The sequence below is a fragment of the Acipenser ruthenus genome, chromosome 8 (assembly GCF_902713425.1).
Source record: "Acipenser ruthenus chromosome 8, fAciRut3.2 maternal haplotype, whole genome shotgun sequence".
NCBI classification, from domain to species: Eukaryota; Metazoa; Chordata; class Actinopteri; order Acipenseriformes; family Acipenseridae; genus Acipenser; species Acipenser ruthenus.
In genome coordinates, this window is record NC_081196.1 from 4,499,184 (window position 1) to 4,643,362 (window position 144,179).

The 144,179-nt window shown below is 38.7% G+C and overlaps 6 protein-coding genes and 1 long non-coding RNA gene across 13 annotated transcripts in view; 3 read left to right on the forward strand and 4 right to left on the reverse strand.

Moving 5' to 3' along the window:
• The first annotated feature begins 670 nt into the window (after positions 1 to 670).
• Positions 671 to 17,821, forward strand: LOC117405151 (vacuolar protein sorting-associated protein 26C). Its single transcript, XM_034922347.2, has 8 exons — positions 671 to 990; positions 9,639 to 9,782; positions 10,455 to 10,604; positions 13,381 to 13,461; positions 14,503 to 14,577; positions 15,929 to 16,079; positions 16,468 to 16,620; positions 17,265 to 17,821. Exons 1-8 carry the CDS (start codon positions 934 to 936, stop codon positions 17,345 to 17,347), a joined length of 894 nt encoding a protein of 297 aa, XP_034778238.2. The 5' UTR covers positions 671 to 933; the 3' UTR covers positions 17,348 to 17,821.
• A 1,252-nt stretch (positions 17,822 to 19,073) lies between these two features.
• Positions 19,074 to 57,214, reverse strand: LOC117406497 (E3 ubiquitin-protein ligase TTC3-like). The gene is made up of 48 exons (XM_059028171.1): positions 57,060 to 57,214; positions 54,715 to 54,835; positions 54,224 to 54,290; positions 52,214 to 52,256; positions 51,728 to 51,884; positions 51,041 to 51,122; positions 50,796 to 50,849; positions 50,156 to 50,285; positions 49,466 to 49,548; positions 48,420 to 48,514; positions 48,003 to 48,065; positions 47,551 to 47,605; positions 47,190 to 47,352; positions 46,970 to 47,018; positions 46,660 to 46,756; positions 45,913 to 45,949; positions 44,748 to 44,805; positions 42,386 to 42,476; positions 40,620 to 40,757; positions 38,683 to 38,742; positions 37,721 to 37,836; positions 37,038 to 37,161; positions 36,446 to 36,568; positions 34,064 to 34,165; positions 33,759 to 33,851; positions 33,530 to 33,594; positions 33,022 to 33,164; positions 32,325 to 32,639; positions 31,846 to 32,121; positions 31,579 to 31,625; positions 30,125 to 30,181; positions 29,944 to 30,026; positions 28,764 to 28,919; positions 27,510 to 28,350; positions 27,338 to 27,403; positions 26,989 to 27,129; positions 26,674 to 26,813; positions 25,936 to 26,004; positions 25,692 to 25,788; positions 25,385 to 25,488; positions 25,146 to 25,233; positions 24,486 to 24,587; positions 23,334 to 23,558; positions 22,612 to 22,925; positions 21,703 to 21,829; positions 21,292 to 21,453; positions 20,614 to 20,706; positions 19,074 to 20,498 (listed from the first exon to the last, which is right to left on the reverse strand). The coding sequence occupies exons 3-48, from the start codon at positions 54,278 to 54,280 to the stop codon at positions 20,367 to 20,369; spliced, it is 5,913 nt and encodes a 1,970-aa protein (XP_058884154.1). The 5' UTR covers positions 54,281 to 54,290; positions 54,715 to 54,835; positions 57,060 to 57,214; the 3' UTR covers positions 19,074 to 20,366.
• A 1,916-nt stretch (positions 57,215 to 59,130) lies between these two features.
• Positions 59,131 to 64,065, reverse strand: LOC117406779 (uncharacterized). Of its 2 annotated transcripts, none has more exons than XR_004663654.2 (3): positions 63,932 to 64,065; positions 60,826 to 60,993; positions 59,131 to 59,329 (listed from the first exon to the last, which is right to left on the reverse strand). It is a non-coding gene; the product is annotated as an uncharacterized LOC117406779 (long non-coding RNA). The 2 variants fall into 2 exon arrangements; XR_004544988.3 differs by lacking the exon at positions 63,932 to 64,065 and adding an exon at positions 61,308 to 61,506.
• LOC117405414 (phosphatidylinositol N-acetylglucosaminyltransferase subunit P-like) lies at positions 61,606 to 70,422 on the forward strand. 6 transcript variants are annotated; one of them, XM_034922486.2, is made up of 5 exons: positions 61,606 to 61,812; positions 64,971 to 65,056; positions 65,241 to 65,313; positions 65,665 to 65,783; positions 69,891 to 70,422. In XM_034922486.2, exons 1-5 carry the CDS (start codon positions 61,787 to 61,789, stop codon positions 70,052 to 70,054), a joined length of 468 nt encoding a protein of 155 aa, XP_034778377.1. In that variant the 5' UTR covers positions 61,606 to 61,786; the 3' UTR covers positions 70,055 to 70,422. The 6 variants fall into 6 exon arrangements, with proteins under 6 accessions (XP_034778377.1, XP_033864351.3, XP_058884159.1 ...); XM_034008460.3 differs by lacking the exon at positions 69,891 to 70,422 and adding an exon at positions 66,880 to 68,214 and having other exon boundaries at positions 61,615 to 61,812; XM_059028176.1 differs by lacking the exon at positions 61,606 to 61,812 and adding an exon at positions 62,165 to 62,424 and having other exon boundaries at positions 69,891 to 70,421.
• Positions 70,423 to 73,131: 2,709 nt separating this feature from the next.
• LOC117406579 (protein ripply3-like) lies at positions 73,132 to 77,008 on the reverse strand. The gene is made up of 4 exons (XM_059028177.1): positions 76,428 to 77,008; positions 75,715 to 75,778; positions 75,199 to 75,257; positions 73,132 to 74,139 (listed from the first exon to the last, which is right to left on the reverse strand). Exons 1-4 carry the CDS (start codon positions 76,532 to 76,534, stop codon positions 73,962 to 73,964), a joined length of 408 nt encoding a protein of 135 aa, XP_058884160.1. The 5' UTR covers positions 76,535 to 77,008; the 3' UTR covers positions 73,132 to 73,961.
• A 772-nt stretch (positions 77,009 to 77,780) lies between these two features.
• Positions 77,781 to 118,466, forward strand: LOC131737684 (biotin--protein ligase-like). The gene is made up of 11 exons (XM_059028178.1): positions 77,781 to 78,156; positions 79,695 to 79,853; positions 82,146 to 82,308; positions 82,708 to 83,711; positions 84,443 to 84,625; positions 93,628 to 93,899; positions 113,392 to 113,459; positions 114,038 to 114,198; positions 115,662 to 115,776; positions 116,195 to 116,408; positions 116,752 to 118,466. Exons 1-11 carry the CDS (start codon positions 77,899 to 77,901, stop codon positions 116,921 to 116,923), a joined length of 2,769 nt encoding a protein of 922 aa, XP_058884161.1. The 5' UTR covers positions 77,781 to 77,898; the 3' UTR covers positions 116,924 to 118,466.
• A 2,395-nt stretch (positions 118,467 to 120,861) lies between these two features.
• The window catches only part of LOC117406413 (single-minded homolog 2-like), a 25,720-nt gene continuing 2,402 nt past the window's right edge, over positions 120,862 to 144,179 (reverse strand). The window contains exons 2-11 of the mRNA XM_059028179.1: positions 134,816 to 134,898; positions 134,469 to 134,558; positions 132,743 to 132,851; positions 131,120 to 131,205; positions 129,544 to 129,743; positions 128,935 to 129,041; positions 127,533 to 127,680; positions 126,630 to 126,795; positions 126,082 to 126,466; positions 120,862 to 125,076 (exon numbers count right to left, since the gene is read on the reverse strand). Of these exons, the coding sequence (XP_058884162.1) occupies positions 124,346 to 125,076; positions 126,082 to 126,466; positions 126,630 to 126,795; positions 127,533 to 127,680; positions 128,935 to 129,041; positions 129,544 to 129,743; positions 131,120 to 131,205; positions 132,743 to 132,851; positions 134,469 to 134,558; positions 134,816 to 134,898 (2,105 nt within the window). The 3' untranslated portion in view covers positions 120,862 to 124,345. The remainder of the gene's footprint in view (positions 125,077 to 126,081; positions 126,467 to 126,629; positions 126,796 to 127,532; positions 127,681 to 128,934; positions 129,042 to 129,543; positions 129,744 to 131,119; positions 131,206 to 132,742; positions 132,852 to 134,468; positions 134,559 to 134,815; positions 134,899 to 144,179) is intronic.

Here is a 144,179-nt window from a genome sequence, read left to right on the forward strand (position 1 = left end):
AAGGCTCGTCACACCTGTCGACAGAACTCCACAGCAACTTTTCAAAGTGCAATATTTCTATAAATTCAAATTGCTGAGGGTGTGGAACGTCTTTTAAACATCGAGTCTAGCACCAGGAACAGAAATATAGGGTTAGTTAAAGACTTACTAACAGCGTGGCATGTCTTTGGCAATTCCTGTTGCTGGCGGAGTTTTGTGTTCTTTTAATACACACTTTAGTTTACAGCATCCAAATGTTAAATAAAGGCTTGGCTGGCAGACAGAAAGTTGATGATACATCCCTGCCATAGCGATACTATTCTAGGGATCTTGTTTTTAAATCAATATTGGACCTCAAACTAAACCGAAGAATTGTGACAAGTTTGCAAGCAAACACCCCCCTGCAATGTAGCACCGCAATGCGGTCTGGTCTTACTGTTTTTAATAGCGTGTCTGTTTAAAATCCGTTTGTGCTACATATCTCCATTTATTTTTGTACAGCAACTGTACTACTAGTAGAAAAAAAACCTTTCGTTATAAAACGGCATTTCGCAACAAACTTCCGAAATGATGCAATTCTTCTGTCTGGGGCACCAAGCAACCCCGTCGCAATTACGCAACACTGTCAAGCTCGTGCTTGCCAGCATAAGCAACCAACGCCACTACTAAGAAGATCACGAGACAGGCAAACATTTGCGAAAAATAATATATCGTACCTTCATTAACATGCTTATGTTTTTACATACAGTGTTCCAATGTATATATGTATAAAAGGTTTTAAAACGATTAAAAAAAATGTCAACAGAATGCCGCTGTCATAAAGCCATGTGATCAAACATTCACATGATCGTTTCGGCCGTCATGTGACTCGATAGCTGCCTCACCAGTCAGGAACCGTACTGTTTTCTTGCGGCTTCAAGGATCTCGGAAGTAAATAGCTGAAAGAAAACCAAAATGAGTGTAAGCTTGGACATCCGGCTTAAGAGGGCAAACAAAGTCTATCACGAAGGGGTAAGACTTTCTTCAAATCTGCGTTCTGGGCGGACACGGGGCTCCCAATCCGCTGCCCCGTTATGCTTGTTATTCATTTATTGTAATGTAAAAAAACAAAACAAAAAAAAAACAGTAATTCATGAATGATTGGTAAATTATTTTTCTGACAACACCCCATAGTATAATCCAATCATCTATCTTACATTCAGCTAGCCAGGTGTTCTGCAAACGTGTCTCCCGTATGATATTGTATGACGCATTGATCATAGTTACTTTGTATTCTGTTGAAGCATGACTCCAATGAGTTGAAATCCACAGTGTCGTGTGTTATACAAGTGTAGCGAATTGCACTCCTCAGACTATTAAGTCTAAACAACATATAATAAATACTAGTGACTTCGTTGTATCGAACTCATACCCTTTTTTGTGAAAATCAGTTGTAATTGCATCAGTTCATGTGATTCTGTACCGTCTCCCAATGGACAGTGGACCTGTCTCTGTAAACTAAACGTATTCATTTGTGAAAATCATAAGAAAGTTTACAAACGAGAGGAGGCCATTCGGCCCATCTTGCTCGTTTAGTTGTTAGTAGCTTATTGATCCCAGAATCTCATCAAGCAGCTTCTTGACGGATCCCGGGGTGTCGGATTCAACAACATTACTGGGGAGTTGGTTCCAGACCCTCACAATTCTCTGTGTAAATAAATGCCTCCTATTTTCTGTTCTGAATGGCTCTTAATCTAATCTCCATTTGTGACCCCTGGTCCTTGTTTCTTTTTTCAGGTCGAAAAAGTCCCTTGGGTAGACATTGTCAATACCTTTTAGAATTGTGAATGCATAGCTTAGCTCAAGCATAAGCCAGAATATTGAAGTTACTAAAACGGCATGATATTAACGTAGCGCGTTGTTGCCGGTATCGAGTCAAAAAAAGCAAACACAGCAGGCTTTGTTTCCAGTTTGTAACAGATGCATCAAATTAGTACTCGGCATAGTTCTGTCTAAATTGAGAGTACGGTACAACCATGTGGCTACAATTTGACTGCACTTTCATGGCAGACCTGAAAATAAAATGATATATTCAATTCCTGGGATGGAAATAAGACTCCCATTGCAAAGCCGTGATCCATTCCTGGTTTTGCTGTGTTTTTAATAAGACACACCTGAGTTGAGAATCATTGGACCTAACTCATGTGCGCATTCTGTTGTCATGGAAGGTAAATATTTGAAATACATCCTTTGAACCTTTAACTTTTTGCACCACAGCAGCAATGCTCATGACTTGAGGTGACCTGTCTCATTATATATTGTGTTTCTCTCCCCAACAGCCATGACAATGGGATGGAAATTCTGCCTACAAGCGACGGTCAAAAAATGAAATATTTACTAAGGATATTCTTTCACCTTATAAAGGAACTTGCGTGGGGTATATTTGCAGAAATGATCTTGTCTATTGCCATATTTGCGTTTTTACATGTGTATCGACTCCTGTGTGCTGTAAGCCCACATGTGCAATTTTGCTTAGTATTTTATACACATTGAATATGAATGTGGCAACGAGTTCATTCATGCAACAATACCTTATGGTAGTTCTTCCACAGTAAATGTTTCATTTTTGGATGTCACCTGTTGGCAAAATCCCCATCTTGTAGACTCTTGACTATTGAAGTCTTCACACTGCTGCCTTGAGGTATGGAATGAGCCTGTGTAGCGATGGAGGGGGAGGGCTCTCCATTGTGCCTGGGCGCTCAGGTGGTGTTTCTCAAAGGCAGCCACCAGGGTGATTTTGTGCGGTCACAGCAGACTCACACGCTCAACCAACCATTCAGGTTGTGTTGGTAATGGTAAAGTCCATGCGTCTTTCATACAGACCGTTTCATTGCTGTGGTCTGAGGAGGGGGCTTTGCATAGCAATTCCTCTGCTTTCCTACATTGCATTCTATCACTGGCTGGTCCTGTGCCACAGTATAGAGAAGGGTCTAAGTGTTGGTGGCTGCTTTATCCTTGAGACATAGTGCGACTACTGGGGCAAGGGAAATGCATGTGTGTGAAGTCCTTACTTCCATGGTTACACTGCTGCTGTTGCTGGTGTCTTGGTTAAAGCAGTAGGTATGCTGTACGTGATTAGGGTAATGAGAATGTACGGCATGGGGGGGTTGTTTAATAAAGGTAGTTGTAAATGGGCATGTCTGGATTCCTAGATCTTCAGTTTCAAACTCTCAGGGCTGTCCCCAGCAGAGGAGCCCAGGGAGCGTTATCTGTCATTAAATCACAAAGTAGAGAAGTACAGTAAGTCTAGAAATGCTCCCGTACATACCCTAGGTATTGGTGTGGTTCTGATGGTCTTGTCAGCCAGCTCCCGTTTAAAGAGTGGCACTGTTAGTAACCCTGGAATGAACTTGAAGTTAGGTTACTGTGTGCGAATGGAACTGGAAATATGTTTGAGCTGAGCTTGTATGACGACTGGCTTAGGTCTTTGTGTGAGCCAATCACTTCAGTGTAAAGCTGAATGTAAAAGGTCATTGACCACTGCCTGAATCTGATTGGCTGAACACAGGCTTCAGGGGATGATTGGTCAGGCTGTATATTTTTTTTTTTTTCATGGCAAAAAAATTGCTTATTCCACAGTCTAGAAATATGTATTTCACGATTAAACATAATGCTTACAAAAATAGAAAACAATACAACAAATGTTCCTAAATTTTTGAAGGCTTACCTGAAAAACTATAAATGCTAAATTGTAGAATGTTTTGTTTTTATGTCCACCTTTTTAAAGACATTCTGTTTTCACCATCAGTGAATTATCAAAATAAGAAAATAACGTAATTAAATGTAAATATAACAACAGACATGTGAAATGTCCCCTTCCTGTACCAGACAGCAACCTGTAGCAGAAATATTTCCGATCTTTGATGCAGCTGGACCTGGTGTCTTTTTTTGTTGAAGACATTTTGCAGCTCTATGCAGTGTGTTCAATCATTTACCGGAAGCAAACTAAACCGGCTGCCAGGTTCCTAAATGCAGTGTAACAGGTACTGTGTCAATAAGACAAACATTTGCTATATTTATTTTTAAGTGACAAAAAAAAAATAAAAAAAAAATATATATATATATATATATATATATATATATATATATATATATATATATATTTACACTATTCTTTCCGAAATGGAAATTTCCCTGGGGAACTACATATTATGCGGCAATGGGTGAATTTCACAGAAATCAGTGATAACCCTGAAAAAAAAATACAGCCTTAATGATTGGACACTGTGTTGGCAAGGCAGATCATTCTAATAAATCTGTTTCAAAGGTAGTATGAAATATGACAGATGCAATATGACTGATTTAACAGGATATGTTACCAGTCTCAGGACAGCTAATACATTATTTCTAGGAAAAACAACCCCTGACAGTACTACCTGCTTCACAATACAGTATGACTTGTTATCCAACTCAGACATCTGTGTTATCTGGTCTTGAAAAACAACACAGAACAGAATGCCTGACAGGAAACAAACAGAGCAAGCCATTGGCCTCTATCTGTGAACAGCCTAGCACTATCCAGTCATTCTCCATGTACTGCACCATGATATTTACTAAACAAGGGGTAACGCATCCCTGAATGTGTTTGACTACTGAAAATCCATGGTGGTCTTTACTGTAAATGATACATACCCTGCTGGGATCTGTCTTCAGTATACAGTCAGGTACAGTAGGTGACCGCACACCTATTCACGTTTAAATTGCTGATCAGGGCGGCATGGGGATGATCTGACGGGTAATTGATCTGGCAGGTAATAGATATTTGAATGCTCAGAGGCTGTGAGTCAGTGTTTTAGATTGGCACAGGGCTGAAATCCTCCAGAAGTGCACATCAAAGGCACACAGCTGTGGATTATTTCTGAGCCATAATGATACAGTAGCCTAATCTTTATGTTAATTGCATGCTCAAAGTTTATAAAAATAAAAAGGAAAGTTCGCATTCCTGGTTACGGGTGACAGTGTTAGGGATGCTGTATTGCTGTGTATTATGTCTTTATGGAATCCTGTGTTCTGTAGCTGCTCTTGTTCCATAAACAGCGCTGTATTACTGTTCAGGCACAGACTTCTTTGTTTGTTTATTATTCACTTGACAGTATTCAAACTAAAGATGAATGTTAATAACAGTGTTGCTCCATCAGTACGGTATCCAAAACCAGATTCCTCCTTCATTAGCTGTGGCCTGTACCCTCAGTAACTGGCAACGCAGCACTGCAGCACTGTCTCTTATTAAATGTGGGGACATGTTTCTTTGATTTTTAAACCTAAACAAAATGACAAAGAAAACTGAGCCTTGGTGGAACACAAAAATCGTACAATAAATCACATTAAACAGCAGGAAAATGACAAGGAGCATTTCTCTGGAAAGCATTTGTATTCCAGCAACACAACCTGAAGAGTAGATTCCAATAACCCTGGGGTACTGTGGGCTTTTCAGGACTAACCGCAATTATCATGCCTGCTAATCAAAAGGCAACTCCTCGCTTCCAGTAACAGCGCTAATTACCTCACGCTACTGGTAATGGCCGGGGAAGCTCTGGCTAATTGCTAGCTTTTAAACTCCTAGAAATGCTTTTAACAGTAAATTAGTTCTTTCTTTCTCTCTGCGTCGTGGATTAAACAAATACAGAACTGTGTGTCTGGCAAGAAAAAGAGAAGTGGAGAGCAGCACGGGAGAGGTGTGTGTGTCTGTGTCTGTGTCTGTGTGTGTCTGTGTGTGTCTGTGTCTATGTGTGTGTCTGTGTCTCTGTGTGTGTATCTCTGTCTGTGTGTGTCTGTGTCTGTGTCTGTGTCTGTGTCTGCGTGTTTTGGCTCCTTTTAATAAATTTAAATCCATTTGTTCCTGAAGATCAGCTCTCAGGGGTGGTCTTTGTGCCTTTCCTGTTCGAAATTGTTTAAGTGAACCATTTAAACCTCCGTCCAGACTCAGTTAGTTATCTCATTTTACCTGTTAAACCTGGAGTGGAATGGTCCTCCAGGACCATGATTGGACATGCCTGAGCTAACTCTACATTCCTGCCCACTTTGTCTCCCTGCTCCTGGGCTGCTCCTGGGTTTGGCAGTGCTTCAAGAAACGAGGAGCCGAGGACGATCGTCAAGTGTGTGAAAAGTGAAAACCCTTTAGCAGCCGTTCCCAAACGTGCACAGTAATATTAACCTTTTGAATGATTTTTTTTTTTTCTCAGAAAGCAGCATTGCAAGTTTTGATAATGGAAGGCTTGTGTTTTTAAAAGCGATGGTCAGCTCTGTCATTATAGAATTGAACTAGTTTGATTTGACCGAGCGTAAAGAACCCAGTAAGAGACAGTGGGGTATCATAACGGCAGCAAATCGAAATCCCCAATATTAACATAATTTAGATATTTTATTTAACATCATGTAATCAAAGAAACTACAAAATTATATTGTCTACCGGAAGCCCTAATAAGTAGTACAGTATTTCATGTTAGATTTCAAAATGTCACATTTTTCTATTTATCTGTTTTTTTGACTTTATGAAGCACAATGCGTTAATTCTATAGGGTGACGCAAAACATTTGCCCAGAGCTGTAAAATGTGTACATTCTCCTGTTCCAACATTAAACAGACAGAATTCCTGGAATATTTTGACCCTAGTATGGCATGCATTTAGATAACGGTGTGTAATATGTTATAGCATTTTAACATACACTACATTTGATCATTCATCCTTTTGTGAGCCGAGGTTTTTGCTTGCAAACAATTCAGAAGCAGCAAATTGTCCAGGCTTAAGCTTCAAAGAAATGCCCTCTGTTCTGAATTGTCATGCATAACTTTTAAACCCTCCATCATGCTGCATCTTATAACTTGAGTTCAATGACGAATGTATCAACTGGAAGTCATCTTCTCAGGGACGTTTTCGTATAAACTTCTTTTGAAGAGTTTTTGTTGGTTGGTTTGTTTAACATCAGTGGTTCAAAGCCATTTCAATACAGCCTCCTTGAATACTGGAGGTATATCCCTGTCTTTGTGTGTGCAGTTTGCTTTGATCTGGTAGTCAACAAGATTAGCGCATGACGACCCTCGGAGCACCTATCGATCACCAGGATCAATGGGTTGTCCTTTATTGTTTCCAGCACTGCTGGGTGCTGTGGCTGGGGTTTGTGTATGATATTTGTATGGGCCTATTCACTCTGGATACAAGGTGTCACAAGACGTCAAAGAACAACTGATTTAAGGTGGTATAGTAGCCAGATTATGATTGAGGGTAGTGCGTCTATTGCAATTCAGTGTTAAAGTTCCTCTCCTAGCAGAGTCGAGAGAAGAAAGACTTGGCAGACAATTTACCTAATCAAATCCACCACAGTAGTGTCCCACTACAGCGTCGTGATTGGATACACACACACGATGGGCTTCTAATCAGAGAGCTGAACAAAGCTGTCAATTCCAAGCCCAGTGTTTCAGAAGAGGTTCTATAGTGAACCTGGGATCTGTAGAGTAGGGCTACATCACCCCTTATAAAGCAAACCAAATTCACTTGATAATAAAAGGAATAACTTCTATAAACTACCAATACTGCTAATTTAAACCACATTGGTTCAACCATCATGTCACATTTTCTGGTTCAGTTATATCCGATTGTCTGATTCAAAGAGCTATTAACACAACAAAAAACTTTGTAAAATACCCTTTTATCTGCACTGAAAAGTTGTGCAATTCTCACAAAATAGGCTGTATTGTTGCTGCCCTCCTGTGGAAAGTTTGGATACTCCTTTAGAGCTGAAAATATAAGCTCTGCTTTTATGTATCTATTAGCCATAAGAGCCGTTAGTAGTTCTAGTCTGTACCGTATCAGTTCATGATTTTGGACGAATGTTAACCCTTTGAACCTCGATTACTACCCAAGTGAAAAGACATTGTTGCTTGAAAGATGGTCTTGTTTGTAAAAATGACCTAAAACATAAGTAACGATGAATACAGTTTGAGCCTGAGCTCTAGCAAGATAACTAAGACGAGCTGCCCGCTGAGTTACATCAATTAGTCTGCATACTCCTTCAGATATTAATGGAATACAATTTTCTGTTTTAGTTAACGGCTGTGGTCTTGTTTTAAATCGGTGATAGATTTAGGGCTTGTATAAAAAGGAAGTGATTGAGTGGAGGATGAATGAGTCCTTTATGGGTCTTCCCTCGGGGTCAGATCGACACAGACGCAGTGTTTTAGTCTCCTCCCAATCCTCTCTGCTCTGCTCTGCCGAGACTGTGTCCTGGGATTTGATTAAGATGTTATTCCTGAGCCTGCTCTATACAAGTGAAAAGTAAATCCTTTAAGTTGTTCTGAGGCACCATACAGTAATGAACCCGATAACTCACACCAACAGCTGCTGTAGGATTGAATCAGAAATAGAATTCTTGTGTTCCAGTTTGAAAGTCCTCGCTGACCTGTGTTTGAGTGCAAATTATTTAGTTTTGTTTTGTGAATTGCCTTTGCTGATTCCTCTAGAAGACCAGGCCCCCTTATGCCTGGCTGTCAGTGCTCAAAGATCACTGTTACAGTACGTGAGGACTTGAGGGTGGTCAGCTCTAATCAATTCTATCTAATCAATTAGAACAGGATGGACGGCACAGTATTTCTGGTGGCTGAGGCACGGCTAGCTTTTGTCTGGCCAATAAATTCTTTAAACTTTTAAAACGACTGTTTCAGTATTCGTATTTCCGTCCCGGCGTATGTACATATGTCATACTTTGAGTTTTACATACTAAGAGAACAGCATTTCTGTGATGATGAAACGTCGTATTGGTGTATAAGGTGATGTGTACGTCTGTCTGTCACTTATCTATATCAAAGTAATTAACTCTGTGGAGAAATGAAGACACCTGTCCGTCTGTCACACATTTTTACATGCAACGGATGTAGGTCGTGGTGATCTTTTATTTTTGAGTGCATGTAGAATAAACTTAAACTTCCATGCTTTGTACCATTCCGTTGTTTAGCGTTGCTGTTGTGCTTGATTTCCCGGGAGATCCCTACTGCCTGCAGATCCGTAACGAAGACTCTGAACTCTCAGCGATGCAGCATACACTCAGCTGAGGGCTCCTCTTTTCTCACTGCTGCCTTTCACAAGAGGCTATCGAGTGACAGAGAGACTAACTCTGATTGGTAGAATGTGGTAGCAGAGCTTAATGTATAATACAACCCCTGAGGCATTTTTTTATTTCATATTATTTTTCCTATTTCAATGTTACTAAAGGCTGGAGCTCCTCTTGAAATATTCATGAAGCTTTCACAGCCTTGGCAGACAAGAAGGGGGGGGGGGGTCTGGATGACGTGGGCAGATGCGGAGAAGTGCGTTAAGACCTCTATGTAATAAATATCTGGTTGATGTTTCTTGACTCATTCTGCAGAGCGCTGGATCAGTCTAGAGGAGACATGAAACATTCATGGGCCATGTTGTTGTCAGGGTTTTGTGTGCGTCATTCCCGAGGAGTGAGAGTGCATTACTCTGGGGTCATCAACCAGATATTTATTACATAGAGGTGATACTTTCTTTACACAGTATATGGTATTATAACAGAGGTACTGTGTGTATCGTATGTATTGAGATACAAGGTCAAAAGCACGACACAGCTCATCACAGCTTTCTTTCTCTCTCTCTCTGGTGTCAGGAGGCTCTTTCAGGGGTGGTGGTGGTGATGAGTAAAGACTCTGTTCAGCACCAGGGCCTCTCCCTCACCATGGAGGGAACTGTGAACCTGCAGCTCAGCTCCAAGAGCGTCGGCGTGTTTGAGGCCTTCTACAACTCCGTCAAGGTGAGCAACCCCTTTACAAACGCACCGGCTGCCTTGAGGAAGGGAGCAGAAGAACATTACAATACGTTACATACAAGCAAGAATACATCTCTGCTTGTTCTAAAAAAGTGAGCTCATTAATAGTGCCATTCGGGCCACCAGTGCTTGACTGGTTCCTAGTAGCTCAGTGATCTCAGATCTGTGTCTAGTTGGTTCTCAGATGGTCCCAGTGACTTGGCCACAAGCTTGGTAACCTATTCCACGTACTCTCCTCTCTCTGTGCAGTTCAGGTTTATACAGCTTTCTGTGTTAAGGCTCTGGCTTTACTCAATTTGCAGCTTTGTCCTCTGGGCCTGGTCTCTGCTGTGTTGACAGCTTTTAACACAGGGATGGAATTAAGACTCCTGTTTTGTAAAGTTTCATGCATTCCAGGTTTTACTATGAGCTTGATTAGCCACCGTGTCAAGATAACAAGCTCAGGTGTGTCTTATTAAACTCATAGTAAAACCAGGAATGGATCAAACTGCTATGCCATGGGAGTCTTATTACCATCCCTGAAACGTTTTTAAAACTTATATCAAGTCTTTCCTAACTCCATCCTTTTGTGACAGTGAATTGGATCCATTCTGGACATTATATGATGGCTCCAGTGGTTGGGTTCTGTGTGCTATGGCCCTGTTCTTTCTGTTCCAGCCCATTACGCTCATCAGCAGTAACATAGAGGTGGTCAAACCAGGGAAATTCCCCGGCGGCAAGACGGAAATACCCTTCGAGTTCCCGCTGCACGTGAAGGGGAACAAAGTGCTCTATGAGACGTACCACGGCGTCTTCGTGAATATTCAGGTAAGGCCCTGCCCTTCCTCGCTGTCAGGAATATTCACATGCTTGTTGTCTTGCGCTTGTCACTGCTTGTACACAGTTTAACAACTAAATGACAAGGGCATTCAGCCACTCACCCAGACGAGTACAGCTGACTGTCACTTGACTGAGTCAGGGCTCAAACTTCTCATCATCCTCAGTATCTTGTGATCCCTGCACCTCCTGTCCCAGCACAGAGCTACACTGACTCCTAGTGGTGAGACGATGCATAAGAGGAAGCTGTGAAGCGCCACACATACAGAAGACCAATGTTTCTATCAAGCAGCAGTGACTGAGAGACAGTTGGCACTATCCGTTTGTGTTTTCCTACTAATGGTAAGGTATTCTGTAGAAATACATTTTAAAAAGGCACTGAGCTTCTCCGGTGTTATCTGAATTAAATATAAATGGACTTCCTAGTCCAGAAGCCAATAACAGCCATTAGTGCCCATGAGAGACTATTAGAACCAGACCACGAGCTGAGGGGTTACAGTAACAGCTACCTCTTCTCATAAATTACACTCATGCCTACAACTCTTAGACTGGTTTAGGCAGAAACGTGGTCCTCTAGATAGACTGAGGATTTTAAAGCACTCCAGTGTGTTATGTTCTTGTTTAACCAGTCCTGAGTTATTTTTGTCCAGCTGAAGAATGGACATCACATTGGAACCTTTGAGGTTCCAATGTGATTTCCTAAGGCATATATTAACATACAGCACTAAGATAAGGGTGAAGAAAATGTGCAGCTTTGTCATATTATTCCAGACTCCTTGATACCAGTGTTTGATTATTGGTAAAAGCACCGAAGTGAGTTAAGAGTGACATGAGCGTTTTTTTTTTTTTTTTTTTTTTTTTTTTAGCCCATAAAGGGTTAAACGTGTCAGTTTATTTAATCGGTCATTTTGCATGTAGCTGCCTTTGCAATGGAAGCATTATCCCCCAAGCGGAACCAATTTAGTGAAATAAGAACGGTGCTTTGTTTTGCAATGGCCTGGCAGCGAGACTGGTGTTCTTCCCCAGGCAGGAGCCGTGCTGTATGAGTGGCAGTGGCGGTGACGGCGATGGCGATGGCAGCATCACCTGATAAACCTTGTGTGCTGACCTTTTTTTTCCATCTTTATTTTTTGGATTCAACATCATTAATATCTCCCACCGGCAAACTGGGCACCCTGCCTGCACCAACAAAAGTGCCTGTCACAAAGTGTCTGTTTAACTGCTGTTTCCATGGAGCCGACAAACAGAAGCATGAGCTCATATTTTTTTCCTTGTTGTTCTTGTTATTTAATAAAATATATGTGGGTGGCAATAGTCCCTGTACCTTTACAGTCCTAACCTCTTTTAAAAAGCGTTGAAATGCTCTTTTGTGAAACGTTCAGCCTTCTGTGTTTTGACCGTGTCTGAATTCAGTTGATGAGGAATGATTATTTGTGGGGAAACTAAATGTTTGCAGATCCGCAGTGCAGGGTATCTTGAGGAAACACTGAAAGGCATTTGAAGGCATTTGTCAATGTTCTTTGAGCTCTGTGGAAGTCTGTAAGAGAGAGAAACTTCCTGGCGCAGGGTCTCGTTCCTCGAGCATTCCTCCCATTCCTGAGGTTCAAGGAAATGAGCAGAAACCTCTCGTGTGGTTAGAGAGTCAAACTCGGCACACGCTCCACACTCGCTGTACAGCAACACACAAAGCATTTCCACGGCTAGCAGCTCACATGCTGATAAAAACAGCTTCTTCAGTGGAGCAGATTGCTGTGTTTGGATGTGCAATCAAGCCATGAGGAATATACTTTATTGGTCTGATGTCGGCAGATCTAAATGTGACCACTATTTAAATAATTAAAGGGTCCTTGATATTGCAAATCACACATCCAGCAGTATATGTTTGTACAGTATGTATGCTTTGTTCTGACTGCTAACCCTCTGCTATACAATTGCACAGATTGTTTTGGTTTCACAGCTGTTATGCATTGAAGCTTGTGACTGTAATGCAGTTTTGGGCACCCACTCACTCCCTCTCTTTCTCTGCTGGCTCTCGGAGCCCCCATGGAAACAGCAGCTCTCTGGCTCAGCCTGGCTTGTGTGTGGGTGGTCTGGTGGGTGTTGGAAAATTGTGTTAGAACACAGCAAAGTCATTGAAAGCTCTGGTAGTAATTCTAGACTAAGTAACAGCGTGTATCTCTCTCTCCCTCCGCACACCACCCCCTCAGAACACGACATACACCAGCGCTTTTAGACTGGCAGCTCCAACGCAGGCCTGCCAAGTGCAAACCTAGCGCCCTGTTGCTGAGACCCCTGAGGTCAGGACATGGGGAGAGGGAGAGGAGGGAGGAGGAGGGAGGCTGTGTGGGCCATTGTATTTATCGTACTAGCTGGCGTTCTCTCTAGGCTAAAACAGAAAGGCGATCAGACCCTGTGGTGGTGCTCTCTCCTACACTACTGTTGTTGTTTTGAGGGGAGTCATTTACCTTGTTTAGTGTTCTTTCAGGCCCTAATATAGCGGAAAATATGATGCCTCCCACCCTGAAGTGCTGTCCCTTCCAGCACACAGGATCACCCTCCCACCTACCCTGTCCTTCTTCAATACAGAAAACAAATGAACTTGAGGAACAGCAGCAACACTGAGGTGGAACCAGGCAACAGTGTTTACATGGTTCAAATGAAGCTTTTTCCTTTCTGAGGGTAGTGAGTCAGTGGCAGAGCTGGGATTCGAACCCTGCTCCTCCCGGCTCTTGTGTAACCAGGGTCTGCTGTGTTTGTTGTCCTGCAGTACACCCTGCGATGTGATATGAAGAGATCCCTGCTGGCCAAGGACCTGAGCAAGACCTGCGAGTTCATGGTGCACTCCCTGGTAAGAGAGCCCTGATCCACACTGACAGCCTTGCAAAGGTCAGTGCGCTGGGCGTGGGGTGAACTGACATTGCCTTGAAATCCCCTGCAAAGGGGATGCAGTGGAGGCGGCTGCACGTACGTATAACACACACTACGCATTCGTGCATGGATCTGGGGAACTGCTAATCCCATTGTCCTGAAACTTGGTATTAATATTATTTAGCTTCAATTACTGACAGATTGTGGCTGTCTGTACAGCTTTGGCCAAAAGTTTTGCATCTCCTAGAATTTTAGGATTGAGACCTAATTACAAAAAAATGATATGTGAACATAATTTAGATCTTTTATTTAACATCATGTAGTCAGAGAAACTACAAAATGATATTGCAAAAGTCTACCGGAAGCCATAATAGTAGTACAGCGTTTCATGTTAGATTTCAAAATGTCAAATTTTTCAATTCAATTTGAACTGGAGAACTGATCATCAGATTGTCAGGAAACTTGTTATTAACATTATTTAGCAGCCATTATTGAGAGTATTAGATTTTGGGGACTTGCGTATTGTCTCTGTCTGTTCTCTGGAGAACTGCTTATTACATTTAAATTGCCCATTTCACTGCTTATTCATATTCTATACTTTATAGGTCTAGAGCTTTATTACAATCAAACCTGTGTTGAATTCCCATGTATATGCCTGTAAAATCGGCAAGCCAAGTAACCAAAGTAATCGCTGGTAACCTACCTAAGACTCCCCTAGCCTGTATAGTCTTAGACTTGCACACTTCATATAACACCTGTTATAAAATAGAGTAACCCGCTACCAGAGCCCACAGTGTGTAGCTCATTGGCTCAGTTTAGGGGAAACAGGTGTCTTGTGCAGTGCTGAAGGTTTGTGATTTGCACCACTGTAGAAAATCTTTTGCGTCTCGCACTTCATGCACACATCTGCAGGCACGATGCCTGGAGTGCGGAGTTGTGTTTTTTCAGTGGTGGTTTTCTGGAAGTGTATCCTTTGCAAGGGTCACCAGTCTTCTAATCTGTTGTGTTCTATACTCTCCAGCCACAAAAGGGGAAGCTGACGCCCAGTCCAGTGGAGTTCTCTATCACTCCAGACACCCTGCAGAACGTGCGAGAGGTGAGTCTGACAACAGAATCACTCGGAACAGAGCATCCTTCTAAAACAGAGCAATACCAGAGTCACAATCCTGGAACCTGTGAAGCATGTACGACACAGTGCAGTGCTTGCTAGTAGTTATCCTGGTGGAACTTGCAGTTTCTACATGTATTGCACGAATAATCAAACATACTATTTTTTTTTTTTTTTTTAAATTTTTTTTTTTTTAAATTCAGTCGTCGCCAATTATTTTACCCCGGTTTTCACCCCAGTTTTCACCCCAGTTTAGCATGCCCAATTAGTATCTGTATCCCCGGCTCACCGCTCGCAACCCCCCCGCCGACTCGGGAAACGGAGGCTGGAACACGCGTCCTCCGAAACGTGCTCCTTCCAAGCCGTCATTTTTCGCACTGCAGATCCACAGCAATGCCACCAGACCTATAGTGCCGGAGGACAACACAGATCTGGCGGCTCCGCTGCAGAGCCACAGGCGCCCTATCGGCCACAGGGGTCGCTGATGCGCGGTGAGCCGTGGATTCCCCTGCCGACCTAAGCCCTCCCTACCCGGGCAGCGCTCAGCCAATTGTGCGCCGCCCCCTAGGAACTCTCGGTCACGGTCAGCTGTGACATAGCCTGGACTCGAACCTGCGATCTCCAGGCTATAGGGCACATCCTGCGAGGAGCGCCTTTACTGGATGCGCCACTCGGGAGCCCCAAACATACAATTTAAACGTGTGCAGAGTGCGCTTCCTTTATAGCAGTCTGCTTACTGGAGCTAATTCAGGACAGGCTGTTTGAAAAATAATTAGTGCGGGGAGGGTGTTATATGCAAGCCCAAACTGGCTGTTGTCTAACAGTTTGGAAGAACGCCTTGACAAGTGTCTAAGTGGTGCAGTTTATATTTAGCGCTACAGTGTTATCCGGATGGATCATTATTAGTTGAAAAGTGCACTTGTGAATTGGTTTGCTGTTTGCAGCCTCTGCTGGGCACCTGTAGCGCTGGCTATGCAGGAGAGCTGCAGACTCTGATATGCTTTATAGCGTGGGCTGTGTGGGTACACAGGGGCCCCTGCGGCTAGCCGAGAGTGAGTGACAGCCTTGTTGAGAAGACGAGCAGGTCCTGTCTGAAGTGTGAATTAAACCCTCATAGGGAGAAGCACCAGCCTGCTGCTTCTTCAGTCTTGTTTACTAAGCGTTTTGCGTGTGGGGGCTGGAGGAAGTGAAAACATGCCTCACCATGTAACTGTTGATTTGTGGCCATCCTCTGACATCCCAAAAACCCCACAATGATGAGCATATATTAAATAAGCCATCGTATTTTTTTGTTTAGTTTTTTTTTTTACATTTGATCTTTCCTTTCCTTCTCTTTTAGAGAAGCTCCCTACCGAAGTTTCTCATTCGGGGTCATCTTCACACGACTACCTGTATCCTCAGCCAGCCCCTGAGTGGAGAGCTGGTGGTGGAGAGCTCAGAAGTGCCGATCAAGAGCATTGAGCTGCAGCTGGTTCGAGTGGAGACCTGCGGTGAGTGGGATTTGCTCTCAAGAAGATTTCTGCTTCAGATTTTGCAAGGACAATCAAGTCTGAATTGTTTAATTCTGGTTTGGTATTGAATTAATAGACATTAAAAACAAAACAAAAAAAAAACTATTTTGTAATAAAATTTCTTTAATAGAAAATACCTATACCACATATTTCTTTAACAGATAATACATTTGTGCTCTAATACAGTAAAGACCCCCTGGATGATATCATTGATGCCCTGTGCACTAAATGGCTTGGTAACAATGATCCATAGCAGTTGTTACCTAGCACTGTCAGGTGTTTAATGGTTAATACAGCTGGCTGTCAAGTAAAGCCTACGCTGTGCACATTCACTGGTAATATTAATGCACCGTGACATTTCATTCAGGGTGCGCGGAGGGCTATGCCAGAGACGCCACCGAGATTCAGAATATCCAGATAGCGGAGGGCGATGTTTGTCATGGCTTTCCTATCCCTATATACATGGTCTTTCCAAGACTGTTCACCTGCCCGACCCTGGAAACCACCAACTTCAAAGTCGGTAAGGGAATGGAGACATACATTTCTTTTCGCTGCTTCTAAGTTGACGCCACAGCAACATGTGTATTTTGGCTTGCGTATTAACAGATCATACAATAATTGTTTACAGTTTTATTGTTATGCTATAATTCATGTTTGAAAGCAGTTGTCACTGGTTTCTAGTAATTGTAGCTTTCAAGGTTTGTTACAAAATAAATATGCTTCTGTATGAAAAAAAACAATTAGCTTTGCTTGATTTTTCATTTCATTGGGGATGTGAAGATTCCTGTTTTTTGTAAAAATAAATAAATAAATACAACCTGTTACTGTATTACTTCCTGGGTCAGACTCCCAGAAAGAGGAAGTATGAAAATTGTGAAAGCAACATTGTGGTGCTTGATTTTATTATTACTTCCTGGGTCAGACAAACCCACATGGTCTACCAGAATGAGGCCCTTTTTCACAGGAAGTGATATGGTTCCAGGAAGAGGAAGTAAAAACATTCTGAAGCTACATTGTGGCACTTCTGAAATCTGCATGTCCCCAATTTAAAGAAAACATTCATGCAATTTGTGACCAATGAATGTTGTTTGTATAAGAAGTTGGTATTACTGATTTGATTATCAATACTTTTTCTAATTCTTGTTTTCTTTCTCCCTCTCCCAGAGTTTGAAGTGAATGTTGTAATTGTTCTCCACGATGACCATCTTATTACAGAGAACTTCCCTCTGAAATTGTGCAGAGTCTGAGGTTTGGTGAAAAAAAAAAGTCGTCTTCAGACAATATTATGCAGCCATGCAGGAAAAATAACTTTTGAGAAGCAGAGAAAACATATTTTATGAAGTTCAAGAAGACCCGGTTGAGCGAAGGACGACGAGTCCTGCTATGGACAATGCACAGAAAATAAAACGCCCCAGAGCACTGCAGAATCACCTGGACCGAAGTAGCAGCCGGACCATTGCTTTGTCTGTTTGGAGCCTTGCAGATTGAACATATTTACTTAGCATTGCAAGGTGTGAAAGGTTAATGCTGTACCCTTTAAATGTATCTACATTGTGAGGCTAACAGTATTAGCAGTGAATAAACCTGACACTTCAGCACTCATACTTGTTCTAGTTATAAACACCCCTGCCCATATTTACTAATTGTGGAAAGACCAAAAACTAGATTTTGATTGTATAAACAGCCAAAATAAAAATAAAACTGCAAGGCATGTTTTCATATTGTAGTTTCAAAAAGTCAATTTTCCATGAACAAGCTGCTGCATTGCTCTTGAGCCATGTACCATGAGAACTCGGGCTGGCTTTGCCACCCCCCCGAACCCCCACTGCTTTTGGGATATCGCTGTCCTTGTTCAAACTGGCTTTGAGAAGGGATTTGCAGAGGGAAAGTGTAAATTAAGACTGCTGGCAGTTTGGAAGAGTTACAACACCTTTTATGAATTAATGAGCAACATAACAAATTCCGCTAAAAACGGATGTATTCATTTGAATTAAATGCAATTTACACCTTGATACTGAACACCAAAATAACCTGGTAGTGAAATCCCAATCACATTACCCAGTCAAGAGTGTTTTAAAGAAGCTGTGTGCAAAGGATTTTTTTAAAACAAATTTTGTAAATAAAATAATAAAAAGTAAAGATGGCATGTTACAATTAAAATATGCAGTCTAATCCAACACAAGCTTAAGGGTCTGTATTGAACCGTAGCATTTTAAAATAACAAATTATTACTGAGGCTCTCACACTTAATGCTGAAAACATTTCATTTAATTGTATAATTTATTGTTTTAAAACCAAGTTAAAACCCTATCCAAGCAAGGCTGGTAAAATGGGGGCTGTGATACTCTGTAACTGATTTATCTAAACCCACTGGTCACTTCAGTAGGCTCTCCCTTGTCTGCATGGGACCCTCTGCCTATTTAAATTAGGTTATCCTGCTGAATACCATCCCGCTTGCACCTAAACGTGGTTTCTGATCAAGTCCACCCCACATGGTGATTGACTGGACAGGGACCTTTATTAAAACAGTTCCTGCAAATGAGACAGACTTTAGTCATCTTCCTTGTCCAAATCACTGGATCTCAATCCAACTGCGTATCCATAGGATTAACTTGAATATGGCATTGCTGTGCCACAGACTTCAGGCTGTCACTTTGGCAAAATGCTGGCCAACCCAATATTAAATCCCAATAAAAATGAACAGGGACTGTACAACACTGCAATAGAAAGTTGACACTGCAGCTCTTTTATAAGATTTTTTTTTTTTTTACAAAGCATTTTAAAAAAAAATAAAGGTTAATTTATAAAAATGATAAGAAAGGTTGGCATGTGTGTGTGGCTTTTCAAAGATCTTCACTTTGTAGAGTTGGGGTGAGGATACAGTCATGCATTGCTCTCCTCAATACCACTCTGCTGGAAGCAGCTTGAAGAATATTACAAACTGAGTGAACAAAACAGCTATACAAAGTGCAGTGTCCATGCAAAATGAGCTTTATTGTGATTAATGAATAGAAATAAGGTGATAGGTAGAAAAAAAAATAGAAAAAAGAAAACCTAACTAACAATAAATGATCCAAAAATTAAATGTTGCCCAAAGAAAATGTCCAGAAAAAATATGAGGCTTCATTCTTAATCCCCCTTTACTGAAGGGTACCATCATCACAATCTTCCCTTCACTTAATTCAACCATTTTACATTAGGAGAACTCAATTGCACGTCAATAAAATCTAAGTATTTTGCTAAATGTATAACAGTTGCAGTTAATATCCACTGCCTGCAAAACCGCTTGAATTTTAAGGCAAAGCTTTCTGCGTTTGATACAGAAATCAAATTCACGCCACCAAGGTAAAATGTTTCTCAAACGTGATAAAGGATTTCTAGCTAGCAATGATTAGAACTTTGCATTTTAAATTTGTGGGGGGATAAAAACACTTGATCACTGGAGGTGAATATAAACAGTTACAATACCAGTAATCATCCTCCACCAAAAGCATAAAAAATATAAACAGACTAAAGCTAAGGAAACAAAAGCAGAGTTTCCAGTCAGAGTCACCCATCTGATCGCACCAGACTCTCCCAATTGTGCGATTATTCACTTGTAAGCCAACAGGTATCCAGTGTTGATCAGTGGATCACAAAACCTGTCTGGTCCTGCTTGCATCATTACACAAAGCAGCAGGCCTGAAAACCTTTTTTTACTGAACCCTGGGCCCTAGTCACACAAGCCTTTTAGTAATAATAATAATAATAATAATAATAATAATAATAATAAAGGTATGTTCTGATTGACGTTTTATATAGGCTGCTGTTTGGCATTTTTGAACTTTATTTAAAAACAGACTTTAGAAAATAGCATTGGAATAACTATAGAGGCAACTAAAAACAGGTGAATAGTTACCAAAATTTACCACAGGCTTCCCCGATTACTTAACTACAGAATTAAAAGTGTATGGTCTGATAACGTTAATTGGTTGATAAATTCTAGTTCACATATAAAACTATCCAACTCTAAATGAAGTTCAATACTGCCATAAGGTTTCAAGGGATTGCTGCAGTACAGCAGCTCATGCCCAAAATACATTTTTTTCCTTCCCATCCCTGTCATGCTAATAAACTGCAAAACCCTTGCTTCATACTGACCACCACCATCAGTGATAACAGGCTTTAGGGTATAAAAGCAAAAATTTTAAAAATCACCCAGATGAATATATTTCGTTCCCCGATTTAAGAATGCTTCTTCTGAGCGGAGAAACTCGTTCCACAGCTTCACGAGGAGGAGGACGCAGAGGCGTTGACCAGTCGGCGTCTCCCAGGGAGGACGGGGAAGTCTTCTGGGAGGAGGGCATGAACTCGGCATGTAGGACAGGTGCTCTGCTCCTTCAGCCAGGCCTTGATACACTGCAGAGAAAGACAACGGCAGCACTTGTGGGCCAGGGTTTGGACTCAAGAGGATCATTTAGGATTGAACAGCAGGCCTGAACTTCAATACAGTAGTACTGCAGTTAATCCTTACCTCTCCATGAAAGCTGTGTCTGCACTCGAGAACGCAAAGGTCTTCCGGAGACATTTCTTCATGACAAATAATACATGGATCCTCAGCATACAACTGTGAAGAACAGTGGGGAGGGGGGGGGGGTTAAGTACAGGTCACCAAGAGGACATCTTTAGAATTGAGGTGCTGCAACAGCTGGATCATATTCTTGTTACAAATGCCCATGCAAAAGTATTGTCAAATTCAGGCAAGCTGTTGTAAAGATATGGCCTTCATTGCTCCAACCATCAGTGGCATTCATATCCCCTACCAAGGACCCACCACTACAATATAACTTCGTGAAGTTTGTCATGAAAAAGTACTATTACCAACTGCCGCAGCATGTACAATATGCACATGAACAGTGAATCGTTAATCTAAAAAAAGTGGTACTCAAGACATGCTTGAAAAGCTCAGCCATGCATTTCACTGTTGCCTTCAAAATCATTCTATATGGATTAGCTCATTACAACCGTCCATGCAAAGTGAAATCAAATGCTTGTGCAACCACATCTCACACAGTATGTCAACACAACCTAAACCTGGCCCTAAAGAACATGCGCCCAGAATTGTATACCAGGTTTAGTCAAAATTGGGTGCCTTACTGGCCACATTTCAGAAACATTGCCAAGTTCAAAGCGTTTTAAAAATAGTGCTTACTGCTTTGTTTTTCTGCCACTGCGATTTGCTCTGCGATGCTACAAGTCTCCACGCATGTGCTGGGGGCGGTGTGTTCGAGCCCCTCTTTGGAGCTGGAGAAGTAGATTTGGAAGGAGGCTTTGTTGGTGTAGTGCGAGACACATTGTCATGTTGGATCTGTTCCTAAATACAAAATAGAAAATGAAGCTCAGTTATATGCATCATGCATATTCCCTGCACATTCATACCCCTGCACGGTTCTTAAATTCAGAATTAAAGCCATCGGTAACAAGAAAAAGTAGATTACGACCTAAATCCGTCGAGTTTCATTAAAACTGAATGTGACATATGCCTGTCTCCGCTATAATAATTGATCCATAAGCATTTCCAGGTTTTAGCAGGCATGGTGACATTTCTCAAGAGAATTCTTACTCGAGTGTTGTCTTGATGGTCCAAGATGCGTTGAGCCACCCTGTTGATGATTTCTTCGTAGGACAACGTATTAAGACTTCCTCCATTTCCAGTACGAATGTCCTTAATGAAAACTGTCAGGGTAGACCTACATTTAAAAGAAAGAGTATTTATTTGTACAAAGAACCACCTTTAACCCTTTGCAGTCCATTTATTAAGTGCACGTCAGGCGCGTCAAGTCCAATTTATTTTCACATGCGCAGTTAATTTTAGACGCAGTGTTTAAAAGTATTTTTTTTTCACAGTCAAACGGGTTTAAAAGGCTCTACATATCAACAAAGCACTCACTAGGCATCTCCAGCCCCACCCTTTTGTTCGCTATCGCTTTCACATATGCTAATAAATAAATAAATAAATAAATAAATAAATAAATAAATAAATAATAATAGTCGTACATACCGATCGATCATCTCCTGATCACTCGTTTTAATCACCAAACTCCTCAATAATGCAATCCAAGTCATTATTTTATTACTATAACATCTCAAAAAAGCTCTGCAAATGTCCACGATAGTTTCTGAGCGCTGATACAGTACCATTCAGCTTGTTTCCTTATGACCACCCCTATGTAATGCCAGGGGCATTATGAGATACGCCTTTTTATTTTTTTATTTATTTATTTTTTTTAACGGCTTGTCTCGGCTCCTGTCGCTCCCACTCCGCCATTGAATGGCTTTCTCGGCTTTTTCCGGAGAAAAAAAGATTAGAAACCTGTTTTTTGCGTTTTCTTTGATGATGTCGGACAGGGTCCGACAATGGACCGGATAGGAATAATTGCAATGTCGGACCAGGTCTGACAATGGACCACAAAGGGTTAAAAGTTCTGGGACACCGAATGTGCCCAACAGCCTTTTAATTTACTTTCTTTACCTGGTATAATGCGGAAACATGGCAATCAGTCGATCAATAATCTTCTCAAAACTGTTCTGCTGCTGTTGTGGAGCGGGTCTTGAACTCTTAACATCAGGCACTGCAGACGTCTGGTTTACTGGGGTACGCTCTTGCCGAGGCTTCCCTTCCATCACCTCGGATGGGACAGGACTGGGGCTGGCTCTGGGGCTGGGGCTGGCTCTGGATGCACGTTTCTGCTCTCCCTGCTGCATGTTCCCAGTGTTCTGATGCCGAACCAGGGAGGACACATGCAGAACTGCTGGGTCATTAATAAAGGGCCTGTTGGACATTACCTGGAGTTGGGAGACACAAATGAATACATTTAAAAAAAAAAAAAAAAAATCCTATTAGCAGCTCTATACTTTAAATGAGCAGGAATATAAAGCCCATCATTCAGGCACAGTCTGCTCAGTCACAGCCAGAAACCGTATCATTACGAGGCATCCGTTAGTCAAGCAGGGAATAGTTTCAATTATCTTGTAATGCAAATATTTACACAAGGGTGAAATGTGTCCAGTTGTCTGCCTATTGTACAGCAGCATACGTCATTACTTCGTATACTGCTCCGATTGTCATAACATTTAAAATGAGACTTGTTTTAAAATTAACTAAAACCACACAGAGCATAGCTTCCAGATGCCAGGAGTGTGTAGACAGAAGTAGTTCATAAATTAAACTACTCTGGCTGTGTCAACACTTACTACACGGTCTCCAGGACGAGGCGTGCTGTTTGAGCCTGAGTGTAACTGTGAGGAGTCCAGCTGGTCTTGGGTTTGCGGTCTGCCTGGGGTGTAATTGACAGGCTGCATGGCTGGTGCAGAGCCTTGCTGAGAGGTAAAGAAAGTGGGGGGTGGCACTGGGAAGTGGGGGTGGAAAGGCACAGTTGACGTCAGAACATGTGGTGCAGGGAAAGGATAAAACGGCATCTGCAAGACAAAGGGATTAAATTGACCTCTCCATTACTTACCACAACTACTTGTGTTAAGAGCAAAAACAATGCAAACCCCAATTTCAATGCAAACGTTGTATTAACAGGGACACAAAATGTGTTCTGGGGCACTGCTATCTCTTTGCTAGGTCTGCCAATACTGCAAATGCTGGCTCCACTCCAGATGAGATTTTTTTTTAAATGTATCTTCATTTCAGAAGTTCAATGACAGACTAACCAGACTAATATAAAAGTTATATCTCATAACAGTAGAGGCTAAGTTTCATATGAAAGGTTGGGGTTCACACATTCACCCCAACAAACCTGAGGGAAGCCCAGAAATGCACACATTATATAAAACGTACATTACAACTGCAAAATATCAGTGGTATTCCAGTTTGCATGGGATATTGCTTTCCTTCGTTAAAGTTTGACAAAAATAAACGGCAAGCTTTGCAAACACAAATTCTAAGATGTGCATGCAAAGCCACCAGAGGGCAGTGTGGTTTAAGGAATATCACCCATAACTATTAAACACACAAGAATCAAAAGGTTTGTCACTGAATATAGGACATTTATTTTAGTGGTTTTAATGAATCGGGTAGATCCCCTGAAAGTATATACAGCACATGTTTATGTCCAAAATTAAACAAATTAACAATAAAAACAAATATGTATCCCTCCCCTCCCAAAAAATGACATATTTTATGCAATTAAAAAACTATTTCAATTTCTACACAGTCTGTGGTAACCCAAGTTCTGGAGCGCACATTACACTGTAGCTGCGTATTAAATGAAGGTACAGGACTCCTACAACTATAAAAACCATTGTATTAATAAACACAGTAAGAGGAATAGCAATACATTGCATTGTACAAAAACAACTGATTTACTCCAGTATACAGGAAGCAAAGCCAGTACTTACAGGTAGAGAAGGGATGGGAGGTGGTTTTGGAACACACACTGGTGCAAGACTGCTTAGTTTTGAACCCTTTTTCACCATATCAATTCTTTCCTCATATTGCGACTGTAAAAAAGAAATAAAAACAAACACTGATGCCAAGATTCATACAGAGTAGCTAGAACTGAAAAACTGAAACTGACAGAGAAGATACGGTTTGCAAGGATCTGGTTATGTTATGATCGAAGAACTGCCTTTTCTTTCTGAGAAAATTGGCATTCAAACCAAAAGTAACACAAAAAGGTGGTGTTGTTCAGTACACATGTGAAGCCGGCGAGGGCAAAGAGCACAAGGTTGAAGGATACAGGGCTTTAGGCAAACTGCTGTACGTCTCTCAAGTATCCAAATACTTGAGGGCATGTACGTAGGGTTAATTAAACCATCCAGTTGTGAAATGGTGAAGCAGAATTACATTTACTTCTAAATAGGACTGGTAGGCCAGTGGTTAAAGAAAAGGACTTGCTACCAGGAGGTTTCTGGTTCAATCCCAGCTCAGCCACTGACTCACTGTATGACCCTGAGCAAGTCACTGAACCTCCTTGTGCTTCATCCTTTGGATGAGATGTAAAACAAACAAGGTCCTAAGTGACTCTGCAGCAGCCGTTGTTGATGCAATAAACTTACTTCTGCAGTTCTTATTTTCTTCTGCATGTCTGAAAGCAATGCTTGCCAGGCATCAATGGCAGGTAGGAACAAAGTTGGAGAGGAGGTTCTGCAAGAAGCAGCAAACTTTAATGTTAACACCAGTAATAGAATTAACTGTATATTTCGGGTTTGCAGACTTGATGTCTACAACCGTCGCTCTGATCTTGGGGAGGGGTTCATATTGTATATTACAAGTTCCTAAAATAAAAAGTATTTACCCAGCTGCCAGTTGTTTCAGGTTCTTTACAGTTACTTCTCCTTTCGAAGCAACTTTGTACAGTAAATACAGGCTGCCACTGCGTTGATTCTCAAGCAAAGTGACCTAAACCAGAGAAAGAAATGGTGTTAGACCATCCTGTTACAGAAGAGTCATTTTATAGTGATTTTACCATCTCTTATTTTAAGAAATAAGCCAAACATGACACCAAACTACATGTGCGTTTGGGATTCAATGACATGAAATAAACATGTATTTAAGTATGTGTTCATAGCACCATGAGAAGCACTGCATTTTGAATACCCTACCTCTGCTGCCCTTGCTCTTTCAACAGCCTTTTTGATTGATTCTTCTTTCTGCGCAAGCAGTTCCTCCAGCTTCATCTTCTCAGCTGCTGATTGGTTGCTGTGAATACAAATTATTAAGATTACTTCTCCGTTTTAAAAACGGTTTCAAATTTTATATAAATCCAATGAAAGAGATCACTCGGAGTACATGACGCAAGACCTGGAAAATGGACCAGTTATGGCATGAAAGCTCCTGGAGACTTGCCTTAATTCAAGGAACTTATTAAAGTGCTTCTCATATTCCTGCTTCTTTTCTTCAATGTTTCTCAAGGATCTAAAGAAGAAAACATTAGGCAATTGACATACTTTTACTACCAAAAACATGTATATAAATAAAATAAATATTATGGTTATTTTTCTATTAGCACCATGAAGCTGCTGTACAAGTATATCTCATCTGGTTTCAAAATCAAACTGGAGCTGCTGCTGGTGGTTCCATGCTTTTGTCTGACTGCAGTTATCTTGCGCAGAATATACATCATTACTACAGTGCATGTTTGTCTGTCACAACCCACCTCTCACTTTGTTTAATTTGGAAAGCAATAGGAGCCAAATGTCTACCCAACCCTGACCGTTTCACAAAGTTCCCATAACGGATTGATTTGGATAGAGGACAGGACTGACTTGATATTCTATGGTTTTCCATCAATCCTTACATGTGGTCTAGTTTACCTGAGTCACCTGCAAGAACCTCTTAGGTTTGTGAAACACGGGCAGTGAAGAACACAAATCTTAATTTCAGAATATGTTGCCATGCTTTGTGTGGCTGCCGGTAACAATACATCTACTAACTAAATAACTGAGAAAGTGGCAATGTCGGTTTTTAATACAATATTAGTTTGACGTCAGTATTTATTAGTTTGCCAGTGGGTGTAACAAGAACAAAGGCAACTCTTCAAATTAGCAGCTTTTCTAAAAGAGATGAACAGTTTATGGTACTTACGTCTCACTGGTTTCATTTAGAGATTTGATTTTATTCTTGAGCGTTTTAAATGATTCCTGGTGTTCTCGCTTTTCCTGTTGGGCCTTCTTCATATCACTTTCTAGTTTCTGCCGAATCAAGTTCAGTTCTGTTTTTGTTATCTGTGTGGGGAAGAAATGAAACTGTACTAAATTTTACATTGATACCACTTTCATACGGCATACTTCTGTATGAAGAATTATGCAACCAAGAAACAAACAAAAAAGCTCCTGCAAGCTCAGTTATAAAACCTCCAATTTTTTTTTTTAAAACACAAGAAAGTGTACAAAAGCGTACCTCTATTTTCTGATTTATTTCCTTCACTTCTCTCTCAAGTGCATTAATCTCTTTGTCGTCGCGCTGTTCGTATTTCTCTTCGACTTCTTTCAGTTGCTCTCGCAGGACTCTGAGCTCCTTTTCATTTCGAATAATGTCCCCCTGAGGAATGAAAATACTCCTTTAATAAGACAACCGGGACCCCCCAATGGAAAGAACAAGAACGCTACTGCAGTGAAAATAAATGTTTGATCATACAAAAATGAATAAATGAACTCTGTATAAACAGGGAACGTTTCCAGTGTTTTCTGGGGACCCCAATGACCCGTTTGATCAGTGCATCTCTGATCAATACAACACATTCACTTACTTGCTGAGTTTCAAAAGGGTTAAAAGGATCGGTATTGACTTCCTGTTCTGTAGTTTCATGATAAACCTACAAAATCAAAAGCAGGAAGTTTAATTGAGAGAAAGATAAATTGGGGTAAATGTACAGAACAGAATTCAGCAAATAAATTAAAGTGGAATTTGCAAGTCTTCACCTGTACACCTATAGCCTTCATAAAAACAGGTTTAGAATCTTTTTTTTTCTTCTTCTTCTTAGAATTCTCAGATTCAGGACCAACTTTGTCATATATGCATGATCCCATAAATGGCTCTGAAGTTGTATCCTTAGCAGTTCCAAAGTAAAATGGTGTATATTGAGCACTAGTTTTCAAGCTGTCTGTCCTTTCAGGATCATACACTCTATTGGAAGTACCAATACTACTTTTACCAGAATTATCAATAACTATATTAGAATTATGAGACATTGTACACTCCAGAGCATCAGATAATTCTGAATGTGTTACTGAAGCGAATGCAGTTTCTAATGGAGAGAAGTGTATTACTCCAAATGGGTCAGTTTCAGGCAAAGCCATTTTCAAAGCAGAAAAAGAATCAGTTGATGAAAATCCATAATCCGAGGGTAGCGGAGTCTGTGTCAGCAACATGTTATTTGGGGTATAAGATAAGAAGTCATTGTGGTTTATAGAGAAGGGTTTAAATTCCTGAGCAGAAGGATTTAGTTGAGCTTTCTGTTGGTTATAGTGCTCCCAGTCATTGCCAGGCACACTGTCTGAGAGTTTATTCCCGCTGTTAATATAGTCACTTGCTGCCCAGGGTGCGTCCACCGCTTGCTCTTTAAGAGAAACAGCATGTTTCATCAGTCCAATCAGATCGTTTATCATGACGAATCTCAACGATTCCAGCAGAAAAGATTTCAGTCCTCCAGCATTCGCTACCATTTCCTTTGTTTCTCCAGGGAAGTTTTCAAATTCTCCCACCAGCAACTGGTTATCAATTTCCATTGGGCCGTGCTCTTCCAGAATTTGAGAAAAATAGCTGTTATGCAAAAAAGGGAAAAAAGGAAATTAGGTTTACTCTGGAATATTTAACAAGCCAGTTTGGAGAGAGAGAGAGAGAGAGAGAGAGAGAGAGAGAGAGAGAGAGAGAGAGAGAGAGAGAGAGAGAGAGAGAGAGAGAGAGAGAGAGAGAGAGAGAGAGAGAGAGAGAGAGAGAGAGAGAGAGAGAGAGAGAGAGAGAGAGAGAGAGAGAGAGAGGAGATCAAAAAAGATATATTTAGTTAAATATTTCAGCCCCTTGTTGATTCATCAGATTATAGTACATTTTGGAATATAATGCATCATCACCTTAATACTATTGTTCGACAAGACAGTAAAAAGGAAAAATAAAAAAAGGAGGAGATGGTAGTTCAGTACATTAGATAGAAGACTTTAAAATGTCGTTTGACTTACTCATACAAACTCTCTCGTGATGGATCTGGGTTATTGTCCAAAATTCTTCTGTAATGGCTGCTGCGAGGAGCTTGGTTATATTGAACTTCAAATTCTGTTACCTGATCACGAAGATGCTCAGGAACCATAAAACGATCTTGAGAGCAGAGAAACCTCCTGCCATCAAAACGACAATCAAAAAAGGTTTCTTCAATTTATGTTTTCATATTTTATGTTTAGACAAAACTTATTTACACTGTCTCATAGGTTGCTTACAGTCCCCAACACTTTAGACAGATTGTCTTCTGTGCTTTTAAAATGGGTGCCATTATTTTCACAAACAATTAAATTCCACAGAAGTTTGTAATTCAAAAGCTTATAGGAGCGGTTTGTATACTACAAATGTCAAGTCAGCATAGTGAAAACTGTAGGTAACACCCAAAAGCATCTGAAATGACCGATAAAATGGACAGCTTCACAAATTTCAGAAAAGTTTTTCCCCAAGATACATGCAGTCTGGGTCGGGACCATGAGATTTTTCTGTAACCCTTAGCGGTCCATTTATTCAGCACGTCTCAGACGCGTCAGGTCCAATTTATTTTCAAACGCGCAGTTTATTTTAGGACGTGCTGTTTAAAAGTATTTTTCACAGTAAAACAGGTTTAAAAGGCACTGTATATCAACAGGACACTCAGTACTGCATTTCCAGGCCCGCCCCACCCCTTGTTCACTATTTTTCACATACCTCTTCATAGTAGTGCATACCGATAAATCATCTCCTGATCACTCGCTTTATCACTAAACTCCTCAATAATGCGATCCAAGTCATTTTATTACTATAACATCTAAAAAAAAAAAAGCTCTGCAAATGTCTGTGATATTCTTTGAGCGCTGGATGCAGAAGCAGCTATCTTGTTTGTTTATGTCAGTGTTATCTATGTAGTGCCGGGGCTATCTGTATTCATGAGATACGCCCCCTTTTATTCTTTTTTTTTTTGGCTTCTCTCGGCTCCCATCAGTCTCACTCGGCCATTGAATAGTTTTCTCGGCTTTTTTCCAGAGAAAACACGCCTAGAGACCTGTTTTTTTCGTCTTTTCGATGATGTCGCATAGGGTCCGACATTGGACCGGAAAGGGTTAATACATGCAGAAGAGCAGAGACCCCACAATATAAACCTATGGGGGTCTACCTTATACTTACAGAGTGTCTTCTTCAGTGAAAATATCATCCTCATCTTCCTCTCTGTGCGTCCCACCAACCGTTCCAGACAGAATATAAACAGACTGGAGGAAGAAGAAATAAATAAATACATAAAAAACATGGTAAATGATGCAAACTAAAAATCACACAGAAATGTGTTTTGAAGAGTCTGACAACTTACCTTTGATTCTTTCAGCTTCTTTTTTCGATTCCTGTTTTTACCCTGAATACCTTTATTCTGAACAGACAAAATAAATTATTTTTAGATGAAGGAATAGTTGTCAAAAAATCTAAATCAATAGGGGGGGGCGGACTTGTGCCGATTGTGTCCGTCCATCTGTCTTCTACATGGTGAACATGGTAGCTGCCTTCATTTTGCACGACTTGTCACCAAACTTTTGTAATGCACTCCTAGCCTCAGACATTTTTTAATTCTGATACATTTTGGCAATAATCTGAGACTTGATTGTACACAAATATTTGTAACCTTTCAGGTATGAGGACCGTGTTTGTGCCTGCACTGCTTTTGTGACCGATTGAAAATTTGCCCTAGTTTTTCTTGCAACCTACTCGCCTATCAGGAGGAATTAACTACAACCAATTCCATCAGAGGCTCTTTTTTAAGCAACTAAACCACAGAGACGTGGCCCAGGCTGGCTAGATTACGCAACAGCCAATGCACTGAGATTCAAACCAGCTTGCTGTCCTTCATAGCTAGGCTTGCTACTATTTGATTTCAATTTTTATGCCATTGAGAAACATCTCATTTAGCAAAACCCCTTTAGCATATTCAACATGCAACAAAACCATGGTTACCAACATTCTAACTGAAATAACGTTTAGTCACAGCAGAGCTTTACCTCAAAGAAAGATCTAAAAAAAAAAATGTAGAAAACGCAGCATATAAAAGTGCATTACACAGACCTTTATAGCACTAATTTACGAGTAAAAATAAAAGCTGGACTCGCTGGAAGGCAAGGCAGACAGGCCCGCTTCATCCTGCAGGGGAGACTTCAGTCGATCAGGGTATTGTGCACAATACTCATTAAGGGTTTTCCTCTTGCACCCCATTTTCAAATCAAACTAGTAACTGTCACCGTATACCTACACCTTAAGCTGTTAATTTCAAAGTAGGCGCTCTGAACGACAGACGCTGTAGCTGGCAAATGAAAGTGCACAGTCGGTACAGGTCTTGATGATTGACAGTCATTTAAACAAATGAGCATTCTAGCGCTGCTTCAGGTCAACGAGGTCTGTTATAACAGAATGAAATGACCGACAGTGAAACTACAGTAGTTTACTAAGGGACCACTGGCCATTCAGAGCTGAACAGAGACAGGACAGACAGCAAGTATAAAACTACAGATTTCTAAATTATTATTTTTGGTAAGAAAATAAAAAAAGAAGAGTGGTTTTACCGACATTTGTCCTATGTAAAATGTATTTCAGTCAAACTCATTTTTAGGAAATTCGACGTTTAACAAACTAAATCGATTAAAATCGAAAAGTAGCAAGCCTAATTACAGCTCAACCTGCTCTCTGTATGGAAGTGCATTTACTGCTTTTTTTCCCTTTTTCTTTGGGCGAGCCACTGGGGAGCCTTAAATACACAAATGTGGTAGAGTCCATACTTACAGATATATCTTCGTTATCTTGCTTTTTTAACACAGTACAGGAGGCATCTGTAAAATAAAACGGATAAAACAAACAAATAAACTTCAAGTGGACAAATAACTACCAAATGTCCTAAATGTTAAATGTTAAAAGGTTCTTCAAACCTCAGAATCACAATATCCATCTCCAGCTGAGAGAACTTTCATTAGTTCGAGTTATGCACAGAAAAATAGTGTGCGTCAACCGACATACAATACAATTCCATACGTCAACTGTTCAAACACTCACCCATTACTTCAAAATATTCATTGAGAATGTGTTTGAGGGAGGGGAACATTTCCACGTTGTTTTCAAGGGACCAAATAAAGAGACGCATTTCCTGTTGAGGGGCCTGCTTTATATAATCCACAAGAGCACAGGTGCCAGAGTTCAAAAACACCGGCTTAGTTCCAAATTTTTCTGTCAAAAATTCCATAAAGGGATAGAAATCCAAAAGTGGACTGAGGTCATGCTCTTCTAGATTGTCCGAGTACCGGGTAATGAATGCCTCTGCTGCTTTCAAACCTGTCAAAGGGAAAATGGAAAGTATTAACACCTTTTTTTTTCTTTTCTTACTGGCATTTAAAAGTGGAAAAAAAAAACACACACAGAAACTGAATTCAGAATGCAACACACAACACAGGGATCTATGAGTGTCTGGTGCGGAGCTTCTAAAAATGCTGTAAAGTCACCCATCACAAAACAGATTAAAAAAAGTCTGTATTTACCTGCATTATTAAGCCTTTGTGTCCAGTCTTGCAGCTTCGGGCTGATGTCTTCACATTTGCTTAGTGCTTCAATGAACACTCTTGTTAATACCCTGTTCTTTCTCTGCCCCAGTAAATCCACAAGGTCTCTCATATCTACAGGCTGCTCTGCATTATTTATGGAGAATGTGTTTTTCTCCTTGTCCCCTGCAGTCCAAGGCTCCAGATACTTCTTCATGTTAGAGATGTCCTGTACCCCCTCTTTCAAAAGTTCTTTGTTCTCAATAATCTGCTGCAGGATGCGATCCCCGTAGATCATCCAGGTCTGCTGAACAGCTGCAAAGTTCAAGAGCAGTTCAATCTTTGTACACAAGGAGTGTTAACAGGCACTTCGTTCGTTCAGTCAGAATTATTAAATACCCTCTGCAGTGGACTGTGGAAAATGATAACTTATAATTAATAGAACTTAACTGGGAGAGTCATTTTATAAAACAGCTATATACAAAATGTGAAACTAGTAACTCAGTTTAGACTTATCATCCAGAAACCAGAAAAAGTTATACGATACAATATGGCAGCCAAATTAGGTCACAGTCAAAAGTGAAGGGCACTGTGTCAATTTACCTAAGGGGTTCCACAACACTGCAAAATACAAAGTCCGGGTGTGCGTCAGAGTTGAAGCAGCAGCGTTTACAAAAACAAGTGAGAGAGGCCTAACCTTTATCAAGAGAATCTGCCTTAGAACAGTCACTTCCTGTCTTTGATTCATGGCTTAGTTTCAGTGTAATGGCTTCCATCGCCTCTTTTCTTCGTTGCTTTCGTCTTAATTTGCGATCTTCTTTAGATTTCAGTTTCTTAATGCTGGAGGAAAGAAAGTTCAGTTGCATACAACGTCAAAATTGTAACAATTTGTTACAAACTGGGCTGGCCTGAAGGTGTGTTCAATCACTATAGTGAGCATGATTAGCTTATTAGGCATATCTTGTGCACGCTACATTTAAAACTATGTTTCAATTTAATAAACAGTTGGAACAATGTAATCTCTGACCAGATTCTTAAGAGTACTTAATATATTTGTGTACATATACACATGTAGTGGAATGGACCTTCGTGGTGAATTTTTATGTGTGCCAAACAATTGTCATTAAATGTATTAAAGTTTATTCTAGTATCTCTTTCAGTATTAGAACTATTGAATGTTTCATAGTTATAGATGATCAACATACCTTGTACATTTCTGTTTGACAGTCAGCTTTGGTGTTGCATTGACTTTCTGAATATTAGTTTCTAACTGGAAAAATAGAACAGGAGTAGAAACCATGAATGAACAATTCACAAAAGCAGTGAATTTGAAATAAACATAAGCAGAGGCTCTTCGTTATTACTACTATGTACAACTGCATAAGCATAACCAAGTATTAAAAAGCAAAAACATTTTCTCTGGATATGCCTTACCTCACATTTGAGTAATCCTGTTGAACCATAGATTATAATTTTTGAAATTTTACCACTACAGTCAGGAGTAAAACATGCTTCCCGCAGAAAATCCTGTAGAAGAAAAATAAATAAATCATGAAAAATACAAATAATGAACAGAGACTCAGTAGTAAATGAGAGAGAGATCGAGAGAGAGAGGTGTCAATTAAAAGTATGCAATATGTACAGTTCATCTTACGTGTTTATTGTATACCAGTTGCATTTTACAAAGATTAATGCTTTCTTCCTTACGATCATAATTAGTGCCTCGGAATTGCTCTTACCTTATCATTTTTATCATTGAATACTGCTGCTTTTATCTTTTTCCAACAGCTGATGTGATACTCTACACAACACCTCTGGCAACACTGCACTCGAATAAACCCCTGCAAAATGAATGAAACCACTTCAGTTTGTTGCAATACAAATCCTACTGCAGATGAAAAAACAGGACAAATTTCTCATACAATTACCTCACCAAATATGAAATTTTTAAGAACACACAAAATATGTTTGTCCAAGCAGTATCTAGAAGTCTGTACTTTGCCTTTTTGCATTTCAAAGAATATGAAGTTATTAAATGAAAATCACGTGCAGTACACAATGCCTGCTACACACTGGTTTTCTGTTGGTGTAAAAGTTAATGGACACAAGAAACCAACCAAATAAATGGGATAAAACTTTAGGATAATTAAGAGAACAAACTTGGCCACTCAAATCTATCACCTTCGACCATTTAACAATGACCAAACAAACGATCAGCTGCTCAGATTTTTTATTTTCAGCTGGTGGGCTCTGGTCAAGAGGTATGAACTAAAACACGTCCAGTTCAGGGTGTCGCTTGTAATCCCAAATTCTCTCAAGGCCAAACAGGGCTTCTCACACACACACCTCTTTCAGGGTCAATTTAGAGCGGATTCACAGTTATGAGAAGTCTTGTTATCAATGAGGAGACAATCATTTAAAATTCTAGACTGTTCAAAGTTCATAAAGCGTGTTTGTTCAACATGAGCGAATAACTCAATACTGGGAATCTCTTCTTAGAAAGATGGTATTTATTAAGCATGAAACAAAATAAGTTTGAAAATCACACAAAACAGTTACACAATGTCACATTAAAAGCATTACAATAAGAACTAAGGTTTAAAACAACAATTTACCAAATAAATATTAGTACATACTGACACTACAAGGGGTCACACAATACCTGAATAGATATTTAAGAGTACTGTTACGTAGCCTGGAAAGCAGTCACTTCAACGTTCTGTTACCTGTGTTTCTCTGAGTGTCAGGGCCCCCGACCTTGATGGATAAATACTGAGAGCTAAGGGTGCAGTCTTGTAGTTTATTTGAATCTGAGTGAGCAGGTATCAGAGGAGCGGGTATCCAATCAGAAGTCAGGGCAAGGAGCTAAATGTTTACAGTCGGCCTTTATACTTTTCAAACAAAGAAATTATTTGAATTTCCTGCTGCATGCTCCGACTGGCTATTTTATGGCTGAATGGGCTCGAAACCTTGATTGATCGCTCACGCCCTTCCTCTGTCTGATTAGTTCATTATCATAATCTGGAAAGGGGAAACTTAAAACTTGCATAACCTTTGGTAAATAATTCTGATTTTATTCTGAATTCCTGTTTTTACCATAAGAAATTATATTTCTTTAGATACCAAATATGTCGGGTTGCGACTTTCATTAGACATTGCAAACAGTTTAATTCTCTTAGGGATTTATTACCTGGGTTATTCTATACTTGTTAGGCAATTTAAGAATAAAAACACTTGCATCGTGTACTCATAGTGGTATTAAATCAATATGATGTGATATTTGTCTTAAATCTCCAAATCTTTAAGCTATTTAAAGTGGTCATTTTTCTCTCTTTCAGACTCTTATGTTAAACCACCTTTCTCTCACTTGACTGGGTAATTAAATCGCGTAGACAGGTTTGATTAGCCTTTTGTTTCCTGAGTGCCTGATGCATTCAAGGTGTTAGCTTGATCGTTATCGCTAGGCAAAGCTACACAAATTAGATTAAAGTTCATTCAATGTAGATTCCTGTTAATATACAATATCCACGACATTGACAATATATTTGTGATGACAATGTCTATATAACCTATAATAGAATGTCATACACCACCGCGCAACAGTAAGGAATCAATGAAGGATGAAAAGCATGTTGCAAAAGTGAGTTTTGCTTGCATAACCCTGCGTTTACTCTTACAAAAGGCAGGGGACAGCTCATCTGGAGACTCATTCAACTCTCCTTATCGGATCTGAAGGCATTCAGATTCTCAAGTGTTCTTTTTTTTGGCTGTATCGGCCAGTAAGCTAAAGGCTTCCTTGAAAAGAACAATGTTTTCAGTTGTATTTCTTAAAGATAGTTGGGTGTTAATAGGTTTCATTTACTTCCATCCCTGTTTCTTCACAATGCAACTGGATTAGATGCAATTACTCAAATTTTGCTAATTTTCTGCTGTTGTGCCTTGTCTATATCGCAGCCAAGACACACATTTTAAATTATCTCCCAGCTTGAAATGCAGCAGTCTGGCAAGTGGTCAATTTATGCAACGTCTAATTTCTTCAGTGATCAATGCATATACTTACTAGAAATACAAAAGGCATTTTTAGTAGTCCAGTAGGTTTAGTAACTGGGGATTAAGTTTACCTTAAAATCGAGATCCGTGAAGAAGATCTGGATTTTGGAATTCACTTGGCATTGCTGATAGCGGCAAACTGCGTCCGGTTTTGGAGGGAACGTGCACAGTTCAATGCACACCTCCACGAGGCGCTGCAGAGAGAAAAGGAGACACCAGTTGCTACAATGCAACAAGAATAGCAACTCTTATGTTTCTTATTTCCAGTAAGCTGCAGAGTTTTTACAACAATCAATCCAGGGAATTTCTCTCCCCCTCATCCTCCACCCCGCTTTCTTTTTCACATTGTGCCAGCAACAACAGCTTGATATGCCATAGGTACACCTTCCACTGAATCCAGTTAGGTGTGAATTGGCACAAAAACATTAAGGTCTCTTCAAAGCTTCGGGTTTTCTCTGAAAGTGTTAGAGTGGTGTTTTGCATACTGCTGCTTCAGGATTTAAAAAGGACAGGTAACTGAATATAAAAGAAACCAATTGATTTTAGAAAAGTTCTTTGGAAGAAATTGACTGCTTCTGCTGCTGGGTGTGTCATTAAAGCCTTGAGCAAGGACTTTGCTTTGTGTGCGTTTTAAATCTGCCTGCGATCTGAAAACATCCTTACCTTTAAATGTTCAATCCGATCATCCATAATATGCTTTGCTGGGGGGCAAGTCAATATGGCAGGTGTAGTTTGCAAATTTGCCAGGGCAAGAGATTTTTTGAACTGATCCAGAGCTTCTGAAAACCTGATAAAAAAAAAAAAAAAGGAAGACCGTAATAAGGGTTCATCGTGTACCAAGGGGTCGTGTTACTTTCTTTACATGATGTATTGTAAGAGAAGTATGGATTGTTTATCGTGATACAACACCAAAAGAACAGCTCACTGTAGATCTCCAAGTGGTTCTTGAATGAAGAGTAAGTGTTTTATGGCTGGTATGGATACATACTCTCCCTGTCTCATTAAAGTAGTCTTTCAACAAAAACGTCCATCATTTAATAGCCACTATGATCTTATTATGCATCATACAAGCAGCCAGTCACGACAAATCGATGTACCGTGATACATATGGTATCGCGACCTGAATATCGTGAATATAGTGTATTGTTACACTGCTAATTATTAATGACAATACAGGATACAATATACACCCCAAATCACAGAAGACGTTTGAACAAGGACATGAATAAAAAGATCACTGGACATTTACAGACTGTACCTCAATTCAGTATGGCAGATTTGTTGTACTGGACATGCTTGGGATAGAGATAAATTGTTCAAGAAATGAAATCATGAAATACACCAACCTGTTTTCTTTCAAGTACACCTTCCCTAATCCATAGTAAGCCAGACTCTGAAGGAGACCGTCTTTAGGAAAATTGTTTTTTACTTTGTTAAAATGATTTTTAGCTGCTGCCAAATCCTGAAATTAAAAAAGAAAAGTATGTGTATATATATATTATTATTATTATTTATTTCTTAGCAGATGCCCTTATCCAGGTCGACTTACAATTGTTACAAGATATCACATTCTTTTTATATACAATTACATTATTTTTTTACACATTATTTTTACGTACAATTACCCATTTATACAGTTGTTGTTTTTTTTTTTTTTTTTTTAATGGAGCAATCTAGGTAAAAGTACCTTGCTCAAGGGTACAGCAGCAGTGTCGTGTCGTGTAGGTCCAAAGAGACCCTGAATAAAATTCTGGGTGGATTTGATGAACCTGTATCCCACATGGGATAAACCACAGCTGGATTTCATTACAGCATTAGTAAACCCCCCCTGGATTGCATTAAGCACCTATGCCAGAGAAGTCCAGCTGTGGCTTATCCTGGCTGGGTTGATCCCTAAATCAACCAACTTACAGGTTTGAATTAGTGTGTTGAAGTTATGGATACATTTTAAACACGAGTATTGCGTATATACAGTATAATGGTGTGAATGAGTACAGCGGCAGTGTATACCACCTAATTCACTGTTCATGCAGTTCACAAATAGTTACATGTTTTGTCTCTTTGCTCTCTGCTTAATTTATGTAAATCAAAATACTATCCCTCTGCTGTATAGTAGTGTAGCATAGGTTCTGCGTGTATTACAACACGTACTAAGTGCAGTACTCTCGTTTAGGCAAGGTTCTTAGTATTAAATGGAAGAAGTTCACAATCCTTCTTTACAATAATTTCTGTAAAGATAAATTTAACTTACTATATCAAATGGAGTAATGGATGGTTCAGCAAAATACTGAATATGGCAAAGTCTTACCTCGGGTTGTCCAACTTCCCACAAGGCACTGGCATAATCCATAGTATAGAGATTGAGTTTCTAAAAAAAAAAAAATAGATATACTTTACATTAATACAGTGCAGATTTCAGTAAATGCAGTAGGTGGCATTTGAGATTGAATGCAGATGATGCGTAAAAAAAAAAACTAAGCTATTGTTAACTAGTCGATCATAAAAACTAGGTATTGAAATAATGACAAACATGTTATTTGCTTACAACAAAAACTTGAGAAAAAAAAGCTAGATGTGATGGCTTAACTTTATGATCGTGGAAGTTTATTTCCCTCAGCCATTTACTTCTTATTTCAACTACATCTCAAAACACTTATTTTTAAAATTAGGAAACTTGAGGAAGAAGTTTAATCATACAGTAATAAACACACTACAAACTCGTCTTCTAAAGAGAGAACAGATCTGCATAGAAACCTTACAGTTATGACTAGTTTGTGATTGAACTGACCTTTGAGTCCTCAAAAAAAATCCATTGTTTAAGAATTTTAAAATAACCATCATTGCATAGTTTGACTGAATACGGTAAACTTAAACACTTTAAAATTGGAATAAAGCCAAAAAGCAGCCCAATGCCCATAGTTTCCAAAACGCTTAAATCCGAAAGACAAAACCACGCCGAGCACTCTATCGAGCTCTGCAACGCAACAAACACCAAATATTTTGCATGTATGTTTTTCACACACCAGTATCTGTTTAATTTTTGATAAAACACTTAAAACGAAACAATTGGAGGCGCATAACATGCATACATACATGTTAGTTTGCGCCGTCCTTTAGTTGGTTTATCTCGGTTTAATTCGTTGCAGGCTTCGTTTATTTTCCGGTCCGGCTGCGCTTCAGCACAATGTTGTAAACTCAGGGCGTCTGCTCGAATTCCAGGACTCCACGCACTTGCCAAATATGGTAACTACCGGTTTTTGTAACAAGATCGCTGATAGGATGTTGCGCGACCAAAAAATTATACAGGGTTTCTGATTGGAAGCCATACAAAAAAAAGCAGGGACTTGGATTAAATATTTTTGAAAAATTTAAAGTCCGTTTGCAATCTACAATATACTGTGTGACCCACGCAATAACAACTTTTTTTTTCTCCCTAACCACGTCTTATGTCATATACGTTTTGTCAAACTAATTCATTGTCACGTTGAGAAGAAATGGTCCCTTTTAACGCGAGGGGCGGGTCACACTAGATAAGAATGCCTCGTCCCCCCAGCCTCCCAGACAAGTCTGGACATAAATCTTTTTCCTGCATTATCTCCATCAGTTACTGCTTTTTTTTTTTTTTTGGTAATGGAAATCAATTACAACTAGATGAATATACAGGAACTCTGAATGTGCATAACTATTTAGTGCAACTTTATGGACTGGCAAACATAGTTTGATATTTTGAGTTAACTTTTAGTACTCTAGGTGTTGCCAACCTTCTAGTGGGACATGAGGTTAGTGTTTTTGTTTGTTTGTTTTTTCCCATATCAACTGCAACTCTGTAATACCCTTTGTTTATTACATTACAAGTTTTGCAACATTTCTCTCTTAAATAATTAAAATAAAAACCTTCAAACTAGTGATTTGGTGTCAAATGCAGCAATATGCAAACACAATTTAAAAACATTGGTTTATGACAACAGGTTCAATAACAGCTTCAAAAGAGAGAGATTAATAGAATATATCAACCATTAAAATCAATGGCAAGGTTAACAATAATCTTTGACTACCAAATGTTACTTTGTAGCTGGTTTCACATACCAGGATTAGCATTAATCCTGTACTACCTTAGCATACATAATGCAGCCCAAGGCTAGTGTTAAACCAGGGTCTGTGAAACTAGCTGTAGGTAAAGTAGTGCAAGGTTAGCGTTGATCAGGGTCTGTGAAACCAGCCGTTAAGTTTAAAGCACAATCCTACCTTTAGCGAGGTCAAATCTAGTAAATCAAGTGCTTTTACAAAAGCTTGTTCAGCTTTGCGAAAGTTACGCTCTTCCAGGGCTTTGTCCGAGTCAAGAATGAGAGAATTCACATCTCCGAGACCCGAGCCTGCTGAAGTCTGCAGGAGGAAAAACACACATAAAACATTTCTGTGACATCACCCTTTGAACTTTTGATTGTCGTTGATTATAGAATCTACAGTTAGTGTTTCAAATCCATAGAAAACTGTGGAATCATTAACGAAACCACAGTGAGTTAAAATATTATTATTATTTGTTTATTTAGCAGACGCCTTTATCCAAGGCGACTTACAGAGACTAGGGTGTGTGAACTATGCATCAGCTGCAGAGTCACTTACAACAACGTCTCACCCAAAAGACAGAGCACAAGGAGGTTAAGTGACTTGCTCAGGGTCACACAATGAGTCAGTGGCTGAGGTGGGATTTGAACCGGGGACCTCCTGGTTAGAAGCCCTTTTCTTTAACCACTTTAACAGAAATGTGAATACCATTTTATTTGGTAACAATAATTCCAACAATTAGTATTTCACATTTCAAACATAACACTTAAACATTTCATATTGTTTGCTAAACATAGGGCAATACAGTTATGTATTAACAATGTTTTTTTTTTCATAATTGCAAACTCTGACTTTTTTTTTTTTAAATTTTATTTACAGTAGAACGTTGAACACAGTTCTGGGTTCCTAACACATCTTTGGTGGATAAAGTACGCTCCACAACAAAGGATGGGTTTAAACAGGACGCTACCTGCATGTTTATTTTTCTGTGTGTCCCTTTTCCAGTGAAAAGGAAGCTTTTTTTTAACAAACAAAACAAAAATAAACTGTAGCGCACGTTTTGCAGTGCTAAACTTAACAGGATCTGTTCCTTTAGCCAGACGCTAATCCAGTTTACTAGTGTTGAATGCACAAATCACAGATTCAATATACTTTTTTTTTTCTTTTTACGTACACCGCATTCATGTCTATGAAGGGGCTATGCAATTAACATGAATCTACTGTAATATGACTTAACATGAGTTTAAAGTTGGATTTCAGCATCTCTTAATAAATTCAGTGTTTATTGAACATTTCACCAGCCTAACTGTTTGGGTTTACAATTTGAAAAACAGGCACTTGTGCCCTCATACAAAATCATTTTTTTCCCCCTCGAGGTAATTGGGGCAGTTCTAAAGGTTTTCTTGGTGGGGGTCTGGCAACACTGATTGACAGTCAGTCAGTGGTTCTGGGATAGCAATGGCATTCTGGAAGATGTCATTTTTCATTCCTATACTGTAGTATAATATAATATAAAACAAGTAACTGACCTCCAATGGATCACTTCTCCTGATGCCCTTAATTGGTTCCATGAAATCCCAACATGTTAACATTTAACCCTTTATGGTAAAAGGGACATACATGTCCAACAAATCAGAACGTTGATAGTTTTCTTATTTTTGCAATGGGGTGCATGAAGCAGGGCTTAAAGTGTACTAACAGGTTGGATCTGATCATATAAAGTCTGTTTCTTCATGATGGATTTTAAGAAGAAACCGTTTCAACAACCGCTCAATTCCCTGTGTACCTTAAGGGGTTAACCACGTATTACAATCCCATTTGTAACGTTTAGGAAATTAAAAAGAACCTAACACTATTTATAATGAGCATCTGATGCAGGGCTCACACTAGGAGCAGTTTTGTCTGATATACTTGTTGAGTTTTAAAAAGAGGGTTATTATTTTCACCTTTTCCACAGGTTTCTGGGTTCTGTTTTTTGCCTTCTTTTTTTCTGGTGTCTTCTGTCCCATGTTTTGACTTTGTATTCCAGGCATGTCCCTAGATGTTCAAAATACAAAAAAAGAACCTGAAACTTAGGTCTGTTCTGAGTCAAAACAGCAGTGCTGCATACCTCTATCAATTCAGATCTGCCACAATCACGGCTGTGACTACATGCCTTCTGGAACAATCCAGAGCTGCTCATTAGTGTCATACAACATACCACAGTCCCTCCCACACAGATTAAAGCACATAACATAAACACAATGACTGTCTGGGACCTTGGAAGAAGTGTTTTAATCCTGTAGTGTCCCACAATTCTCTTTTACACAAATATGTAGTCAAGATTGTTTGCTTTGACTGACAAAAGAAAACCAGAAATAAAATAAAAAAAAGTAGGTGAATTCCCCTCTCAACGGTGCTACGTTATTCAGATTACATTTTACAAATCCTCCCCCCCATACACCTATGCATTCCTGTAACCTGAGTTGTACTCTTGGCTGTTGATAAAAAATAGTTTAGTCCCAGTAACTTAAATTAACTTTTTTAGATTTCCAACGAAACAGCACATAAGGAGTAGAAAAAGAGATTTTTTACAGATCAATTAGAATAGGCACAGTACCAAACATACAAAGCTACTTCACTGCTGTAGCACTACTACTGTACAGAAAACCCAACGTAAAATACACAAAATGTGACGATCATCAAGTACAAAATCAGCCTTTTTCAAAACAAACACAAAATTAAACTCAAGAACCAAAAGATTAGTAGCATTCATTATCTTAACAGCTTTGTATTTACAATACTGGAACTAGGTTAACAAAAGGTAAAAGTGCAAGTCTGTTTACTTTATCATTAAACATAAACACTGAGTTTTATTATACATGTACATACGTTACTGGATTTTCCTTTTTTATTGCTTTTGTTCAGTTTTCAGTTCAGTTTTTTGCTCTTCACCGCACGCCAACAAACTTATGAGCTCTGAATAAAAACTTGCCTTTTTTCTTTCATTTTCTGTACATCAGGTGATCGTAACAAAATCTCCTATTGGATGTTGAGCTACCAACTGATTAAAGCAAGGGTTCTGACTGGATGTAAAGCAGGAAATTGTGCAAGAGCAAACAATGAAACTTAAATAGAGCATAGTGTGACTATGCAAATTCCTTTCCAACTGCCATTACAAGAGATAGCCTAGCAGACTTTCTAAATCTTAGTCTTGTTGGAGTGCAGCGTACAGCGATGGTCTTAACTGCACTTCTTCACAATAATCTATGCATATTGTTAGCAGCATGTAACCCTTTTCCAATATGAAAATTCATAACACCAATCAATTAAATGGATTTAGCAGCAGGAAAAAACACAGTTCCACTAGTAACCAGCCATTTAAAACTAGGTACACTTCTGCAACTACTTGCCTGTTCTCTCTTGCTTTCCATGCTCTTTAAGCCTGATATCTGCTATTAGCTGCTGTGCTGTGTTGCTGCTACGATTTCATGTGTTATGTTACTATCATGTATTATGCACTTTCCACTGTATTTAATGTATTATGCTTTTTTTTACTGTATATATCATGTATTATGTACTTCTCTGTATTTAAAGTATTATGGATTTTCTTGTTGTTACTGCATCTTGTAAAGCGCTTTGTGATGGTGGTCCACTATGAAAGGCGCTATTTAAAATAAAGATTGATTGATTAATTATAATAACCAATCTTTAAGCGCAGTAATAATACAGAAACCAAAACAGAAATTTCAAAAGGTAAGTGAATTCCCCTCCCAACTGTGCTATTGTTATTCATGTAACATTTTAAAAGAAACTCCTGTGCCTTCCTTGGGAGGTACTGTTGGCTGTATAACAAATAGGTTACCCCCGTTTCAAACTCAATTCAAGCTCAAAATATCTACTACGTCCCCATTAAGTACATGAGTAGAGCAGCGTCTGAAACAATTAAGTACGCCTTGACGCTCTTGACGCTAGCGCCCTTCCTCTGCTGCTCTGGTGTTCCTTGGTTTCAAACAGCGCTCCAGCAGTGAACTGTACTTAATGCTAATGTATGCAAATGATATGCTAAAGAGTATCGTGTGTCCCACAATGCTACACTGATCACCTGTTACCACCAGAATCAATGATGGCAGCGCCCACATACGAGCAACCAGTTCTGAGTCTTACACTTGCAATTATGTATCTCATGAGACATTTCTTGTCACCACCATCATGCTGAGAATAGCCTTCATCTTTCTTCTTTTCTTTCTCACTTTGAAGAATCTTCCAAATAACGATTAGCCATCTGCATACCTGCCAACTTTTGAGAATTATTTAATTAACACCCACCTTATTGTCTCCTTGACAAACTTGGAGCAGCCCTCTGCAATGCTGTCTTCTGTTTTACCTAAAAAATATATTTAATTAAATAAAAAATAAAAAAACACTGCGATGGAGGTTTTCAGATTGATAGTACATTACAGTATCTAATCTTCTGAAATCTCCACCTTAAAAAGGGGAAGCTACAAATACAAACTGGGTCGAAAGCTGAAGAGAATGCAAATACTTAGGAGCTGGTAAATCAGCACTTCATTACCATCATGTTACGTAAGCACTACATGCAAAACAGAGGGTGTTGCTTAGATAATCAAATACAGTGCTGCCTTTAAGGCTGTAGTCAGGAGCAATAGGTAAGAAACCGTGCAATTTGTGTTCTGCCTTATAACGAGAATACAAGTACTTGGCAAATGGTAACCATGACCATTTTGGCTTAATTTGTTCTGTGGTATTAAATTATAATAAGGGAGAAAAATTCCAAGCTTGCTACCCAGTTATCCCCTCCCCCCCCCCGGCAATTATTTTTTCTCGTTTTCTCCCCAATTTGGAAAGCCCAATTATTTTCTTATTTCAATCCAGCTCATCGCTGCCACCCACACGCTGACTCGGGAGAGACGAAGACGGTCACACACGTCCTCCGAAATGTGTGCCACCCGCTTCTTTTCACTCTGCAGGCCCACCATATAGCCACCTCAGAGCTATAGCATCTGACGACCACGCAGCTCTGGGCAGCTTACAGGCAGGTCCGCAGGCGCCAAGCCAGTCTACAGGGGTCGCTGGTGCGCGGTGAGCCGAGGACACCCTGGCCGACTTAAGCCCTCCCCACCCCTAGGAACTCAAGGTCGGCAGTGGAATAGCCTGGACTCAAACTAGGCTCCTAGGCTAATTTGTATGACATTGTATTCCTTTTTTTTTTTTTTTTTTACAAGTGAGTGATAAGATTTTTTATAATTTTAAATCAATAATTTGGCTAGTAATTTAGAATTAATTTAATTGTTATAAAAACAATTATAAAAAGAAAAAAAACCCATAAATTATAAGTCAACAGAATCCTAATGGTAACTTTGATTAAAGACACAAAACCTAAAAAATATTTAAAGTATCTTTCTGAAACTGCTACCTTTAATAATTAGTATATGCTTTGTACAACAAGGAAAAAAAAAAAAAAAGTAATTACCTGCAATGTCCCCAGTTTCGTCTGTATCTTCATTTTCCTGTAAATTTGTATACAAAAGTTAAATACTGCAAAACAAGGTGGCAAGGTGCATCACATGGTAAGTCTTGAAGAGCCCAGGCAGAAACTGTCATCGTTTTAAGAAGATGCATTTACCTTCATAATACTGCCAAAACAATACTGCCAAAATACTCAATGGAACATGTGGTGATAAACAAACAAGGGGATTGCCCTGCAGCCTACAGGATGAAGGTCAGAAAGCTCTTGCAGCTGGAAATGATCTGAACAATGGATGACCCAAGGTTGCTAAAATACTGTGTCACGGATTTGTCCAGGTCCACAGACTGCTTTACCTTGAAATCTGGAAGGAGAGGTGTAACCTTTGCTCTGTTCACACAAAAACAGCTAGAGGGAAACAGAGTTATTACACCTTGGGACGGTGACCTAAATGCCTCATGGTTATGCTTGCATGTAATTTACTTTGTTTTTTATTCAATCTGTGAGAAAGGAGAATTCTTTAGGATCTGCAATAGCCAACACAGAGAACAAACATATGTTTAGCATTGCTATTAAAATGCTGTATAGCCAAAAAACCAGCCACCCACAGCCCTTTAATGAGACTGGGGCACTGACTTACCAGTCTTGAATGCTACATCTACAGAGAAATAAGTGTGTTAGTTGAATATTGGGACATTGATAAAGACTTCCTAATGTCCTTGTATTTATGTTTTCTAAAACTCAAATGCTCACTTTGGTCTCAGAAATGTTGTTGCTGTTCTCCGGTTTGTTGTCAGTTTCCTTTGTATCGTGCAGTGCTTCTGTTTCAACCCTGGCAGCTGCTTCCAGTCTTAAAAACAGAAAGAACACCACACACATGTAGAAAAGTACACTCAACAGGTGCCTCAGGTTTACAGCTAGAAAACCTGTGAGAAATCAGACTTCTCTTATAATGCAATTTATTTCCCACTCCGGATTTAACAGCCAAGAGTGCATTTACACTGTGGGGCCAGAAGCTTTAAACATAAAGAAGAAGAAGAAAAAAAAAAAAAAAAAAACTTACTTTTTACTGGAATCTCCTTTTAGCCCCTTCTTTTTAGTTTTTTCAGCAGCTAACGATAATAGAAAATAATGTCAAGTAGAGTTGCAACAATTAGTTTAATAATCAATTATTGACTGCCATGTATTAAAGTTCCCTCATTGGACTGTGCTGCCCTCATCTGCGCTACATCAAGCCCAGAGCTTATCTGTTGGACCACTTGCATCAAAACACCATCACTCACCTTGGAGTTTTTCAATTTCTGTTCTGAATCTCTCATTCTGTTGACATAGATCCCAGATCCCATCAGGGTTATCTCTGCACAGATCCTGTGCCTTTGCATTGGCTTCCAAAGCTCGCTGGTGCTCATCCAATAAGAATAATGCTTCACAGAAACGATAATGCCCCTGTAAAAACATAAAAAGCACTTTGCTTGTGATCATATTGAGTAACATCCCCTCAAAACAAACTAGGATGAAACGGGATGCCATCTTAGAGGGCAGCTTTTCAATAAATCAGATAGTAGTGTTTTAACAGCAGCATTTTAAAAAAATTGTAATTATAGTTTAAAATCAAAACTAACATAAAATGACCAGAACACTAACCTTGGGCCAGTTAGGTTTTAATATAGTGGCTCTTTTTCCATCACCGAGGGCTTTTCTGAAAAGGAGGAAGAATTAAAAAAATAAATAAAAACATCTCATACAATTTATAAAGTTAGTTCAAGTAAAAATGAACTAAACAAACATTCATAAAACTTATCTGTCGCTGAATTATAAGACAGGAGCTTTAACATCAACACAAACCCACCGTAGCTCAGACTGGAAATAGCAGAATAACAAAAAACAACCTTAAATATTTAAATCTACAACATGTTGCACATGCCAAGTTTGAAATATTATATTTACACTAACAATTATAAACCCACTTGTCCTACTGAAAAGGAATGGAAATCACTTATATTTTCATTTTATACCCTTATCTTATAAAATATTAATTGCTTTCCAACTTAACATAAATGCCACATGCAACAAAACAAATTGGAAACTCCACTTACTGGTTTTTGTCACAGCGAATGAAACAAATAGCTCTGTTGCCATAAAGGATATGATTCTCTGGGCTGGGGAGGGAGGAGAAAAAACAAATTTACAGAGAGGACACTAAAAAAACAAAAGCATCATCCCCATAACTGTGGTCCTCTCTGCATGCGGGATCAAGGTGTTGTTCCCATACCTCTTAACTACAGCACAGACAGTGATTTGTAATACTGATACATTCCAGCAGCAGGGGGATTATTCATTCAAAGTCTACTGCTGCTATTCAAAGCATTATTTCCATTTGATAAATATGCACTTAAATGTAATTTGATACATTTTTGAAAACGTAGTTCTTTAAATCTCAAGGGAAACACACATGACCACGAGGACTGTTTAAATAATAAATCGATATGCACTGAAAAGAACACACTACTTACTGGTATTTAATAGCTTTTGTGTACCACTTTATTGCAGAGTCATATTTTCTTTTCTGATATTGGTCATTTCCTTTCTTTTTCATTTCTTCGCTTTTCTAAAATGAAAATTTTAAAACAATTAAACCCTGCAATTGTGAAAAATCTTTGCATACTTGTAAAATTATGATTCCACTGCAGAAGCAAACTTGATCATTACAGCTGCAGTATCTATTCAAATAATAAAACTCTTTTTTAAATATTTATTACATACATTTATATTTTAATAAACCTAAATATACTACCAATAAAAAAAAAATTGCTGGAAATAGAGAAGAGCTAAATTGAAACTAAAATTGCAACTCATGATGATCAGCCATGTAGCATCACACATCAGCTGTTTTTTTGTTCAAAATTTCCACTGATCAGGTGTCATGAATTGGAGATTGTATTAGTAAGCTTTAACACTTGATTGCCAGTGTTCAGGAAACACAACATTTTGTAGTTCATATTTAGTTAACTGGGGCATGCCCCAGAAGTTTGTTTCTGACTCCCTTGGTAAGGTGCGACTGCAAAAGAGTCAGAATCCAGTGACTGGGGCGTATCGTCATCACGCCTCCTGTAAACTGTCATTTATAATACTGCAGTTACTCCAGTCAATTTGATACATTTTACAACTAACTGTTCACATAGATTTATTTTTAAGTTTTTCATTAATGTTTTCATTTGGCTCAATAACACTTAATTTATACAGTTTGATTTAAAGTATATGATAATCTTTTTTGTTCAAAATGCACCTCAAACCATGTTTATTATTAGGAATAGGTAAACAAATGTGGAAAAAACAGGAGGGAAAACTGCAATTTAAAACAACAATAACAATAATAATAATTTCGCTCACTCACACCTCCTCCTGGAATCCAAAAAACGACTTTATTATGTTCTTAATTATATATTTATTTTATTTAAGTATGTCTTAATGGACAGCTGGTATGTTAATTAAAATTAAAAAAAATGTTAAACCAACATCAGGTTAGTGTAAAGGGCAAGTTTTACAGGGAAAATCTTACCTTTACAACCCACTCATAAGCTGGACTTTCAAACTCTATAACCAAATTCACACCGTTGACCGTCAGCTCCATATAATGGACATCTGTTTATTAAATAAAGAAAATAGCAAGGAGAAGGCGGTCATATATATATATTTTTTTTTTCTTTACTGGGTAAAGATCGGATACAGTGTGGCAGCAATAAACTAAACAAAAACTCTACTGTTTAAGCCAAACAGCAGCCTTAAGACGACAGGGCTTGTGGTGACAGCAGATGTGAAACTAACAGAACTGGTCAAAGCCCGAAAAAGGACATGTGAATAAAATAAAATATATCAAAACATTCTCAAATGACCTATGTCAACATAAAGAGAGACACTGAACAAACAAACAAAAAACATCTGGAATGGAAAATGTTTACTTTAATTTGAATGGAACTGGCTATATTCCCATTTAGTGGATGCGGTAATGCTACTCCATGGAATAATGCCAAAGATTGAATCCTGGTGAAAAGCAATATTTAACCCCAAATTAAAATGTTACAATAAAATAGAGAAGGGGAGTTTGTGAACAAAAACAATGCATCCCTGGGAACACAAAGCACATGAAATGTCATCTCTCATCAAATAGTTTGTAAACAAAGTCAAATGGGTCTGTGACAAAATGACAACTGGCTGCCTGATGGAAATGGGGATGCTTAATAAAACATACATTCACAACACATAAATCTCAGGGTCTCCCTCTGCGTACGCTTTGATCCAAGTCTTGAGAGAATTCCAGAGATTCCGGGTTCCCCTGCTCTCTCCATCCAATCAATGGCTTCGTCAACACAATCAAAGTTCTAAATAGGGAGGAAAAAAATCTAATTTCATCTCCTGCATGAAGAGGGCTAAACTTGGCATAAAAACACTGCATGCTTTATGGTGCATCAAACAATGCCAACCAATGATTTAAAAAACGTTTTTGCATTATTACTGGACCCGCCCCCCACCCCACATTTTTTTGGATTTTTATGCTGAATCTTCTGGCCGTCAGGTTATCCACACATGGAATACAGCAATAAAAACTGCAGAATCCTGATACCTTTTCTGTAGGTCACTTGGTCTGATTGTAGCTAGACCATTGGAGTGTGTTTGAACTACAACTTAAAGTGTTGTCTTCCACATATCTGCATATTCCAAACGTATGTATAAAATACACACACACAAAAAAAAACTTAAAACAGAAGCTGACAGTGACAATATTGCAAGTCCAAGCTCTGTAGGTCTTGTTTCTTATTTCATGGTTATTCCTGGACTCTACCCAGACTCACCAAGCACTAGAACAGGACGGCATCAGAATATTTACTTACTTGGAGGAAATGATCCCCTATTCTTTTTAAGCGTTTGACTAATACTTCAGACACCTGCAGCAAAAGAAAGAAGATATTAATGTAATAGCATTGTTTTGTTAAATGATAATTATAGAAAAACAAATATCTATTTATTAGTATTTCAACTGCACAAGACAGAACACAAATGCACACTCACAAAAACCTTCCTGGTTGGTAGTGCACAACATATATATTACACACACATTTTTTTAAAAATTACTTACAACGCCTTTTGCCAAGGCCTGAAGGATTGTTTCCAGTACTTCAATTTTGTGTAGACTCTTCAAGTTCAATTCAGTCTTCAAACTGCATTTCCAAAACAAAATAAAAAAAACATTTTAAATACAGAGTTGCTACAGGAGGCCACAAAAAAAATAAAAAACACCCCCTAATCAATGTATAGTTAAAGGGTTTTGTGATCACGCTACCCCTTTTTGGGTCAGGACCCCCAATTTGACAAACGCTGTGTTAAGCCATTTGTGTATCTCTCAATCACAACTGATAAAAGCGTTAATAGTAAAAATGTATTTAAATTTAGTTGTTTTTTTTCTCTCTGTCAAACAACTAAATTCTTAAAAGGAGAGTGGAAAGGTTGAGGTAAAACACTGATAATCAGAAGCCCCAAGTATAATTCATAGACATTACAGTTATGAAGAGAATAAAATGAACCCAGTTCCCAATCAAATTACCTACTAAAGAAAAGACAGAAACACTCTTCTTTACCAATGGTTATTTTTGAATATTTTAAAATTTGTCCCAGCACAACCTGTATTTATATTTTATACTGCTTGTGCCAGGGATGGGAATAAGACTCCCACTTAATAGCAATTTGGAACTTGGTGTATGACATATCTCTTTTCTTACAGTTCTAAACTAAACATCTACTTCTTAACACAGCTAGATAAACTTACTTGGCATTTATGAACCCGGTTTCTATTGCCCATTGAGTTTTATAGGAATTCACACATGGTTTAAACAATATAGGCCAAAAGATGCAGATATTCATTACTTGGCACGTCTCTTTTTTCACAGTTGGCGAGATGAGGCTCCAATATTCACAAATACTATCTATTAAACAAACAAGAAAAAGGAAACATTTAATACACTAACCACTGAACTGCATGTGACAAAGCAATCCATTTAATACACTAGCCACTGAACTGCACGTGACAAAGCAATCCATTTAATACACTAGCCACTGAACTGCATGTGACAAAGCAATCCATTTAATACACTAGCCACTGAACTGCATGTGACAAAGCAATCCAGGGTTTCTGACTATTTAAACTCAGTCCTTTTTAACTGATGGTCTTAAAAAGGTATTTTTAATTTTTACCAATAAATAAATAAATAAATAAATAAATAATTAAATAATTTAAAAGGAAGGTTTAACATACTTTTTTTTTTAGGACAGCTAAGATGTTCGTGTTTGTCCCAGGGCTGAGAAAGAGAAGAGATAGTAGTTATTAACAATTCAATTTAGAGTTTGAAGTATAGCAGCCAAGCCGTCATCGTACACACGGGCATGAACAAGAAGCGTAAATCGAGCGTTAGGGTTTTACTGTTGCACTGTTTGTTTATCTAGAACATAATAGCACATTCTTAAGCTTCTGTTGATTTACACACACACAAAAAAAAAAATCCTGTCTGATCATGATCTTGGTCACAGTAAAACAGAAATGGGCGAATGCATTTAATAATCTATGCCAGGCAAACGTCACAGAGCCTGTCCTTCTACAAGCTGGGGGAATTGCGATACCAGTGTTACAACTTGGAATATGAGGTGTGTGAGGAATTCAGTTGAAAGGTGAACAAACTGGGTACTGTACTTGACAGGATAAGCACTGAATATTAAGGTATTCTGGATTAAATACATTGATAGAGTACATATTGCTCCATGGGTCTGTGTGACAGGGTGTCCCGCCCCTTTGTGTGTTTATTATTATTATTATTATTGTTATGATTTATGTATATATGATGGCAAGAAGCCAGTGTATTTGTATTTTATTGTGTGGCAGGACAAGCAAGGTGCCGTCTGCCATGTTACTGTTTTATTATTTAGAATACCTCGTGAAGATGCGTGACTGATCAGCTATTAAATGTATAATTAGCAGACAGTCACATATCTTATTAAACCTGTGCAAAATGTGACACAGGGATAATAAGATAATTGTTAGCTAGTTAATCCCTCTGTCACCAATACAAAAGACCTGCAGCTTTGGCTGCATGGAAGAGTGTTCAGAGTGGAGAACAATTGCTAGAAGTGCGTGTTTTGCACCAGCACGATACTTCTTGTTGCTGTTTGTTTGTTTGGCCAACGTGCCGCTTGCTTTTGTGTTTTGTTTTGTTAAATCTTTTATTTTTGTTTATTTAAATAAAGTACTGGACGCCGTAGAGTCTGGTTTGTGTTTTTGGTCTGACGTCACCACTGCAGCTGTCTTGTTCACAGTTTTGTAGGGATACATTTATTTAGGTTTTTAGTAGCTATTAGATTTTAGAATATATCTCATTGAATGAACTTAACGTAAAGGTGCATTTTGGGTTAAAACTAGTTATTAGATACAAAATCTTTCTGTCTCTCCGATTCTGTTTAGAACTCGAAGAGCTGATTAAAATTTAGGCCACCTGTCCTTGCTATAAACAAAAAGATGAGACTTGAGGGAAGTGTTGTAAAAAACATGCATTAGGTCTTCTTTGATCTATAGTCCTAACATGTTTACCTTTCGGGGCAGACTAGCTGTCCACTGTTAGAATCATAAACATATTGATAAACATCTTCCAAAAATAGTAAAACAAGTTTTTACTAATGATTCGTTTATGATGGGGTAATAAAGAGTTAACTCCTTCAGGGAAGATCTGGATAGAGTCAGATACTTCTAATGGGTCAATTAAAATGACAAAATGTATTTTTACCCCAAATACAAAGAGATATGGGAAAGGTTTTATGGTGAGGTTCTTGGCCCAGGTAGGGGAGAGTCTCTTTGATGTAATGGTTGTAAAACTAGTATTTTTCTAATATCTCAAGAAACTGTATTTAAGTTGAAGAGATACCCCATGTTCTTTGTATCCTTCAACCGCTAGCAAGAAGTTTACCTACTAACTATACACTATGTCTTAATAAAGAGATATACTATGTTGACTTTTGCAATGAAAGACTGACTAATTCTTTTCTTACACTTGTACGGGAGGAAAAGGGACTCGAAGAAATAAATAACCCCTATTATTTTTTCTACAAGGTTGTCAACATTAATTCGGCAACCTAACTTCTAGCAAATGCCATAACAAGTTTAACTTCACTTGGATGCGAGTCGTACAAGCACATCCTTGAAGTGCAATGAGAGAGAGAGAGAGAGAGAGAGAGAGAGGGGAGATGCCCACCCCCTCGCAATCCTATTGGAAAAACTCACCCTCCTTATGCCCATGATGTGTGGAAGATCATCTGTCTCAGAGTCGGAATCGCACATTTTTGCAGATCTTGGGAAATAGAGAAAGATGTGGTTTCACAATCAAGGAGTCATTGGGATGCTACTTTACTGTCTATCTTACTACTTCCCTTAAGTAAGCTGACGTTTGCATGCTTCAATCTGTGCTGCACAGCTTATTTAAATAGCAACGATATTTCAGCCTAAATATGTACACCTCAAACAGCCTATATGCGGTCACCAAGACAAGGACAAACATCCACGCCAGAGCTGTAAATACTCAATTAGAGCCACCGGTATCCTGAATGTGAATAACCTTGAAATACATCAACAATCTGAACATGAAAAAGTGTTAATCTTGTCATGCTTGCTTATTTTTTTCCAGTTATTGGTTCCAATTTCATATCACTCCCTCATGTTTTTTTTTAACCATATACTGTTCTGCCTTGTGTCATCTCCACATTCACTATTCTCACCAGTTTGTTTTTTTAAATGGGTCCAGTCGCAATGCTTGACAGTCAGTTCTGTTCTGTAATCAAGATCAAGGCCGGCCCCTTCTGTGGTTCATTCCTCTGCTCCTGCTTTGGTTGAGTTTTCCTATAGATTAAAAAAAAAAAAAAAGTGGAATTCCATGTTATCCAACAGTATTTTCATTGACAACGTACAGTGCATGCTTAAACCATAGACAGGCTGGATGCAAATGCATTATCTTTTCCATGCTCAACTCCACAGGGATTCCGCATTAAACAGACCTGCCGTGTCTGTAATACACACAAGAATGCACTGGGGCCTCAAAACCATGCTGTGCACTCCTGTAAGTCAGAAGGACTGCTGCTTATAGTCTTGCTGTGCATCAAACCTCCAACTGCCTGGCTGACACACGCAATAAACTGATCACTGGAAATTTACACTGCAGTTCCTTCCTTCCTTTTTTTGTTAAAAAGGTACTTGAAGCCAATGCTTACCGGACTAAGAGAACAATACTGTAATTACCAAAATATTTTTCTACTTGACTTAAATTCTGAAATGTTTTACCTGAGATTTGCATAGTAAATGTTACTGAGGAGTCTCTTTTTCTGACCAAAAAGACATTTTTAGTGTTGTCAAATTAATTTTCTTGCCACAGCCTTTTTTGCAGCTTCCGAGATTTAGACCAAAGCCCCAGTATGATGGTTGGCCCGATAGAAATAAAATATGTGGTACTTTCCTTGAACACTAAAAACAATCACGTGTCACGGAGGGTAATTTCCCAACAAGCAGATGACATTTGCTCTTGTATTTCTACATTTTTCTTTGTAATATGTGGGTTCAGGAAACAGGTACAAGTGCAAATACATGTTTTATTAAACACTCCAACGTGTATCCAGTATAGCAGGAGTGGCAGGCACAGATTAACAGAAACACCCACTGGTTGATGCTGAACACAGAAAGCTTCACCTGGGAAACGTACATTGCACTACTGCCACAGAAACCCCCTATGGTAGGGAGAAATTGGTTTGGATTTTTTTAATTTTATTTTTAGTACCTACTTCCTATTTCGTTTTTGTATAATCGTAGACATTTCCTTTGGTTAATGTGCTTTGCAGGTTCCACAGGTAGTGCCAGTCCACAGCCACTGGGCTATCATGATATACTGATACCATATACAAATATGTTGGGTATTGCTGTGTTGGGGAGTTTTACATTTGGTTAACATTAACCTAAAGGAAATTGAATTCGGACAGCCTGAAATGAAATGTTCAATATTTGTTACTCAACACTGGACTGGCTGGTTAAGCATGTTTTACTAAAATTACTCAGTCATTGGCATTCAGTCCATGGCCACATTGGGAGTGGCATTCCTATAAACCGAGTCTGTAATAACGAGGACTCTTGTGATTATTTATTTAATGTGCTGTTTTTTGGATAATAATAATAATAATAATAATAATAATAATAATAATATTTCCTATTGCACACAGAGTCCCGTAATTGTCGCACTACGATGATCAGATTTTACCAGATTTGACGTGCGTTAAAAATTACATTAACCAATAAAAAACGACTGGGAAGACACGTGGTTTCTTGCAGTTCCCATATGGAAAGACATTGCCGTGGACTTGGGCGTCAATGACATACATCAGCGTGACAGGGCAAGAGCGATCAGGGCTTAACAGTCAGAAAAGAGGGGCAGTATGAATGTGATGGGATTTCTGACTTCATAAATACAGAGAGTAGAACTGGTAGACATAGATGGTTTTGGGGGCCAAGAAAATCAACAACGCAGGCCGCAATAACTACAGCAGCGTTCCCCTATTCGATGCTTAAAAAAATCTTACAATTAAAAGTAAACTTTTCACTTATGTTTTTTTTTTTTTTATTATAGGACGTTGTTGTTCGAGGACAGCAGCAAACAAGCTCAGTCAATGTCTTCTTCCCTTATTCTCCAGCTATGCCATTTTGTTTGTTTGACAAATTAAAAAATACCACGATGTCGGTTAAACAAAACCAACTAAATGCCAAATCTTTTAGACAGTACCGACATTTATGGAACTTTTTCTTACCTCGTTTTTTTAAAAACCTTCCACCCCCCAAAAAAATTGGAAGTAGATTGTATTGGGAAAATGACATTTCTAAAAATGATAACTTGGCAATGACACAAAAAAGCGAGTACAGCTGCATGAATGTACACATTTTCTGACATGTTGCATTGTTACCAAACGCCCACCCCTTTCCCTCAAGAGTAGGAAGAACGTCGTTGTTTTTACACCAAATGTAACATCAACTAGAGCATTGTACATTCCCGTGAGCGTCTGTATATTATACAATATGTTTTACCTACCTGAGAATAAGAGTTTCAGTTTCGTAGGTATCGAGGCCTAACCAAGTCTATTCCACGCACTCAGTAAACAATAAAAAGAAGTATGTGTCCGGCGAGCAGGCGCCAAGGCTCCTGTTTTGAACCAATAAGACTGTTTGCTCCGCCCCCAAAACATACATTTCGCAGTGTTGCAAGATCAGATCAGACAGAGGTTTTATATTCAAATGTTAATGTTTTACTTTATGCTCAGGGTCATCTGGAGGTAAGAAATGTTTTTTTTGTTTGTTTTTTTTAAAGGTACATTTGTAATTTTAGAGGATTTTCTAAAGGCTTTTGTTTTCTGTCTGAAATGTTTTATTATCGGAAGATGTATTAATTATGTGCAAGTCCTTCCTTTACTAAGATGGCGGACCCACTGTAACATCATCCCTGCTGGCAGCCGCGGCCTTTGACCTCTATTACGGTGATGGTGTATTATGACACCCTCGTGCATCATACAAGAGTCATTCTCTGCTCCATTCACAAATCACTCCCTCCTCGCTGATTCATCAGACCCTGCTCCATGCTCATGCGCCATCAGTCTATCAATCTGTTATTAGCTATTGTCTAAATTGCTATTTCAGGTTTTTCACTCCATCTTATTCGTATGATTCTGTATGACACACGCATCCACAATGTTTAGAATTAACATCCTAGCCCTGTATTTAATGTATTTGCATTTTTTTTTACTGTTTGTATTTAATGTACTGTGCTCTGTATTTCACTGTATTTAATGTATTATGCATTGTTCCTCACTATCTTGTAAAACGCTTTGTGATGGTGGTGCACTATGAAAGGTGCTATATAAAATAAAGATTGATTGATTGATTATCAGACTTCTTTTTTTACTGTATTGGGGCGATCAGCCAGTAATGCAACAGTTTCTACACTTTCTGCGTTTTCGATTATAATCAGTCACACTGCTGAATGTGAGCTGAAGCAATGGAAGTTATTATGGTTTCAAAAATGTGTGTGTGTGTGTGTGTGTGTGTGATACACACACACACACACACACACACACACACACACACGAATAATATGTTATTAATGTTATTAAACTTACTTTTTTGAACAGGAAGGTATTTAGAGATACAGTATCTCTAAATGTGTGATTGGCATACCTGCTAGCAAAACATTATTTAAAGATATCTGTAAATCAATTTGAGATATCTCTATTTCATTTTTAGATATCTCAGAATTGTTTATTTACAGATATTTCAAATTAATTTCAAAATATCTGCAAATTATTTACAGATACTGTATCCCAAAATATTTCAAGATATCTTAAAATGCCATTTGAGATACAGTAGCTCTAAATCAGTGGTTTTCAACCCGGGTCCTGCATGGGACCCACTGTGTCTGCTGGTTTTCATTCCAACTGAGCTCTCAGTTACTGAACTAGACCATTAATTGAAATGGTAATTTGCTTAATTAGCTCTTAAACAGTTGCAGAGTTCATGTTAGATAAAATGTCACCAGAGAAAGCGAGAGAGAGAGAGAGAGAGAGAGAGAGAGAGAGAGAGAGAGAGAGAGAGAGAGCTTCAAGGTCTACTTTTTGAATATGAATATTTATACAAAGCATGTGAGAATACATGCTTAGCAAAAATTAACATGGGTCATGCCCGTATAACAGTTCATTTTCTTTGACTGTATATAATAGCCTTTGTGTCTCAATTTCACCTGCTCTTGGAAAGCCTAGCTTATTTTTTATTTTGTGTTTTGTTTGTTTGTTTTTTCAATTCGTTCATAACATTTCAATACAGTAAAAAATTGACCATTGTCTTTCCAAAAGTATTAAAATTCCATGAAGAGAAAGAAATTGACCAGCATCGTGCCTTACCCGAAAACACTTCATTAGTATTACTGTACCTATGTGTGTTTGACTTTAAGTGGAAGGTATTATTAAACTTAACTTGTCAGGGGATATCTTCAAGGCATTTTTTTCTATCTGATACTGTACTTGTTGCAACGTATTACTGGCCCTCAAACACTGAGATTTGTTTATAAACGAGACAACCTCTCTAACAAATGACTTCCCAACACAGACTTTCAGTTATATCTATTTCATCTCATTTTAATGGTTTCACAACATTGTTATGCCAAACGATACCATGTAAGATGGATTGTTTTGTAAATGAGAACCAGCTGCACTTCACGTCTTCCCCTTTATGGGCTGATCCTTTCACTTGCTATAATCTTAGGAACTGGAGAAGTTCACCATTTTCAGTTGCTTCGTGCAGCTGGTAGTAATCCTTCAAAAAAAAAAAAACATCAGGCATTTTAAAAACCCACGCAGTGCTTTATAACTTAGATTTAAATGGAATTGTAACCTTTTTAAAAGAAGTGGCGGGTGTATAACTGTATAACATCACATATTGTAAAAATAGCTTGTTAGTTGTCCAAAACAAGTTTTATATGGTATTTTTTTCATCATACTAAAAGCTCTAGTTTAGAATTACGGCTATAGCGGAGATGTCTGTTACTGACTTACCTGCTGCGGTAGTTATTACCCGTCAATGACGTAATGACATAGAGCTTTGTGAATAGTGTCTATATGTTTTTCCTGATGCTGTTGTAAATAAAGAGTTACATGTAACTTGGTGTAAGTCACATTTGATTTCAAGCTTTATGGCTAGCAACTGTTGCAAACGGGGTGAAAACAGAATGCAAAACGAGTATAAAAAGCCTTTGATCGCGTACTAAGAGATGAGAGGGGCCAGTTGGGAAAATACAAATTTGGCTTAAAAGGTTCAGAGCATCAGTCTGAGACTACTGAACCACAGGGGTGAAACAGAGTCCATGTTGTCTGAGATAACAACAGCTTTTCACGCATGAAGGTTTGTTTATATATATGGGACTCACCTGGGATGCTTATTTGAGACACGCATCCAAGATAACTTCCATTCTCCTCCCCGAACATCGTGCCGAGGTTTGCCAAACGGGACTCCCAATAGGAAGATAGTAGGGCCAGCTACGTAACTATTGTTTAAGCTAGTGACCGTTTCAACGTGTCTAATGTTTTCTTATGCATGTGTGCTTTGAGACATAGAATCAATAAATGTAATGCTGTTTAAATTCAATCATGTTCTCGTCTTGTCTTAATTATACTTTATTAATTATAATTGATACTGACATATATATATATATATATATATATATATATATATATATATATATATATATATATATATATATATATATATATATAGCATTGAAGCATATCTGGGTAGTGGCATCATTTCCAATGACCTTGTAGAGCTTCATATTTTAAAGTCTCAGCATGTATTGTTAAGCTTCTTTGAAATGCAGGAAACCGTAGCTCAGTAGCATTTAGCTGGAACTTTTCTTACCGGCTGGTTTCAAATAACATCAGCATTAAAATTGGTGTAAAAGGGAACTGAGAATGGCCTTTACATGATTACATTACTGTATCACATGGACGCAAGGACAGAAACACATGCTGTATGTGCAACAACAAATGGAACAGTTCCATTGGAACAGCCTGTGTAGGTTTGAAATCAAGTGCCAGTGAAGCAAGGTATGCAAATACTGCAACAAACACAGCCCTCACCAAGCACATAAACACATTCCAAGTGTTAATAGTATAAACGCCACTGAATTAGAACACTATCACTGTGGATGCCCAGTATATCAAGGACTTTTAGTAAAACAAATGTCTATCCAAAATTAGCTAAATGTAAATACATTTTTTTAAATGTTGAACATATTGAACAGAAGGAAACATTACCCCACAGTAAACGTCGTTGTTGAATATCTGCGGAGGGAGAGCTGTGGGGTTACTGGTTTTGCTTCTCATCTCTTCAAGCAGTGTCTCACCCGATGCAATATCGATGAGCTCAAATGGTATCTTGGATGCTTCCAGAATCCGTGTTACCTCTGCCTGCATTGACCTTATCTGGATATTGCAACAAGAAAAAAAAGAAGACAAATAGTGGATTATATATCGCCGTACAATTAAAACAGAAAACGGCAAATAAATATGCCCCACATTTGCAACTTAGTAATAAATATTACCAAAAAAGAAAATAAAACACACCATACTTTTATTAATAATAATAATAATAATAATAATAATAATAATAATAATAATAATAATAATAATAATAATAATAAGCACATTTTTTGCATTGTAAGCCCTACTGTAATATTTACCATACAACCCAAGCATTCTCTTGTGTTATTGGTAATAAAATCATTTTTATAATGCACCTGTACTGTGGGTAGGGGGTCGTAATAGCCCCTGCAAGCGCGGTTATTCCAGCAAACCAGCAACGCTAGGAAAAATAGTTCCAATAAATGTAATAGTTCCAATGAATTGAATAGATAAACACATTGTTTTTAATAATAAATTAAATTAATTATCAGAATATTTTCAGTATTTGCCTCATGAAGTTGACTGTACCAGGTAATGTACAGTTTTCTCAATTAAACGGCTGGTACACAGCTGGACAGATTGTGCAGTAGGTGGCACTGTTTGGTGTGTAGGGGAGTTTGTTTCTGCCTTTTGTTTATGAGTTGACGACAGTCAGAGAGGATGTAACTCCAGGACTTCCTGTCTTTCTCAGCTTTTTCACAATAGCTTCTTAAACAACCTTATAAAATGGGTTGGGAGATATATGAGTACCGATGACTTAAGTTTGTTTGGGATACAGCACGGTGATGTTGTGACTTTTTGTTGTCGCGTGTAAATGAAGACGCTGTTTGCTGTTTTAAAGTGGGTATCTGAAATTAGGTTTATAGATCGCCCCACTTTGGGAGAATTAAAAAAAAAAACGATTCAAGCCAGCTCGCAAGCTTGTGTGCCAGCTGATGTTATCACTTAAGCAAAGAAACTTCTTAAAACTGTGTTTATTTCAGAGATCCAGTTTTCCAGTCCATGTTATTTTTTGTTTGTGCTGACCAGTATGTTTCCGTTGTCTTTGAAATTTATATTTTGTCTGATAATAATTAGTAGCATAATTCATAATATTCTTTTAGTTATTGTAAGAACTATCGTAAATGTATTACATTAATCTCCAGTTATATCGCCCCCCCCCCCCCCCATTCATATTCTGAAACAAAAAACAAACGGAAACGGTTTTGTATTGTTTTTTGACAACGTGCCAGCGCTTTGTCTACAGCGCCCTCTGTTGGTGTTTTACTCACGTTTCTAGATGGAGTTACATTGCAGATATAAACTTGAACCGTCTTTGACATCTGTGCTTGTAGACTTTTAAATATAAACATGTTACTGACCTGCCTGTTAGAAACCTTTTTAACGGTGTATATAAATAACCACGAGAAAAAGAACTACTGAGCGCGTGTCACCCACTCGTTACCAATTCAGGTACGCACATTAAATTGTGCTTTTTGACTAGAATTATACACCCGAGTCGATTAATTAAATAAATAAAGTTTTGAGAGTATTCTAGATTTTTTTTAACCATTTCATGCACTGCGACCTCATGGGACAGATATATATATAAAAAAAAAAAAAAACTCTCTTCGTCTTTATATGGGGACATATGGGAAAACGCAAATGCATGAAGACCACAGGAGGATGCGATTGTTTATCATATAACCAATTGGGGGGAAATGTAAAACAGTGAAACAGCCGAGGTCAGGCAGGACGCGGTGGCCGCGCTGTTGGTGCAGACTGAGAACTGAGAAACTCTCCAAGCTGCAGGTGCGGGCGTGCCTCTGGACTGTGTGTGTGTGTATCGTTTATTGGTTGTTTTCTGTCCGTGTTTATATCGGTCGTACACAGTGCCTTCTTTGAATACATGTATCACAATGTGCATTATTTTGTGTCCGACTCTCCAACTAGGTCCTCTGGGACTCTCTTTCGGTAGAGTGCTGTGTTGAACTGCATTCTCGACCATCTTTCATTACAATATATTCATTATGTGTGCAAAACTATTTTTTCAGCTGTTTTCTGTATTTCGTGCATGAAAGCGTTAAGGAAGACAACACAGTCTTGACCGCTTTTTTTAATATGTGAAAGCTTTTTTTTTTAATGAGCCCAATACTAGCTCTATTCCTTACAATTACATTATGTTATGGTGGATTTGTTACTATTAAGTGGTATTTTGAAATTATATAGCAATTCTTTTTTTTTTTTTTTGCCAACATCTGAACCATAAAGATGACCAATTGCTGACCCTTGCACATTCCAGCAAGGCAGCCAGCACAAGGTAAAAACTACAAAGTAAAGTGGATGAACTTTTCCTCGCTCCCAGTTTTCCCTGCTCCGGAGTGATCAATGTGTCAACACAGTTTTTGTGTCTTTAAACGGAATGGCGCAGTCTGACTGGATTTGCATTTAGATTCTAAATACATTTAGTTCAAGGTGGTTGCTTCTCAATTCCTTACATAATGAGTAAAAAGACAGGCCACTTTCTTAGTAATAATGTATTGACTGCCCTCCAACAAGTATTGGGACAGATGAACAGCCCCCGTTGCAGAATCTCGTTTTTAGGGACATGCACAACCCAGTAGTTCTGCGTTGGTTGGGAATTCAAATTTCTTTGCACTTTTGGAATGGATTACCCTTTAAAATAATTTGCAGATATTAAAATGCATGAAGTTTCGGGGGGAGGGGGTAACATGGGAAAGCTGCTGAAGGTTAAGTGTGTGTAAACAAATAATCGTATAAATAATTTAAATATATAAACTTTCACTTTTTGAAATCCCTTTCTATTCCATTGTATATGCTTCTATGTTTAAAGCTAGAACGTTGCACTGTAAAGTTTGCTTTACTGTACATCGCGTTGCACTGTGTCAATTGCTATGGCTGCCCATGTCTTCACTACTGTATGCTTATACACACTGATACGCTTTTACTGTATACCGACCTGATTCAACGTTTATTAGGGTAATTTCCTGACCTCTTCACATTAAAGCGGACAGGCTTCTCAAAGCCGGCTGTTGAGTAACGCTGTTTCACTCAGTTTCCCCTCAGGTCACAGACGTTGTTGTTTTTAGCTGTCCTTGCAGAGCAAGCAATCAGTTATCCTGTGTCTCTCTTAAGTGTCGTCATGGGAGATCAGATGGCCAGGTGTGTGTTCAGTAATGGATGACTGGCGCTGGGAAGTTCACCTTATAGTTTAAATGTAGTGAGATGCACCTCACCCTTTTCCAAACAGTTTACTCAGCATTGCATAACCAACAAGGCCCATTTTCACAGTCATTACTACTACGCTTTTGCTTCGAATTTACTATGTTTTCCCAATATTTTTTTGTATGCTTTATCGTACTTCTATGTTTTACTTTATTATAAGTTGCTAAGCGTTTGTTAAAATATTAGCACACAAGTATGCTTTCCCTACAATTGGTATACTGCAGTATAATCTGTACATTTATGTTACTTTATAGAGGATGAAGGCATCACTAATATTATTTGTATTACTTTAAGTTTGTTTCCATAAAAGGCACTTCATACTATTCTGAAAGGAATGTTTTTCAGCCGTGGTCGAAAAACGAGTTTTTGCGCAGTTGGTCCACCACGAGCCACCGTATTATTATGTGCTGGTGGTGAACTGCAGGAAACGTTCCCACTGTTGCTCGGAGATGTAAGGTTTTTGTAATTCCAGAGTATTCTTTTTTTCTGTCTTTGGAAGATACAGCCACAAGTAGGTATAATATGGTGGCTGTGTTTGTAGTTTTTTTTATGTTATTTAGAAAATAGCAATGGTCAAATGGCAGTATTACAACAAATTTACAGTAAACTCAATTTGACACGACACTAATCACTTTTTTCATTTCAGACGTCACACATTTAATTCCCATCTCCCATTAATAATGGTATAAATAAAGGTTTGACAAAATTGTCTGACGCTGCCTAGAATCGATCGATCAATCAATCAATCAATCAGTATATTCTGTACATTTCAGGAGAATGATGGTGAACTCCCCGTCCCCTTTACCAGAAAGAGCCATCTATGGCTTCGTCCTATTCTTGGGTTCTCAGTTTGGATTCAGTGAGTATATTGTTAATGTATTGATGTACAGTGTCTGCACAGATTAAAGGACGGCTTATATCTCCAACAGGAAGAGCAAAGTCTATAGGACCTGCTAACCTTCAAAACCTAGTCAATGATCAGTTGGTGAATGACTGTATCTGAAAATGATTGCTTCCTAATGTATTTATTTTTAATTTTTCAGTTCTTTATTTGGTGTGGGCTTATGTTCCAGAACCTTGGCTGCACTCTTTGGGTTTAACGTACTGGCCTCAGAAGTAAGTGATCATCTTAATAATAGTTGTTTGGGTATAGGGACTAATCTTAACTGATATCTGTCCACGCTTTTACCATCAATCCAGTTATTTCCATGTGACTGCAGTTATGTATTTATGGAAGTTGTCACTAGACGATGCTCATTTGTTTTTGAATATTTCAAAAATCATGGCTTTGTTTTAAGAGAGCTTTTTTTTTTTTACCTAATACAATTAGATGCACCTCTCCCCAGTTCAGTGCTTGTATGTGATATAAAGTCACTTACTTCTCTCAAGAAAACATTGTTAAATTACACATATGAAATAGATGCAGTATCCTGTGCTTGGTAATGACTTCTGTTTTTATGATTTCAGGTATTGGGCAGTTGCTTTGCCCATGTATTTGCTAGTTGCCCTGACAATTAGTTTCGTGCTACTGCTAGGCATCAACATGATGAGCACTGCTCCACTTAACTCTGTGGACACTGTCACAGGTGAGTAGTTACACTGGACGCCAACATGCTATAATATTATCCAGACCAGAAAATGGAAAGTAAATACTAGATTGCTAGATTCAATTTTGATAAGCCCTCTTGATCTTCAAAACATCTTGGCTGGGAATGCAGACTGGAGCCACTCTGTAATTGTTCTTTCATGTGTTCAAACTTATCAAGTGACCACTTGAGTCTAGAGCTTCCATCCCCATCCTGGGAGTGTCACATGGTAGTGATGCAACTTTGGCGCCACCAGTTGATATTGAGGTTTTCTAACTGGATTTCCCATTACACGCTAGGACTCGCAGACCTATCCATCACACAAGTGCTATTATTATTATTTAGTGTCAAATCTTTTCATTGATCCATCAACTTGTCATTTCTAAAGAGCCTCCCATTGCTTTCTTCACTGAAGTTTCCCTTTCAGAAGATATATTCAACTCTGTAATAGTTTCAATGAAGCTGGCCGGCACACTGTCGTAATACTATAATAATATAATTAAATAATAATTCTAATCCCTTGAATAGAAAATATCTTTAGCTTGATCAGAAATGCAAACCTGATCCAAGCAACATGCACACAGTACTGTAAAAATAATACAACTTCACCTTTAAGGGGACCAATTTAACTATATTTATTATGAATATTTAAGAGGACGTTACAAAATGTTTAGTAATAGTGTGTTTGTACTACAGTTATGCGCTAAAAAAACACTTGGATCAAAAGAAACTAACCCCCAAACTGAACATTTGTAGTAAGATTGTCTCCAGTTTTTCTTCTAACTGTATGTCCCTCTAAACATGGTGTTTGCAACAACTTGTATGAATACAGTACTACTCTGAACCCACTTGAACCATGCTATCACAATGAAATGCCTGCTGATAGCAGCTGGAGAAAACAAACTTCCATATCACAATTGATCTGATGAGTGTGTGAAAGATTTAGAGCTGTCTCAGCTGTACATTCACTTTGAACACATCGCTAATGTGAACAGGGTCCTAACTGGTTTGAGTTAGTGACAGTCTGCTGTAGCTTCATTTATTTATAACCTGTTCCGCCAGTACATTAATGGTATTTTCTACCTCATTGTTGCAGACAGCTATGCTAAGAGCCAGCAGGCTCAAGAGTCTGAGAAGGGAGCTGTTCCAAGCTTAAAGGATGTTTCCATCAGTGAAGTGAATCGCATTTTCTTCCTTTCACCACGCCACCTTAATCACCAAGTGAAAAGTAACTTGGAAGAAGCTTGTAAATGAACACAGTCATTTTCTAGAGGAATAACTGTTTGGGGAAAAACGGAGAGAAAGCATACCAGCATCATTTCTACTGAGCGCTCAGTTGGGACTGGGGTGCTAGTGCTTAGTTTACCAGGGTGCACGCCCTGGAACTAGAACTTCAGACATTGCACATTCTAGCAATGACCAGGAATGCTCTGTTTTTTAGACAATATGGGCCGTATTCACAAAGCCTTAAGGTCTGTTTTGAAAAATTCCCTTAAATAAAATAGTGCTTTGAAAAATGAGAATAAACTATTTTTATGAACTACAAACCTGATAAAAAATGTGTGTAGAATTCTAAACTGTAGTCGCAGTGCAGTCTTCAGATCCACCACATTAACAAACAGGTGCACACTATATTTATTTATTAGCAGTCGTCAAACATGTTTAGAATTAACACTGAATCCTTACTATACCTAAATAGAAATGGTGTTTCTGGGATTCTTGTGCAGTTTTAGATTTTAAGATAAGTCTTGTACAGAACAGTTTTTTTTTTCCTTGTACTGTATGTCAGTTGTTTTGGGGAATATGTCTGCTAATGATAAACCTTTAGTTCTGAAATAATACCATGCAATGGACTTGACATGAATAAACTTAGACATGCTTCCGGCCCTGTTTTGTTGAACCTATACATTTAGGTTGAAATCACTGTTTTGTATTTGTTTATCTGATAATGGCTGCAGTCCAGAGGCGTCAACTGCGTCTGAAGTCCCAGATACTTAGGAATGAAGTTAGCCAGGGTTAAATACAAAACTGTTTACTCTGAAAGATAACGAAGAAGAACAGGACCCTTTATCAAATCATTTTCATAACAATGTGAGATCTCTTGTGACATCAAAGAGACAACGACAAGTAGAAACTGGAGCAAAATGTAACCAAGCAATGGTACGGTCATTAATTAGCTTTAGGGTTTCATTATCACGTCTGACATTAGTTAGCTTGGGAGAATGAAGACTATATCCTCATGCAACCCTCCGTATGCTGTATACTGCATGATGAATCCTGTTGGCATATGTACTTTAATAATAATATATAAACCATACTGTAACATGCTGTATATGTTTTGTACATACGATGTTCTCTGTTGCAGTTTTGCCTGTGGTTTCTGATTGCAGTGTGTTTGTGGTGCATTTCTATGCCTTAAAGAAAAAAAAGATGCTTTGTGTATGCTTCTTTATTTTAAATTTGTCATTTATTTTTAATAAAGTTGAAATTCTGTATATTGCCTAATAGGGAGAAAAGAATTGCCCTGTGGTGTGCCCGCTCAGAGGATTATACTGTATTAAAATGATGACAAACAGAAGCGCTAAGAGACTTGAACCCACTGGGCAGCAACCGTATCAATTATACTGTGCTGTCTGTGCTTTCTGCTTGTGGGAATTGCTAATAATAAATGAGCCCATATTTAATTTCTCTACAAATAACACACATATTAGCACTAAATATTCTTTACATTTAGCAATTGGAGTTGCCATGGTAATCCCCTAGATTTCTGCCATGTGGTAGCACAATAGCTTTTCTCCTATTTGAATGCATTGTGCATATTGTGTAATAGTGGAATTTAAAATCCAGTTGAATTAGTACAAAGTTTTTTGTGCTTTTTTGAGTTCCTTGAGTGCCACCACCTCAGCTTCGTTTTTTTTCGGTAAGAGTAAAAGTTTGGGATTGACTCCAGCCACTCGGTATAGATTGAGCATGTCCCAGGCTGCACAGGAGAGTAGATAAGAGACCCAATCTCCTTCATCTGATGCTATCTCTAAACCTGAAGGGAGGAGTCTGTCACTTCATTTGATTGCTTAAGGAACGTGATCATAGCAACACTAATAGAGGTTTGCTGAGAGCTCTCTTCACAGGGGAAAATTGCAATGACCTAAAATACTGCTGTTCCATCACACACCAGTGACAGAACTAAAGCTGACTGTTGGATGAACTCTGTTCCTAGCTCTTCATATAACCCTTTAGGCCAGCAGAGTTAATTAGAATCTGTTTGATGATGCCTGCCAATTCATCTAAGTGGCAGAGATATTAAATGCAATTTACTACGTACAGATAATATAGTTTGCTAAGCACACATATATTAACAAAATACCAACAGATAATAAAATAACCAACACACGAAATCTTTAATCATTCTAATACACAACTTTAAATACAAAATGACAGCATTGTGCAAAAGTAGGTTACCATGAGCAACAGCCCTGTTACAGCACATGGCCAACATGTTGGGTCTAAGGTGATATGTGGATGAGGCAATAACAAGCAGCTTCTAGAGTTTTAGGACAATTCAAATATAGCAATGTTAAAACCGTCCAGCATCCAGAGAGGGCAAATTCATTCATTTGTATTTATCACTATCAGTACCGTAAAGACCCTGAAGAAGTAGATCACCATCCATGATATTTAAGCATTTAAATCTTTGTCTCTTTTTATTAAGTTTCTGTTTCACACTTCTATATATTCTCTGCATGCTTAAAGGTATAGATGAGTATGCATTACCCTTACAAATGATCTTCAGTGGCAATGCAGTGATTGAGCCATTAGTACAATGGTACCAATACACATCAGCAATCCATATCTGTACCAGTGTGCAATATTTGTTCCAAATGTTGCCATTGCTGGTAACACTGTGTCTGCTAATGTTTCTATTATTACAATTGTAACAGTATCCTCCTTACATTTTTTTCCAAACTTTATAAGGGTTAAGCCTATGAGCGTTGCACCACATCATAGCTGTGTCTGGGTAGTTAAGGTCATTACAGTTCATGACCCTCCAAGCAGCCCGAGGTGCAAGTGAAATAGACGTAACCCTACTCTTATCTGCTTGTTTTTCAGCAGGGCTCTTCAATCAGTCTGCGGTGGAGCAGCAAAGCAGCTCAGTTTCACCTGGGCTTTGCCTGTCACACAGTGCCCAGCCCCAGACACTGCGGGGGGAGGGGGCTGCTGCAGCACTGTCATCAGAGTCTGAGATAAAGCATCAAAAACAAACAGGGCTGTGATCAAATAGCAGCGCAGTGTTTAAACCCAAGTGTAATGATTTACCCCGGCCCTTAATATAAACTAAAGTAGATCAGATGTCAGAGCCCACTACTGCTAAGGGTGACTGGCCTTCACGTCCAGCTGAATCCTAAACTTAGGTTTAGGGACCAAGTTGGATCCCTGCTTCATCTATTAGGAACCCCCCGGTATTCACCAGAGCAGTGGGCTTTGTTTATCAGAAATAAAGAATAACTCATTATGTATGGAATAGATAACTTACTGGAGCCTGTATAGTCTTTCTGGAGGATCAAATATTGATTCAAATGAACTCTTCCTGAATATTAGTTAAAGCACACATATGGCAGGGTTAAGTGGGTGTAATAATTGTAAACTTGTATTTAAAACGAAAACTAAATGAATGATTACCATTCAGACATGTTACTTAAGGCATTTCCCATGAATATGCAGTGCAGATGGTGAACCGGTGTTGGCTGGGTCTTTATTCTTAACCTGTTGTTTCTTTTCCCACCACAGTTGCTCAGTAAGGTCTAGATCTCAATCTGGAAGCAGGCTAATCCATCAACCTGGTCGTTTTCTGTGGCTGAGACTGAGTAATATGAACTGATGTGTTTTGGGTCATTTTAAAATAGTTATTGGTGTTTCCGTACGCATGACAAATTGGAAGTGACTAGCTTTGAGAATCTAGCCCTAAATCTGATCACCATGCAGTGACACTTCCTGAAGGGTACAGCAAGGGCCAAGGCTGCAAGGGCTTCCATGCCTTCCAGTGGGGGTTGGCTGGTAAGAATTAGCAATCAGTCTTTCGTGGGAAGAGCCGCGGGCCATTGCCCGCTGGCTGTATTGTCAAGTACTGCAGTGAAGATCTGTAGCCTGACTTGGGTGATTTATGGGATACCATCCATCAGATAAAAAACAAGGTCAAAAGGTATACCTCAAGTGACCAATACAGCATCAAGGGTATTTATTAACAGAAAAGGAAATGAGACACCAAAGATAACTTCTGTTCTTTCTAGTGACAGCCATGGGTCTCAGCCTATTTCTCTCTTTCTGAGTCAATCCAAGCTGCTTGTTTCAATAACCAGTATTTGGATTGTCTTGTTTGGGTGTTGGTGACACAGCAGGTAGGGCTGTGACCTCGTGGTTGAAAGTTCACAGGTTCAAACCCTGCTCTGGACCACACTTGGTCATGCTCCATCACCAGCACCATGTGCCGTGATAACATGCTGCTTTTTAGACCTTAAGCTTCCTTGGCAACTTATCAAAAATAACTAGTGGAGGTATTAGTAAATAACAAGAACATGCACAAAATAACCATTTCACATAGAGATTTAAATAGGATAGATTATTAAATGTACCTCTTGCACACATACACACTGGATGTTATGCTAGACAGAATCAATTTTCAGGTATTCATTTCTTAGTTAAGCATTCATGTCTGACAAAGATGAGAATTCACTGTGGTGACGGTAAAGGAACGGTCATTCTGGTATTTCAGAGAGCTTCTACCTGTTGTATAATGGCTACTCTACTTGTAAACTTATTGGCTGTGACGGTTTATGAATACCTTTACTTGGAACAAATGCTTTAAGTTAGTGCGCTGGGAGGCATTGCAGTAAAGGTGCATGTCAATTGTATTGTATATCTACATCATTTTAAGGATTCAGTATTTTTTAGGTTCATTACAGGTTGTGTTTGTTAATAACTGGCCACGCTGATTTAAAGGGTACATAAGGACCTTTTTATTTTATTGTGTTATGTGTTCCCATGTGTTACTTTTTTAAACTTTTAAATTGCATTCCCTGGACCTCTCAGAACTACATTTCCCATCATCCTCCTGCTCACTGGTAAATCCATCTCAGTTACATATGTGAGCAGAAGGATGATGGGAAATGTAGTTCTGAGAGGTCCATGCGGGTACATGGGAAGCCATCTTGACGCAGGGAATGCAATTTAAAAGTTTAAAAAGTGGTCAAAATGTAAAAAAAAAATAATAATTAAAACAATACACACACCTTACGTAAACAGTTGTACCAACACATGGGAACATGGAACACAATAAAATAAAAAAGTCCTTATGTACCCTTTAACTGAGACTACCCTAAACTGTACAAATATTATTATTATTTGTTTATTTAGCAGACGCCTTTATCCAGGGCGACTTACAGAGACTAAGGTGTGTGAACTATGCATTAGCTGCAGAGTCACTTACAATTACGTCTCACCCCAAAGACGGAGCACAAGGAGGCTTGCTCAGGGTCACACAATGAGTCAGTGGCTGAGGTGGGATTTGAATCGGGGACCTCATGGTTACAAGCCCTTTTCTTTAACCACTGGAACACAGAGCCTCCTTGTAAAAGCTTGTAAAAGCAGCCAATCATCAATGTAATTGATCACTTGAAAGTAGAATCCTGCTCTACTCCAAGACATGTCAGGCAGCCCTCCTGGTCGCACCTCTGCACAGCTGCTCTCCCAGATGGTTCTGGTGTGGATCCTGCCTTGCTGAACCTGTGGGACAGGTGAGTGACTCCTATACCAGCTGCCCAGCATGGAGGAATGCAGTTAAGAAAACTAATCACACTTAACTGTCTGCACAGATAAAAAATATACTGTAGTACTCTTGGTTATTTTCAATGCTAACTTCCACCAGGGCTTGTCTAAACTATGCATTGTATCCACCTTTAAAGAGTTATAACCACTTTTTTGTTTTGCCTCGTAGAGCACCCCTTTTCTTGTGTTGAAGATGTTCAGTTTCTTTGCTGTTTTTAAACCCTAATTTGGGATGCATATAATTCAATTACATTGCTGTGAAATGTTGGTCAAGCTGGAAGCCGACAATATGTGCTATTTTCTTTTTATCTGCAATATTAATATTGTTGGAAATATTTGTATATCCTGAATTTAAAAATAAATAAATAAATAAAACACATGGTAAGAATGGTAAAACTGTTAGGTACAAAAATTCTAGCATAACAACAACATGGTTTAACACATTTCTTAATGCTATCTTGTGTTTGCTTATGCACGAAATAAACCTTTCGACTTATTGTTTGAGAAAAACCAACACAAAACTTTACACTTTGTTATAAAATATTTACAATCTGTACATACACAACAGTAACATTTACATCTAATATTAATACAGATGAAAAGAAACCCATTGCACCAATCTAGCATTGCAGGCAATTTACAACTGCATTAGAAGTATCCACAAAGTAGTTTTATATTGTTACCCAAGAGGTCATCATAGTGGTTTAGGGTATGAAATAATATTATACAAACTACTTAGGTCTAGAATAAAAAGTGAATGAGTTGTATCTCTTATAAAAAGTGATGGTGAAGTAAAGCATAGTAAAGCACTTCAGACTATGGTAAAGAATGGTAAAAAAAACAGTTTAACTAATACAACTACAAAAGCTCTTGTGTTCCAGTTGCCTGTAACCGAGATAAGATCAAGAAAACACGATATTTGAGTAATTTGAATACTAACTCTTCAATGCACGGTGCAAGCATGGGAGAAGCAAATTAACTGCAAGATTACCATGAAAAATATACCGTATTACTGCTAGACTTGAGGTCCTGGCAGATCCTTTAAACTACGGTAAGGGATTCTGCCTTTGTGACGCTGAAGTAACAAAGACCCCAGTATAATATTGCCAGCTCCCTGTAGCCAGCTGTTGCACATGAGTTTTTAGACAGCGTAGCTGCCCTGCCCTCGCCTTTCATACTCAATGGTATTTCCTGTTGGTGCTTGACCTAATTATCCATGTTTCTTTGTGTCTGTCACTCGAGGAGGCCGGGTTTCCTGACAGCCACTGATCCGTCTCCTCTGCGTATTCATTCCTCTGTTTTCAAAACAGGGGCCGTCTTCCCGTGTAGTTTCCCCTTTCTAGATCTGCGGTGTTGTCATCATAACCGAGGGAGGCCCCTCTCCTCTTCGATTTCCTCCTCCTCCTCCTCCTCCTCCTCCTCGGAATCCGAGTCATCGTTGTAGAAGTGGATTGTCGCTTGCACAGGGAAGCAGGCCAGAACCTTCTCTCCCATGCTGTGCAGATAGTCGTGGGATTTGGACTTGGGCATGTAAAGTCTAGGGACAAATGAAAAGAACATTTTAAACATTTTTATTCACAAGTAGCATATCCTAAAGAAATATATAGGGTCTGACTTCCATTATTGTTGCTCCCGTAAAAATTCAGTAAACCTGAAGGAGGCACTAGCCAAAATATTTATTATAGTTTTAACAACTAAAACTTTGTTCTTGCATTAAACAAACAAACAAAAGCTTCGTAGATCTGTCCTCTTAACCCACCGAGTAGAGAATTTAATTTTCTTTGAAAAAAAATCAGAACACAAGCTGTATTTATGTAATTTGATACATTACAACAAGACTTACCTTTTGCGGTTCACAAAATTTGAGTATGTTATAGTAACAATATAGTTAAAGAGAAAATTAAATTAACAGGTAGATGCCAGTTACAAATGCTTCAAAAAATTACAAAGCACCCTGGCACTTAATGGGTTAAAAACAATACTGCACTACATTTAACCCTTTAAGTACCAGCACAGAGTAGGCATTGTGTCATTGAAATATAAAAATAGTTTGGTTCGTTGTTTAGTTTGTAGTCTAACATCAATAACGATTGTACAGATGAAATAATGAGGATGTGTCCAACAGCCTGGCTCTTGAAGAGCTAATTAATCCTTATTAAATAAACATTCTCGCTTGTGTATTTCTAGCTTTGCATCACTAACTGCGTTTACTTTCAGATAAGCATGGTGCAAACTGGGCACCTGGAGCAAAACTTTATAAACACACCTAATAATCTTTAAACAGAGATATCACACCCTCGCTGGAATCAGAGAAGTGACTTGCAGTGCATGTGTCTGTACTGGACATGCACTACCCTTGGAATGATAAGAGATTGCATTTGTGTTTAAAATTTAAAACTACAAAAATAGGAAACTTCTAACACATACATCACTTCTTGTTACAGAATCCGAACACAAGCATTTAACAAACACAAAAGTCCAGTACAGTGTAGGCAGGAGGGCTCCTTAATGAAGCAGACTCCAGCACAATGTAACACGCACATCACTGCAATAAGTGTGTATCGTTCTGCTGGCGTGATATACCTTCAGTACACACCTGACTGGATGCTGGAACCCCACAGCTCCTCTTGTCCTCCGAGCGCCCATACTGTCTGTCTGTGAACAAACCAATACCAACGCATGACCATGTGCTGCTCTTTAACAAGCACCTACAGGGGCTGCTTGCAACAGGCATGACACTAACATGAAGCACAAGTCAGACACGACGGATTTCTGAACAAAACGAACAGCACCAACACACATGTTAAAGAGATTTGTATGTACAAGCAAATGCTCAGAATAGATAGTATAGCTTTACTAAAACTTGCTAATATATTCATCCAAAGTGCAGTTTGCAATATTGCTATTGACTATATATATATATATATATATATATATATATATATATATATATATATATATATATATATATATTAGCTATTGCACTTCTATTTTCCAATATGTCTCCATGTAAGTTGTCAGACTCATAGCAATTCAATTCATCCCTCTCTCTGAAAATCAATGCAGGTCTATTCTAGTATTAATTTCTATTACAACTCACACAATCTCTTACCTGATTTTGACTCATTTGAATGTCTCTGTTCGACTGGATCCAGGGTCTCCACATCGCAGCATTGCTACCAGAAAGAAACACAGTATCGTTTCTTGCCTCTTCTCTCACATTTAACTGACAGTACTGTATATAACAGTTCAACAACAGATTAATGTGTTGCTTAGCCTTACTCGTTATGTACTGTAATATAAAACAACATTAACAGTGTGATCTGGAATGGTGTCCCCGTTGACTGATTAATCTTCCTTGACGAACACAGTTTAACACATTGTCAAGTTTTGTTGGGTTTCACACTTTCTGACGTCCGGGCAAGTATTGACGGAATCTCCATTGGAAGTCTGCTAACTAAATTCACTGAAACACGCTATTTTTAGATTAATAAAACATGCAGAAGAAACTGAAGTTGTTATTATTATTATTATTATTATTATTATTATTATTATTATTATTATTATTATTATTATTATTATGCGTAAACTTATTTTTTTAAAAAAAACTACACCGTGTCAATAAACAAAATAAAACAAATGTATGTATTAATAAATGAAAAAAATAAATCATAAAAATACGTTTGATTAAATTGGGTCAGGCTGCCTCGTCCTTTTGAATACAGACATGTGGTTCAAAATGACTCATTATAAGCGAACTGATTTAAAATCTGTCCTAGGCTAATTAAAGGGAAGGGGTATTATATAATGTAATGCAGCACATACCATTTTGGTGGTCCCCGGTTCAGTGGTAAATGAATGGCTCTTCTGCAGCACTGGCAGGTATGCGTCACTTGTGCTTTAAGAGTGTAGCCCGTGGATTGCATCTTCATGTGCTTTGGCGTGCCTCTCAATACAGCGCTGGCGAGCCCGAGGAAGTTCTGACACTGACTGAGCAATGCTTCGAAGGACCCGTCCGCTTATCAAGGCTTTCCTGTCAAACCCATCACCCAGGGTAAACAGGGCTCACGGCAAAAAAAAAGTGGGTGTGATTCCTTCCTAATGAGTTTATGTCTGTCTCCGCTGAGCACCTGATACAATGCATCAGAAACGATGACATACCGTTGAGGGGAGATGATGAAGTGACATCGGGAAAATGGAAGAGTTTAAGCCGGTGTCTGAAAATGGCTGTGACGATGACATTATCACAAATAGCCACTAGGCCTGTTCGGTATTACAATCGGCCGTTTAATGCTTTCATGTGCACCAACTTAATTCTGATTCATCATTTTGGTATAATTTTATTTTTCATTATCACGGTTGTATTAATTTAATGCAAGCTGCAGTATAGTTAACCATGTATTTATAACCGAGAGGGCACCTCGAAATCGCGTACAGCAAAACTACACACATCTTGATTTTTTTTTTCTTAATTTCCAAAATGCAGATATTCTCCATGTTTAAAATAACTTTTTAAACATATTTATTTATTCAATCAATTGATTAACTAGCATTGTGCTGTATCTGAAGATTTGAGACTGAAAATACTGAAAAATGAAAATGAACTTTGTATAACAATACTACTACTACGACTACTACTACTAATAATAATAATAATAATGTTATTATTGACTTATTTCACAGGGCATCAATGATATGTTGACATTACCACTAGCACAACGCTCTCCGTCGCCCTCTTGCGGCAGAGGGTCTTGCTACAATGATTATATGATCATTAAACTCCTATCACGGCGACTCACACAACCACGCCTCACAGCGTTACCCAACCGGCATGCAGCACTCACGGCAAGGACCTGAAATAACGTATACACCGTATTATAGAGAATATAATCACATCCCCGATAGGCGTGATAATACGGTACAAAGGGATTGTTTCTGTACCATGTGTAATCGTGCCTGAAAGTGAATGACAATAAAAACGGGTTCTCTTGACGTTTGTTGCACTGTAATGCCTACAGAACTGGTAGTCTGTGGCATGTGAAGTTGCATTTAATGTCAAAATAACACTTTCAAAATTAGTTTTAAATAAGCATTCACTTTCTTCAATATCTGATTTCTTACTGAAAAAAAGGTCCTTATGCGCATTTTTTGGCGCATATACGGTATGCATGACGCGTTGGAGTTGGGAGGAGCCGAAAGGGCATCAACAGGGAAGTGAGGAAGAGAACACGCAAGAACGGATGAATATATAGGAGGAGGAGGATACACATGTCAGGTTTCCCGCATGTCATAAGCAATGCTGATAACACTGTGCTACGTCTATCTGTGGGTTCGATTCCAGAGGTGTTATACGCTAGTTATCCGAAGCACCGTGCACAGACTGCACGCGAGCAGCAGCTTCACGTTCTGCACTGCACTGAAACCCGGGCAGCTGCAGAAAGAAAAGCAACGCCACGGGCAAAGTTTCAGTAAGCATGTTACAAGCCCTTCCAATCTCGACGAGACTGCGTGCTTACAGCTGGGGAACAAGCTGCTTTACATTACTGACTCGCAGGTGATTGGTTTCATTTTCATTTTCACCTATTTAAGTTGTCACTTTCTGTTGATAGTTTTTTAAAAATCTATTCTAAGGCCTCGCATAGTTGAACACAAAACAAGTTCAATTTACAGTACCGCTGACCTGCCTTGTTGTCAAAACCTGCCACTAACTTGTTAGTTGATGTTGTGGTTATGGTCCCCTCTCACAAGTTTGAGGATGAAAATAAATAAATAAATCAATAAATAGTAGCCTTGGGTTTTAGTTTTAGCTATAACTTATCCTTAGTAATGAAACGCGTGACTTGTGTAGTTGCAAATCAAAGTACACTAGTCCAGCTGTATAATAATATCTAAATATTATTCTAAACGATGTGCATAATTGTTAAGTAATTACAGACCCTGATAAATTACTTATTTGGTGTATATAATTTGTAATTGTATTTAAATTAAATTACATTTTATTAGCTGTCCATAGCTGTATGTATGTCTCAGTACTTTACCGTTACTTTATCAATTAATGGTTACTTATTTAAATTGTTCTTATCACTGCCCTATATATGTTCACGTTTCAAAGTCAATTTCAAGTTAACTATCGAGTTGCATCAGTACCAGTCTCAATATTACAGTAACTATTACTGTATATCCCATGCTTTCTTATTTAAGGTAAAGAAAATACACTGCAGCCCAGTAATCGATTTATGACTTCACATAGTTTGGTTGAAGAACATTATTTATTTGGTTATTGATAGCTGGTTGATTAATATTTTCAGTGTCCTGAATAAATTGACAGATTAGACATAATAATAGACTACAATATGTGGCCATAAGAAAAGTACCACAAAAAAGGGGATTGATTATGGTGATGAGAAACATTTATATTTCAAATGCCATTTGGGATCTTGCAGGTGACTGGGTAATGCAAACTAACTTTGTATTTCATTTACCTACTGAATACTGTACCCCTTGCATTTTTCATATGCCATGCAAGGTTGGAAATAAGGCTGCCTTCCATAGCAGTTTGATCCCTTCCATTTTTCTCAGTTGCGTCCAAACTAATGCCTGGCTGTACACGTTTAATTTATATAAGCCAACCAATGTTACAACCGCCATGTTAAGGACTGTAACTTTACCCCAGTAATACTCATTATACAGTTTTACAGATGCAGCTAAAATTGAATTGATAGTCTAACTGGCTAGGATATATTCAAAAATGAAAAAATATGACATTTTGACATCAAACATGAAATACTGTACTACTGTTATGGCTTCGGGTAGACTTTTGCAATATCATTTTGTAGTTTTTTTGATGTTAAACACAAGATATGTTCATATAGTTTTTTTGTTTTTTTTTTAATTATGTCTCAATCCTAAAAATCTAGCTGATGCAAAACTTTTGGCCATAAGCTGTATGTATTAAATACTTTGCATTGCCTGGATATGGCTCGACACTAGTGAAAACTGACCAAAGTTAATCTTAAGAGACATTCACACTTTTTGCTCTGTGGCAGAGATGGGGAATACCTGTTGTACTATGTATGTGTGTGTCATTTGCAGCCCTGTGAAGACCTGAGCAAGTGGACCCTGCTCCAGGAAACACCTTTGATTTATTTGGAATCTACACCTAGACGAGAGCGTGTTGCGTTTGTACTGGAAGCTGCATCAGGACAGGAACAGAAAACCGCTTTACACAAGCTGTCAGCTTCATCCAAAAAGGCATGTATGCGTTTTAAATTCCCTGTAGAACTTTGTGTATTTCACTGCTTTACCTGTTTGTCAGGTTTGGTTTTTTTAGAATCTGGGCTGAGCGCATTAGGAGTATTGATTCAGGTCAATACAAGGGCAGTCCATTTAAGCTGCGTTTACATTGCCTTTCTGGTCTGATCCCAGCACGAGAGCGAAAGCTGCTGACGCAGGTAACTGGCTACTACCAGGAGCATTCACTGCAGACATGTTTTGTAGGCTGTTATGATAATGATTTTAATGAACTGTGTTGTAAAAATGTACTGTTGTGTGATATCGGAAATAATTACACTGGAAGTAAATCCATGGTAATTGAATTCAAATTCATGTTTTCCTGTTTAATTGATTTGCTTTAACATAGATAACAAAATGTAAACCTAATATTTATTCACAAAGTGCAAGCGTTTAAAATGTAAACATAGCAATGAAAGCACGGTATGGATAATATACTGTACCTACTGTACAGTGTGAGATCAGGTTATGTTAATACAGGATCCAAGTTTCTATTTGAGGTCCTTTTCCAAATTTCTGCATGCTGAGTTCTACCATGTGTCAGACATGCATAGAGGGGTGTTACAGCATGCAGTGCTTTAAAAATAAAACAACATTATTTCTGTTGTTGCATGCTTGCTTTTAGCTTGCAACATTTTTTTTTTTTAAGTTTAATGCTTTCTTTTCAAACAAAAATAAATAGATAAAATAGATGGAAAGTATTTTAACGAGCTTTACATCTGCAGTGTTGCTACCCCAGACTTGACTGCAATGATAACAACCAACCATTAAACTTTAAAACACCACTTAGCTGTGCTGTTAGCTGGCAACAGGGACATACGGCTTTTATACATTATTAAATTCATGTCATTTGCATAATAAATTAGTGTGTGCTACAGCTGGCAGATGTTCACACTGTTTTGTCCAAACCCTGTATGAGCAGGTTGTGGAAACTTTGTTGTAAGAATCACATTGTGTTCTCTAATGATTTAAAGTGTAGAATTGCATTTAGGCAGATAGCTTAAAAAAAAAAAAAAAAAGACCTGCATCTCAAATCTTGAAACAGCCAAACATTCATCAAATGAAACCATAGATAAGTATGCTTCTGTAATAGAGAAATAAGAGATGCACAGAGGAAGGACCGGGTAGTTATTTTAGCTTGCTTTATTGATCCCTGATATGAAGACAGAGGATCTGTCAGGCACTGTTTTCAAAGGCACAGACAGGACACAACGTAACACAGCAGCTTCTGTGGAAAGATCTTGTGTTTGTTGTCAAGCTTCTCCGGCTTTCATCTTTTTTTGTAGACCCTGACAAATCTGCTTGATTTCCACCCTTGTCACAGGAACATCTCTTGCAAAAAAAACCAACAAAAAAAACAAAACGCCGCTCTCTGTGGATCTACCCTTCAGTGGTAGTGGACAAGCTTGTTGTTGTGTACTGAGGTTCATTTACTACATGCTCCAGCTTTGATTGGGTTACCTCTGCCATTGTCCCCCAATCCCTCTTATTTTGAGTACTGACATTCTTGGCCACGGAGGATGCACTTATTTGCAGAGCTGTCTCCTCCAGCCCGGAACTTGATCTGTGATACACTGTTTGATTCCAGGACCCCGTGGCTACGGCCAGTTGGCTGCAAGCTTGGGTTTGTGGCTGTCTGGTGCTATGGATTCTTAAGTGTCTCCGGGTATGGAAAAAAAACCAAAAAAAAACATGTCTAATGTTAAGTGGTGCTGCAGACCATTGAAAGCATATAGAAAGCTTTCTGCATATTTCTGAGAAGTCATGCTTTCACCAAAAGCATATTATATCCGGGAGATAGGATCCTGTCCGTCAGAAAGCTTTTTAAAGATAATAGCTGTTCAACATGCAGTAACAGAAGCCTTGGGGGTTAGTGGTTGAGGCTGGGGACTGAGAGAGTGTAGGGGCCCCAGATAGTATTTGCACTGGACTGCTGGGTAGCTCAGGTAATGTACAGCTTGTTGCTAAATCTGACCATTGACAGAAAGATTGCTACAGTTTTCCAAGGTTGTCATAAGGAACAAGCCTTCCTCACTGTAATATGTGGTGCATAACATCAGATGCAAAAGTTGTCTAACCCTGTTATCTAAATCAAGAATCCTATCTTCAGGTTTGTCTCTCATTGAAGAGCATACTTATTTGCATCTTGCTCCTGCAACCTGCTCCTCCTAAAATGTTTTCTTGTAATGTCTGTGCCAAAGGTACTTCTCCTATTGGATGTAGCTCGCAGTAAAACGTTTTGTTTTTTCGTAGATTCTAAAGTGGTCAGACTACTGTTTGCCTCTAGCCTGCATCTCCGGCGACCCGTTTAAGTTAATTGCAGATGCCAGTGTGGATAACTTCTGCAGGCTTGGGGTAGCTTTTATGGAGGACAGATTACAAATGGACAATGGGATGGTACCAGAAAAAATAGTTTGTAAGTATGTGGATCTTTAAAGAAAAAAATGTGTCAAGTTTATTTAAAGGTGTTGTGTTACGCACATTTTTATTTTCTTTTTTTTCAGAAAGGTTATATTTTTAAACAATCAATGAACTGCACTCAAGCAATGATATAAATCCACATAGTGGTACCTTTTTTATTGAATTATGCTTTTGCGATGTGAATTAAGACCTGAATACAATTTCCACAGGTCTTCATAAAGACACCAGATCAAAGTGAATTCTGGTCCCTCTCTGGGCATGATTTTAGTGCAGTTGAAAAGCCTATGTCCCTTTGCTGGTCACAGAACCAGCTGGTGTGTTTTCATTACATCACTGACAGTACTGCTCAAATGATACTGTATTTTATTCACTTTATTTTTGTATGTCCCTTCAGCTGTTCTACTTGAGGAATCTGCACTAAAGAAACTGGTTGAAAATACCAAGATGGATGGGGAGAAAAGCCCTGTACCTGGTACACAGACTGAACAGGCTGAGGCAGAGATACCAAAGCTTAAGGAGACGGTATCTGATAATGAGTCAGGGGACAATCGCCAAGATGGACCACAGCTTGCAAAAACTGTGCAAGGACTGCAGAAGGACCGAAGCTCAGATAAGGCTCAGGAAGAGAACGCCAACCAGCCACAGAGCACGGACCAGAAGGAGAATCAGGCCAGTCTGGGAGGGAATCATCACAGAGACGGACACCACCTCCACCTTTCCAGCTGCCACGAGTGTCTGGAGCTGGAGAACAGCACCATTGAGTCTGTGAAATTCGCCTCTGCCGAGAACATTCACAATCTGCCTGACGACTACAGCGGGTTCGGCAGTGAAGATGAGAGCTGCACTGGCCAGTCCAGGCGGGTCAATGTTAGCGGAAAGCCACCCAATGTGCTGGTCTACACCGGCTCTGATCCCAGTCGGTTCCTGACCAAATACCAGCAGGTGAAGACCATCCTGGCTGAGTGCATAGACATGGACAGCTACATCGTCTACCACTTGCTGGAAGAGCAGGTTTTGAAGGACCCCTGGGCAGAGAACTCCTTGCTGCTGGTTTTTGCCTCGGAGGAGCCAGTTCCTGAGAAGTTTCACAAACTGTTCTTGAACTATCTTTCCAAGGGGGGCAAGATATTCGGGCTGTCTTCCTTCTTCTGCTTCAGCGGGGTCAACCTAGCTCCCAAGGAGGCCCTGAAAAACAAAATCCACAAGCTGTGCTTCACTAAAACCGACCACACTGACATCGAGCTGGACGTGCTGACCAGTGGGATGGTCTATGAGAAGGTCGGAGCCAGCAGGGACAGTGGTGTGGAGTTCTGGGGACAACTTGGGAACAAAGACAAAGACATGGTGATAGTCCGTCTGCCGTATGGGGATAATGGAGGGGAAGCCATTTTGAGCCAGGTACAGTATGGGATAATGCAGTTAATATAACGCTCTAGGTCGTTTCCACTAATCGGAGAACAGATAACCATTCATGTATTACGCCGCGTCAACACAAATCCGACCCAAGCCATGTAGTTACACTGCAGCCCCGGATGAAACCTGTATCACAGTTGAATTAGAGGCATTCATGTGGCTTGGTTTCAGTTCAAATACAGACCATCTCGGTTCCTTTACTAACGTTCAATACCCACCACCTCTGACTGCGCTGGACCAGCTGCCGTTACCCTCTCGTGTTTACTATTGCAGGCATGTAAATGTTCACTCTCGAACAAGACGCTGCTGCTTGATTATTCCAGATTTATCAAAGGAAGGTGACTAGCATTACTTCTGATTGCACATTTTCAACACCCCCTTACATACTTGTATAGGATTTAAGTACAGGCCCAGTTGTTGTATGTTTCAGTGAATCCCAGGCCTGTGATTGGCTTACTCTGTCCTCTGGGTGTGTGTACTGAAGTGTGCAGCTTGCCCACTGGAGTGTTTTCTTGTCTGCATGCTGGTTTAAAACTAATCGTTGTTTTTGTCTCGTTGGCGGTACCATCTCCAGGACCATGAGGTGACTAAAGCTCTTAAAGTAAAACTTGGAATGACTAAAAAAAAACAAAAAAAAAACAATCACAGTACTAATGACTCTTTAGTGACCAACGATTCCCCCATTCCTTTCTCTCCTGTCTCCGGCGTTATCACAGGTGCTCCTGGACACTTCCCCAGACTCCCAGGAGATCCAGGACCCTGAGGATTTCAACATGCTGAAGGTCAGCAACGCCCGGCGCTACGAGGTCCTCACAGAGATCCTCAGTGCTCTCGGGCTGAGCTGCGAACTGAGCAACGTGCCTCCTCCCAGCCCTCTCTACCTCCTCACCACCACAGAGGTATGGCTTTCACTGCACTGAGAACCTGCTGAGGCGCTTTAGAGGCACCAGGTTTTGAAAATAATTATTACAACATAGCTTTATGGACTCTTATTTTAATTACCCAAACAGTGACGTCCGCCGCCATTTAACATCCTGCTGGTATTTTTTATCCAGGGGTGATTTATTGACCCCCTAAGTACATTAGTCAGCAGTGTGGAGTAGTGGTTAGGGCTCTGGACTCCTGACCGGAGGGTTGTGGGTTCAGTCCCCATTGGGGGACACTGCTGCTGTACCCTTGAGCAAGGTACTTTACCTAAATTGCTCCAGTAAAAAAAAAAAACAACTGTATAAATGGGTAATTGTATGTAAAAAATAATGTGTAAAAAAATAATGTGATATCTTGTAACAATTGTAAGTCGCCCTGGATAAGGGCGTCTGCTAAGAAATAAAAAAAAAATAATAATAATAATACAGATACAAGAGGTCTTGAGTGAGTTAAGAAGTTGTTTGGATCATAAATAGCTATTTTGTCAGATTTGCAGTATTTTCCTATTAAATCTTTATTAGAGCCTTGTGTCTGCAGTACAGTATTAACTCTAAGGGTTCGATGACGTGAAAAGAAGCAGAAACATGGCAGCATTGTTTAAGAACTGTTGGCCTACTTGATGTGGCTCAGCACAGGCAGTTAGTTACCTTAGGCCTATTTGTAACTTCCTGTCGGGCCTGCACTGAACATCCATTGATGATCTGCCAGTGGGCTCGGTTTAAATTCCATTAATTCTGGCACAGGATTTGAACTGACATTAAAGTTCACAGCTGGTGTTCTCTTTGTTAAATTCCAGTTAAACTATATGGCACGGGTCTTTTATTTCCTTGTGGAATAAAACTGTGACCCAATGCATTTTGTGGTTCTGAAATGTTGGTTCTCTAGTATGTGCTGCCCTCTGGAGGTCATGCTAAATAATACATTATTTTAAAGACCAACCTGAAACGGAATCAGTGACAGTACTGAAGAGAGTACCTTGAGTGTTTGTACCTTGAGTGTTTGTTTTCATTATCCCTGTGGACGGAGGGTTGTATGTATGTCATGCTTCACACATTTATCCATAAATGTGGAGAAACAGTTATTAAATTGTCATGAAACTTGGTATTAACATTTACGTTATTGAGACTAACTTCCATACGTCTGAATGTATCGGGGTGTCTGTGTGTCCATTCATCCATCCGTCTGAATGGATATATCGGGGTGTCTGTATGTCCATTCATCCATCCGTCTGAATGGATATATCAGGGTGTCTGTATGTCCATTCATCCATCCGTCTGAATGGATATATCGGGGTGTCTGTATGTCCATTCATCCATCCGTCTGAATGGATATATCGGGGTGTCTGTATGTCCATTCATTCATCCGTCTGAATGGATATATCGGGGTGTCTGTATGTCCATTCATTCATCCGTCTGAATGGATATATCGGGGTGTCTGTATGTCCATTCATCCATCCGTCTGAATGGATATATCGGGGTGTCTGTATGTCCATTCATCCATCTGTCTGAATGGATACATCGGGGTGTCTGTATGTCCATTCATTCATCCGTCTGAATGGATATATCGGGGTGTCTGTATGTCCATTCATCCATCCGTCTGAATGGATATATCGGGGTGTCTGTATGTCCATTCATCCATCTGTCTGAATGGATACATCGGGGTGTCTGTATGTCCATTCATCCATCCGTCTGAATGTCACACTTACGTTTCTGCATTCATCTGGAGAATTGCTTATCAGATTGTGGTTAAACATTTAATTGCTCTTGTATCAACAGTATTACAGAATAGTATAGAATATGTCTGGACATTAACGTTTTCATTAGAAAAGAGACTTGTTTTTGCACATTTTGGATAAATCTAGGCACTGGTTGAAATATAAACTTGTCTCGTATGAATTATGTGCTGCAATCATTAAAGTTTATATGAACAATTACAAACATCCCTGTAAAAATAGCCAGTGAATAGAAAGAGAGCCTTGTCTGCTGGGCTCCATTTAAGCCTACCATAGATGTCTATCTTTCTGGGCTTGGCGGGCTTCAGTTAATTCCCCCATTGTGTCTTTGTAAGACCCCTGATATTGATATTTAAATAGGGTCTCTGCCAGTGATGTCATACCCACAGCTATGCAGGGAATGTGCGGACCATGCTTGAATCTGTTTCTGCGCTTCCTCTTGTGGATATTAGAATAACAGTAGAGCTGGTTGCATTACCTATCCTGGGCATTTCACACCAAGAGAATTCAGGTTGTTGTGTAGAGCTGAACCTGGAGTGAAGGTCAAATGCTGTGTGTGGATCGGCGCCTCCTCTTACTGTTGTAGGAGATGTTGTCTCGTGCGGTTTGGGTGAGAGGACCGAAAAGCTGCTCAAACTGTGCAACATGATTTCTGTTATAATGACATGTGTGTGGTCCCGTGCGTAGAACACATGGCATCATTTATGCAGAATAGCAACCAGTCACTGTTTGCAGATTCTTTAAGTTGATTCGCAGTTTGCCTCGAGTATCTCCCTAGACTCCAGATATTAAAAACAGTGGTCAATATACTGCTTTGTAATGGAAAATACTGATACTTGCTGCGCTTTAGTGGTCATGCTAGACTAATACATGATATGTTCTTGGGGAGGAGGGAGGGGGCTGAGAAGGTGGGGTGGCTGAATAAATGTATTCTTTCACTTTAATTACTTGGTACTTAACCCCAACACCACCCCCGCCCCGCGACCCCCAGAATCTCTTTATGGACAATTTAGCAGAAAACATCTATGCAACAGTGGCTCTGATCCTGTCTGGCTTTAGATGACAGAGGGCCCAATTAATGAGGATTCAATTATTATTTTCTATGGCTTTTCAGTAGAATTAATCAAGACTAAATACATTTCCAGAACATTTTGGTTTTTTACAACCCTACTTCCATCTGTCACACTTGCCACACAGTCCCCAGTTCAAAGAGTTAGTATTTGTAATATGTTCAATATGTGATATGATCATAATAAGCATGCAGTATGTATGTACTGTATATACACACACACACACACACACACACACACAATCGAATGTGCACACCTGGTCATGTCATTAACACTTAGGCATTATATAACTATCAGGTTCATGCTGCTTCAAAGAGTACATGAGAAAAGCAGGTAGACCTGATTGAGACAAATAAAAATAAAAAAAAACACTGAAAAGCTGGTTAGGAGACTACAAAATGTATGTCTGAGAATCGGTTACATCAATTACTCCAAGAACATTTTATTTGAAGTTCCAATAAGCATTTAACCTGTCAGGACATGGGAAAGTGACTTGATGAACAATATTCATGGTGGCGCTGTCAAATTGAGGGAGCATGATTCAAATTTAAGAACTGGGAAAATGTACCCGCTTCATCTGGGGAGGTCCTGCAAAAGGACTGAACACGTGCACTGTGCTGCATCTCCACAAGGTGGCAGTATGTAGCTACAGTTCAGTCCATGTGCTGCGTGAAAACAGTACCCAGAGAGCACACAATACTAATACCCAACATTTTACTGTATCATAAAACAGATGTGAAACACCTAAAACTAACAGTTAGCAGTTTTAATTTGGCAATATTTCTAGAAATAACTATATTTAATAAAAATAACAAATGCTTTCTTGAAAAAGAACACGTTTACAGCACTGTGTTTATTTTTCTTTATGCACAGCTGAAGAAGCTTGTCCAAAATGTCCTGAAATAAGATTTTTTAAAATAATTTAAACCTTTTTTGTACAGCCAAAATAAACCTGTTCATATACACACACACACACACACACACACACACACAGTGCTCCCTCGTTAGAAGGTGGCCCATTATACTGTGTGACAGGTTATAACGTTCATTTGCCCCGTAATGCCATTACACTAGCACTAGTACTCCAGCACACAAATCTCTTAACTATGGCTCCCTACTATAGCGTTAGAAAGGGGGAGCACTGTGTGTGTTTATTAAGCTGGGACAAGAAAACTGTCATGGCTTGCTATTTTATTAATGAGTCAATATATAGCTTTAATTAATGGGATTCTGACTCTGCCCCAGTTCTCTGTATGGAGTAGTGTCTGCTCTTTCTATGTAATTGGCTCTGAACTGTAATGTCTAATTTATAACTGAAAGGATGTATTTAACTAAAGCAGTTTTATTTTATTTTTTTTTGGGGGGGGGGGGGGGGTACTATTCTTATTTAAAAAATGAACATGCGCTGCAATCATCTAATTTTCTTTTGAAAATAAAGTTAAAATGAAATCACCCACCTTATGGTGGTACATTTGAATTCTGGTGGCTTTCAAAATGATTATAACTGTGTGCAGTTATTTAAATTCTAATGCAAAAAAAAAATAAACCCTCATTGGTTATCTTTTATTTTTTGGTTCTTTTAGAAAGCTGATAAAAGGATACCAACACCACAATTCAAAGTTAGCTTATCCCAGGGCTACTTGAGCACTCGCCTTTTACAAAGACTCAAAGTGACATCTAAGATGACATAAGGTAGTCCAAGATTAGTGCTGATCAGGGTTTGTGATAGGTAGGTAATGATTTATGTTTTACGCAGTCTGTGTTTATCCTGTGAGAATCGGTTAAATCAATCACTACTGTGATAAAGATAATACTCTACAGCAGTCACAATAAAAAGTTCAATTAAAACAAATTGAAAGCCACACAATTGGACTCCCTGTGTTTTAAGTCGGACCTCCTTCTGCAAGTCATTTATCAAACCTGCACTAAAACGCTCAAAAGCAGTTTTTAAGATCGTTTCTAATATGATTCGTGAATCACTTTGATTGTTGGCTTTTCATTTATATACCCACTTGGACCTGTTGATTTTTAATAGATACAAAAAGACAGTGTTTCCAAAAGCAAAACTGTGTTTGTACAATTTTTCCTCTTCTTTTTCTTCTTGGGTATGTTTTGAGTTCAGGTTAACATTTCACCTCTGCCCCAGCCACTTTGTTACAACAAACATTCGGCTAAGGAGAGCAGCTGCCGGCAAGATTGCTTCCAGATTCGTTTTTTTTTTTTTTTTAATTGCTGCAAAAGGAAAGTAGTGGAGCAGTGTACACCTTAACAATTCAGAAGCACAGTATCCCAGCATGAGGACTACCTTACACTCTGCAGTCAAGGACTGGACTACAAGTGCAGGGATCCATGCGGAATATCTAATGTTAGGGTCCAGATAGAATTTGCTACTAGATCCAAATGCGTGAACTTACAGCCCCAAATGTTTTGTTTTTTTTTCTTTTTCATGCAAAGATTATCTAGTATGTTTATATATAATGGGATCACAAAATTAAAAAATAGTGTGTTTGTTAATTTTTTTCAGTGCTCATCTTGTCATTTATATTTTAAAATGAAAGAATATTTCCATAAGCATCTGAATTTTGAAATGCTATCCAAACGTAAAAATACTTTTTGGTTTCCTGATAATAAATACAAAACAATGCGATTTGCTTTTGTATAACGCTCTTCACCCGGAGCATCCCAGGACACTTTACAATAAAAACTATTTTAAAAAGAAATAAATAAAAAAGAGCCACTGACCAATCAATCCAGCTCAAGAATAAGCCGACGCAAACAAATCTATTTTTTAATTTGAGTTACAAGACTCGACTGTGCCAGCGTTCCTGATCTGACTCGGGACAGAGTTCCAAAGGCCCTCGCCCCTCCTGATTATAGACAACCTAGAAGGAACTGCCAAAAGTTTAGCATTCATTGTTCAAGGTGCGACTAGGAGCATGAGGTATCGCCATCTCCTGTATATAAAGACATCACTACATTGGTGTCCTGTTTAGTACACACCTGTATTTTCTGATTCTCTAGTGGGAATCATACAAGGTTAACCGTTTTGTGGCTACCTGTACTATCAGAGACCATATGAGGTACAGATATTGCAGAAACGGTGATAACTAAATATTTCTATAACCTTGACATTGACCAATATGGCTGACATATTTAAGTAATATCACATTTTATGTTACTGTATGACAAAGGCATCATCACACTTTGAGATAGTGTCTTCACATTAGTATACAACTGTTTTATATTCCGTGATTCTCATGCTCATACAAAAATGGTTTGTGCCTTTATTTTAACCCCTGCTATGTTTAATATATACTACTTCTATTTTATTATTATTATTATTATTATTATTATTATTATTATTAGAGATATCTTGTTTTAAATGCTAGTTTTTTGATTTGTAAAATCCTATTCAGCACCTGTGTTTAGGCTGCAGCGTGAGCTCTGAGATTGAAATTGTATTTGAATTTGTCTCAGGAATCTGATCGCAGAACCCTAATTACTGCAGTGTAACAAGTACAAAGAAGATAATGGAAGCATGCTGATGAGTGATTCTAATTGATTAGCTATCGCCACACGCTCTAATACGGATCACAAGCAATTATGTTAGCAGTCATCGTTATCATCTCTGCCCTTTCAGACGCCGTGGGTGCTAACGAGACAATTCAGTTACCAGATGGTGTCTTTCAAAGGTTGATTTTTTTTTTTTTTTTTTCTCTTACTAGCTGAAGGAAGAGCCGTGGCGCACTGATGTTGTAATGAGGCATCCCTCTAAGTAGCCATGTACAAAATTAAATAAAAAAATAATAGGGAAATCAGACAAAGTTTTGGCTAATGCCTTCATGGCTTTTGTGTGCCACAACCGTGAATGGTGGGCTGTTCTTAAAGCGTTTTACTCCGATCTTTAAAATGTAGCCTTGCTGTATTATTTATTTATTGAGTTATTTATTTTTAAGGCAGGGAACTAAGGCTTTACATCTATGTTTAATCGATTTAGGGGTGGTTTCACATACCCCAATTAGCACTAATCTTGGACTACCTTCCCTAATCGGGGTCTGTGAAACCAGCCACAAATGTTTAAACCCAGCCTGAAACCATTGCACACGCTTTCAGTGAAAAAACACAATTTGTTAGTCATCTTTATATTTTAGTTTTGTATTTATTTAAAAATTTAACGTTGGATCACAATGAATAAATGATGAAACTTAAAAAAAAATAAAAAAATAAACAAAGACGTTTTCAGTTTAGTCAAATACTAGTTTAGGATTTTTATTTTATATTAAACGTTTCAACCTTTTACAACCTTAACTAGAAACAAACAATTCACTTGTTTATTCTAAGGTGTCCAAAAGCACTTGGAAGTTCTGTCTTATTCTCTTTTTAAAAATGCAAACTTCCAGCCTTATGAGCTTAAGAAAACACACCCGATCAGACTGGCGGCTTCAAAATGAATGTGTAACTAAACCTGACTGTATTAAAATTTCTCCTGTTCAAGTATCTTATAATCAACAGAAACAGAATGGTGTTTTAACCACCTAACAATACCATGTCAATTTTTTTTTTGTGGTTATACTTCCTTAAAAACAGTGTCATGCTTCCAACTTATTCCTGTTTGTTTTTATTGGGAACCTGAAGCTCCGTATACATTTAATTATGCATTGCCTTAATAATCTCTGTTTTCAACCCACATGTAGACAGACTCTCAAGCCAGGGACCATCACTCAATTAGACCTTACACTACATGCCTTTTTTATTATTATTATTTATTTGTTTATTTAGCAGACGCCTTTATCCAAGGCGACTTACAGAGACTAGGGTGTGTGAACTATGCATCAGCTGCAGAGTCACTTACAATTACGTCTCACCCGAAAGACGGAGCACAAGGAGGTTAAGTGACTTGCTCAGGGTCACACAAAGTCCATGCAAGTACATGTGAAGCCTCAAGATGGCTTCACATGTACCTGCATGGACTTCTCAGAACTACATTTCCCATCATCCTCCTGCTCACATATAACTGAGATGGATTTACCAGTGAGCAGGAGGATGATGGGAAATGTAATTCTGAGAGGTCCATGCGGGTACATGTGAAGTCATCTTGAGGCAGGGAATGCTATTTAAAACTTTAAAAAAGTGGTCAAAATGTAAAAAAATATATAATAAATAAATAAAACACTACACTCACTTTACGTAAACAGTTGTAGCAACACATGGGAACGTGTAACACAATAAAATAAAAAGGTCCTTATGTGCCCTTTTAAGGGCTTTTATAACAGAAACACTTCAGTTGGGGTTTATCAAGTACAATATGTAGAAAAAACATGTGAGATCAAAAGTGATATTTTTTTAGTCAGTAAAAAAAAAAAAGAACTTTTACATCAAAGACTTCATGAAAGGAGCATTACCTAAAATATGCACATGTGCCTGGAAAATACCTTCAATTTGCCTTTTCAACCTCTTTGCGGTACTGCATGATTATGCAAAACCTGACCCTAACCTCCTTTTAAAGAGGGTGGAATTTCATTCGGCATTCTTTTATTTTATTTTTAACATTCTGCTCGAGGTATCTGCAACGGCAAGCTTCCAGGATTGCTCTAATAGCATTAAGCACAACACAGCTGCTCAAGTAACTTTGTGATCTGTGCATGCAAATTATTCTTACTTTATAAGCTTATTTTTAAGCAGTAGACCCCTGATTAGATGCCTGCTTTTTGAACACATACACCACTACTGTACAGACAAGGTCAGCTACCAAGGTAATGCCCAGTAATCCGGGTTTTATGGTGATTTAGAAACCGGTAAACAGTGCCTTTTTATTGTGGTTTCTAAATCTATAAGTCTGACTTTCCTTTTCAGTGTTTAATTGCTCTCCTTCCGTTTGGTGTATTTTTTTAAAAAAGCTAGACCATCTACGAGGATGTTCTACAGTCTTCTGTTGTGTGGTAGTGCCTTCGATCTCAGCTTTCTGATTTCAGATTAAAGTTTCTAATCCTGCAATAATGTCTGATACAGATACCACCATGACCAGAGATTATGAAAGTGAGGAGTTTTCCAGCCGTTCACATATTATTTGGCCTATTCACCTGTCTATTCTAGATCTTCCCTTTAGTGGTTGTTTTAGGAAACTTTAACAGTACTATAGCCTCATTTTTGTAAATTGTATTTTTATTTTTAGTCAAGCAGGCTTTCCTTCCTGGAATGGCTGTCGACCGCAGTGGACACAGAGGGGATTTTGAGGTCCGCCAAGGTCTCTCTGAAAGCGGTTTCAGCTCTGCAGCCTGGGATGGAGCTGATGGAGGGCATCCTTCCTCTGGTCACGCAGCCTTTGGGGTTCTCCTCGGAGCAGTTGGACCTCCAGACGTACTCCCGGAGCCTGCAGTCCAGGAGCCTGGGGCAGATCGTCCTCTTCGCGGAAGTGACGCCCACGACCATGGATCTGCTGGACGGGTAAGGTTCATTCCACTGCCTTGTAATGTCTCCTTAACCAACCTGCTCTTTCACAGACCTTGTCGCACATCTTATCATCTCCAGCAGGGCTGGGGTCAGTTCCTGTTCTTCAATTCCAATTCCTTTGCCGGAATTGGAATTGGAATTGGAATTTATATTTTAGAGACATAATTATGATTATTCAACTGCTTTCATTGGAAGCCAATGTAATTACGGTTTTGATCATTGATGCGCTGTTATTGATTAAAAGGGAATGGGAATTGGAAATTGATTTTAAAAAGGAATTGGAATTGGAAATGGAATTGGAATTGAAAAACAGGAACCCTGGTCTCCAGTGACTCCTGCTGGAGAATACCAGTAGAAATAATAGTGAAGAGTTCCTGGGCTGTGTCCTGTAGATCTGCCACAGTTTAGATCTTATATATTTTATAGACTCCTCTCATTTTTCCTTTATACTTAACTTCAAGCAACACATAGCTTGAAATAGTTATTATGCACACACACATTACCGGTACCATTTTGTGTTTTTTGGTTTACTGTGATTATGTTTGGTATTTGGTACAGCAAGTAATACCAATGGCACACCTGATATATCAGAGGTGTTTTTTTTAATTTATTTTTTTATCAATATTAGTAAGCCAAAGCTGGACTTGCACCCCATGAACTCTTCTGAATAAAGGAAATTGGGCGCAGTAGGTTTACCATTAAACAAATCAGACCAATCACAAAATTAAAACCAATCTCTTTTGTGGCATTGCATTGTAAAACCCAGATTTGATTTTGAAAAATTTAATCAAAACTGTCTTGGGGATTTCACTTAACAAGTAAAAAAAAAAAAAAAACCACAGGTTTACTTAATGCACCCTGCTCCATTTCGAGGTGGTTCTTCATCTTCTTCTCCTTAATCTGTTCGGACTGTTTATGCTTCAGGCTGACAATATTGCACCAGTAGGGCTTGCACTGGGAGGAGAGAACAGACTCTTGCTTGTACTAGCAGCCTGTTCAGAGGAGCCTTCAGTAAGGGTCTGAACAGCGGATAGCACTACACCTCTGGACTGAGTGATGGTAACCCTGCTGTAGTAATGACACTCGAGAGAGAGAGAGAGCGAGAGCGAGAGTGCACCAGTGCTCTGGGAGGGCAGGCTAGTGGGCTGGAACTAATTTAATGGCTCAATGACCTCACAGCGGTAGAAACAGCCTGCACCTAATAGAGGTCTTTGTCTACATTTCCACCATCTCACTGGTAACTTGCCAGTCAACAGTCAGGATCCAAGAAACAGGTGGAAGCTATTAGACCTGTCATAAAGTTTGAAAAATTGATTCTGGACTCGAGTTGAATTGATTGGAGCTGACAGTGTTGTCATTAAGGTTCTGTGCTAGAAAAAAAAAAGCAAAAAGCAAAAAAAAGAGGTCTATAGCTTGATTTAAGAGCCCTTGATTATTTGCTTAATTTCCAGATGGCCCACGTTGCTATTTTACATTCTAATTAAACGTTATTATTCTTCAAAGTATCTTTCCTGCTCCTCAGAGTTTGGTAAATTAAACTGTATAATTAAATTACTAGTATATTTATTTATTTATTTATTTATTTATTTATTTATTAGCAGACACCCTTATCCAGGGCGACTTACAATTGTTACAAGATATCACATTATTTTTACATACAATTACATTATTTTTTACATACAATTACCCATTTATACAGTTGGGTTTTTAGTGGAGCAATCTAGGTAAAGTACCTTGCTCAAGGGTACAGCAGCAGTGTCCCCCACCTGGGATTGAACCCAGGACCCTCCAGTCCAAGAGCCCTAACCACTACTCCACACTGCCGCCCTATATACAACTTCCCTTGTATATATAAACTTATTTTTATAATAGTAATTAGTGTAAGTAATGAATTTATATAACATGCTTACTGTAACATGAACTCAACCCTGTCCTACAGTGGATAGTGATCTCCTTTCCTTGGCCTTTCTGACATGCTTTTTGCAAATGTAAAGCCGGGTCCACACCTGAGCGATCAGTTGCGCGACCCAGTTGCTCCCGAAATCGCGCAACTCAGTTGCGAGCAATTGCAGTGTCCACATCTGAGCAATTACTTGTGCAACAAGGTTCCCGCGTCTACAAGTTTCATTTTTTTATGATAACTGAGGTGACAGTATTTTTTTGGGGGTTTTGACAACCGAGTTGACACGTTTTTTTTTTTTTTCTCCCGTGTCTACAAGTTTAGAATCGTATTTATTTTATTTATTTTTTGACAACCGAGTTGACACAGGTCGTAATGTGTCCAGTAATTAACGAGGAAGAGTTGGCTGTTATTATTTTTTCAACTGTTATTTTAAATGCCATATTCCCTAAAGAAAAAAACCAAGCCGCGTAAAAGCTGGAGGAAACCGTTTAATTTTAACATTTTTAAAATTCGAACTTCTTAATATGCAAGCCATGCAGTCAGCATTATAAGAACCAATCAGAGTTGTTGAATTGCCACATGATCGCCTGTGTCTACAGAAGTCGCGCAGCTGGTTGCTTGGAAAGTAGAGCCCGGCTCTACTTCAAGCAACTGGTTGCGCAACTGCTCGCAACTGGTTGCAGGGACGTCCACATATAAGCGACACGATCGCGCAACTGATCGCTCAGGTGTGGACCCAGCTTAAGAGAGGGGAGACTGGGCGTGGTCCGGCAACCACACAAGCAAGCTTCTCAACCACTATCCAGAAGAATCAGTCTCCTCTACAGGTGTGGTTATAGAGCTGTCAGAACTCCTCTCACCGCGATCGCTAACACCTGTGCATTAGACAGGGCTCCTTACACCAGGCTACTTGTAATTTTACTGTACCATGAAACAGGTCGAGCCAAAAGAGTTGAAAAGTCACAATGCCACGTGATATCTCAAGAACCAGGAACCAAAGATGCATAGAAAAACAGCACAGGCGTGCAAGCAAGAGGGTAGCTGGTTAGTTAAAAAATAACAGTATTGGAGCAAAAGAACAATTCAGAATAATTGCAAACATCATAAAACAAGTGCAGCAGCCACACACAGTCACCGGAAATGATGAACTTCAGTTCTGTATAATTGGAATTCTATATCTTATTACTTACTTTGGTCACATTGTAATTTATTGTCCTCTAGCTATAATGTGCTTTTTATATTTCTATAAACAGGCACAACTGCACACTGTTGTGGGCAAATACAAATATTTAGCAGTGAGGGAGATTTAAAACATTGCTTCTTTCACTCTTTATCACATACCAGTTTAATATATCAGTAGACTGTGAGTTCTATAGCATACACAGATTGTAGCATTGATATTTCATAATGCAAGCTCCCAAACACATTCATTCAGGAGAACATGCATCTCATCGATCCCTTAGGGGTTAGGATTGTGTATATAGCCTTACCGGAAATAAAAAAGAAGTTATATAAATGGCACGGCTGTACCAGTCAGTGCATTTACATCCCTACAGGGGTCACCATCATTTTCAAGTCTGCAGTCCACATGCAATTTGAATGTATAGCAGCAGATAGTACACAAAGAAAAGCCTTATTAGGATGCAAATTGTTTCATGCTGTACAAAAAAAACAAACGTGTTGATAAGATGAAATAGTGACCACCTGCATAGGATCCGTAGTAGTAACATGCTTGTGTGTGTGTGTGTGTGTGTGAGTGAGTGGCTTGTTTAGTAATTGCGAGTTAGCAGCACACCAGAACGGGTTTCTGAGGATCAGCAGTGATGAAATGCTTGGTTTCCTAATGCATGTTCTGCCAGAGTACGAGCAGGAACAGGGTGTGTCCATTAATTACGGAATGTTATGTTTAATTCACCTGTAGGAGAAGAAAAAACACAGGCAGTACCAAAAGTGTTTTAGCAGAGCACATTTGTCAAGGCACTCTGTACATGTCACCTTCCTTCCCTCTGTTCTAAATCTTAAGCTAGATTTCTGAAGTTGCATCCAGTCATACCTAACCTGAACTGAAGTATAGACATGAGCGACTTGCAGTCCTGTGCATTTAACAGCATGCTGTTGCTTTTTGAACACATCATTTTTGTCCATTTGTGTTCAGTTCACAATAAAATAAGCTGCAGAAAGCACACATGTTGGTTTGCTGTAACCCACCTAACTCATCATGGTTAACTGTAGCCCAAATATTTTTCCATGCACTCTTCTAGAGTACCAGAATATTTTTTATTTTTATTAATTTTATTACAATCGGATAAATAACCTGCTGCGCTACAAATTTCTCCAAGCATTTTTTTTTTTTTCCCGATTCAATTGAGGACGCATATTTGCGTTGCACTGTGCACTGAAGCCCACAGGACCAGGAGGAAATTGTGCACTGAAGCCTGTTCAACACTGATATGCATCCCCACTTCCCTTCAGAAAAATCAGCCTTTTGGAAAATATTTTGTGAAAAAGTTAGTAAGCATGGCAAAAAGATTTAGATACGGAAACCACAAGAGAATTATACAGAACATTGGTAGGAAATTAAATTGTATGGAAATGTATATAATCTTCAATTCCAAGCAATAAAACCTTTCCAGCACTGGCTTGAGGATTTAAGACCCCTTTGTGAAGGGAAGTGCTTCGGTAAGCGTTATGTTAGTGTGCCCTGATAAAGACAGGTTTGTATTGACAGCAGCTCTGGGCTGATAGCTGTCCAGGGAGCCTGTTTGTTTGTCCAGTGCATTAGCTCTTTGTTTAGTCAGGAACAGCTAATAATACTGAGCTGTGGCTGATGGGCCGTTCCCACAAGGTCAGCACAGAAGGGGAATTTCATTTGCTGCTTTTCTGTCATCCATACTGCTGTAAGCCCACAAGATGACAAAGGGAGTGGTACAGTATATATGAAAGCGTCAGCTCACTCTTTAATTAACTTTAACTGGGTCTTTTAATTAACTTGAATTAAGTGAGACCCTAAAGTATATTACTTTTTTTCTAGTTGTTTGGTTATAGTTTTGTAAAATGAACAACTGTGTTTCTCCTTTCAAAAAAATAGGAGTTCATTATAATACTGTCTTTCAAAATGTAATCCAAAGTCTAAATAAATAAATGGAGAAAGCAATGAAAAATGACAGTGTGGATGTCACTCTTTCACAGTAGAGCCTGCTTTTGAAGTGGTTGGTTTCTGAAGGATTGGCATATTTGGAATACTGTTAATTATTTGTAAAAAAAATATAATATAGCTATAAGTTGATTTTCACCCCACTTAAGGTGTGAGTGGCCAAAAAATGTGTCAAAGCCGCTCATGTGGTGGATATCAGCCTGTATCATACAGCACCCTATACATTGTTGTATATACATATGTACATTTTATTAACTAGTGCATTTTGTAATGCCTGTGGCTGTTTACTGTCAACGTGCGATTTATTGGTTTTGTACAGATCTACAAAATGGCTCAGACTGGCATTGTGCATGTGTGGTGTGTACCGCAGTAAGAATAATGTAATGATGCGTTTCTTGCTCTGAGTATGATCCGTGTGCATGCAGCACAGCAACTGGTTTTGTCAGTGTTCCAAGCTGTAGCCCTCAAATACGCCACTATGCAGTCAAATTAGAAAAATGTACTTCTTTTTTTATGTTTGAGGTATACCTAAGCCTGAGGTGCAGACGGGTATGCAGTTCATTCCAATTATAAAACTTATCTCCAGACAAGGCCAGGAACTCTACTGTATACAATTACAGTTTTAAACTAGTGTTTTTTTTTCCCTGAACCTGACAGATTATCTGTGAATGGTATGACATGTTCAAATGTCAGCACTTTTAACAGCTGTGTGCTTCTGCTAATGTCAGTTCGCTCAGAGCATGTGAGGTCAAATGACAGGTAATCAGATACCCAATTCGTCCTGCACAGAGTAGAAGATTTAAAAATAAGGATGTTGTTTTTTACGATTTGAAACAACACGGGCCGTGCGTCACAGAGCGGGTGTGTTTTTAATAAAGCCCATTCATCTAGCTGTCTGTATGTATCAAGTGATCTGCATGTATCTGTGCATAATGTGTATCATTCTCTCTATCAGATGAGCCGCACTTTAATGAATACAATAAAGAAGACAACAACAATATTGAATAGTTTAATGTTTTATCCATTAGAACATTCTTTTAAATATCAAAAAATATAAAAATATATTTAATATATATACAGTATGGCCCAGTATGTGTTACTGGGTGTAATGTTAGGTCGTGCTACAGCAGTTAGATTGATGTGCAATGCTAAGACAATAAAAAACAAGCAACTGTTACTAGCCCCCCCCCCCCCCCCCCCGCCCCCCCTGCTCAGGGCTGTGTTCACATGGAATAAACCTTACAATTAGCAGAAGGAGGAGCTTTAGTGAGGGGAAAATGTGCCAATTGTCCTGGCAAAGAACCCACGAATCAGTGTTTGTTTGCACAGGGAATCTACAATCAAAACTGACACCGTTTGGTATTAGGGCCTGTTTCCTGTGAAAATATGAGACATGTAAAGACCTACAAAAAACTGCAGCAGCAGGTTTGTACATAAAACATAATTGGTCCAATTGACCTTGCATGCTCAACTTCCAATTATCTCAAATTGTAAGCAGATGGCTAAAGTCCTCATTTCATATTCTTCTAACATCTGGCACTGCATTCTAAAGTAAAAGTTTATGTCTAGAATGAGCAGCATATTAATTAGCTGAATCTGGGGTCAAACGAAAAAACCTGTTTGAGGGCGGTTTAATATAAAGCATTAATGTGTATTCAGAAAGTAAAAATTCAGAAAGTGGGGGGGTGCAAAAATGGTAAGGCCCCACTGTTTTAAAACAAGGGAGTCTGTGGTCCAAAATAGACAGGCTATTGCTGTTTTATTTCGTGCAGGTCTTTTAAAACGTCATAGTGGATCCAGGCAGTTAGTCTTTTGGAGTAAAGATGAATAGATTTATCAAGGGTAACAGAAGTGTCACTACTAGTGCTGCCAAGTGAACATTGAAAAAGAAGGTGAAGTTGTTCTAACCCCTGGGCTGTTCTTTGACGCTGTGAACTCAAACTGTGATCTTGTGACTCCCTCAGTCTTTGGCTCTGAACGACACTGTACCTCTTTAATTAAAATACTACTTTGTTCTTCAGCTGTAATAATATGCTGGTTTTAATGATGTGCAGGCTGGCCTGTTGTACTCTAACAAAGAATCATCCAAACCTAATTTTTTTTAACTTGCTTAACAACTAAATTGCTGCTCTTTACATGACATGAAAAATATATCTAAATAAATATTTCAATTCTAACATTTGCATTTTAGATGGTCTCAAATTTTAACATAATAATAAAAAAAAACTGTTTCTTATGATTGAGTTGTACACTCAGTCAAAACTGCACTAATGACATGTTTAAACATATATTTTTTTAAGTGAATAATGACCCAAATACTGTGTTAAATCCCAAAACAGTGATTTGAGTCAAAAAATATATTGTAACGAGGAGGCAGAAATAGTTGGCAGTAAGAAGGAGCTTGTAAATCAGAGTGTGTATCTTAACTACAACAATCCACCCCTAGTGGATGCAAGTACCACATAGAACACATAGGGTAATGCTTCTACTCTGATGTAGCAGCTGAGAGAAGACGTGTTTGAGAATTCTGTAGAGGCTGCTCGTCTCCATTGTAAAGAGTCTCTAAGTGTAGAGTGTTTCTAAACAGCAACAAGAATACATACCTTCAGGAACATAGCTGGGATGAAGTTGCCCTTTAAGTTTGTTGTATTTATTTATGCATTTAAAATGTACACACACACAGAGAGACACACACACAGCAGGAAAACCTCATTAAGTTGCACATCCAGCTTTTTTTTTCAAGAGGGACCCAGGAAACAAAGTAGACAGATATACATTTAGCATGATCGATTCTCACACACATTTTTCTTTAATCGGTGATTGCATGTACTTTGAGTAAGAAAGTAATTGTAAAATCAAATGTTTAAATTTACCCGATTCCAGAATTCAGGAGCTCCATACATAAAAGATGCCTGGCCTGTCTTTGTTCTCATAAAAGGAATATTCAGTTTACAGTCAGTGTTCCTTAAAATATAACGCTCATAAACTTCAATGGGTAACATGGATTTTAAGTCTCTTGGACCATCGCCATGTCTACATTTGTAAAGCAGAGAGGCAAAATGAGACTGTCTTCTTTTCTCCAAACATGTTTTTTCCAAACTTGTAAACAACATCTCCATAGTCAGGAATAGGCAACAGTACTTGTCATGTTTTCTGAATGGCAATCGAAGGTGCCTGTTGGGAGCTGAGCTTTAGTATTTAAGTATAAGAGTTCACTATAGTAAAAGCATAGCCAATTGTAAAAACAAACACATAGTGAACAGATGGTAAAGCTTAGGTAAGCACTGTGAAGCCCAGAGAGGTATGGTAAAGCATATTATTAAACAGGGCAAACCATGTAAACTGTTAAATGCATAGTATAACCATGGGAAAGAATACTGCTAAATTGCGTCCTTGCTTTGTGTCTATTGGAGAAAGTCTTTCATTGATCTCCTAAATGAAAATGATAATTTGCGGCCGCTTTTTAGTCGGTAGGATTAGCTCAAATAATCACATTTAGAGATTAGTTTTTACTATATTGATCATGAAAATGTTTTCCTCTTGGTCAATACAAATATGCTTATGATGTTAATTGCAAATCCAGTTTTCAAAATTAACATTGATGTCTGGCATAATCCTTTCAGATTTCTTTATTAGATTTCCACACCTAAACAGGTTTTGCACATTAAAACTTTTCTTTTTATTAAATGAATAAATAATAATCATCATAATAATAATAATAATAATACACTTTCTTTTTTCATTGAACTATACCAGAACTTGCCAACATGATGGTGTTCTTGCACTGGCCAGTGTGGTTTGTGATCTATTTTTGCATTTTTAGGTTTTGCAAACAAGAGAAAAATCCTTCATGTTGTACTGTGTTTTTGGTCCACTGGGCTGTCAGGAAACATCTGTACGCTCAGAGTTTCGATACAAGTATTGAAGAATCTTCTTTGTGATTAAAAATCAAAAAAGAGAGAAAATAAATCTTTGTGCGTAATTCCTCTTTTGTGGTGGCGTTTGATGCAAGCTCCCTATCGGGGTAACAGCTTGGCTAATCCCACAGTGAGAACATTCTCAGACTGGTTAGATGTGCCCACTTATATCCACTTGTCGTACAGATGGCTTGGGTGGTGTCCATTTGTTCTGCAATGACCTCGCGATGGATGAGTGACCTGGGTTCTGCTGTCATGGCAAAGGCTATTGAAGGGGAGGGTCCCTGTTGAGCTTCTCTCCATAAGAAAACAAGTGAGAGGTATCTGCTATCTTGACTTAAAAGATGTTATCTTCTGTGTGGAAGACTAGGCTTGTCCCTTTGTCTAGTAGACCTGCTGCGTTGTTTCTCTTTGTTCAATACTTGTTGCAATTACCAACAGGACAAAAAGTATTGTTGGAATCCTTAACCAGCTGAGCTTGGTTAGAATGGCCTGTGGTCTAGCATGTGAGGGATCTAATAAGGGGTGTGGAATCAACCACAAATAGCCAGAGAGTGGGAAGCAGAACTGGGTTTAATGGGTCGGTCCATAGAGGAAACCTAGCACACCAAATTGCACCCGTAATCTACAAGGTAGCTCGCATTGCTTTAGCCATAATCGTAGATTCATGAATAACTGTTTGTTTTAATTGAGCCGTTTCATTTTAAGGCTCTTTCCAAATGCTTTCTAATGACACTCAAAGACACAGTACAATCCCATCACTCCCAGGCCATGCAATTACCTGTAAACCTTTGACCTTGATTGACAAATTACCCCCACTTCAATTTTGATTTCATTTGGCATGTGTATACTTTCATCACCCAGTTTCAACCAGGAGGAGGGTGGAGGGGGTTGTAAACATGGAAAAAAAAATGTATTTCCATGTTATGTTTTCTAAAAGGACCTTCAAAGTAAATCAAAGAATATTCTGTATTGCAGTTTGCACTTAAATATGTGTTCTAATGCTGGAAAAGATAAAAACTCAGTCAGCACTTAATTTTCATGGATTTCTGCCAGTCTGAGTCTCGGTGTGTGTAGAAAGCCAGATCCCTGGCATAGTCCAATTTTAAGCTGAATTGTCAAAGCAGTGTATATTTTTATATTATCTTAATGGAGAATTGAAAACACAAATTCACACATTGATCACAATCCTTGTTTATTTAATCAGATCTGATAAAATAATTGGAATGAGTGGGTCTCTGTTAAGCACAACGCTCTGGTAACGTTTAAATAGAACTACTGATACTTGGTCTTGCCAATTTCAGCAAGATCTTATTTCCAAAAACACAATAAGTTGCCAGTGTATTTGCAAGCTTGATAAGAGTCTGAAGTCCTGTGGCCTCCTGCAGCTACCAAGCTCATGAAAGTTTCCAACAGTCTGCTTGCTGGTTTACACTGTTTGTTAAAATATCTTCTCATCTGCTGTCTTGTTGATTGGCATCATGGGAATGAATACTTGTTACATGGCACAAAGGTGAAAGGTTCTCCTTATTTGTAGTCTTGTTTTTGGAGTAAAGTGTTCTACTGCTTTGTTTTTTTTTTTCTCACCCTCACCGTCGCCTGTTTTAATCTGTTTCTTGGTCAAGATCAGAAGCTGCAGTGCACCGCTGTGTGAACGCTCTTCTGCTGCCGTGAGATGTCGTTGGCATGCTGCGTGTTTTATGATACAGAGATTTTACTGGACAACCTTCATCATGTGATTGTTGTCTCTTAAGCATGTAACGAGAGGAGGATTAGGCATGGGACATAGCAGGACCTGAAAGGTACAAACCCAACACTAAAAACTGCCCCGTCAACTGAGCACACCACTTTAAACTGGAAACTACTTTAAAAGATTCTAAGTTTGTGACGCTAAAATGTTGCCAGGTAAATGCAGCACTCTTGGCTTAGACATTATTACAGTAGACTATGTGATATATGACATTTTTTAAAATAATTACATAATTGGTCGGAGTTTTTGAGAGTTCTATGAACAGGTTTGCACTGGCTGGAGGGTAATATTTGATCCTTTTCATTTTAATTTTAATTTGACCTCTGGTAGCCCTGTTGGCCAGCACTGATGAAACCCCTGGTCAGAAATACCATTTTCTGCTTTTAAACTGGTCGTGCTGGTTCAGGAAAAGGAAACAGTCAATATAACGGGTCCCTTTACTGTAAATTTGCATATCATAATGGGTTGCTGTCTACACTTTCAAGACGAGTTCCTTGTGAATCTGTTGTATACACATGCTGGGCACCCAGAGCGGAAACCAGTAAATATTTGCTCCAGTTGCCAACTTTTGCTGGTCCCGAGTTCCTCAGACGTTGCCAGGCCTTTCACAAGGAAACGCATCTTAAGGTGCAGCATCTCCTGTCCATCTAGGTTCCTTAGCAATCAGTCCTGTAGAGTTAGCAAACTGGAACCCCACTGTCTCCTGCTTCCCACTCCTCAGCTCCAAATACTAGGCTGCCCTGCCTTTCATTCCCTGCTGAGCGAGTTAATCCAGCACAGCTGAGCCTTGGAAGATTAATAAGCTTTGAGTCCTGTGTGATTGTCCAAGTGTGTGTGAACTACTTTCCTGTCCCTCTCTTTTTAACACGATGTACCATCCACGTAAGCCTTTTCACAGCCTTGAGCAGCTTTTGTTCACCCACAGTTTGAACACTTCCATGGAGAAAGGTACACGAAGGTGCCCTGTTTTTGTTTTACTCTGTGTTTTAACTGCATTTTGATTTTTTGTTTTTGTTTTGTGATTGATTGTGTCAGCTCTGTAACTGCTGTGTCTTTCAACAGGGGGCCTCTGAATACGAGGTTGCGTGTACAGTAAAAGCCTCTTTCTGATGGGCGGACGCATTTGTTAGGCCGCCTGTTTTTGTTCATTTAAATCCGTGGCAGTTTACACCTAATAAACAAACCGGTTAGAGCCTCTCACTTCTAACAGCCTCACATTTCTCTACCAACTTATGTAACAAACAGGCATTTGTCTTGCAATGAGGCTGTTCAATTCTAAGACTCGCTGTCTGCGCCCAATAAAGGAGGGATTGGGGGGAGGGGGGGAGGCCGCCTTTGATACATTGCACTTGCTGTGAAAATCAACTATTGTGAGGATCTAATTGCTAATTGTGTGCCTTTTTCTTGGCATTGTCGAGATTCTTTTAATGCATTTTTAGTTTCTCAGTCTGGGACGACCTCTGTCCTTCTCAGTGCATGTGCTTTCAAAATGAGATTAACTTCTAGAGGAATGCATTAGCCCAAGCTGCAGAGCCAGCCCAGTCTTTGCTGGCCTTATAGATTGCTCTTCACTTCAGCCCCCCCCCCCAATCTCTCTTTTATTGATGGCTTCTCATTGAGTGTCTAAGAGTATTAGCGTGTTTAGGAGTGAGCTGTTTTGTGTGATCCAAGGCTGATCTCATATTTGCGTTTCAGAAATTAATTCAACACTGCTTTGCATGTTAATCCACCCTGGATTGATTCTGGTGAGGTCAGATCGGCAGAGAGCGCGGAAAGAGGAAATAATAAAAAATAAAACAATCTCCACTAAAAGCAGCTCATTTTGATTTAAAAATAGATGCCCTTTTTTCTTAGCAGCAGCAGAGCCAGGTGGATTATGGATTGGGGTTCTGATTTTGTCCGGTTTTGTTCATTTAAAGTTTTAGGGTTTAAAAAAAATGGGTTGATCGGCCCGTGTTTTTTTAAGGGTGGAATATGTTCTGTTTTGAACATTTCTCTTAAATAAGACATAGAGCATCAGAAGATTTACATTTTAATGTACTAACATTTAATAAACCAATTAAAAAGGAAATAGGTCTGTAGCATGTTTCTATACAGGCTGCAGATCATGAAATGAAACTGTTTTAGCAAGGAGTGGGTGACTGTTTGACGCAAATAGTTCAGATAATACAACTGACAAAGGTAGTAGTCCCGTTAATGATCCTTCCGCAGGTTCACCTACGGAAACCTTGTTACGACTTTAACTTCCTCTAGATAGTCAAGTTTGATCGTGTTCTCGGCGCTCCGCCAGGGATGCAAACGACCCCGGCGGGGCCGATCCGAGGGCCTCACTAAACCATCCAATTGGTAGTAGCGACGAGTGGTGTGTACAAAGGGCAGGGACTTAATCAACACGAGCTGATGACCCGCACTTACTGGGAATTCAGTAGTAATAATAATAATAATAATAATAATAATAATAATAATAATAATAATAATAATAATACATGTCTCCAAGTGTTGATTCAGGCAGGGGCAAAATTACAGGTGTAGGCCGGTATAAGTTTATATGTTCTCTTCAGAGGAGCCGGCCGGGTTCATGAAGTGTATAAACAATGTCCAAACGAGATTTCTCTGTTCAATGTTCTTTATGTCCTTGGCACAGGTTTGTTGCTTTTGGTTACAGCATTAGAATACGATTGCGATTGTTTAAACCGGTGCGTTGACTCTGCAGAATCCAGTATGTGTGTATATAGAGAGAGATAGATTGATCTTATCCCTGCACACTTGATGTCATCCTATCTTGTGAAATTCTCCCATAGCAACAGGAAAGAACTGTTACCTGGGGACGTCAGGGATCTTGGATATTGCATCCCAAATACAGAGAAGGTAATGAGGAAATTGCATCTGACTGGGGGGAAAAAACACCCAAGTCAGAGATTCTTTATTCATATCGCAGATATGGGTTTGAAGTCTCAATTATTTGTATACATGGAGGTGACAGGAAGCCATAGTTTCCGTGGTAACTGACTCGGTATGTAAACACACACACCTCCTTATTTGGTTCCGTTACCTCACTTTCCCCTTTTTTGGATAATGGTGTTCTTTGCAAGTGTCCTTACATTAAGACCCCTTTTAAGCCTTCTCCTGTGCCATAACATTTTTATTGAAGTATCAAATACTGTTCATGAAAATAGATATTTTGCTTCCATGCCAGTTTAACAGACAAATTCATTGGGCATCATGTTTATCAGGTTTCAATTTTAAATTAGAACAAAACCTTCAGGTAACGTGGCTTTATATACACTAGCGCTGGGACAAACTTGGGGTTTTCATGTTTGAATAGATCCACGTTTCAAAATGCTCTTGTCTTTTAATAATAACATAATGTGTATTTTATTCACCTGAAAAATAAAACACAGGTCAGTCCATCAATGTCATTGCAGGACTTATTTGTCAATCTGATTTGTGTATGCATTGTCCGTTCGATTTTGAATCCTGACTTGCTTCAAAACAAGTCCCTTCCTTGTTCATTTGCAATCAGAGGTCTTGTAAAGCACAGTGCAGTACACAATAGCTGTCAACATGGCCTAAGCGTGAATTATTGAAATAAGGAGGGAGCACTGTATTAATGAATTATCATAATTATAAAAAAGTGGTTTGAGATTACACTGGTGTCGACTGCACTGTACTGATGGTCATCATTATATCCTCACCGTTCTTGGCATTACTTTTAAAGCAATCTTTGATTTTTTTATTTTTGTTCTTTTTCTTATACCCTAGGCAACACTCGGTTGAATCATTCCCTCCCTTAGGTGCGCTCGATTTCGACGGCTTGCAAGTACACTAGCGGTTTGAGAAGGAGGTCATGGCTGGCCCTCCTTGCCTTGTTAGGCACTGATGTTCTTATTAAAAGTTCATTTATTTGGTTGAAGGACTCCAGAGGACCAGCTGGGCCCCCTGCCTGCACTCATCAGGGCTTGATTTGCAAAGGAGGTGCCGTCATCACGAACAAGTGCACAGGGTTCTCCGGTGGTCCTGCCAGACAGTACAAGCTCTCAATTAGCAGCAGCACTCAATCAGGCTGCTTAACCCGCCGCAGAGCTGGGAGGTCATGTTCCTGCCGACTGCACAGCCTGTATAAAGACAGAAACAGGAACCGGGAGCAACTGGTATCACTGCTTCTTAGCTGTTATTGTTAGTCTGGCCAAGAAATGTACGAGTGGAGGGATGCGATCGATCTTTTTGTTACACGCGGTAAAAAAAATAAAATAAATAGCAGTTGTTTTCTGGGATTTTGTGAAAAGAAAGGCACAGTGTCCTTTTTTTGTGAAGTTTGAAGCTATTTTTTTAACACATTCCCCACTTTTATAAACTCGGTGTACAAAAGTAAAATATATTTGAAAAAAAAAGACCAGGTATTGCATGTTCAATAATGGTTTGGTAAAGCAGCATTATATAATCATTGTGACAGATTACTGTCTAAAAAAAGAAAGGGAAGAAGAGTTAAAAAAACAGAGCCGTAGAGGGCAGTGAACTTCTGTCCTTTTTTAATTGATATAAAACAAACACCCACACTATTAATTTATTTTAGAAGAAACCAACCACATTCCAAAACATTATACAACCTCATTCCTTGTATACATATAAAAACATTTTTAAGTCATTTAAATAATAAAGGGAAGGATATCGCTATGGGCTGGTTTCACTGAACATGATTAGCACCAGTTCCTTACCCACGGTTAGGTACATGCCAATCTGGTTCTGTGTAGAACACTGGTTTAAGTTTCCAAGGCTTACAAATGCAGCTGGCAGATTTAAACATTAAACACATTCAGTTTTGAAAAATTGTATGCAATAAACAATGTCAGCAATGCTGTTTATGCTTTGACGTTCTACTGTGTTCTGGATGACGGTATTCAAATTTACCACCCAGTGCTTGATAGTGCTAGAAGGATTTGAATATTTATGCATGAAACTGCCTTTCACAAACGCAAACAACGTACTTGTTGCTTCACAATGCTGAAGCCCTCTGACAGTGTACCTCCCAGGTTTTATGTTTTCTGTGCATTTTTAAACACATTGTGGCAGCTTCTTGGCAACAAAGCAGATGTGTCCTTTTTCATGAGTTTGAATTTGAGAAGTACAATTCTGAAGTCCTGAAATAAGCATGTAAAGTATTTTTATTTTCTCTCTATATAGGTCCAAGTGTATTTAAAAAAAGCATGTAATTAACCTCTACATGGAATCTTCCAGTCCTGTCCCTCAAGACATCGGCCTGCACACAATTTGCCTCTAGAGTACATGTTTATTTATTATTTATTTCTTAGCAGACGCCCTTATCCAGGGCAACTTACAATTGTTATAAGATATCACATTTTTACATACAATTACATTATTATTTTTATTTTACACATTATTTTTACATACAATTACCCATTTATACAGTTGGGTTTTTACTGGAGCAATCTAGGTAAAGTACCTTGCAGCAGTGTCTCCCACCTGGGATTGAACCCACGACCCTCCAGTCAAGAGTCCAGAGCCCTAACCACTACTCCACACTGCTGCCCCAACGTATGTAGGCATACGTTGTTACTTAAACAGACATCAATTTAAGGACAGTAAATCTACTCATTTGTGGGCGTGTGGAAGGGTGATAGTCCATTTAAAAAGGAAACCAGGCATTTTCACCAGCATTTTCCTCTCAAAACCAGCTGGCTGCAGACTTTATTTGTCAGTGCTGCATCTACTCAGTTCTAGTCCCTCATGCTGCATCCAGTAGCCATACCGCCTTGGAATCTGATCGTGTTCTCTATAAGAAGCTAAGCAAGGTTTTACCTGGTCTGTGTGTTGATGGGTGAATTGCAGGAGATTTGGGTGGTGCAACGAGTAGTATTGGCTGCTGAGTAGGGGGCACTTTAACCCTTGGGGGCGGGTAAAGGAGTTACCAATCCAAAAGTCCCCTACCCCTACGTACAGTAAATCGTATGCAGGGATGGAAATCAGTTTCTCTCATCCCAGTTATTAATAAGAGCTTGATTAACCACAGTGTATAGGCAACAATCGCAGGTGCGTCTTATTAAACACACAGTAAAACCAGGAATGGATGAAAAGCTATCTAACTTGTGCCTTACATAGTAAGAAAAGTTTCTGGAGGTGGTAAAGATGCCTGATGGTTTAGTTCTTTCCCGCGTGGTGGATGACCTAGACAAATAACATTCGCATCCTTTTATAGCATGTTCCTACAGGCTTTACAACCAGAAATAATTCATTAACTCAGGTTACTAACACAAGAGTTTTGAGTAACCCCCGTTGGTCTGACTTGTGCTCGTAAGACCCATTTTGAGTGTGTGTCTTTTTTGGCAATTGCTTATTTTTTTCTTATACTGTTGAAAAAATCATTCCAGAATTCAAATTCTATCAAATCATGTGGCTGGACCACCCCACCCCCCCACCCGAGAGTCGGTGGAGAGGTAATTCTTGCAGATCTCTGTCTGCCTGCTAATATCCAGTTCAAGGCTGTAACCCTAGAACCTAAGAGGCCCCCCCATTATGTTCAGCGAGGCATGGCAGGGGCTTCACAATACATGTACAGTTACTATTATTTTTACAGACTGTACCCCCCCCCCCCCCAGCCTTCCAGACAGGGTCAGCCAAAATTTACATAACTTAAAAAAAAGAGTTTTTACAATGTTGATATTTAAGAAGTAGACATGGCTTAATCTTGCAAAGTGTCTGCTTGCACCCAGGGTATTTGTGTTTTTTTTAGCCTTCATTAAAATTAAACTTTTCCACCTGGCAGAAGTTTTAACTAAGAACAACACAAGTTGGATGGGAAAGAAGGTATCAGTTTTGGTCAGTGTGGTGGCTCCAACTCACTAATGCACCTTTTATAAGCACTGCAGAATTGTGCCCAGTTTTAAGCTGTGGTGAGAATGTGCTGAGTTTCAAGATCTCATTCGAATTAAAAGGTGCACCATATGGTTTTTAGAATCCATTTTTACATATTCAGGAAGGTTGAAAATATTATCTGATTTGGTATTTCTTGTAAAATATTATTATTATTATTATTATTATTATTATTATTATTATTATTATTATTATTATTATTAATATAATACAAAAACACTATTGCTTCCTTGAGCTAAAACCTTTATCCCTGGCAAATAATTAACTTTGAAGTGCCTCTCCTCAAAATTGACCCTGCTTCTTCGCTTCCCCTGGTCTGTGTGCCTGCTGACATCAGCAGGTGCAGTACCGCCTCTGGCAGTAGGTGTCTCTGTTGCGTAGAGGACAAAACTGCCAAGCTTCACTGAGCATACAGTCAGCATCATGCCATGAGTCTGCTAAATGAAGTGACACCACAGGGATGTTATCCCAACAGACTCTTGAGAAATGAGATGCCACACCCACGGTAGAGAAGTATTTGCATTTTAAAGTTAACTATTGATCCGTTTAATCTGGTTTTTAAAACTAACTTTTTGCTAGGATGTCCAAAATTCGGTTTTCTTATACTGCACCATACTGAAGTTCAAAAGGTCAAGCAGCGGATTTTGTGATGTTAATATTTAACTTTGTTGTTTGGATTTACAGAGTCAAAGTGCCTGAAGAAAGTGTTTTAGTTGATTCCTGGAAAAATCCTGAGACCAGTTTTAGAAGAAACATATTAACCAGGAAAGAGCTTATGGGGTAAAACTAGATAGACAGAAATGTAACAAATTTAAATTATTTTTTTGGAATAAAATAAATCTTTCATGTGTAGAATTGATTTAAAGCTGAAAATAAAACAGACAAGTAATAATTAAAAGATGTTATCCACCTTTGTAACTTTTTAGATGTCTTCCTTAGTTATAACAGAGCTAAGCAATGTAACTTGCAACCCTCCCCATACTGCTGCAAGTGGTAGCTAAAGCACGGCACTGCATTTCAAAGAGTGTGTCAGAGTGCCCTGCAGGTGTGGAGGAAGCCTGTGTCTCTCCCTACAGTTAACTACGGAAGAATGTGCAAGATTAAGCAGTGTCAGGGAATCATGTCTTTGTGTAACAAATGTACCGCTTTGTGCCACAGCTTTGAGAAACCTTCCACAGATTGTATTACATTTCATATCCTAAGAGTGTCTGCCTGTTGAAATGTCCATGCTCCTGCTTCGTCTTTTGGATTTGCAAAGCCCTGCAGTTAATGTATGCTGACATAAAGGTCAAGTAGGCAGTGTATTTTTTTTTTTTTCATTATTTTTTTTTTATTTGACTACTGCAATGCAATATGAATCCTTTCACCCCAAGGTCTCCAGTTCAATTACAGTCTGGGTCAGTAAAAGTGAAGTGTGTTGGTAGCAATTGAAACAAGCCCCTGTGTGTTTTTTTGACGGAATATGCATAAGAAACTGCAAAATGCGCTGTGTATTTATAATAGCGGCCAAAGAGTTTTTTTTTTTTTTTGCAGTGTGCTGTCTTAATCTGTGTGAGAGCTGTTGTCAGGTGGATGTGATCATTTTTCTGTTTTTTTTTTGGAGACAAAAAAAAGCCTAATACACAAAATGATTCAGTGTGGAAAACTGACAAACAATGTATGTGTTTTTGCCCAGATTGTGCAGGTGGTGATACACCTGAGTCTGCTTCTAAGGAATATTTGCTTTAAGGATTAAATGATTTACCAAAAGTTCTTGACATCATAAACAGAGTGAATACAAACACCGAGAGCCCTCCCCTCCCTCCACCTTTAGAATTTCTCCATATTTTTCCCCTCTCTTGTTCTAACTGATTGCTTTTTCCCACAATTCACAGGATGATGCTTCAGTTGCCACAGGAAATGGGGTTAATAGCTATAGCAGGCCGGCAGACACAAGGCAAAGGTCAGTAGTTCCAATCAGCAGTTTCTCTTTTCTGTTTCTTTTTCGGCTGCTGTTAACCTCTGGGCATTAAATGCTTCAGGTTATTAGTCCTTCATGCATACCAGGCTTTTTAAAAATCTGTCCCTGCCTAACATGCCTGAGAAATTTTAATTCACTGCTGTTATTATGTGTCTCTTTTATTTTCATCAGTGATTTAATCTGGATTGCAAAATTGCTGAGGGAATGCAAGATGTTGTGTTGTGTCAAGATGTTTGGTATTAAACTGTTCTGTAACTTAGAATTTTACCCCCATGTAGACGATCAGAATCCACATGCTGTTTAAGTGTATAAAGAGTGTTAATAAAAGCAAATTAAGGACCGGTCTAATACGGATAAGGCCATATAATCATACTCCCAACTTGTTTTACTCCAATTTATGTCAAGAGTTATTACAATTAGAAAACAAAACAAAGGGCCTAGGAGAGCAACTTGCATTAGATTTTATTTAGTTCTAGTTTTTCTTAAAAAACAGTAAGATTTGCATCGCTCTGGTTATCAGTTTATGCAGCCCCAATTTCAGACTGTGTGTGTGTTCCCAGGCCGTGGAGGGAATGCATGGCTAAGTCCTCTGGGGAGTGCCTTGTTCACACTGCATGTCCGGGTCCCAGTGCAGTCCCCACTGGGGCAGAGAATTCCCTTCCTTCAGCACCTGGTAGCTCTGGCAGTGGTGGAGGCAGTCCGGACCCTGCCTGGGTATCAGGTATGTCTTTGTCATTTTAATCCTGTGTTCAGAGTAATCAATTATCAGAAAAGCTGCATCCAACCAAGCATTCTGCAAAATATAATAAATGCATTTAACCAGGTTATACTATGCAGCTGTTATGTATCAAAGGGCTGGTTTCACAGATCTCAATTGGCACTAATCTTGAACTACTCTACCTAATAATACATTAGTAAATCCAGGATTAGTGCTCGACAGGGTCTGTGAAACCAGTAGAAAGTCACGCAACTGAGTCCGCTCCCTATGGGCTTCAACTCACCATGCTGTAACTGATGGGGAGAATAAAAAAGAAAAACAAACACGTAAAGCCTCTAAAGTTGGTCCTGTGATTAATATTCTACTCTGTGTTTTGTCTTTTTTTTTCGTTGTTTTATATTATTCTGTGCCTCCTATACGTGTCCCTTGTACTAGACGTGCATTTCATTGTTAGCACTCTTTTTTTTTTGCGTCGTGCTAAAGTGGAAACGTGTTGCCAAACCAGATTTCCGATCTCAGACACTACAAATCCCGCTTACCCGAGCATCACAGTGTCAGCGTTGCACTACCGGCCGCCGTGCCGCACACGTCTCACAGTCACAGTTTCTCTTTGCAGTTGTAGTTAAACTTCTCTCATCATTATGTGTCATGCTTTTAAAAAAAAAAAGAAAGATTTACAAATCAACATGGCTTATTTGCACGCTGCTTGATGAGCAGCATCCACTGCATTTGAGGGACTGTGTTTAGTACCCCGCTCTTCTGAGATTGGCTGAAGCATGGCTGGGGCTTTAACAGCACACTGCAGGGGAAGTATTACATCACGTGAAAAAAATAACACGCATCATTTCACATAAATTTATTTTATTTTTTTTGGAAGAATTTTGCGATATCAGTTTGTAGTTTTCTTGATTACATGATGTTAAATAAAACATCTAAATTATGTTCATGTAGTTATTTTTTTAATTTTTTTTAAATTAGGTCTCAATCCTAAAATTCTAGGTGATGCAAAACTTTTGGCCACAGCTGTAGATGCGAGATGTGAGCAAAAGAAAAAAAGCAGCGTTGCCACTACAAACAGAGCTACAGATGAACCAGAGCATGCCCAAAAACCGACTAAATACATGGAAATCATGCAAGATCCTCAGAAATATGCGCTGCATGCACGGCAGTGCTGGTCCCCTGGGGTCCTTGTGTGTAACCGTGGAGCCTTAGACTTGGCAGCAAGATCCTCACACTTCATCATTGAGTTTGGAGAGCAATAAAGAAATAATATGCAAAACCTGAAACATTTTGAGTGCTCTGCGATTGTCAACATAGCCGCGCCAGGCTGAAGGAACTGGATTTATTTAACCTACAGCAAAGAGGAATCATTGGGATCCTCTTCAGACACAACTAGGAACCAGACAAGCATCGATGAGCCAAATGGCCTCCGCTACTCTTATTTATTTGTTGTTTGTGTCTTGTAGGATATCGACCTCAGAGTGAAGTGGCCGAATGATATTTACTACAGCGCCCTGATGAAACTGGGGGGTGTTCTGGTCACCTCGACACTGATGGGCAACACATTTCATGCACTTGTTGGTAAGTTAAAAGTCTGACACGCACCGTTTTTAGTTTTAGTTTCTTCCTCTTGCCAACTCATTTTTCCCATGCTTTCATCATGATAATGTGGTGACAATTTAGTGATAAGCTAGCTGTTATCTGATGTGTATTAAAATAACATTTTGGTACATGTTATTTGCTTATTACCCCCCTCATTTATAACCTTATGTCCCATGCATAGCCTATGCATTTACCCTGGATTACCATGTGTTTTACATTGTTTATCATGTGGGATTTACTGTATCATGCTTTCGTTAGGCTTTACCACATGTTTCTTTTACCATGATATTAAACAACATTGCACTTGCATCAGGATATAGCAACTTTAAAGAGGTTAAGACGTTCTCTAGCGGTCACTAAATAAATGACGAGTTTGGAGAATTGTGATTTCTTTCAGGCTGCGGCTTCAATGTGAGTAACAGCAACCCCACGGTTTGCATCAATGACCTGATCGTGCAGTACAACAAGGAGAACGGGAGCGCTCTGAAAGCCCTGAGCACAGCCCAGCTGATCGGCCGCAGTGTCACCGTGCTGGAGAGACTGATCGATGCCTTCCAGGAGAAGGGAGCCCCTGGGGTTCTGCCCCTCTACTACAAGAGATGGGTGCACAGGTACCATTAGCACCACAGCACTGTTTCATCCAAGACCTGTTTGCCATTATAAAAGTTAACCGCAATATCTTTGCACGATATTTCTGCAGTTTTCCCATGGTTGTACTATACCATGCATATACCATAGTTTGCCATGTTTATTAATATGTTTACCATACCTCTCTGTTCTTTGCCATGCTTACCTATGCTTTACTATGCTTTTGCTATGCTTTATTCCACTTTGCTATGCTTTTACTATGGTAAACTTTTATAAAGGTGATCAACTACTGTATGTCTTTTAAATGTGTAAACGCGTGTTTAACAAACTGATCCCGATTGTTTTCCCTGTGTTCTCCCTGTCCAGTGGTACCCGGGTGCGTCTGTGGAGCGAGCAGGGCCCGCAGGCATGCATCGTGGGTCTGGACGACTGCGGCTTCCTGCAGGTTGAGTCTGAGGAACAGGGCATTGTCTCTGTGCAGCCTGATGGGAACTCTTTTGACATGCTGAGAAACCTCATCGTCACCAAGCAGCGCTAAGGAACAGCGCCGTCTGCCTCAGCACAGGGAGGGGGGTCACTTTACACTACAGATAATATTAACTTGATTATAACAAGAACATTAGAACAAGATGATTATCTTGCCCCTGTGTTACATGATGTTAAATATATTTCTACACAGGATTTGACACGGGTAATATATGAAGGTAATATTATTTGTAGCATACAAACGTTCCAAATTCTGTTCCTGTATTGAATTTTCTTTTTGTTGTTTTTTTGTTTTTCTTACTGTGGGAGCTTTTGTAAAGCTTTGGAGACGTTTCTACAGTAGACACACCAAAAAAGCAGGACCACAATGAACGTGAGGCGTGCTTTTAGTTAAGACGTGTTTTGTTGATTACAATTATTGCTGTTTTGCAACAACTTATCCTTGCAGATATTTCAGGTTAGACTGTAATGATGTTTTAATTTCATTCGAAGATGTGCAGGGTAGTTTTCTGAGTGCGAGTGTGAGTGTTAAATTAGCAATAGAAAAGACTAAATACAGCACAACTGCAGCAATTTCATTAAACACCTTAAGCCAGTTTAAATAATGAATACAGTCTTTGTCAAGGTATTTTAGACTTCCTTTTAAAACTAAAAGTTTACTGAAGGGGGTAGACTATTATTACAATTCCATATTATACTTGATTGTTTCTATGCATGTGATTAATCAATTTCAAGATTGAAACCCCTGGTTTGTACTTTGCTTGGGCATTGTATGCACATACGATTGTAATCAATGTTAAAATATAAAACATCAAACACTTGTTATAGTAGAATTGCACCTTACATTGCCACATTCCACCTCCTTTGTTCAAAACACTGCAGTGTTGTTAACTTGTGGAATTGTTGTAGTTATCTTAACTATTTCAAATTATTGGCGTAAAAAAAGAAAAAAGACGACAGTACTGTATTTCATTATTTGTAAGTGCTTCCGTTTTCATTTGCAGATTCCTTGTGTTGCTGGGAATTCATGTATACTGTAGCACAACACCTAAGATGTCAAAAAGTTGTATTTTGGAAAACATACCAAAACAGAAGTGCTTAAAGACGTTCAGATGTTATTGCCATGCAAGGTCAACACAGTTAATGCAAATGTATTCCTGCTAAAATCCCAACACATTGTCAAATGTCAAAAGACTGGATGCGACCCAAAATAAGAATGTAAATAGTTCGGTTTAGCAATAGCAGTGTATTAGCACAAAAACAACACAAGCACTAAAGCTGCACACTGAACCATGAATAGCACATATTTACATACCAGTACAGTTAAAGTGATTGTCGAAAACACCACCACTGTGTCTCTGTCTTTCTGGGGTATAAAGTTGTTAAGAGTAAAATTAAGAACCGCTTTAGTCTGGTAGACAAATGTGTTTAAAGTTAAGGGTGAATATAGTTATACCTCAACCCAGGGCAATTCAATTGACAGCCTACTTGTCATATACATGTGGTCGGCAGCCATGCAGCATTGTGTACTGGGGGTGTATGGAAAGTATAATACTTTTGTAATAATGTTGCAAAATAAATCTAGACTACTACGAGATGATGGGGTTTTGACAAAGGAGATGCTGCTTTAACCAGCCTACACATCTGAAGCACTTGGGACCTACATAATCAGTTTGAGATTCTGTGATGTTTGTTATAGGACAAAAAACTGCAATTTTAAATGTTTTGGGGAGTAAATGTGATTATATAGTTTTGCCCTGTGTCCTCCAACAATTTAGTTACTTAGGTGGTGCGCCACACTTTAGTTAGGAACACTGGTCTAGTGTGTCCAGGAACGTATAATTAAGTGATGAAAAACATGCTTTTGTGTGGTGTTGCGGTTATCTGTACAGAAGGAAGACATGCACTAACCAACGACACCTACTGAAGTGAAATGGCTGAATACTGCATATAAACTTTGCTTATTGATTTGAAGACTGTACATTGTGCTGTACATGCATGCTTTCCTAAGAACACAATGCATGTGCAGGGCAGGTACACTGGCCCCAGTCCAGTTATGGGACCTCTTGGACCACATGCATACAATTCTATATTTAATTTAACAAAAAAATAATACCTGCTACATTCCAATCGGCCAGACCGTGCTACCCAGAATATGAAAGATAGATACACCCATGCAAATTCCTGCAGTATTGCTTCGGAGGTGTAGTAAACACACATATCTCTGTTAACACCTGAGCCAGGCGTTTAGACACACAATGCTGAAGTTATCCTAATCGTATTAAATGGAGAGGATTTGTAAACAGTATCTATTATTATTTTTTTAAATTTGCACAGGGGGAAAAAATAACCCAGACAGACTTGCAGTGTGCAGTCGAATGGTTTGTAAACAGTGTAGCAGTGAAAAGGTTATTTTTTTAACAGCATCTGTAATGGAACTTTACTGAGATATTTATTAGAATACAGGTGTGCACCAAGACAAAAAGAAAAGTGGGAAGACCCTGCTTCAAAGCATATGGTCTCTATTGCTGGCAATGAAACGGTTCATTTTTCACTGGGTATCACCAGTAATGAAACTTTGCAGAGGGAATTATAGAATACAGCTGCAGTTTAATTTTCTACCAAATGTATACTGATAGAAAAGCTTTATATATATATATATATATATATATATATATATATATATATATATATATATATATACATATATATATATATATATATATATATATATATATATATATATATATATATATATATGAGAGTACTTGTAATTCTTGTTCAAATTAAAATAAATTGAAATATTTAAAGAACGTCTCTGCAGACAAGGGTTACCAAACTGGATTCTCACTCCTGCTCTGCTGCACCTCAGAGACAGAGAGCGTCTGTGCAGTGCAATGTTCATCTGTGAGCTCATCTAGGGAAGGGAAGGTTGAGTTCCAGAAACAGCTAAGAAAATATCCCTTGTGTGGAATCACTAATGAGAACCATGCTCTTGATGAACTGCAATGTTGTTATACATCTCTTGTGTAGTGGAAATATTATTGTTTAATTTCCTTTTCCCCAGCTAAAACTAATGAGGTGCAGACAAGCTGAGACGCAGGTGGATGCTGAGGGAGCAGAGCGGTGCCGGAGCGCTGTGTGCGTTGGTCTGTCTTGTGCTTTGGGAGTCTGTGTCGACTTGGCAGAGCACTGGGCTGTTAAATCACACATCATTTGTCTTCAACACTTAATCTTTGGCTCATCTTACCCAGATGAGGTGGACGTATGCACATATTACACACAGGCATCTCTTAAAAGGGCCTGACGCAGCCAGGGCAAAGCCAGTAGGTGTTAAATATTGTACAGGTTTGTTTTATCACCATCTATTCCAAGAACGCTGTACAAAAGACAGGAAACCAGCCACCCATAATCAGCCTCACACATTGCCTGCAACTCCAGCTACATTGAAACTAGATTTCTATTAAACTCGTGAAGATCAAGTCCGAGTGCCTGTGCATTTAGAGTAAGGAGCCATGCATTTGTGTTGCTTTCCAATCCATCGCTTTCCCTGCTGACTGACTCGTATAACAGCCACGCAGATCCATGCTGTACTGCCATGTCCTGACTGAATCAGTGTGCTTGAACTGTGTTTGATGATCTCAATGAACTGAGTGACCCACAGCACCACCTAGGCTGACCACAGCTGTGTATTGTTTGAATCAAGTCTGGGGAACGCATCTCTCTTCCAACAAAAAGCACCCCCAGCAACTAAAGTCAAGTAGACTAATGTTTTGGATAGTGCCCTCTTCAGTATCTACTTGACATTCAGATGGAGCATTTTGAAGTTATGGCCGATTAACCCAGAGGTTTATACAGAGTACACAATAGCCCAAACGCAGCAAATGGCAATGCAGCAGTTTACAGCTATGGCCAAAAGTTTTGAATCACCTAGAATTTTAAGATTGTGACAAAAAAAACAGCTATAAACATACTTTAGATCATTTATTTAACATCATGTAATCAACTAAAATATTGCAAAAGTCCACCGCAAGCCATGATAGTAGTACAGTATTTCATGTTCGATGTCAAAATGTCACATTTTTCAATTTTTGTCTCTATGGGAAAACTACAAAGCGGTATGTAATTCAATATGTTAATGTAACTTTATTCAGCAGGTTTCATTTGACTTTATAAAGCAAAATTAGTTAATTCTAGAGGATGATGCAAAACATTTGGCCATAGCTGTAAACTCCAGTCAGGACACAATGGCCAATACTGCTTTTACTTTCTGAACAACAAACTGAAAGCATGCTTAGAGGCAGCAGTACTTGCAGGGCTCAAGCTATAGCAGTTGCAGGTTATAAGTGTTTCCCAAGCCCCTCTATAACAGCAGCAATTCATTACGCAAATAGCTTATCTACTGATCTATAAACTTCCATCTCAATATCCTATTAAAGAATTTAGATGCAGGGTCTCCCGGGTCATAAGAAATCTATACAGACGTGTCTGTCTGTTAATATAAGCTGCATAATACTGAATTTTCATCTTACTTCTCAAGAGGCCCCCTCTCATCTGCACTCGCATGCTTCAACCTTTCCCGTCACCTTCCCTAAAATTAAATCTCAGCAAGATCCCTTTTATTATTATTTTTTTTTAATTGTTGCTGTGCGCTACTTGAGTTCTTCCATAGCCATTGCTCAACCACAGATTGCACAGAATTGGCCATTTACTGCTTTTTATAGCCTCTGTAGTGTAACTAGATTGAACATAGCCATTATAAATCCAATACATTAATAATAAGAAGATTTACTGTATCATGTTTTTTTTTTTTTTTTTTTTTTACTACTACTTTTTTTTGGAAGTAGTATTGTTTTATTATGTGTTAAGAAATCTGTTTTACATAATAAATAAGCAAGCTGCTATGTATTTTACAGGAATAAATACATACCATACAGTACATGTTTGTCATATTAAAAAAAAAAAATACAACAAACACGCTTACATTTACAATGGAGTTATTTGGCAAGCGTTACAGAAATAATAATAATGAGAAAAAAATCAACGCTCAAGGCCTTCGAAAGTGTAAATGAAATATGCATCACGCAGGCGTCTATCCATAGCCACTGTTCTGTGGAACTTGCATTTAAACTACCTATGTGTAGTAACAAAAGTAAAGGGTTCTCCTTAACAAAAAACAAGCACATGCTCATATGAAACCTTGTACATATTAAGAGATACGCTTACTGTTAACACCCAACAATTTCTGGATTTCAATATAGTTTAAAACAATGCTTTGTACATCGCAATAACGATGATCAGGTGTTTAACAGCAAACTAGGAAATAAGCAGAATGAATTTATGGCTGTACTCAAGGAAAAAGGTCCCTGCTTTGGTTTAGTCAAGTCTACTTATTGCTTTCCATCAAAACCGGCAAATATGTTTTCTTTCTGGTTTGAGTGTACTGGCATTATGTTCGCTTTGCTATTTCAGTTATTTGTGTCATTGTTTCAGTGGCTGGTTATACAAGTGTGTTTTAATGCAAAAGTTTTGCATTAAATGGGTATTAACATAAATAAACAGAGCAAACAGTGTGACTGTCTTCAACAGAAGGGCTGCAAATTGTTACTAGAACCTAAGTTAGAACTTCTTTTAATTTGTAGTTAATTGCCAGGCTAGAGAAGGCTTGGGTTTTTATATTGATTTTGAATGTCCATTTCCACTAAGGAATGCAGAGGATATAATCAAAAGCATCAGTTTTCTTGATATTTATTTCTAAATTGCAATGGCATGTTAATGTGAAACATAAAGCACATTGCATTTACCAAAAAAAAATGTACGCATAACTGTTGATTAGCATAAAGAGGAACCGCATTGGTTTGTATAGAATTTCAGTCATGACCTTTGGCTTTCTTGCTTTTAAACTCTGGGCACAGACTATGATAGCTGTTGGCTGGCTTGCACTTAACAGCACAACCTTTTATACAGTACTGCATTCTACTACTGATCATTTTAAATGAAATACAATCATGTTGCAGCATGTATTAAACTTCTGTTTAAACATGTTTCTGTTACACATTTTAAAAAAAAGTGTAATTGCATGTCACACGAGTAAAAATGGCATATAGCATTTCATACGGTGACACTTCAATTAGATGATTGATAAGCATTTTCACTGGGGAGACGAGAGACGATGGTGGCATTATTTAACAATGAATATTGAAATTTGAATAAAGAATTCCAAAAGTGCTGATGACCTTTTTTTTTTTAAACACATAATTACTGAGATTTATCCCTTGTAGTGTGCAACTGCATCCTATTTTGCTGTTGAGAAAAAAAAGCGCTTTCACACATGGGTAACACTTTACATTATACAGTATATCTTACTACACTAATTACACTGGTAACACAGTAATTACACATATAGTTGTGTAGTTACTATGTAAAGACATGCTTTATTATTGGCGTCAGTTAACATATTTTGTAATTAGACTATTTATACACATGGTTGTGTATTTTTACAGTGTAATCACAATGTAATTACTATGTAATCGCGTGTATATATAAAAGTGTTATTACAATGTAATTAGAGATACTTGATATAAAGCGTTACCCACATGTGTTTTAAAATGTAACGCTGGAACGAATTATAGGTGAATCACAATGGAACTTGGGTCCAGAACATGATTGGTTATTTCCAACCCATACTGTACTGTCCCAGTCTTAAATGCTTCACTTTTGTAGAATATTACATTTAAGTAACTTATGTGCTGGTCCTTTATAGTCCATGTTACAAACACTTTTAACTTGCTACAAATCTGTGGTTTATTTTGGCATTGTCGGTATCAAGACATAATTCAGGCGCTTTTTTAGTTAAAATATTGTTTGTGCTATTTTCTTAAGAGCTCCAAATTACCACTCTACTACAGCTTATCTGGAAATGGAAAATGTCACAATTTACTGTCCCTGTATTACTGCGTGCTGGCCCACGATCGTGCACTTTAGGACAGTCATTGGTAAATGCTCTATGATTACTTGACACTGTTACACTTAAATGTTGTGGGACCCAGTGCAGAAAATGAGTTTCCCAAATTAGAATCTATCAAATGAAGGTATTAAATGAATCGTTTTACATCAGGCGCACTTGCAAACCATTTAAGAGTAAGTGTACTGTTACATTAGTACTCCAGGCTTTATGCTATTATACCTGTTAGATTCAGGATTCAGCATTCTATTAAATACATTCACTTCTAAAGAGATTTTAAAAAATATTCAAGCATTTAACCTAAGTTTCCATTCTGACTCAGGGTGAAAGGGCTAAGGGTATGATATTCGCACATCATGAAACAAATCAGTCATCCACAGACACTACAATGTTCCACAGTTAAAAGCACTATCATATGCTGCAGTGTGGACTGATAGTGACCCTGTTATGCTCCTGAACTAAAGTCCTGACTCTTATGTTCTTCTAGTTTCTTCCCGTGAAGGGGCTGCGTCACCTTTCGTTAGTTATAATCACAGATGTCCCAATATAATGTGGGATTCCTGTTTCTCTGTGGGTCTCTGGTGAAGAACTAGAAGCAGGGCTTTGGTTTTTGTAAATGTACTGGTTATTCTCTTCCGCTCGGTAGCTGTAATTTTCCGTTATATGGCCCGCTAGTGCATACGGTGGCCCCTGGAAGGAGCCATGCTTGGCTAAAACATGATGGAAGTTCAGAGACACGTAGGGGGCTTGCCCGGCCATCCCCATGCCCATGAACATCTTCTGCTCATCAGCATTCTCTTGGTCGATTAGCTTTGGGGTTTCCCGGTCACCATTGTCCATTTGCTCTAAAGCCCCGTGGTTGCCATGGTGCCCGTACTGAGACTCTTTCATACAGAGCCTCCTGGTCTGTTCGAATACCGCCTGCATGGGCAGGTGCTGGTTCAGTTGGTTCAGCTGTTTTGGGGGGTCACAGTTTGACTTATTGAGCATGAGAGGCTCAGGGAAAGGCTTTTCACTGCAGCCCAGGGTGTCTTCTGGGTCAAGGGTGAACGGCATCTTGCTTTCTTCTTTAGTGATCTGTTGAGGGGTGTGCAGCCTGGATTCTATTTTGTCCTGGCCAACCGTGTTATGCTCGTAAGGTTCTTCCTTGAACCTGCTGTTAGGTCTGGAGGTTGAGCAGCTGGAAAAGCCTTCAGATATTGCTTCGTTGCTGTATCTTCTGTTTGCCATGGGCCCTGGAGCTGAAATTAAATGCTACATTAATACAACTGAAATCCAACTGATGGTGTGTGTAAGGGAAAAAAAATGCTAAGTGATCCTGCAGACAAATATACCTGTAAGCACTGTGCAGTAATGGTGTTTGAGGAGGTAAATGCCAGCATATTTCTTTCAGCTTGGTTCAAGTAACAAGCAGGAAGATAAGTACTTTTAAAGCTTTAACTGAACAAGCACCGATGAGACATTAAGAAGAAGAGGGATAAATTAAAAAGATGTCCTGTTGTCTTTTACACCTGGCACCCATTGCATACTGCATTACAACACAGGAACCGCTTGGTTCCTGAATTCCACTAACTTTCACACTAGATCCCAGTCCTCTAACCACAGAATCAGTTCTAAAGAAACTGATACTGATGTCTAAATATATATTTGTATTCTATCTCTGTGTTTCCAGGCATAGTAAGGCTGTGCTCAAGTCATGATACACTTCTTTAGGACACCAGACCAGCATTCTGTATTCTAAGGAACTTTAATTGCCGTTCGATTTTTCAGCAGTTTATTTATTTATTTTTGCTGCATTGCTGTCTATGCCCTTCTGGAATGTGTTAATGTAAAAAATGTAAAAAACAAATATTAATACGGCATCTTTTGAACTTGTAGAAATGGAAAAATATGTGCAGTCCAATCCAGCATGTCAATAAAACGTTGGAAACGTAATTTATCAGTGTCAGTCGCGGTCGGTTTTATTTTTATCGTGTTCTGTATACATGATACGCACTGCCTTCCTGAATTTGGGAAATCTGTTGAATGGTGAGCAGTATGCTTGAGTTACATAAGCCCCCTATAAGGCAATCCTTTATACTGCGGACCCAGTTATAAAGACACGTGGATGTGGCTCCATTCGCACTTTCAAAGCAGGACACAATCAGATCGGTCTTGTTACTATGGCTCCCTGTCAGAGTGATATAAATGGGGGGCGACTGTATAAAGGTACAAATCTACACCTCGTGATCATGCTGAATCCTTACCGTGGTGTGTTCCGCTGATTGCCTGGCTGTGGTGATGTGTTTTTGCGGTGGACCGAGCCATGCAGGAGTTTGCATAGTTCCAGCGGACCTCTCCTCTGGGCTGCAGGGGGCTCAGGTAGTGCCTGGCCACCTCACAAGGAGATCCCTGGGGCTGTCTCACCTTGGAGGGAAAGCTCTGCTTCTTTCCACCCAGCACTTGAGATTCCCCAGGGAGGTGTGCGTAAGGGTAGGGGAAGGCTAGGCCGTACGGGGGCGTGTGGAGCACTTCACTGTTCTCCGAGTGGCAGCTGTGCTCTTGGGGTGGGGTGTTGCTATACGTTGGGCTTTCCTTCCAGTTACTAGTCTGGCTGCATTCCAGTTTGTCTGTGTGAAATGAACTGTATTGCTGAGATATAAAAAAAACAAAAAACAGAAAGGTGACCCAACAATTTTCTACAGATAATATAATAAAGATAATAATATAATGTGTAAGAAAACTAAGTGTTTAAATAAACAAAGCACCCGACTATCTATTTCTAGACATAGAAAGTTTTAAATAGATGAGTTACCTGTGGGTAGGGAGCTGTTTTTAGTTTAGTTTTCAGTTTAATGGATTTGGATTTGAGTTGTTTGCGTGAGTCCTGTGAGGCAGTCAGGGAGGTCCTGTAGGTGAATGAAGACTTGGAGGCTGCAGACTGATCTTGGGAGAGCTGGAGCTCCTTGTACTCGATATCCCTGCAATAGCAACACAATCCAGGAGTTATGTTGAGTATTATACACAGTTCATTGTGCTGTTTCTGGGGTAACAAGTAATGAGTGATGAAAACAGGCCAGCTTTGGAGATCTGCAGAGTCTCAACACAGTCCAGAATCTTCACTGCACAGCTGTGCCAGCTGACTGTTAATAATTACTACAAGGTGGAGAAAAAGTTACAAATCGACAATGTAAAGAAATAATACTGAATTAAACATATGCATTATTTGACAAACTTTTTGACGAAGTCTTTTTATGTTTCTTTTTTTAATGTTTCTTTTAGTATCATTACATGTTATACTATTGAGTGTTATATAGTTATGGATGAATAGCCATCGTTACTATCAGATTGTTGCTGGACTATTTTGATTTGGTAACACAAATGACAAATTCTTACATATGCACGCTATTTTGAAATGTGAACTAATACAATTTATTTCACCATTATTATTATTATTATTATTATTATTATTATTATTATTATTATTATTATTATTATTTAAATAATATGATTATTCTTTGTTTACTGCAGTTTACTTACTGGACTGTGAATGTTTTATGAATATGGGCTATTGTATTGCTACAGCCTCGTTACTCATTGAGTTGAAGTAAATGATTTTCCAGTTTAGAGTTTGTTGCCAAATGCACTGGTTCACATGGATGCCTGCATAGGACAGCATATAAAACTAAAGAGGGCCAGGATGTCAACAGCCACTTACGTCAAGACGTAATTGACACTCACTATACAGTGAGGTCTGGATGAGCGGCTGTTGTGTACGATGGTGGCGTAGCTCTGGACCCACACCCAGCCACCGTGCTTCGACAGCAGCCTGTAGTACTTGGTGGTGACCTGACCTTTTACCAGCACTGAAAGGGAAGAAAAGCTGTTTCATAGCGAACAATGACAGGACAACATTTTACAGTATATATATAAAAAAAAATCTGGTCACACTGCTTGAAAGATACAAAAGATACTGCTTGAACTGTTTAATACCTACACAAAACCCTTTAACAGAAATTATAAATAAACGAGGCAACAGCTCACATAAAGATTAGAAATAATGACATTTATTAGGGTTAGATTATTACAGCACTGTGGCCCAGGAACTTGTCTTATGGCCAGCTGGAGCCGTCCTCTTTTGAGGTAAGCCTCGGACAGTGGTCAGAGAGCATCCAAGGGTGGGTGACAGGATCCACCCCCCCCCCCCCAAAGGCATACACACAAAGGAGGCAGTGGGGTGGAGAAAGAAGCTCCAGAGGTAACGAGCAGTGTTGTGAGATGAGGGTAGAAGCTCTAAAACCACAAATGCAGACGAGCCCGGATCTTTTGCATTGTGGTTAAGACGCTCGCTTGCAGTGTGTAGGGTTGCCAGTTCGCGCCCAGCCTCTGCCCAGTTACACAGACATTTTTGAAAAGGTAGGCACTGAACTTAAAGACTACCTGACAAATTAGATGATAGGAAGGTGCTGTAAGCCTCACAATCATCACAGAAGCAAGTTACTGTGTGCAAACACAAAGCAAAACAGAAGCTCTGCATGATTTTAAACAGTTACATTATTCATTTTGTTTTCTGTGCATGGACCTAAGCTGAGGAACATAAGACTGCGCTGTCTAATTCCGTTAGTCCACCTATAGTGTCAGTTCTTTTTTTTTGTCTAGACTTCTAAATGAATCTTTTTGTTGTAAATCTTCAATATGCCCGGTTGGAGGCTAGTAAATATTTATTCCAGTTCTTAACACGCAGCTGGTCACCAGCTCGCCGACAGTTGATGGAATTTTCAGCAGGGTATACTAATAAGCCAATATGTGACCCTAACCCTAACCATAACCCACTGACCCATATCCAGACTGTAACCCTGAACACAACACCATCCGTGACCATTGCTCTGACTTCCTTCACCATGGCCCCGATCCTCTCCTTAACTCTGACCCCAACCACTGTGCAGCTGCTTAACGGTCAACTCAAAAGATTTCATTTTAGGAAGGTACAAATTGGATGTGATTTCCTTCAGTAATTGTGTATCGTTCCTTATATCCAACTCAGCACAAGACAAAATGCGAAGATCCACTAATTGAAATGAAATTTCTCAGCTGCAATGGAATACATAATGCTGACTTACATAGGTGATGGGAATATCTTAAGTGGAAGACATCACATCCATGAACATGATGATACAAGGTCTTCTCAATCAAGTCCTGGGGTTCGTGTCCAGTTAATTCAGCTACTCTGGAACACAGGATTGAAAGATTCAATACAATGATTTAAGTAGAATTTGTGTTTTTATGGACATAAGACTGCCATTTCTTTCAAGAAAATGATTTAGATAGTATTGAGTACAAGACTGAAGCTCAAGTGCTTGCTTATGTACTTTGAGAAATATAAACTTCAAACTCTTATAATTATTGTAATTATTGTAATTATTATAATTAATATGCATAAAAAAGTTTGAATATACTGTATATATATACTGTATATACAACTTTTTGCTCAAAAGAGCCCACTGACCACCGTTTCGGTATGCTTAAAATACCTTTGTCAACCTGTTAGATATATTTCTATTTATACATGTTAGTTAATAAAATGAAATTGTTATTCTTCCAGGGTAGTTTCCAGAGAGGGCCGTTAAGGATGTGGGGGAAGGGGTGCCTACTTTAAACAGACCCTCTCTTACCATGCTATACTACTGTATGACCAGAGGAAATGTCCTTGCTTTGGCATGTTCTCTCACCTTGAATCCAGGAATATGAGCTTGAGATCCAGGCTGGCTCTGAACATGAACATGTTGCTGTGCAGTTTAATCTCAGTGATGGCACTGGGGGGCAAGGAGTGCCCCACAGCCACCAGCCCCACGATCTGGTAGCAGGAGTCATAGAGAGACATGTCCATCAGGTACTGCCGGATCTTTAGGTAGCCACTGCAGTGAATGACCTGCGAGCACAGATTAACATACTGAATGAAGCTCAGGGGGGAAAAAATCAGTTATGCCAGTTTAAAAAACATAATTTCAGAAATGGATTTGCACAGCTGATCAGTTAATAAGACTGACATCAGCACAAGACACGTACTTACTGAACCTCTCGACTACAGAGCTTGCTCTTTAGTTTGCCTTTGAACCACGAGGTTAGGTTCACGTCCAGCCCTTGTCTTTCCATTTAATTCAATGGGCTCAGATGCCATGCCATTACACAGTCACAACCTTTTAAATACCGTTCCTTTAGAACTATTGGGTGCCTGCTTCTGGAACTGTGCATAGAAGTACTAGTAAGTTGCTCAATGGTCCTTACATTTCCATAAAAAAAAAAATCTGAACTTAAATCCATTAAGTCTGCACTTTCTGTTTCCTGATGCTTCTAGGTACCTTAAAGATCATCGCTCACAGAGGGAAACAGATACAGTATTTGCACCCACATAGCCCATACACACAGTTAGCCGCTGAAACAGAAATAAACATTTGAAGTTTGTCCACCTCTAATGGGAACCTCCATTTCCTACATTCTTTTAGTCCTCTTATTAATTCAGATTCATTTCCTGTTTGTGTGCACAAGGTGCTCTAGTCTTCCACAGCACAGCTGAGTACAGAATGATTGATACACTACTTAACATAAACCCATCATTTATTACAGGGAGCCGGCGTTGCAGCGCAAATGGATAAAATATTAAAAGCTGAGTTTTGGTTCAAGTACTTGTTTGGAAAAGTTACAGCTTGTGACGCCGTGGAAAAGAACACAGAGCAAAACCAGACACAGAATTAATCCTGAAACGGATCAGGAAAATTAAGTACTGTTTTTAGGTACTGTACTGAACCAAAAGCTCTAAATTATTTTGCTATCAACTAATAATAAGGACGTGCTCGTCAGGGCTTTTCATCTTTCCATCCCAGACTGGAGCATGTAAGACTCAAACTGTTCAAGAGCGAAATGTCAGACTTATCACAGCTAACTATTTCTTCTAGTTTTTTAGATTCGCTTTCTGTTTCAGCCATCAGATTCTGGTGATTTTTTAAAACTCAGAGATTTAAAACAGCCCCAGCTGCCTCAGTAGTGATCTCTGAATCATGCCTAACTTCCTATTACAGCTGGTACACCGAAGTGTAACCATTAACCTGTCTCCCCTGCAACACACTGCCCACAGTGGATGTGTTCCTAGCGGCAGTATTGAATACAAAAAAACAATACATTACATCAAGTCACTCTGTGCGTAAAAGATACTGCCAAAATAACTGTCATCTTTAAAACACATTAAGAAAATGCAACAATCGTCCTAATTCTCTGAGTGTCTTTCAACACCACACATGTGCCTCTCACCTTGTAGCCTCCACAGGTAAGGCCTGCGTTCCTTTTGGCCAGGACACACTTCATCCGGAGGAAGAACGACCGCTCCATTTCATACTCTGGAACCAGAGACAAAAACACTGCTATGTTTCTGCATTGTAAAAAGGCAAACCAGTATCCATTTTAGGTGCATACATCCCCGCACATGCCTTGCCAGTGTGAGATACCCGTTCCTGTATTCCATCGTAACAATAATACTGCTGAGTCTAGTAGGAATGAAAATGTGTACGTTAATCTCACTTGATTGCTTTAATCATTTAATGTGTGCACCTTTGGGAGAGAGAGCAGTGATCAGCTGTCATCACCCATTACTAAGCTTACTGCCGGGGGTCTCAGATATGTTTACATTGCTTTTGTGTTAAGCTACGCTGTTTCTGTTTAATAAAGCTATTTATTATTATCATGGATTTGTGCCACATCTGGATCCAATATCTTTTGTAGCGAATGAGGGGGCGGCTCTAATGAAGTTTAATTTGAAATACTTACAGGCAAAAAGACCTCACTGTCTGAGCCCACAGCTCTGCTGAGAAAGCTCATAAACCACAGGGCAGATTGAAAAGGGAAAGCTTTAATGCCTTTATTTAAGTCAGGAAAGGCAAAGGCGAGGAGAACAAAGTGTAATTAGAGAAGCTGTAATCAGAGAGGATGTGTGGATCAAAGTCTTCAGTCCAAAGGATTAATCAATGTTGTGCTCTGAGTTGATGAGTGTTAATTGGATGTCCACAGTGTATACTATTTACTGTTGTACTGTAGCTAGTCCAAGGCACAGGTGGCTGGGGGATGCAATGCAGTATAAAATCGAAATAGTCCAGCAGACAGATGTTTTGCTTTCTAACTTATTTGGCGTACTTGCACCACCCTGAGGCAGAAACCTTAAGCGTGTGTCGACTGGACAATTTTATTCAATACAGCGTGTTAGCTGTGGAAAATAAGGACACACACAATATCAATCTCAGTACGAAAGCCGCATAAATAAGCTGCGAAGTAGTGAGTCTCAAGATCAAAATGTACAGCAAGGAAACAGGTGCCCTTTAGTCTTTAGCTGATCCATCTGTTTCTAAAACATTTTACGAATTTGCTAAACGTTCTTTCCAGTTGAACAGGATCTTCTGTGCGTGTGGTTGGCTGCCTGACATCTCATGACTGATATGGTGTGCTCTATACTAATTAATTAACAAAATGTATGATTACAAGTATTTAATCGTAAATATAGCACTAAGGGTTAGTTAAGTTAACTTCAAAGAGTTACTGAGGGATCAATGGCCCGTAAGAGCCCAAGTATATTTCAAATCATATTTGCTTCCACTGTTTTTATGTATCAAGTACGTGGTCACTGCTGTTGCCTTGCCATGTGCTTCTTCTCAGCAGGCACCATTAAAGGTCTGCCGCAGTAGTTTTGCAGTGTTTTTACCATGGTTATACTAAGAAATTACCATAGTTTACCATGGTTTGCCGTGTTTTTTATTATGATGTACCATACCTCTCTGGGCTTATCAATACTTAACTATGCATTCTCATGTTCTCACTGTGCTTTATTACACTTTGCTGTCCGATTGCTCTGGTAAACCCATATCAGTGCTGGGCTGAAGGCTGTACCTTGCAGTAGATGAGGGTGCAGGGGCTGGTGGGCAGTCAACACAGCGGTCATCTCATCGTGATCAGAGGGATGGATGTACTCGTAAATACTGTTTCCAGTCAACTCAACCTGCGAGGGAAAGAAAAGAGCCATCTTCCCATCACAAAGACACATTGTCTATCCATTACTGTTTAGTCCACCCGATAAATCACGAGATGACATGGAGCCCTGACAGAACTGACATGCGCAAAGTCCCAGTGAAACTGCTGTGAATGATTAGTAAAGAGATTTCAAAAAGGGAGTGGAAACTCAGTACAAATATTCGCAAGATATCCAAATTCGACTTCTGAGTAATATACTATATCTCTGATAAGTATTCTAATTCTTACGACAGGCTAGTCATATCTGACCCCCAGCTGGCTTAGACTGTGACCAAATACACAAAGATAACGCCAGGACAATGGACAGGGAATTAAACACAATTAAACTCATTCCAGCTGTTTAGTGTACTAGAACAGCACTGAAATGCGCTGGCTTAGGCTTAGCTAAATCTTCTGCTGTTTCATAGAGCCATTGCTATTTCAACACTTACTTGGCTTGAGACAAAACAGAGAATGAGAGAAAAGAAAAAAACAGCATGGCCTCCACTGAACTGAAGCTTAGTTTTGGGAAGGGATTGAGATGATGGGCCCTAGTCCCTAGATCTGTTTTGATCAATACAATTTAGTACTATTGATACTTTTCTACAGTGTTGCTAAAGATCTATCTATCTATCTATCTATCTATCTATCTATCTATCTATCTATCTATCTATCGATCTATCGATCTATCCTAAATGAAGTCATCAAAGCATACTGTGTTTTAAATACCTACGGGCCCTATTCTTAAAACAATCTGATGACCGTGCTGAAAAGTGAAAATGTACTTCTAACACTCTCTCAAATAGATGAGAAAAGGTTTCATTAATGGCAAACTGGATTTAATTAATCAAAATGATCTTTAGCACCTCTGAAGTTAAACTATAGTAATACCAGCTGCTGCCATTGGCTTTCCAGTTCCTACACAGCATAGACTCGTATATTGATTTTCTCTTTTTCTTGTGTCTCTTGTCACTGTTGGGAAGAAGCAGCCGTTTCAGATCTAAACAGCATTCACAAGGTTCTTTAAGCGTACTCTGCGGCAGCACCTGACCTCTTGAGACTAGACAGCTACGGCACTCTGTATTTAACTGTCACCATAGCAAATCATTTTCATAACCAAGTAGTGTTTTCCCAAGGCAGAATGTTCTAAAGTCTAAACTAGTGGCTAAACTCAGGCAGCCCTGGTCATAGTTTGAAACCATGATGTATTAACTCAAAGGTCTTTATTTTGCCGTCAGGACATTCTGTTCATGAACTCGTATTATAAAGCTTGAGGCTCAGGTAGAAGCAGAGCATTCTGTTCATGAACTCGTATTATAAAGCTTGAGGCTCAGGTAGAAGCAGAGCATTCTGTTCATGAACTCGTATTATAAAGCTTGAGGCTCAGGCAGAAGCAGAGCATTCTGTTCATGAATTCGTATTAAAAAGCTTGAGGCTCAGGTAGAAGCAGAGTATGTACTCTATTAAAATCTTAATGCACAAGTTGTTTTTTTTTGTACACCTTCTTTATAAAGATGAATATGGTGCTCAGGTATACTGTTGTATTTCTAAAACTCATCGGTAGGAAGGGATGTGATTTAGCTGCGTAAGGGTTTTTTTTACTTACCTGGGACAGACCCAAATGGACAGAGGCAGTTTCTGAGATGTACATGATTTTGCCGTCAGATGCTACAACAAACACAAAGCCGTCTAAAGTCTACAAAAGAAAAGAAACAAAATAATGAAAGCGTTACAAAATATCCTGTGACTTCTACAACATTCTCTCGACTGTGGTAGCTTCCCTCAACTGGGTTAGTATCCATGTTAAATGAGTGAGGTGCTCCCAGCTACCTACTGCTGTTACTCCTGCAGTGCACTCTACAAGATCCTACATAACAATGATTGGTCTGCTACACATTGGCAGGGCTGTATTTCTGTGATCACTTTCTATACTGGGTGCATTAAAACACTTACCTGAAGTAGGTGGGACCCCAGTTCTTTAGCCATGTTGTCCAAGGGACTCATGCGACTCGGCTGCCCCCATGCATCTCCTAACCCTGCAAGAAGACACAAGCGATGCACGGTTTCATTTTTTTAGTTGTTTCAAGACAGTGTACATTGGCTGACCAATCAGTCCATTAGAAACCTCTCTTTGTGCCCCAGATTGCTATAAAGGGTCAGTATTGCTATTCTTGTAGTGTGTTAGTCTTGCATGATCCCTAACTTCAGCTGGTCTGTATCCAGTATACGGTACTCCAGAGATGAGTAAGTCATTCAGATTGGTTTCATCTTCATTAAGGTGTTCTGAGCTAACTGGTACACTGACACAAACTTGTTAAAGGTCAAACAAGACTGGCGGCCTCCGTTTGAATAATGTGATGTGGATTATGCTGAATGCAAGCAGTGCTATGAGAGAGTGATTATGCAGCTCAGACCAGGCACTTTAATATCAAATCACAATGGTATGTCATGACACCCCACCCTGGAGGCAGACTGTCAGCTCAGAAACTCAGAACGGAGGAGGCAGCGGCCCTGCCCATGAGCAGGTTTCTTTCTGTTTTAATGAAGAATCAGAATACAAAACATTGTAAATGAACAATGATCTTCACTGGCGTAGCTTTTACTGTACACATCCTCGCCACGCTCAGTGACTTCTGTTATACAAGAAAAAGCATCAAATAACGCTGAAGATGCTTCTGCTAAAGGGCACCGACTGACTGGAAACTACTGGGAAAACAAGCCGGTAATGCTATCTGTTACAGAACAATCCTATGTAGGTTTACAGTAAGCAGCAGCTCATTTAGTTAACATACAGTCCAGGTACAGTGTAGTTTTACAGTAAGCAGCAGCTCATTTAGTTAACATGCAGCCCAGGTACAGTTACTCGATTATTGAGTTCACGTTTTGTAATAATAACATTTCGTTTTTCACCCTTAATGCTCAGTGGCCTTTCCAAGTAAATAATTTGCATTTGACTCAGATCTCACAGCTTGAGTAACTGTGCTTTTCCATCCATCCTTCATGGGGGACATTTCATAACTCTCAATAAATCATTAGAAACCCTCGACCAGGGGAATGGCAGGACAGCACTGTAAATACACAGAGGACTGTGTTTACACCATGCCTTTCAATCCCTGTCAGCAAATGACAGGGAGCCATTAAAACAGCCAATAAACAAATGCTTTATGGCACCAATGCTAGCCTCAGCCCTGATCTTAACCTAATCCTTATTAATAGCTATTGACGGGAAACAAGGACAATTACAGATAATTACATTATTAATTACTGTGTAATTCTTGTTAATATAAAGCGTGTGGAGTTCAGCTGTTTGACCGATGTATCTGAAAGCCGTGCCATGCACAAGAAAGTAGGTTTATGTAGAGAAAGGAACAGAACAGACATGGTCGTACTTCAGCTGAATGATTCAGAGGCTCGATGTCTCTGCTTTTTTCTCCTAGTAGGCAGAAAAAAACAGAATGAAAGGACATCAAAAATCGACAGTAATTCAAACACTGGCAGGACTTTTCAATTTATAGAAATAGTGGCAGATCACACACAAATTATTATTATTATTATTATTATTATTATTATTATTATTATTATTATTATTATTATTATTATTATGATGATCTAGAGCAGGGCTTCTCAAACTCAGTCCAGGGGGCCCCCTGTGGCTGCTGGTTTTCATTCCAACCGAGCTTTCAATTACTTAACTAGACCCTTAATCCCTTAATTGAACTGATCATTTGCTTAATTAGACCTTTTTACTTGTTTCCAGCTCTTGAACAGTTGCATATTTCAAGTTAGCTATAACATTTGATAAGTAACTTGAACTGCAACTGTTTAAGAGCTGAAAACAAGTAAAAATATCTAATTAAGCAAATTATTAGTTCAATTAAGGGATTAAGGGTCTAGTTAAGTAATTGAGAGCTCGGTTGGAATGAAAACCTGTAGACACAAGGGGTCCCCAGAACTGACTTTGAGAACCCCTGATCTAGAGACTCACATGCAATGTTAAGCAACAATGGTAATCAAAGCATTTTACTGCACTAAACACTAAACAGTATTTAGATCTGGTTTTGATTCAACTGCCGGGCAAATAACTAGGGCTGTGCTGAACTTCTGCTCTGCTGTTTGATTGCCCTTAATCAAGACCTGCAAGCAATTATTTACATCAGCCTCCACCTTCTCTGATTCTCTCAAGTTGGCATGTTTAGGGGTGACAGTCTTGTCTGGCTTGCACTGAGTCATCTAAACCTCAACATCTTCCTGAATACTTCCTGAAGTGCTGCCCAGAAATGTTTTCCAAAGGAGCTGCTCATCAGAAGGAAGGTCTGACCACACATTTGCCTTCTGATTTCCATTCAGCAAAGTCTGTGCATGTTGTTTTGATTGCATTTTAATGTGTTTTCATATTCAGGACTGGGCTGTAACTAACACAAGATTGGAAAAGCTCTAAAATGATTATAAAAATGATAATATCAGCTGCAAAGCCATATGTATAGATGCACTTCATATCCATTTTTCAGTGCTACACACTATGTTTAAGATTGGTGTGGAATTGAACTGCTCTCTCACTGCACTGAGGGGGGAAACCTTTGCAAAATCTTTAACTGCAGTCCAAATACAGCACAGTCTGCAGTCTGATCCCCCCCACCCCAAGTAATTATTCTTTACTTGATAACATCAATGTGTAAGCGGCATTTCTTTAAACACTTCAGCAAGCTAATTAAGCTTGTTACACATTTATGTCTAGGGAACTTCCAACAAGAATACTGTACATCTCTGTCTCGCTGTCTTTCTCTTGTAAAATATCAGACAGGACGACCAGATATATAAAAACATAATTGATTCCCTTTTTCTACTGTATAAAACCCTAGTTTAAGACACATACTGTGATTGTGGCTAAAGGAGCTTTATTTTCAGACAGGTTCCATATATCCAGCCTAGGATGTAAACACTCAAATAGGCAGATATATTACGTGAAGAAACACAGTCGTTTATAAAAACAATATCGTGTATCATAATGTGAAATATTCTATACTGCAATTACAAGTGTGCTGTATGTCTGCCATAGGATCTTTGGCAATACTATAATTTATAATACACATTTCGTTGTCCTAATACAGCTATGGCCAAATGTTTTGCATCCCCCTATAGAATTAACTAACTTTGCTTCATAAAGTCGAATGAAACCGGCTGAATAATGTTACGTTAACATATAGAATTACATACCGCTTTCCGTATACTTAAGGAAAAACAAAAATTGAAACGTGACATTTTGAAATCTAAGATGAAATACTGTACTACTATTATGGCTTCCAGTAGACTTTTGCGATATCATTTTGTAGTTTCTTTGATTACATGATGTTAAATAAGCATATTTTTAATTATGTCTCAATCCTAAAATTCTAGGTGATGAACAACGTTTGGCCTGAGCTGTGCACTGATCTGATGGACATTCAAGGTTTTGTCGTATTATCTAGTGTAAGTGGCACCATTATGAAAAACTCACATAAACAAAAATTACATTTACAGTAATTAGTACAATTTTCAATTTTCCATAACACAAAGTGGAAAGCAGCTTTGACCCCTGCCACATTTAGTCTAAAATAATAAAGGCTGACAACCCTCAAAAGTTATTTTTTATGCTTTTTTTTTTAAATCCTTGAAATAAACCACTGTTACAGTATGCCTGGTGTACTGGTGTTGTCGCAGTGTATAAAAAGACCATAATACAAAGCTGAATTGTTACAGAGGAATGAGGCAATCCACATAATCTGTAGCGTTTATACACTGAGCCACTCCAGAACGCTTGTGCTCACATCTGCATAGCTGATTTTGCGGTGTTTAAGCAGTGGTTGGAATGCCACAAAACAGCATTTCTGAGAAATGAGAATCAGTCCTGTGGTAGAGCAATGCCTCCATCTCAGCCTGGAATCACTTTCCAAGCCTGGTGCACAGTAGCTCTGGTGGCGTGGCCACGGAAACAGAGGAACTCTTACAGAGCTCTCGGAATCCTAGTGCCATACTTACAATGCTGCGCCTTTCAGAAATATGGAGTCAGAGGATGTGTTTCCAGAGAAAGACAGGATTACAGATAATAATAATAATAATAATAATAATAATAATAATAATAATAATAATAATAATAATAATAATAATAATAATAATAATAATAATAATAATAATAAGCAGTCTCTAGTGTCGTTCTGAAAACAAGAACCAAAAAGTACAAACTTTATTTTACCCTTTCAGCTCTGCATCTGCTTCACGGTAAAGTATAGAAGCAGGAGTTGAAAATATCACTTGACGTGAAACCCCACACAGATGGCAAGATGGTAGCCAGTTAGGCTGAACAATAATGGCATTTGTAGATATAGTACTGTACTTTAAACTGCAGCGGTTAAACCAAAGAAACTCGCAATGTGACACTGAAGGAGCTGAAACTGCTCTGCTTGTTATTTTCTTGTCACAAACTGACTATCGATTTACAGAATAATATTTTGCTTTGGAAGTCCCCCACGCACATGATCATGATAATAATCATTAAGACTGCATGTAAACTATAAGGAATGGATCAAGTGGAACCAAAGAATAAATACAAGTGCTTCTTTATAATTCCTATACCCTGAAGTATAAAAAAAACAAGCAGATTGTGTAAAACGACACAAAAGCAAGAATAAAGCAGAGCTGATGGTACCGTACAGTAATTTACACAACACAGTACCCTCTGCTGGCTCAACCTGTTTCAATACTAACACACACATACAGAAGTAAAACAGACTCAATCTCAATAAGACACTAACAGTAACACTATCAGAAACAGGTAAGGAGAAAGAATATGGTGCGGTTTACGCGTTCAGACACAAAAACACATCTGTATCTATGTAGGAAATGCTGTATGTTTGACCTAAAAGAAACTGTATGACAGGCAATTGAAAAAAACAGAATGCTTCTCAAACGGCTTAGAAGTTATTGACATTGAGAGCAGCAGTCCCATAGGCCCGCACTTGAGGCCTGGGCTTTCGCATTCAATCCGTGCAATGTAAACAACGGGAAATCGGTAACGGGAAACCTGAATCATTAACCTAGCAATAGGGCGTCTATTTTTTAATCGGCTTTTATTATCTTTACATAAATCATCATCAATAATAATAATAATAATAATAATAATAATAATAATAATAATAATAATAATAATAATAATAATAATAATAGAGTTGTTTAGTTGTGGGTGCTGATGGGCAGCCTGCTAGACTGTATTTCGACATTTAAAAATTTACCCTCCGCTCCATAGACACAAAAATACAAATAGGAAAAAAAAGAACAAAAAAGATTACAAATATTGATGTAACTAAACTGCACAAATATAGTAATATTGTATTCGTGTAGATATACTCTACACACGATTTTCTTTTTAACCAACGAGTTGGATGAAAAAAAAAACTCAAAACAATTTCAATTTTACATTAAAATATATCTTCTTTGTAAACTCTTAATAGACCCACTTACAGACTGACTAAACTGTAATATGCAGGCCTGATTGTATTAAGCGAATAGGCAAATACTGGGTGATTAAACCGTTTATTACGTGACATGAAATTATATTTGAATTTTTTTTTTCTTTTGTCAAAAATAAGATTGATGTGACATGCTTATAATTTATAAGCTCACTTGGCTCGATGCGACCAGTTGAGAATTCAAAACCTGCCAATTATCTATTAGTTGCTCTTTTGTCTCTTTTGTCTGACTCGAGTTAAGCAAAAGAAAAATGTTTAAAAACACTAGAGACCGAGAGGTGATAGCATGTATAATTGTTTATTGTGGTTTAAATGATCTAACAGTGTACTAGGCTATGTTATTTAATATAATAAACACGTGTAGGTGTGCCCATGCGGTGTCTGTATTTGAGAGTAAAATCTAATTTGGGTAATTTATAATTTTTTCCGTTTCTTGCATGCATTTGAATCGATTGATTGTCCATTTTGGAATAGATATGGGGGAAAGATACGGGCGATGTGCTAACATTAATATATATATATATATATATATATATATATATATATATATATATATATATATATATATATATATATATATATATATGATATAGTTGATGGAATATACTTTTCCAGTATCATAATGAAATATTGAAACAGTATATTATATTAACATTTTAATCACGCTTTTTGGAAGTGTTGTGGCTTGACATTCAAAGAAAAAAAATGTGTATACAGTCACATACCTTTATGCACCTGTGAATTATATATAACAGCATACTTATATACTTATTACTAAAGTAATAACGAATACAAAATAAAAATACACGTTTTATGTGTAACGCTTTACTGAAAATGTATCAACAGTATCGGTCAAAAACATTTTAACATTTTAAACATCCTGCATTTACTTTTTAAAATTTGTTTTAATAATATTCATTTCGTTCTTTACCTTTTAGAAAAATAAATGATGCTGACAACATTGAATTGCCCGTAGGATTAGTTTATACACGTTACAATTTAAACTGCACCGTTAACCACCTGTCTCCTATACTCCTTCGCAGAAAGAAAACGTAACAACGTGTTATTAAGCTCCTGTTAAACAACGCATCTCTTACTACTGTGAGCGACTACAGAAATGATAGCAGACATTGTGCCTCGAATAAAACACGATTGCATTTTCTTACAGAAAACTGTTACAATAAAAAGCGCAGTAATATGTAATCGTTGTTTTAAGAGCTGACAATAATAATAATAATAATAATAATAATAATAATAATAATAATAATAATAATAGAAACGCAGCCACTTTATACATTGAATGATATACAGCCTATTCGACTCAAATCAATAAGAGGGCTATGAATTGAATATACCGGTTCATTTAAGACTTCAGCTGAACAACGTCATCACAGCTTTAATTCATTAGCTAAAAATGTGTTAAATGGATTCATACAATATAAAAAAAATAATTTAGAATAACACTTTTTTATGGAACCTGTAACCTATAACCTTTCGTCATTTTTCATTATTATTTAAATTATGCGTAATAAAAATTTTTCAAATGTATTTTACAAATGCATGTAAACTGGATCCAGGGGAAACAAAGAATAAATACAAAAGCTGCATTAAACAAGCAAATAATGTAAAACGGCACAAAAGCACGCATAAAGGAGATGGTACAGTGCAATATTGGTAATGGCTTGTTCGAATAAATGCATGCAGGTTATTCACCATTTTATATTTCCATTGCATATGTAGCAGACTACACACACACACAATGCAAAATAAGGAAGGACACACACTATGCAAGAAGCCAGAAGGGGAGTCTTCAGAAAAGGGGTTTACTTCTCACCTCCAGAGTGCCCTGTAACCTTATTTAACTTATACTGTTTTCTAAAAAAAAAATACAATTAGAAATAAATAAAAAGTATGTTCATGCATATCCGTTTAAACCTGAACAGATCTGGTAATTGTATGCATTGAACAGCATTGAGTCAAAAATCAGGTTATTGAAAACACACACGTTACTGAATACAAATCAGATCAATGTAGTGTTACCAATATTCTGTCCAAAAACAAACAAAACTCCAATTGTAATCAATCTAGAAAGTCTTACGAAAAACTGGCCACACATGAATATAACATGTGCGCCTATATTTTGTATTATTATTATTATTATTATTATTATTATTATTATTATTATTATTATTATTATTATTATTATTATTATTATTATTATCATTCAGTGTAATCCAACTTAATAATTAGGATAGCTTTTTTTTAATTACTTATGTTTCATAAATAGAAAATAAACAATAGTAAACACAAGAGCTCTTAAATTAACGTCCCAAAATATTTTTAAAGCTTTTCTTTTTAGCAAAAACTGGTGTTGACTTAGCACGAAATTATTGTGAATACAGTTATGTGTTTTATTGCTACATGGAGAATACAAAATCAAACACGTTTTCAAAAAGTCCTCTAAACTCCGTACCTGTTGAAAGGCTTTCAAACACCCTTTGCCACGCATTACCCGCGCCTGTAGCGCCACAAACAGAGCGACCGACTGCTGTCACTGTGATATTTGATTCAAAGCCTGGAGGCGTAAGGATCATATTTTACTGCTGCTCTGGTAAAGGGAATACAAACTGAAATCGAAACGGCATGTTTACCTTTTATGAACAAGGCCTACGGGTATCTTATTACACTATATTTACACTTGACAACGGAGAGCCGTCTTCTACTGCAATGGGGCTTGCTGAAAATATGAATTTGGTTTAAGAACCAAACCAGGGCAGCAGTGTGGAGTAGTGGTTAGGGCTCTGGATTCTTGATCGGAGGGTTGTGGGTTCAATCCCCAGTTGGGGGACACTGCTGTTGTACCCTTGAGCAAGGTACTTTACCTAGATTGCTCCAGTTAAAACCCAACTGTATAAATGGGTAATTGTATGTAAAAAAAATAATGTGATATTTGTATAATGTGATATCTTGTAACAATTGTAAGTCGCCCTGGATAAGGGCGTCTGCTAAGAAATAAATAATAAGAAGAAGAAACACACAAAATAGTGATATTTATATGAGACCAGTATTATAATATATTCAATGTACAGTGTTTCTAATAATTTGTTTTAATCTTTTTTTTGTGCTTAAATAGGCCTACTTAAGGTCAAATATGGATTCTCTTATCTTTGTATTTTGGAGCACTATAGTCAGGCCTGCAGTATATCATGAATTTGAAGATATTAACGCGTGTTATTCAAATAGGGAGCTATACGAGTTTAGTATAAATTGTCTCATCAAAGCACCGTGCTGTAATTCAAATGTTTTAAGATTTAAGAAGATATTGTATGCAAGTGATTGTAAACACATTGTATTATCAGTATACTGTACACTTTGCTTAGATTCCAGAACCACAATTTAATAAATACATAAAGCAATGTATTTATAAATTGCACCATATTGAGGTTTGCAATTTAAAGAATAGGAGGACGGCGACTATTGTAGCAGTTTACAATAAAGAAGATTCATTTGAATTACATACCCCCTGTCATTTCTCAAGGCACTTCACAGGCCCCGTCACGACTGACAGAAGGATGTAGAATCAAATCGCACGTGATCGTTTCTAATTATACCAGACTTGAAAAAAACTAGCATGTCATAATAACAGAATTGTGTAATCACCTTAGAAATGATATATCGTCAAAAGATTAACTATATCGCCAGAAACGTTTCCTTAACCCCCAAATAACTGAGATTAAAATGAACATAGCCTACAAATCTATATTAAGGAAGCGCGATACAAATGCTAAGTGCTGATGTTCCATTTTAGAGTCGCG

Excerpts from the sequence above, each read along its gene's own strand:
- LOC117405151 (XM_034922347.2), top strand. The coding sequence starts at position 934 with ATGAGTGTAAGCTTGGACATCCGGCTTAAGAGGGCAAACAAAGTCTAT. Across the intron at positions 9,783-10,454 it reads CCTTCTACAACTCCGTCAAG|CCCATTACGCTCATCAGCAG; the intron begins GTGAGCAACCCC and ends TTTCTGTTCCAG. Across the intron at positions 16,080-16,467 it reads GGTTCGAGTGGAGACCTGCG|GGTGCGCGGAGGGCTATGCC; the intron begins GTGAGTGGGATT and ends CATTTCATTCAG.
- LOC117406497 (XM_059028171.1), bottom strand. The coding sequence starts at position 54,280 with ATGTGCGATTCCGACTCTGAGACAGATGATCTTCCACACATCATGGGC. Across the intron at positions 47,019-47,189 it reads AGAAATTGAAAAACTCCAAG|CTGCTGAAAAAACTAAAAAG; the intron begins GTGAGTGATGGT and ends TATTATCGTTAG. Across the intron at positions 37,837-38,682 it reads GGGAAGTTGGACAACCCGAG|GATTTGGCAGCAGCTAAAAA; the intron begins GTAAGACTTTGC and ends TTTTAATTTCAG.
- LOC117405414 (XM_034922486.2), top strand. The coding sequence starts at position 61,787 with ATGAAGACGCTGTTTGCTGTTTTAAA. Across the intron at positions 61,813-64,970 it reads ACGCTGTTTGCTGTTTTAAA|GAGAATGATGGTGAACTCCC; the intron begins GTGGGTATCTGA and ends TGTACATTTCAG. Across the intron at positions 65,314-65,664 it reads TTAACGTACTGGCCTCAGAA|GTATTGGGCAGTTGCTTTGC; the intron begins GTAAGTGATCAT and ends TTATGATTTCAG.
- LOC117406579 (XM_059028177.1), bottom strand. The coding sequence starts at position 76,534 with ATGAAGATGCAATCCACGGGCTACACTCTTAAAGCACAAGTGACGCAT. Across the intron at positions 75,779-76,427 it reads AACCGGGGACCACCAAAATG|CAATGCTGCGATGTGGAGAC; the intron begins GTATGTGCTGCA and ends TCTTTCTGGTAG. Across the intron at positions 75,258-75,714 it reads TTCAAATGAGTCAAAATCAG|ACAGACAGTATGGGCGCTCG; the intron begins GTAAGAGATTGT and ends GTTTGTTCACAG.
- LOC131737684 (XM_059028178.1), top strand. The coding sequence starts at position 77,899 with ATGCTGATAACACTGTGCTACGTCTATCTGTGGGTTCGATTCCAGAGG. Across the intron at positions 78,157-79,694 it reads TTTACATTACTGACTCGCAG|CCCTGTGAAGACCTGAGCAA; the intron begins GTGATTGGTTTC and ends TGTCATTTGCAG. Across the intron at positions 84,626-93,627 it reads ACCTCCTCACCACCACAGAG|TCAAGCAGGCTTTCCTTCCT; the intron begins GTATGGCTTTCA and ends TTTTATTTTTAG.